We start from the raw sequence: 116,731 nt of genomic DNA on the forward strand, positions 1-116,731 counted from the left end.
GAAGCAGGCTCATAGCAGAGGAGCCTGATGTGGGGCTCGATCCCGGAACCCGGGATCACGCCCTGAGCCGAAGGCAGGCACTTAACCACTGTGCCACCCAAGCGCCCCTCAACGGGGAAACTTTTTAAATTTTTTAAATTTAGTTTGCTGTCATGGAAATATTTGTATTAATTCTCTCTAAAAACTTCATTTTGGAAAAAAAGAAAAAGCTTACACAACAGACAATCTGAATAGGCCTCTATCTATTAAAGAAGAATCGGTATTCATTACCTTCCAGAACAAGAGCACCAGCCCCAGATGGATTCATGGGTGAATTCTACCAAATATTTAAGGAAGAAATGATATCAATTTTCAACAATTCTTTCCAGAAGATAGAAGTGGAAAGAATACTCCTTAACTGATTCTGTGAGAGCAGCATTACCCTAATACCAAAACCAGACAAAAAATTGCATTGTTTTATGCAAAAGAACATTTCTGTAGAATATTATAATGTCAGTTAAGTTGTGGCATTATTTTGAGACCAATCAATTGGCGTTTAAAGTAGAAAAGAATTGAGTATTTTAAGTGTAGACATTGAGCTTTTTAAACACTGAAAATTTTTTATAGCTTTTCAAACCAGAAGTGAAAAACCCACTGAAGCATCCTACAGGTTTTAGTTTCTAATAAGGCAAATATCTATTGCTATAATCCACATAAATGAAAGCTTTTTTTTTTTTTTAATGGTAAAGTGTCCTCGAGCCAAAAAAGTTAGAAAGTCACTGTATCTCTGGCTGTGGTAGGTCCATTTCTTGCTATGACTTCATAAGGAACCATTGTTACGGAATTCCAAGCACCTACGTAAGTCCCTGGCCCAGCCTAGGTTTTTGGTCCTTCTAGCTCAGGAAGCTGAGTCTTGGTCACCTGAGGACTTTTACTGAAGTTAAGTATTTTCTTCTTTGGCTTTTTGTCTATTTTGCTTACTTAAAAAAATTTTTTTTCCTCTATTTTTTTATCTTTCTTATTTTTTCTTTATTCCTTTATTTACAATGTTCAAATTTAAATTTTTTTCTGTTGCATTTCCCCTTTTCTTTTTCCTATTTTCTTAAACTTCTACTTTTCTCATTTTTCTTTATTGTCTTTTTCTCATTTTTTCATTATTTTTTAAACTTGTTTCTTTATCCTTTTCGATTTTTTCTCATTTTTTAATTCTCTTTTCTTTTTCTAATTTTTTCTTTATTGGGGGAATGAGTAGTGAGCAGAATATGTGGTCTTCCCTTCTACATGTCCACGAGTGAGAAAACCTCAAGAAATTCTTCGTCCTCAATCTCGTCAAGGGAGGTACTTTACAGGAAATCGTGAAGGTTCTGTAGGTGAACATGAACCATGGGAAGGAACTAATGCCTTACATACAGCCACTCCCTAACCACAAGGAGCCTGGGCAGACTGAGTTGATGGTGTCCATGGGCTACACCTGGGAAAGGATCCAGGATTCACAGATGGTCCAGAAGTATGATGAAGTGACGGTAATCTACGTGCTTCTGCCCTGTAGGAGATCTGAGTTGGAGGACTGAGCCATCACCCTGAAGCCCCATCCTTTGGCTGATCCCACCAACAACTGCCCTTTATACTCATCTAGCAAGATCGTGTCTCTGCCAGCCCAAAGCAGTGGAACTTCAATGAGCCTGCCATTTCCACCTTTACTCCCTACTCTGAGAATAGTCAGAGCAGCAAGGCAGAAAAATCAGTGGCTTGAGGAGGACCAAGAGTTAGGACGGAAGGCTAGCGGCTCAGCCAAAGCATCTGCTAGTCCCCTACCTGGCCTAGAGAGGAAGACCACCCCAGGACAGCCCGCAGCCCCCACGCACCAGAACCAGTGAGGGAGTCCCAGACGGAACAAGCTTCCCCCCACTTGTATCCTGCAAAGGAAATGCCTTCCACGTTGGCTATTGAGATAGGTGCCCGACCACCAGAATTTGCCCGATGGTGTGACCCCATCCTCTCCCTCTGGCCACAGCTGGGGCCGGCAGGGGATCGCTGGGAAGGGAAAGGTCCTTCACCTTCATCTGCACCTGTGGTGGAGGTCAACCAGAAAGAACTGGCGTGGGGCTGAGCGTGGAGACCACCAAACCTCAAGTGGCCGAAGCAGAGAGAGAAACAAGAAAGGGCGTTGGGAGGGCAGGCGTGCCCCTGCTCTTTCCATGGAGCATGACGATCACGAGCTCTGTGGAGCCCATCAACATAGTGTGGGAGATGGGCCAGGGGCTGGACACAGCTGCGGCAGGAACTGAGCGGGACGTACACGATGCTGTGCGTTCACAGCCCGCCGCGAGAGGACTTCGTGCATCCCAGGAGAGACGTGCCTGACTGTCCGGCCACCCCTCACACCGATCAGACACAAGGATGTCTGGCACCTTCAAAAGCAGTCTCCAAGATAACTGTGGTGCACAAAGGATGCCATGGGGCCTCCCGGGGGTAAGAGGAGGAGCCCCTGGCCTCACTGCAGGCTGGGTCCCCTGCCCCACCTGGGGGAACTCCAGAGATGGAACTGGGGCCCTCAGGGACTTCTCTACCCTGCTCTTCTCCATCTTGTCTTCCGTGTTTGTGGGGGGAGGGGAAATGGAGCTATAGAAATAAACACAATAAAAATGCTCATGTATTGTGTTTAAATACAACAGTTTAAAAAACCACCTTGCTCTATTGCTACAGCTGCCATAAGACACTCATCTACCATTTTATAAGAGAACGGCCCTGAATGCTTCAAAATTCTCTTGTGATCCAACTGGAAAAAAAGCCTTCAAACCACTTTCCTTGAGGGGAATCGAAGCCTGGTGAGACCACTCTAAGAAGGGGACAGATGTCAACGAATTGTAAAGGGGACTACATTTGGAACTATGACATTGATTTTTCTTGCTTGAAAAACAAGGCCTGAGTGTCACTTGTGTGTGATCAATATTGCAGGGAGGCAACCTTGTCAGTATTTATAGGCCTGTAACAGTGTATTCTCTCTCATAGTCCTGTAGGTTGGCTGGGGTCGGCTAGGTGGTTTTCTCTGCTCCTTGTGGTCTTTCCTGGGCTCACTCCTGTGGGTTCATCTAGCTGGTGGCTGGGCTAGGCTGGAAGGTCCTAGAAGGTCTTTCTCACCAATGTGAGGCCTTAGTGCTGACTGTGGGCTGGGGTGCCCCTTCTTCACAACAGGAGAGCTAGAATTTCCCTCTAGCATGGCAGTTGCAGTCTAAGAGGAAACATTCCAGTGGGACAAGATCCAATGGGCAAGTGCTTATCAAATCCTTGCTTGCCTCTTGTTAATGTCCCACTGGTCATAGCAAATCACGTGGCCAAGCTCAGAGTCAACATGGAAGGGATCACACCGGGGTGAAAGTACTGGGAAACATGACTCACTGGGGACCACCAACATCACAGTCTACCACACACTGCCGTACAGCAGAACAGCAGACTCATTTAGAGAACCCAGTGAAAGTGCCCCTAATAGTGAGGTTCATGGCTGAGGGTCTGCGCACAGAGCAGAAGAGGAAATTTGAAGGCTGAAGGTATCTCCATTGCCACTGTCCATGGGTCCATCTGTGGTCATTCTGGGCCATGAAAGCCATGACTCCCAGGGAGGCAGGGTGTGATTTAGGAAGTGCAAGTATATGGCCAATGCCTTGTGTTTCATCAGTTTGGGAACACAGAAGCTGCAGTGGAGAGTGACAAATGTCCTGTTGAGGTCACGCCAGTATTCAGGACGGAATCTAGTTCAGTCATTGCACAAGTGTTGGTGTCAGCGTGGCTGTCAGTAGCCTGGCTAAACCCCTTGTTGACTGGGAAAACGGGGGCCTCTCTGCAAGGACTGAGGTTTTGGGGGTTGGGGCATCTTTCCTTATTCATCTGTCAGTTGTCATCCTTACCTCCCAAGGAAGTCCCCTACACTCAAGTTATTTTTAATTTACAGCTGTATCCTCTTCCCCTTTCCTTTATTCTAACACGCTCGGCTCTTACTGATTTAATGTCTGTGTTCCGCGGGCCTCTCAGCTCTGGGAATAGAGAAATCATGTGTTTTCCTCATCACCGTATCTCCAGAGCCATAGATGCTGGAATTGAACACTGAAAACTGCTTTCCCTTCTTCCCTTCCACCATCTCTCTCTTCCCCTGAATCACCTTTCACCTTTGAAACCACCGACTTAGAAGCAGGACAGCGACCTCCATCACTCCGTCCCTCTGACCATGGCCCCAGGTGAGATCTCTGTTGTAAGGAGCAGTGGCCACAGGCTCTGGTGCTCAGCAGGAATGATGGGCCCCTTGCCCTCTGCTAGACTCCTGTAACACAGATGGCAGCCAGGCCCTCGCTTCCTGTCCTTGGACGGTCACATGACACTGGCTCAAACTTCCATTCCCTGGGTAGTAGGACCCCAGTGTCAGTGGGGATTCATGAAAGGCAGACATGTCACCAGGTCCCTGTGACGGATTTTTGTTCCAGTGACTCCTGGATCTTTCTCTCATCTTGCATATTTCAGTTGCCCCCTTCTCGCTATCCCATATCCACCCAGAGAGGCTCGGCTCCCCTACCCGATTTCTCCTGAACAGCACTCATTCAAGGCCGTTACATTTCTTATTAGAAATTCAGTGTGTAAGTATGGGGTTACATCAGAGAAGAGCACAGCAGAGAAGAGCACAAGAGCCCATTGGATCTTGTCCCCCTGGAATGTTTCCTCTTAGACTCCAGCTGCCATGCTGTAGGGAAGTTCTGGTTCTCCTGTTGTGAGAAGGGGCACCCCAGCCCACAATCAGCAGGCCAAACAGACTGTCAGACATCATTAGTCTTAAAACCCCTCGTATGCCCTCTCCCGGGGCCTCATCCCTAACTGGGCACGTCCACTGCTCTTCTCTCTGTTCGCTCCAGGCTCAACTTCTTCCTGGGTCCCTTGCTCCCTTTCACTTCCCTCCTCACCCTGGCTCCCCTACTTCTCCTCTCAAAATAATCCTGCCTTCTTCCTTCTTCTCTTCCTTCTCTTCTTACTCCTCCTTTTTCTTCTTCCAGTTCAAAGAACATTCCTTTTTATCTTTGGAAGGGTTTTTTCAACTTCGTTGAGGCATAATTGAAGAACACTAAACTGCACGTATTTAAAGTGTGCAATTCTGTTTCGACATGCACACACTCCTGAAACCATGACCTCTCCAACAACATTTCCATCCCCCCAGGTTTCCTTGTGTCCTTTTTCATCCACTCCATCCATCACAACCCCAAGCAACTGCTGATCTGCTTTCTCTGTGTATGGATTAGCTTGTATTTTCTAGAGTTTTGTATAAATGGAATCAAACAACATGTTCTCTCATTTTTTTGCCTGGCTTCTTTTATTCAGTGTGATGATTTAGAGATTCTTCAATATCATGTGTATTAATAGTTTGTCCTTATTGCTCGGTAGTGTCCCATCATATGTGTACCACTACTTGTTTATCCATTCATCTACTGGTGGATTTGGGTTGTTTCTGGTTTTTGGCTTTAACAAAGCTCCTAGAACATTCACGTACAAGTCTTTGGGTTTCATGCTCTCATTTCTTTTTGGTAAATACCTAAGAGTAGAGTGGTTGGGTCATATGGTAGATGAGTGTTTAACTTTTTAGGAAACTGCCAGACTGATTTCCAAAGTGGTTATACCATCTCACACTCTTACCATCAACATATGAGTTTCAATTGCTCCATATCCTCACCAACGTTTGGCCAGCATTTTAAATTTAATCATGTTGTTGTTGCCTTGTGTGTTTCAATCCACAGCGATTTTGCTACCTCTTGGCTTCATTTCTACCAAGGGGGCAATATGTTTAGATTAACCAGGTTAACATATGCTTAGATTACCTGCTGTGCCGGTGAAGTTAATAGTGTCCCTATTACCCTGTAAAGTGTCCTGGTTTGTATAATAACATGTGATTTCTCTACTTCTATTCCAACTGGTCATGCCCCCAGGCTGTCTGTCCACAGCCACAAAGGCTCATCAAGGCATTCTTCTCAACAAAGACTTTGCTCCTCTACAAGGGATTTTCTTGCTTTTCCTGAACATTTTTTCCCGTATCGCAACAGGATTACAGGAGGAAAGGAGTGGCATGATGTAGTTTAGTACTGGCGTGGCAGAGTGGGGTGATAAGTGGAGGAGACAGAAGGAGGGAGTCAGACCAGGTCTTGATGACATCATTTGAGCTAGATGCAGCCATGCTTGACATAAGCCCTGTTCCTTAACTTTCGCACACAAGAGCATGGACCCTCCCTCTTTTTTTTTTTTTTTTTTGTTTAAGCTAGTGTAACTTGGATTTCTGTCACTTGCAATTAAGTCCTGACTAGTATGCACAGTAGGGGAATGTGCCTCAGAAAGGCAATAGCATTTTGCCAAGCCCTGGCTGCCTCTCATTTCACATCTGAAGTACTTTCTGCCTTCCCTGAGAGTTACTGTTTTTGCTGACCTAGCCCTGGGAATCTAACCACTGGTCACATTGGTTGGGGTATGAAACTTCAGAGGACACTAAACGCCCAGGGTCAAAGTATTCAAACCTATCACCACATGGTTTGTTTAATCGAATACTCTAGCTCCGTGTATCCGCTGTAATTCAGCAGGCTCTTTAATCTTTAACTAAATTGTCATTTAGTGGTAGGATCCAAAAATTGTTCTGAATTTTGGTAAGCAATCTCCATTTCCAACTAGCATTTTGTCTCCTTAGTGATTAGATTTAATACTTGTAGAAACATATCGATATTCACTCAGAGCGCTGTATGTTCAAACAAGCCACCTTATTAAGCCATGTCTTCAAGCACATCTCCCAATAATCGGTGGTGCGTGCCTCTCCTAGCAGCACCGTGAATTACGTTGTTTGAGGACATATCTCTGTGAGCAGTGCAAAGGTAATTTTCCAGGGGAAGAAAAGAGGAGGCTGAAAGTGGGGGCAGAGGTTAAAAAGATCCCATTCAGTCCCCTCTGAGAACGTTGTCAGCTTGACTGCAGAACTGAGCGGCCCCTGACACGCAGGGTCTCCTTCCCTACAAGGAGTGCCCAGACCCTGCCCCACGTCCCAAAGATGATGTAAACTCAGGCTGGTGGCCCGGTAGTGTTTGCGCCCTGGGCGCCCCTCTCTTCTTTGAGGCTCTTCTTGCCGTAAAGCAGCTTGGCAGATCTCATCTCAGGCAAGACTAAACACCCTCCAACCCGCACATCCAGCCCTGGGCCTCTGGTAGCAACCCCCGCTCAGGAGCTGCAGGACCTGGGACAACCTCCGTGTGACCCGCCGCTGCAGCCAAAAATCGGCCCCGCCCATTCAGTCCCTAAATCCCGCCTCCGCGCCCTTGGGGCCCAACCCCTGCCGCCACGGCCCCGCCCCTGCGCTCCCGCATTCCATCGCCACCCCCACGCGCTAGCACCGCCCCCGCGCAGCAGGGCCCCGCCTCTCACACTACCCGGCTCTGCGCTCCACCCCCTCGCGTCTTGGCCCCTCCCCCCGCGCCGTGGCTCCGCCCCCCGCACCCCAGGGCCCCGCCCCAGCGCTCTCGGGTTCCGCTCTCCCGGGCTCTGGTCTGGCGCTCGGGCCCCGCCCCCACGTTCCCTCCGGAGTCCCGGGAGGAGTTGCCGCGCGGGGGGAGGCGTGGCCGTGGTGCCGGCGGAGGCGCGGGCGGCGCGGCCAGGACTTTGGCTTTGACACGCACGGTGAGCTGGAGCTGTGGCTCTGGTGCTGGGCACCGACGCGGTCCTGGCGGATCCCGCGTCCGAGTCGGGCGCAGGACTTTTCGCTTCGATCAACGCAACTGCGGCGACGCCGCAAGTCCTGGTGCAGCCTCAAGACTTGGTGCAGCCAAGGCGGCCGGATTTCGCCGCCGCTGCCGCCTCCGCGCAGCCCTGCAGCTCTTGCCGGCTCTGGGAAAGGGACTCTGAGAGTTTCTCCCGCAGAAAGAGCCGGGACGCGCGGCCCGAGGCGGCCCAGCTACTGACCCACACACGCGCGAGCACCAGGATTGGAGGCAGGGGGCCCGCGCAGTCCTGGGTTGGGCTCAGGCTTCGGAGCCGCAGGTGGAAGGACGCCCCGGGGGAGCAGCAGAGAGGTGGGGCGCGGGGACCGGCGGCGGGTCTGGTGGGGGTCGATAAACCCCTTCTCTGTACCTGCGCTAGTAAGGACGGGATTCCCAAGTTGCAGGTGGTGCTGAGTGTCAGGAGGAGGGGTGGGCGTGGGAGATGCGCCCTCCCTTCTGCCCGGGCCCAGGTGGGGGGCAACCAAGGGGGATGGCCTCATCGCTGTGAGAGGTGAGAGAGGCAGGGACCAGAGATGTGGGCTGCTGAGGATAGGTCTCTTTCAAAGAGAAGCGGCTCGTAGCCTTTTTGGAGCCCAATGTGACAAAAATCGGACTTCTCCAGGGGAAAATCCATTTGGGCCAGCCTCGTCGTGTGTGGTTTAGGAGTTCACGGATAGCTATCAGACTGGGGACTCCTGGTTAAAACTCCTGCTCTAGATAGGGAGTGCTAATGCAAACTGATTAACTGATTCAATCGATTTGTGTGTTTATTAATTTGTTTTCCAGGTGGCCAGGTGAAAGGTACTTTTGGACACCCTGGACATGGAGATTTAGTGTTTGTCTTTGGTAACCGTTTCATTCCCTGCATCCTGAACCTTCATTCCTTCTGGGCCAAGAAGGCCTATTGGGCTTCCTCCCTAGCCAGACTTCCGCGGTGGTGAGGCCTTCCCGGGCTACTGAGCCTGGCCGGCATGGGGAGCACGCTGGGCTGCCACCGCTCCATACCGCGGGACCCCTCGGACCTGTCCCATAGCCGCAAGTTCAGCGCGGCCTGCAACTTCAGCAACATCCTGGTGAATCAGGAGCGGCTCAACATCAACACAGCCACAGAGGAGGAGCTGATGACCCTGCCTGGTGTGACCCGTGCGGTGGCACGCAGCATCGTGGAGTACCGCGAGTACATCGGGGGCTTCAAAAAGGTGGAGGACCTGGCGCTGGTCAGCGGCGTGGGTGCCACCAAACTGGAGCAGGTCAAGTTTGAGATCTGCGTGAGCAGCAAGGGCAGCTCCGCGCAGCACTCTCCCAGCTCCCTGCGGCGGGACCTGCTGGCGGAGCAGCAGCCTCACCACCTTGCCACCTCCGTGCCCCTCACCCCGCGTGTCAACATCAACACGGCCACCCCGGCTCAGCTCATGAGCATCCGAGGCCTCACGGAGAAGATGGCTGTCAGCATCGTGGACTACCGCCGCGAGCACGGGCCCTTCCGCAGCGTCGAGGACCTGGTGAGGATGGGCGGTATCAATGCCGCCTTCCTCGACAGGATCCGACACCAGGTGTTTGCAGAGAGGTCCAGGCCCCCATCTACCCACACCAACGGAGGCCTGACCTTCACCGCCAAGCCTCACCCCAGCCCTACCTCGCTGAGCCTGCAGAGTGAGGACCTGGACCTGCCGCCAGGGGGGCCCACCCAGATCATCTCCACGCGCCCCTCCGTGGAGGCCTTTGGAGGCACAAGGGATGGGCGGCCAGTGCTGAGGCTGGCCACCTGGAACCTGCAGGGCTGCTCAGTGGAGAAGGCCAACAACCCCGGGGTGCGAGAAGTGGTGTGCATGACACTCCTGGAAAACAGGTGAGGACGGGAACCACCGGGGGTGTTGGGTGTGAAGGCAGTTCTTGCATGGCCTCATCTGTGCATGCAAATGAGCGGACTTTTTTGGGGGTAGGGAGAGGGCAAGATTATTTAATCAGTGTTCTTGAGGCCCCAGCCAATATTGTCACCTGTGGCTGAGCACTCCTGCTCTAGAATTTTCTGAATACAGCCATTTGGGCTTGTGGCCCATATCTTGAACATGGTGTATCTGTGATCAGTTCATAATTTTGGGGTAAGTGGAGATTATGTTGGTGTTACTGCTTTGGATAATGTTGTTTGACTCAGAAGACTGTGGGGTTTACACCAGATCAGGCACTCAGAGGCCTCGGAACAATTGCACAGTTTTGCATACGAGAAAGAGCTAGTTGTATTTTTTTTTTTTTTTAATGAGTGGGAAAGTCACATTTGTTTCACCAAATATGCCTATTTGTGTGCACAAAATCATCTCAAAGGCCAGGTATTTGCAAACACATACACTATGTATATTCACCAAAATGCTGTGAATGAATCACTCCTCATTCTTTTTCCTTATTTAGCCTGAAGCTGGTGTTCAGGCCCACAATTGCAGCCCCAAATGTATGTAACCTCTCTTGTCCTGTAGCCAGGAAAGGTCAGGCTGACATGTGGTGAATATTGGCCAGATTTTCCCATTCAAACCACAGGGGAAGAGACTTGTAGGAAGGGCTCTTATTCCAGTGTGTTTACATCATTCACAACACTGCTCTCTGTAGGAACTTCCGTCAAACCCCCCATAAAACGAAGCAATATGATTGTAGCAGTAAGTCCTGCTGTTAGTAAAATAGTGTAATGTATCATGGAATCAGCTTTAGGAAGGCAAGAAATATTTTTAATGGCCTCCTCTCCGTCAGAAGTCCTCCGATCCTGATCTTGAGGGATTGTGCCCTGCCACCCGCCGGGGACGTGTAGTGTGTTTGTGGCCTCCAGCTGCTTTCCTTGGCCCTGGCTTCTCAGTGAGCCTGGTGGGGCAGCAGTTCAGTGACACGAAGTGAGTTCTCAGCGGGCATTCGCGGTGCATCTTGGCAGAGCATCAGGATACATGCGGGAGGAGAAAACCAGGTCACACCGTTTCCCTGGCACTGTCCCCGTGGCACACTGTCACCACAGGGCCGAGGGATCATGCAGCAGGTCAGAGAACTGGACCGGGAGCGCTCCCGAGCACTCCTCCTGCGCGGCCGCGTCCTCTGTTTTGCACTGTAACTCACTCCTTCTGCAAAATCGTCTTGTACACAGGTGAGAACTAGACTCCGCGCTGGGCGATATTTATCAGGGACGGCTTGATAATTGCTCTCTTCATCCGTAGCTACATAGGTGCGTGTATGGGAAAGGCGAGGGGAGGGAGAGGGACGCATGGCTGTTTAATTCCTATCCTGAATTTTCTTAAGGCTCCAATTGGGGGGTGAAGGGGGATGAATCAGGATCCGAAGTTGCCCGAGGGGGAATGACAGACTGGGCTGCTCTTGCCCATTTACTATGACAGTGAGTTTTCAAGTGTGGTGTCTGGACCAGCATCAGCGTCAGCTACTGACTCAGAAACCCTGGGTTTCTGTGTTTTCACACACCCGCCGGGTGGTTCCAATACACACTGAAGTTTGAGCCCCGTTGTTCTATGTGTTGGGCAATCAGCTGTCCCTGTGGTTTGCTCCATAAAGCACCTCCTACTGTTCTGGCTTCTCTGACCAGGTCCATGAATCCATGCAGACCTTTCCAGGTACTCTGTTTTCTTTGGTTGTTCTGAACATCCCTGTAGTTGTTCAACCTCACGATGCTCTTTCTGGCCAGAGTTTGAGGGACTTACTCCGCTTCTAGAACAGATGAATTCGACGGGTAGGAAATGGGAGAGAGAGCAGGGGCCAGTTGGCTTCAGCGTGGGCTCTACTCTGCAGTTCGTAGACTTGGGTCAGCCCAGGGCACTGAGGGCAGCACTAGCAACTCTTTTCCATCATGGGGTTAGGATTTGTCCTGGTATTTCTTCTTTAGATTTCCTGGAGGGATGGTGATTTGTTGAAGTCATTTAACTGCTGTCCTCAGGCAAGAGTGCTAGAAGAACTTACCCAGACCTGGTAGGATGGAGAAGGAAACACGTATAAGTAACCAGGAAGGTGACCTATGCCCCATCACGCTTCTCACACTTGGCCACCTCTGTTGTCCTGTGGCTTGGTGGTTTCTTTTGTCTGTTCACAATGTGTTTCGAGTGTTCTGGGCACTCCTAGCATCTTATTAGTGTCCAGTCAACATACAGTAATAGGCTTAGGGCTTAATCCCCTGTAGAGCTGGAGTGGATCCATTTGTCTATGTGACTGTCCTAGGACACCCAAAGGTGGCTGGCTGTTCCAGAGTGGGTCACATGTCCTCGGAGCACAGTGCACATTCCCCAAGAGCTGTGTGTTCATCCTGATTCACAAAAATCTCTCACATTCCAGTTGATCCCTTTATTAGTAAGAGGAGATACATGTAGTTTGAGCAAGAATGGATGCTGGTAATTTTCTAGGTCGTTCTTATTTTCGAACATGTGTATATATAATACAAGTCTTCTTCATATTTTCTGATACTTCTATATTCATTTGGTTTCTCCATTAACCCGGGAAGTAGGTAATGCTTGTTTTTATTAATGATTCTCCATCTCTGGGTGAGGAAACTAAAACTAAAGAAGTTAAATGACTTGCCTCCGTCCCATAGCTTATTAGTGACTCAACAGGGACTAGGACCCAGACCCTCTCACTTCAGTCCTGTGCTCTTTGCAGGCATGCTATGTTTTATACACACACTACCTTTACCCTACCTCATGTTCGGGCAGCCCACCCTCTGCCCAATCAAGGGCACTTGCCAATTCGTGTGCTAGTCACATTTAAGAAAAGAAATCCATTGTAAAGGCATTAAAAAAAAAACACAACACAACAACCTGTAGCTCCACCTTTTCTGTATAAAATTGTGAAATTCCTTAAACTTTCCAAGTCTCAGTTTTTCCATCTGTTAAATGTAACTAATCAAAGAAAAAAAAATCCTTGAAAAATGAAAGAAGGGGGGGGAAAGAAATACTTCTTTTGTAAAGGGAATAGCTGGCTCTTCATTTTCCTTTCTGTGGGTTTGCTTTAGTAGGTCTGTTTTCTTTGACTAAAGGGTGTCGGGGTGGGACCCTCAGGGTTAGAGCCCTTCCTTGCCCTGAGAGGCCGCTGCTGGGTGGGCGAGCACGTGTGAGCTACAAGAAACCGCGTTTTGCACGAAGACTGAGGTAGGACAGCAGAAAACTAGCTAATCATACAATCCCCAGGAGCCTTCAGGGACATCACCCTGTGGCACAGAGCTGACGGGTTTCATCAGATTCCTTTGCCAAATCTCAGTCTTAGGCAATGTTTCTCCTCGTTCAGTGTTTATGAGGCAAAACAAAAAGAGGAATGCTTCTGCTAAACATCCTTGCAAACTTTGGTGACAGCCCACATATGGAATGAAGATTAATTTTTAATTTTTGCTTTTTGCTGAGTAGCTGTTCTATTTTGAAAAGTCCCTTTGGGAAGCATAAGCCCTGGAGGAGCTGGCTTTGACAATCTCCATAAATAAATAAATAAATAAATAAATAAATAAATAGTAAGTTAGTTTACTATCCCACTTGCACATTTCCCCGTGGCCTCCATCAGAAGCGAACCTTTCAAAGTCTTCAGCCTTATAATGATCTAAATCTGTTTTCTTGCTGCATGTCTGTCTGCAGTATCAAAGCATAAGGTGAATTAGTACCGATTGTGAGAAATGGGATTTTAGTCGATCAGACTTGATTAGTCCTATCAATGTAGACACAAGCCACTTTGTCGTTTGATTCATTCATTGAAAACTATGTACGGAGTAGCTGCTGTGTACATGAAATGCTAAATGCAGGAGTTAGCTTAGCCTGTTATTTAGCTTGAGTTAAGTAAATGTGAATCAGCTTGGGTGGCTCAGCCTCAGAATAGTCTGAGAAACCCAGATTTTTGGGGGGGAAGTCACTGAGTGTGATTGATTTCTGGTTGTATTTTTCCCATCCGAATAATGAGCTTATCCTGGGAGATTGAACGGTGGGTAGACACAGCCAGACATAACATCTAAGGCAAAATGCCCAGCAATCCTCTTAAAGCAGAAATTATGAAAACTGTTTTGACTGTGGAAACTGAGGCTCAGGCGATGTAATAGCATCTGTGTGGCCTTCAGAAGTGTAGATTGGGTCAGGATTTGAAGCCAGGCTTTGTCTGATTTTAGGGCGGGGAGTGGAAGTGTCTCTTCCCAAACACCGTGTCCTTTGACTGACCCTTGGCCCACCTGCTCCTTCCTCCGTGCCTTGGGTCTTCGGCTAGCCAGGCATCAGGGCTTCACCTAGACTCCTAGGGCTCAGGCAGGCCCCGGGAGGCCTCTGCTCCCTTCCTGTTTTTGTTCCTCTGAAGGACAGGGCTTATGGCCAGAGGTAGAGCCATCCAGAGGGCGCCAGGGCCTCTCCACCCAGCCCCTCAAATGTGAGTCTGTGACCTTGGCTCACCTCCAAGGTAGAGTTCCGGTTTTGTGAGCCAAGGAGTGCTGGGTGGTTTCCAGAGGGAAAGGTGGTCGGTCGTAAGACTGCTGTGGATTAATAAGAGGAGATAGTGTGACTGAAGGGAAGTCCTGCTATGTGCACGAGGCAGGCTTTATTTCACCAAAGGGAGAGATATTAGTTTGCCTTACAAGATGGGCCCATTTGGGATCTGATTTCGGAGGTTGGATAGTATGGCTTCTCCCAGGGGATATTCATTCTTCTATTATTTATTCCTTCCACAGATATTTTTTGAGCTCTCACTAGGTACCAGGTTCCGCGTCAGACTCCTAATAACAAGACACAGTCCCTGCTCTCATGTTAGGTGGGGAGATGGAAAAGTCAATACATAATAGATAATTATAGATAGCGGTGAGTGCTGAAGAGGATGGAGGCTAGTTGAAGAGAAGCCCGCTGAGGTGGGTGGGGGTCAAGGAAGGCCTCAGCTAAAGCTGATGGATGAGAAGGGCCCACGCATGGAAAGCTGGGGGAAAGAGTACTCACTAGAGGAACCAGCAAGTGCAAAGGCCCTGAGAAGGCTTGTTCTAGACAGAAAGCCAGAGTTCTGGGAGTGGTGGGCGGTGGGGAGGTGAGGGGGATGGGTGAAGGGGGAGGCAGGGCCAGATGGGTGGAGCCTCTAGGCCTCTTATTTTGGCAGGAGGAGGCCACAGAGGATCAGAAGCAAAGGTTAATGACTTACCTGTTACCAGGCTGTTCTAGCTGCTGGGGTGGGGGGAGGCACGTGAAGCAGGTCCTGGAAGTTGGGTAGAGGGTACAGTTTGAGAAAGTCGAGTTGCAGAGTCAAGGCTACAGAGGATAGTGATGGGGAGAAGAGGGAGTGGGTGGTGATGAGAGCATCCTTTAGTGGCAAAGACTAGAAAGCCACGTCTGTGTTCAGGATGTTGGAGGGATTAACCATGTGGATTCCTAGAAGGCAGGCTCAGAGGTAGTTAAGGAACCCCAGACTGGCCTGCATGCCTCTGCGTTGTGTTGACATGATGCAGCTTGCCGGCCTCACCCCTCCCCTCTATTCTTGCCTCACTCTGGACAGGTCCACAGCAGCTCCTGTTGGACAGGGAGCGTCTCGGTCCACGGTGGGTGGAGGAAGAGGCCTTGGGGTCTGTCCTCCGTGCAAATCAGGTGTCTGATGGGGCCACTTTCTTTTTAGTATCAATTATATATGTAACAAGGGCATATTTGGGGGGGGGGTTAGGGTAACTATTTCTATTAAAAGACATTTAAATGAATTTAATTCAACATTGAATGAGCACTCCCTCCTTGTCCCCTCCCCCCGGTGAGGTTGGGGACACAGGGAGAGCCCACCCTATGGTCAGGGAGCTCCCAGTCTGACAAAGGGGACACATCCGCTGGTACTTACCAGCGTGCCACGGGCTGTGAGGGAGGAGGGGAAGTTTAAGCACACGGGATCTGGTACCTGTCTGCTGGGCTCTGGAGGTGTGTGAAGTCCTCATACAGGGGAAGGATGTGGGGCTAGGACCAAGTTGGGTGGATGGGAGGGAGCTAGTGTGGAGAGGAGATGGGGTCTGAGCAGAAGCATATGGTGGCCATCAGGGTGAAAGTCAGCAGCCCCCCTGCAGTTCCTGACACTTAGGGGTCCAGGCTGGCTCGCTGCCCAGGCTTAGAATCTGAGATCTTCAGGCAGGGAGCACAGCAGGGTTCCACGAACAGTGCCTCACAGTAAAGAATCATATTGAGGTAGGTGTTATTTGCAGTGTGTTATTTTTATCTCAAAATTACCCTACTTTATACAAGATTTGATCTCAGAATTCCTTCGTAACGATCTCTGCCAATAACAAAATGCTGCATTTCACTAAAATTTGATGTGCTCGTCATAGACACCCTGTTGGACATTTAATATTTCTATTAAAAGACATTTAAATGTCTTTTAATAGAAATACACTCTGAGTGTAGCAATGTGCAGTTGAGTGGAAATGCCACACCAGTGACTGCTGGCATCCAAACATCCAGCAGATGCCACAGAAACGCCCCACTCCACCTCCAGGCATGTGGTCCAGATCTTTAGACACCCTGGAAGCTTCCTGACCTGGCTGCTTGTGACTGTGCAGGCGTGGTCTAGACAGAGCAGCTCCTACTGCAGTATTTTGATCGACAGCTGCCAAACAGCTGGAGAGGAACCCTGGGGACATATGCTCAGAGTAGATGTTTCATCATAAAGAAAAGTCTTGAATTCTTCTACCGAAATGCTGGATAAAGATGCCCTGGGTTTTCTTTCCTGAGCACAGCTCCCTACCTTTGTTGCTTTGAACATTTGTTTCCAACAGTCCTGTTTCCTGTGAATTCTATTTTGGTTCAGCCATTAACCTGATTAAGCTGTTAAGCTAGGCCTTCCATTGTTTTATCTAGAGGCCGCTGCAGCCTCCTGGAACACAGTGCCGAGGCCGGGAGAGTGGTGTTCACGTTGCCACATTTAAGGCTGCGTGCATTGGGAGGGCGGTTTTATCGTGTTCCAGGGACCCGAATCCTGTTTGCTCACCCAAATGTTAGTAGGTGACATCCGTACTTTGTCTTTCTTAGCTTGTGCTAAAAGCAGTGTCTTTTAAAGCAGGAGGTCTCGGATGGATTGTTGTTTTTTAGAAGACTGATCCGATACCCCGTTAAAAACAAAAAACAAAAAAAACTTGTTCAGAATGTATTTTCGATAAGCAAATGTAGTCTGAGTTAAAATCTTTTGCAGTCTTCATTTTCTTAAATGGTGAAAAAGCAAACATTTTGGTGGCCTCGAAGTGCCAATGATCGGCATTAGGCCGTGGACTCATCTGGCCTTCCTGGCTCGGTGGGCAGCCTCTGCTGTTCAGGCTGCTATGTTGCTTTACTGGTCAGGTCTTTACAAAGTAGTTCCCACTCGTTTCTAAGTTGAGGACTCATTAAAAAAAAAAAAAACAGCAACATCCTCCCACCACCCAATGGTGGTTGTACTTTCAGTGTCCTCGTGGAGGGAGTAATTGTACTAAGAACAGGAACAATGATAATTAACACGGATCATTCCCGTGGCTGAGGTCCAGGGTCCAGTAGCTTCCCAAGTGGATATCGCCAAGTAGCCCTCTTGTACAGATACAGAGAGATGGCTCGGAGAAGCTGAGTAATTTTCCCCGAAAGTCACATAGCTTTTAAGTGGCGGAGCTTGGACTATAACCCGAGCAATTAGACCCCAAAGTTTGATGATAAAAACTACTCTGAGCTCACTAATGCTTTTGCATGTACTTGTATTTCTGCATTGCCCTAGCCTGCATACCTGCATACGAGACTCGATGTGCCCTCACCAACCTGGTTTGGGTTCCCTTGGTCATGAGCTTTCATAAGTATGTTGATCTGTGATGATATCTGCGTGTGTCGCCCGTTCTTGTTTCTTCAGAGTGGAGCAAGGATATTTGCAAAGCGATCTGAGTGCAGGATATTGTATTTTTATGACTTTTCAGTCTTTGACAATTGTCCCGCCCACAACTATTATGACAATGGTTTCTTTAAACAAGTTGCTTTTATAGAAGCTTCCCAAGCACTTGTCTTAGTTTTCTTAGAAACCACTTCTCTTTCTGCTCACTATTTCATCTGTTGATGTCACATTTTAGGAGACCACAGTCACATGTGCTGCTGACATAAACAAACCTGGGGACAGATACAGCTGAGCCCCGGGGAGCACATGACACACAGTTGATCTGGCCGGGAGTGCTGGGTGTGCCGTGGGCATCCATCCCTCAGAGTGTTTTCCGAAGGGACAGAGGATAGTCTGCTGGGTCCCCAAAGTAGAGGTCGGTTAGGAGAACATCTATGGTGTTTTGAAAAATGCTGGTACCTGGGCCCCTGGGCCTACGTGATATTATTTCTGGAGTCTGAAGACAGTATTTGCCGTATATGTATATTGCAGATCTCTGGCAGTAAGGGCAGGATGGACTGACCCACGATTATTTTCTCTAGAAGATTGACTCAAACTTTGTAACTAGTTCGGTCAGGGGCTCATTGTCCCCCCACCCCCCACCAAATCTCTTGCAACTTTTAGAAACAGAAGAGGTGAAGAAGTAATGATCTTTTTTTCCTTTCTTTTCTTTTTTTGACTTAAGACCTGGATTAGTCAGCATTTTCTTCGGTGGCATGGATGGGTTGCTTATGACATCCATGAGTAACAGTAAGCTGGGAGCGATTTAAGCGAATGGACTGGACTGGATAAAGTACCTCCCCAAATGTGTAACTCTGTACTTTCTTTGTAACTGTTCTGAACTTAATTTCAGGTTTGATTTTTGTTGATGTTAAATACATGTACATACACGTGAAACTCAAGAGACCGTTGTGTTGCTCTACACATGTGCTGAACCCGGTTAAATGCCAGGCAAGACTGTTTGGGGTTGGTCTGTGGTCTTCAATTATGTTACTGTTAATGCTTAACACATTTCTAATAAAAATGCAAGCAATTGTTAAATATTGCTAGAGTTTCAATTTAGAAATAGAAGTTGGCTTCTATCTTTTAAACTTTGGGGTAAATTTAATTGAAGAGCTTCTGAGGTTCTCAGATGGTTGTTAAAAATGTTACCATTTGCAACCATTTATCAGATCTGTGAATATCAGGCATTTCTTGTCACTGATCTACCAAAGCAAGGTATAGAAATAAACTAGATGATGGCAGCTCCCCTCTACTTACAAGATGGGAGTTGGATGGGAACCCCAGGCTGATTAATAAAACCAAAACATCTTGGGGAAAGAAAGAAATGAATGGGATGGAGAGTGAGAGATGACTGCAAGATTACCTATAACCCCTGATTTCAAATGCAGTGCTTTCATTCATCAAACAGCCGAATGAACTGCATTCAGTTAAAAAAAAAACAAACGATATTTTTATTGATGGATTGTATTGGTAAAGGTTATATTTTTAAATGTATACATTTCTTCTAAATCACAAGAGTCTCTTCCAATCCTGAGGCTTTTTCAAGAGAGGGAAAATGATCCCTATTTCTGCCCAGTATGTATTCGTTTGCTAAGGCTCTCTTAACAAAGTAGACAGGCTGGGTGGGCTAAACAACAGAAGTTTATTTTCTCACACATCCGGAGGCTGTAGGTCCAAAATCAAGGTGTTGACAGGGTTTTTGTTTGTTTGTTAGTTTTGTTTTTCTGAGAACTTCCTCCTTGACTTATAGACGATCGTATTCTTAGTGTGTCTCAAATGGTCATCCCCATACCCGTGTGTGTTCAAATTTCCTCTTTTTCTTCTTCTTCTTCTTTTTTTAAGTAGGCTCCACACCGAGGAGCCTAATGTGGGTCTCGAACTCATGACCATGAGATCAAGACCTGAGCCGAGATCCAGAGTCGGACACTTAACCGACTGAGCCAGCCAGGCGCCCCAACCAAATTTCTTCTTCCTGTAAGGACACCAGTCATATTGGATTGGGGCCACTCTAATGGGCTTGTTTTACCTTCATTACTTCTTTAGAGACCCTGTCTCCAAATACAGTCACATATTGGGGGTTAGGACTTCAGCTTTGGGGGACACAATTCAGCCCATTACCGAATGACACAAGAAAAATCGCCCAGGGATTTCTTCTTGGCTCTTTGTGAGGAGTCTGCGTCTCTGGGTTTTTCCTGGAGAGATGATAATTCAAGGTACTTGCCTGACAGTTTAAATGCTAGAGAACACTGTATGAGAGTCCTGGAGTGACAGTCTTCTGGACAAGAGGGATGGCTTTCTTGCCAGCCACAGTTGGCATGGACCAGCTCTTGGGGGCTGGGTCCTCAAACTTCTCTCTTTGCAGCTTGTCAATCCTTGGTTTTCTTCTGAAATGCAGCATTGACCTGAAACCTTTTACCCACCCTGCCAAGACAGCATCTCCACTTTGCCGAGTTCTTTGCTTGCCCTTGGCGAGAAGTGATGGTGACACTAGAGTGTGTCTGCCCTTTCAAATTTAGTGCCCTTTAGAAGTGCTGGGGAAAGGGGAGATTCAGAGGGACCGCCATGAAGTCCACTGAAGTTCAGCTGTCCTTGGTGTGTATTGTTAAGCACTGCAGCTGTGGGCTCCCCTATTGGCATGTGTTCCCCTCCAAAGGAGACAGTCCGTTGTCATGGCCTGTATGATGCCGTCTGCACCCCTAGACTGTAGTACAGCCCACTCTCAGCACTGCAACACTGGGGGATTTGTGGAAAGGAGAAACCACCACTGACATTTATTGACTATTTACTTTACCCCAAGTACTGTGGCTAAGCCTTTTATCTTCACACCATCCCAGTGAGGTAGGTAAAGTATCCCACCTTGTACATAAGGAAACTTATCTTAAAGAATTTGAGTAAACTTGTTCAAGGTCACATGGTTGGTGCATGTGGAACAAAACTTCAAAGCCAGGAAGAATTACTCGGAGCCCAAAGCCTTTTATACTCAAAGGCAGAGAATCCATAAACTTGGAGATTTCCTAGACTTTTTATATCTGGAAAGCTTAATTGCGAGGTACTCATGGAGTGGGTCCCAGCTAATACTGGAGAAATCATCCTATTCTGTCATCTGGTGAAGATAGGAACGTGGGGCTTTTGGGGTGTTGGATTTTTTAAAAATTTGTGATATAATTTACATACCATACAATTCACCCTTCTAAAGTGCACAATTCAGTGGGTTTTGGTACATTCACAAAGTTGGGCAACCCTCACCACTATGCTAGAACATTTTCATCTCCCCAAAACGAAACTCTATACACATTGGCAATCACCCCCCCCCCCCCACCAGCGCCTGGCAACCACCAAGCTACTTTCTGTCTCTATGGATTTGTGTATTCTGGACACTTCATATAAATGGGATAATATAATATGTGGCCTTTTATGTCTGGCTTCTTTTACTCAGCGTGTTTCGAGGTTCATCCATGCTGTGGTATGTATATTTCTTTTTTTTTCATGGCTGAATACTATTCCATGATACGGGTATGCCACATTTTCTTTATTCGGTTGTCAGCTGATGGACAGTTGGGTGGTGTCGCCTTTGTGGCCATTAGGAATAATGCTGCTCTGAACGTTCATGTGCACGTTTTTGTGTGGATGTATGTTTTATCAACCTTGGGTATATCCGTCTGAGTGGAGTTGCTGAGTCACATGGTGATTCTATGTTTAACATTTTGAGGAACTGCTACACTGTTTTCCAAAATGGCCACACCATTTTATATTCCCCTGAGCAATCCATGAGGTCTCCTATTTCTCCACGTCCTCCCTAACACTTGTCATTCCCTTTTTTTCCTCTCTCTTTTTTTTTCTTGTTTCGATTATAGCCATACTGGTGGACGTGAAGTGGTATCTCATTAAGGATTTGAGCTGCGTTTCCCTAATGACTAATGAGGATGTCAGGCGTCTTCTCATGTGTTTACTGCCTTTTGCAGATCTTCTTTGGAGAAAGGTCTGTGCAGATCTGGGTGGGCTGTTTTCACACCTGTTTCCAAGCTGATGAAATACAGGATATTTTTATGCTGACACCTTTTTTACTCCGTATTCCCCCTCTTCTTTGCCCCTTAATCCTGGGGTCATAAACTGGAGCATAAACTAGAATAATGCCTTTGTAATAGGAAGAAGGACCCACCATCCTATGGGAACCCCCCGCCCCCCGCCCCATCTGGGGAGGAACTTTGAGAATTCCATTTTGCACTTCATTATTCTGGCTGGAGCGGTCTGTCAACACGGCACTTTCAATGCTGTCCTTGAGAAGTACTTGGTGTCCTCTGATTTTTATATTTAAAGTAAGTGTTTTGGATGGAACTTTAGCACTTTTTATCTAAAGCCAAATGTAACCTACGCTATGCCAGGATTTGCTATGAGAGGTGAGCTTTGGGTAGTTCATGACTATATCTGCAAATCGCAGGACCCCGGGCCAGGAAAGAACCTTGAAGGAGCACTTTCCGTAAGTCTCCGCCTAAGTCATCACAGACAAATGAAATTTTATATATATTTGTTCGAGCCCAGCTGTGCAGATTTGAGTCCTTCCTTATACTCCTCAGCATATGGCGCCCTGTGTCACCCATCAATGCCAGGCCCCACTTCTGTTCAGTTTTATTAGTAAAATGTCTTGTCTTCTTCATCGCCCTCCGCCTTCATCCCCTTCTGTAGATCCCCAGTGCAAAGTGTTAAATCAATGTCCTTAGACATATCTTTGAAAAATGGAGCGCCTTTAATCTGCACACACCTCGTGTTTCTATGATTGCCAGCTAGCTCTTTGCTCCTGATGGCTGCTTCGTCCTGGGCCGTGTGCAAGGACAGGTACCACATACATTTACCCACCCCTTGGTGGGGACACACCAGGCTGCCTTGGGCTCCCTGCTACGAGTAAGGCCAGCGTGTCCTTCACGTCCTTTTCAGCCATTTGGATTTCCTCTTTGGGGAGCAACTTTTTGCAACTTTGCTCATTTTGTAAACTTTAAAATCGCCTTTAAACATTTTTTTATTATTATTTTTACTTGTTTGGAAGTGTTTGTGCACATTCTAGATGCCAATCCCCAGAGATTGCAAAAAGCTCTTCTCCCAGCCCATCGCCCTCTGTTCACTTTGTCTTTGGTGCCCTTCATGCAACAGAAATTCTTCATCTTGATGTGGTCGAGTCTGCCAGTTGCCCTTCCCGATGCTTCTTCACAAATCCCTCTTACCCCGAGTTCACACCTGCATTTTCCTCTTCGCGTCTACATTTTATAGTTTTCTTTGGCATCTAAGTTTTTGATCTATCCGGAGAATACCTTTGTGTAGGGATGAGGTGGGGACCCACTTTGGTTCTTTCCAATTTTCCTAATACCACCTACACACACGTTATCCTTTCCCCCCTGATTTGGGACGTCACCCTTATCATACGTGTCCATGTGTCTCATGGTCCATTTGTGTGCGCCTGTGTCGTTCCCACACTGTTAATACCGTGGCGTCTGGTCGGAGGAGTGTCCTTTGTTCTTCTACTTCAAGATTTCCCTAACCGTGTAAATTTTAGAGTCGCTGTGAGTCTCAAACATCCTGTTGGAATTTTGATTGGAATTGCGTTAACTTGAGAGATGAAGTTAGAAAGTTTGACATCATTGTGACGTTAACTCACCCTTTCTTTGAACAATTGTGTTTTTTCCTTGATTGAAGTCTTTTGGAACATTTAATAATCTTCACATATTTCTCCATGGAGGTCCTATGCATTCTCTGTTAGTTCCAATATTAGATATTCTGATTCCTTATTTTTAAAATCCCCGGAGAATGAAGTTCCACAGTTCTGTTCTGTTACGCATTCTAGTGTTTAACCATCCTTATTAGCACAAGGTTCTTCCTCCACTTCCTGAACACCCTTCATTTATCGTTTCGGCCCATTCTGCTGAATCTTTCCTGGTAGAAGTGAAAACCAGCCAGCCGGAACCTCTGTGAGGCTCTCTCTGGGCATTTGAAGGTCTCCATTCAGTTTTCTGCCACCTTATAGTCTCGCTCTGAATAATGTACCTTCATTTTGCCTTTCTCCGTGATTCGTATTTTTTAAGGATAAATCAATTCTCTGATAAATGAATATGCTAGATCTCAGGTTGTCTTTTTTTTTTAAGTTTCTTTATTTCTTTTACTAACCTCTGCACCCAGCGTGGGGCTTGAACCCACAACCCCGAGATCCGGAGTCACACGCTCTTCTGACCGAGCCAGCCCCGTGCCCCAGATTGTCCTTCTTGTATGAATATATATACAAATATGAGTGGACTCGGTGCCACTGGCTTAAACCAACCCCCACCCCTCAAAATAGTAGTGACCCTAAATTATACGTCTTTAAATTTAAAATTAATTTTATTTGTGCAGAACACCTCTAGCAGCGAGTTGAATTTTATTGCAGGTCAAATTTGAGATCAGAGACCTTGGAATTATCTTTAATAGGTCAAACATCATTTATAGAGTCTCATTTTTATAAGTTCTTATTTGCTTCTCACGTGTCCGTGGATTCCTGTGAGTCTGACCACAGACATATGTCTGTACATGCCTGCACCCACAGAGTGTCTGGGTATGTGTGAGTTATAAATATACCCATCATTTTAAATAGATCTGTATCTTTAGTGTTAATTGCTTCTTTCTTCTTCCACTTTCTCAGTGAGTAAGTCGAGTTGGGAGGACCTGTACGCAGTTGGCTGTAAATTTTCCTGTGTAGTTCATTTCAGCCCAGCCCAGTGGTACCTGGCATGTGATTTCACCTAAAAGCAACCCAGGTGAAAATGAGTAATTTCTTTTTCTATAGTCAGGTTTTCAAATGGCCTGGGGGCTACCAAAGTCAATGTCAGGTGCCGCGACCTAGGTCTTTGTGTAGTTCAAAGCCAAACTGTGTCGTTTGTTTTTGGTGTCAAATCAAGGCCTTTAGTTTTGATGTGAAACATTTAAAATATACAGAAAAATGTAAAAAATGCTTGGCCCTTTTCCCCTTCTTGTCAATGCATTTTACTTTCTTGAGGACTCAGAGCCCCTTTTATCCCACTGTCATTCTTTTGGATCCCTCCCACCCCACCCCTTCTGTGCTTGGAATATTTCCTTCCTTACAAGACTTGGTGGACAGCAGAGCCCACCACCCACGGGGGAAGCTGGAAATGCAGAGGCTCACTTTCCCAGCATCCTTTGCAGTTAGGGCCTGGGCTCTGCAGGCCGGGAGGTCCATCCTGATCTCTGAGTGGGGAGCCAGTGGCACTGACAGCCGAGGGACATGAAGAGCTCACTCCGGCCCTGGGAATAGTTTACACAGGATCGTGTCCCTGCGACAGCAGAGAGCGTTGCTGCCGGTAGCTAGTGGGGTCCCAGGGAGGTGCTGTTTGTTGCACGGGCTGCAACATCGAGATCTTGGAATTGTGGCAGTGGGGTTCCCACACCCCAGTTCTGGGGCATGTTTGCCCCTTGTTCCTGATTGCCCAGCCCCAGCTTCTTCGTATCCTTTTAATGAAGTACTTTTCTGCTTCAGTCCGTCGGTGTTGGTTTCTGTTTCTTGCCATCAAGAATCCTGATGGATACGCCCTGATCTAAGAGGCCCTCACCATGCTTTTAAAACTCTTCGTAGCCAACAAAACCTTTTCTTAAAGAGATCTCATGGGAAAAGCACAACATGCAAAGCGAAAGAAAGGGCTTCTTCAGGTGAGGGGCGTCCCCTATGCAAAGCACAGTTGAAACGCACGGCCGTGGGCATTTTATGACCCTGGATCAGTCACTGCCTCGCTGCCCACGAGGCCTGAGCCCCTGTTTTCTCTGCCACGCAGCCACTGCGTGGGCACAGGGTGGCGTTTGCTACCGGTTCTTCATTGGTTTGTGTTTCCAGGCCCCCGAGATTCTGGCCTTCTCTTTGAGGCTTTCCCCCGGTGAACGGTTATGAACCTGGCCCACGTCCTGACTTGGCCTGAGTATGGGTACCTGGAGCAAAGGACGTTTGTTACGTGTCTTTCTTAGAGTCTTCTTCAAAACACATGTCCGTTTTTACGATAAAAAACCTCACAGTCAACTAATCAGTGGAATTCGCCCTCACCTGTGGAAAAGCATGTGCTCTGGCGCGGCGTCTCTCAACCTTGGCAATTCTGACTTAAAAAAGACCTTTCACTTTGAGGTTTTCATAGATCCGCATTCCGACATGTTCAGCCAGATGATTCTTGGTTGTGGGGGCTGGCCCGTGCTCCGTGGGGTGTCCAGTGACGTCCCTGAACTCTACCCACTAGATGCCAGGAGCACCTTCCTTCTCCAGGGGCAACAACCAAAAATGCCTGCACACATTCCTTGCCAAATGACTGTCCCCTCTAGAGCCATTTGTAAAGAAGCCACAGAGCAGTGCGACCACTGTGGGGACCAGGGCTCAGCCTGGCTGATTTTCCTTGGCTTCAGTAGAAGTGCTGGACCGTGGGGCATGGGCTGGGATAGGAAGGGGGAAGCCAGGGGGGCCTCGGTGAGGTCGAAGAAGGAGTGCGGGGGACCTCGTGCAGCTGGAGAGCTGCGGGTGGGGTAGAGGCCGGGGCATGTACGGTTTCAGCCATGGAACGGCTGCACGTAGAGCAGAAGGCAGGGTTAGGGAGGTAAGGCCCCCCAAAACCCCGCTGCACCCCTGACCCTTGCTGGGAATACTGATTGAAGAAGGTATGTGGGGGCCCCAACCTGATCTACCTCCCCGGTCATGAGGGCGAGCCTGGGATGTGGGAAGGGCAGGAACGCTAAAAGCAAAGGCCCCATGGTAGGAGGTTCCCTAAAGAGGATAAAGCAAGACCTTTCCCAGAGAGGCTGCAGATCGCTGCCGGAGCGGCCTGGAGAGATTCCCTTCCCTCACAAAGTCCCCTGCAGCACAGAACTCTGGAAGGAAAGAGGAGGTAGGCTTCGTTATCTCTGGGCCTCATTTTACAATAGAAAACTTGGGTCTCACAGGAGCCCAGTGGATTGACAAGTTCTCTTATGCAGTGGCTATTTGAATAAAATTATTTCTGTCCTCCGATGCTGGGAGGTATCGCTCTTACCGTTGTGAATGTGTAGGGAAAACCTTAACAGGGTTTGAGAGACTCAAGCACCAGTGTTCTTCTGTGGGGGAAATTATAATTCCCCCTTAGTAATGGCCCCCCCCTTAAAATAAACACAAAATCCTTGTTGAAATAAAGTATTATTTTTTGTGTGTGCAGAGAAACATCTCCAAGAGATCATTGTATTTGACTTGAGATCGTGCTAATGTGATACGGGCTTGACCGTATCATAAATGCAGTCCTAAATAAACTGCTAATGCCGAAAAGCAGGCTAAATCATTTTCAGTAAGGAGAAAGAGTGGGAGGGAACTAGCATATGGTGCAAAGTTGTACGCCCTAAAAATAAAGCTGCCTGATTCTCCTCAAGTAGCTCAGAGGCCCTCTGAGTGTCTTCAGTGGAAAGAAAAATAATGAATCAAAAAATGATAAAGTATATTTTGAACTTAAAATGTGAATGCTTAAATATTTTTAGGGACAGAAAGTGGATCGGTGGCTGGGGCCGGGTTGACTGCAGATGGGCACAAGGAAACTTTTGGGGAGGATGAAAGCGTTCTAAAACTGGGTCGTGGTGATGATTACACTACTCTAAATTTCCTAAAAATCACGGGGTTGTACGTTTGCAATGGGTGAGTTTACGGTACGTAAATGTTCCTTCGCTAACTCGATCCAAGAGTTACCGCTCTGTGCAGTAGGGAGTATCTCATTTGGCTTCTCAGCAGTTTTTCATGAGCCCTTTTCACAAGTGTCTCACATAGGGTAGGTCTCAAAGTCTCTGTGCCTCATGCTTTTCTCCTGGAAAATGGGGGTGATAGGGCACCTCCCCGGAGGTTGGTGAGGCACGTAGCTGCATTAGTAAGTATAAAGCCCTTACAGCAGCCCCTCTTCCTGATGTTCTTGTCACCACCACCACCACCAGCAGCAGCATCAGTATTCAGGGTGGTTGTTTTTCCTTCTCTGTCCTGGCCCAGGCCCGCTTCTGAGCCTTCCGCACCGTCCTTTCCACATGCTGCGTGCTATCAGGCCACAGCTTCTAAAAGGAAAACCCGATCTTTCTGAAAACAGAGCTGTAGGTGTTTCCCCAGCGCTCTTTGGGTAGAGCCCAGACTCCCTGTACTGACAGGGACCCCCATCCCCGCTGGGGCCCCTTCTTTGTCTTCAGCCTCACCTTAAGCTCTCCAGCCATCTCTCAACCCTCCGTGCTCCTGCCAGTGGAGAATTCTTCCGCTTTCCCATCTGGGCTCTTCGGGGAGGGTCTCTTTACCATTTCTCTTTCGTAGGTGCCAGCATCCCTGTGGCTCGTGGGGAAGCCAGCCCAGAGCTTGTGCCAGGCCCCTCCCAAGCCCTTCAGCACTGTTGTTCCCGTCATTCCTTACATATCTACCCAGAGCCCCACAAGGTAGGGTGTGCCCACCTCCTCTGTGCTGGGCGCAGTGTCCAGTGCAGGGCCTGGCCCTTGGTCACTAACCCTTGAAGAGCAGCTGTGTCTCTCAAGTGCTGGCCTGCCTTGCTGTTTGAGTTGCCCCAGCAAAATAACCTGCTCCAAGTGTGGGTTCTGTTCATCATAGGAAGCCCCAGGTTTGGAACCCTTTCTCTCTTTGGGTCTTTGTTCAAGAGAAAGCTCCTTTTGGTCTTCCATACGTTTGACTTAAACTAGAAAAGAGACATGACCTTGGCATTTTACAGGATGGTGCTTTTCCAAGGCAAAGATCCTGTCTCCATCTGATCTCCTTCGATCTTAAAGCCCCAAATTAGAAATGCTTTCTTTGCATGGAATAAAAGAGCTCACCCATTAACCATCTGCTCACCTGCAAACCAACTTTTTCCTGTGGAGACCCCCTTTATTTTTTCTACACATGTATTTAAAAAAAAAAATGTATATATATATATATATATATATATATATATATATATATAAAGCAACATTTCCATTTTAATCTGAGGGATTCAGTGGTTTAGCTTCCACCCTGGTAATCAGCTTTTCCCTCTCCCGCTATCGCTGGGCCAGTGGGGGCTGGCAATTCCCTGAAGTTTTATTTATGTGAATTTTATCTCCTTTGAACATTTCTATTTTAGCTGTATTTTATAACATGCACACTATTACATGAGTACTTCTATATAATTTATCAGTAAGATATATATATATATATATATATATATATATATCAAGAATACTGGTGGTGCTGTACGGATGGTTGAGGTAGTGATGCATTATTTTAAAATTAGAAACAGGATTGCGATTACATAAAAACTTTTCTAGATGCAGTGGTTTGCAGACTTCAAAAATCAGCACAAGTTTTTCCTGCAAGGAAATTGTAGGTAGAACTCCAGAGCGTATACAGTCCCCACCCACACGTAAGCACAAAGGGCTGGGGCCTGGAGTCTTGCCCGTGTAACTTCCCCGCACAGCAGTGCTCCGCCCGTTTTGTGCTTCCCAACCACCTGAGGAGCCTGAAGGGTGTTCCCACGCCTGCTTCCGCCCCAAGATGCCCCTGTGCTGGCCCGGGGTGGGGCTGGGCGTGGGAGTTTTCCTCAGGGCTCCCTCCTGGTGCTGAGAGAGCAGGTTGAGAACGGCTCCTCCCAGCACAGTGAGCAATGGCTCCAGACTCCCACCTAAGGAGCTCGAATACTGGAACTAGACAGCAATAGGAAAGGCTCTGTGAAGACTCTTTAATGCCAAGAAGAGATTCACAGATAAAGAAATTGGGTAATTGGCAGGGCCTAAGATGCTTAGAATAATTGTGCAACCATGCAGGAAGTGACATGGGGTAATGCCTCACCCGTGTAGCAGGTGCAACGGTCTCCTATCGATTTGCCATTTGTCTGGTCATTATCAGATGTCATAGTCCATCGTCGCCCTTTTCCACTTGGCCCGACCAGGGCTGGCAGGGGAGGGCAGAGGTGATGCGACCACAGCTATTTTCTTCCTTCTCTCCTTCTGGCCCTGCCCGCTCTCATTTCCCATTCTGGGGATAGTGGAGACGTGTCCAAAAAGGCTGCAGATCTCCCCCGATACCCCTTCCCAGAGACCAGGGTCATGGTGCCTCTCCCTGGCACTGCTTCTGGAATATTGGGGATTGTGTGACTGTAATCATAGCTGTAGGTTGTCCCAAATGATAGCAGGAGGCAGGAGATGACCCACTTGGGATTCAGGCAAGGTGGCTGGCATGGGAGCCCCGGGAGGCTGGGCATGTACCCACCCTAGCAGGACTTCTTCCCTGCTCTGTGCCCACTGGGACAGTGGGCATTGGTCGTAGGCCTGGTCTGCAAGCCCACACCCCCCAGCCCATCAACATGCACCTGGCCTCATCCCCCTTACTCACCTCTTGGCCTCCTGCCTCCTCGCACTTTACCAGCTCCATGGTGTCCTGGACTGCGTAGGCCTGCTTGTCCCTCTCGTCACCCCACACCCTTGCCTTCAGCAGCATTTCCTAGAGTCAGGTTGGATAATCTGCAGAATTACCCAGGGTGCTTTTTTGGTGTGGATTTCTCAACCCACCCAAGACCTGCAAGATCTGACCTCTTTGGGTGGGGCCTGGGAAATGCGCACTTGACAAGCTTCCCCGCAGTGCTGGTGCAGGCTGAAGTTTGAGGACCACTGAGCATGGTCTCCCAGGGGCTCAGCGGTAACCGGTCCACAGGCCCTCTTTATCTTGCATCCCTGCCCCTTCCCCACCCCGTTCTACTGCCATATCCCACTGCCCTCATCCCCTTGGCTGCCTTCTTTCCCTCCCACACAGTCTGTGTAGCACAAATGCAGGCCCGGGAGCCCCCTTTCGCAGCGGCCCGCTCCTCCCGTCCCATGTTCCGCTTTCTGTTTTAGCAACTGTTGAATTGAACTGCCGCCTACCATAGGAATGACTTTCCTGTAAGCTTCTCAGAGGAGCAGTCATATCTTTGCACTACTGACATCTTAGATGGTCTGACATGAGAGACAGAAAAAGAAGTTTCGAACTGAATTTGCAAATCAAGTGTAGCCTGGGTAAGAAGCCCTTTGAGTTGCCTGTATCTTGCAGATCTTTCCTGTTTTTAGCCCCCAACCACCCTCCTCATTTTAGAGGGCAATGTGGGTACATTTGGAAATACTTTGGTGTAGGGCATAAATAATTATGGCAACAGCATTAGAAAACATCCAAGTTTCTCTTGGTGTCCCTGAGACCTGAGCACCTGAGATCAGCAGGTGAATGGAACTCACGGCTTCCCTTTTCATAGACGTGTTTGGTGCATTTATTTTCACATCCCATAAGCTCTGTTGTTCTATCTCCAACTCTGTTGGTGTTAACAAGGAGGAGGAGGAGGAGAAGGGCCAGGGCATCAGGACAGCCTTGCCACAGAATGTTATCCCCTCCCTAATGTCACCATCAAAAACAAGGATTCCTAAGATGCAGTACCCCAATTCCCATCTCTTATGTTTCTCACCATTGACTAATTGACTAAAGCCATTGACAAAAATAAAGAAGATTTATGAAATAGTAGCATCAGGGAGGCGGGATTAAAATGTGATAGGCTTCTGGGAATTTACCTTGCAAACAAGCCGAAACACATGTGAGTGAAGTCTGGATAAGGTTGCACATTGTTTGCGACAACAAAGCCCACAAATAGTCTGTGTGTCTTCTGTTGACAGACTGGGCACAGCTCCACGAGAGGACTTGGTAGCCACAGAAGGAGAGAAGGTCCGTGCAGAGAGATAGCCTTTCTGCCTTGTTAAGGGAAGAAAGTAGGGTAGAGAACAACATATACTTTTGTGTAAGAGAAGGAGAGAAAAATATATTTGTGTTTGCTTGTAAGTGCATTAAGAGAGGCTGGGTAGACACCAAAGATCCCATAAAATGGTAATCTATGCTGGGGGTCGCATGGGGGACACATGGGGGACGCATGGGGGACGCATGGGGGATGGGGTGGGGGGTGGAAGCCAGAGTTCTCAGTGTGTCTCTCCACAGTATCTTGATTTTTTGACGTCTGTGAATATATTTCCTTTTAAAAAAATTATATACAAATAAAAACATCTCTAATATGGTTTTAAATGTAATGGTACATCAACAGACTATTATTTTGCAATTAAAACCAGACTGGTCTCCGCTGCCTTTGCCCTGCCTGAGTTCCCACCAGACGTTTACATGCCTTCCATTTAGTCTTTGCAAGGAGGTTCTGGACCTTCCCAGAGGCACGTGGCCGGAAGTGGGCAGGCAGGCTGGGAACGCCTGGTCCCTGACCCAGGGCTCAGTCTGCACCATCCTACAGCAGGAGCAAAGAACCTCCTTCCCTTCAGCTGATGGCCACAGGCATTAAAACGGCACCCTGGAAGCGAGAGCCCGCATGTGGGGTCTTTCTACCCTTTCAAAGTTTTGCTTCACTTCTGTAGATGCTCTTTAGGGTGTCCATGTCCAGGTATGCACTACTGTTTGTGTGACAATGACCTTTGACCTCTTGCCCTTTCCTTCCTCCAAGGACAGCGACAGCCACGGTAGCCTCAAAGTTCTGGTGTTGGTGAGTCTTCTTGGGTGGATGGGGTCCTCAGAGAGGAGGGCCCAGAGGGCTCCCAGGCCTTGTCTGTAAGCCCCGGCTTCTGAACCAGCTCACGTTCCGGTTAGAACTGTTCTCCTCAAAATTCGAGCAGCTGACTGTGGGCTGTTCCTGAGCGTCTGAGGATGTGCAGATGGCACGTACACATCATCGTGTTCTCCACAGAGACTGAAACCTGGCTTGCTTGGCACAGGATTTGTACTTGGCTAGTACTTGGCCAATCCACAGTCTAGTTGTGTTCCTAGGAGAAGATGACGAAGACCCAGCAAGGCTGAGGGCTGAGCACGGTCTCTTTTGTTTTTTTTTTTTTTTTTTTTTTTATTAATAATGATTTTTTATTATATTATGTTAGTCACCATACAGTACATCCCCGGTTTTCGATGTAAGGCTCGATGATTCATTAGTTGTGTATAACACCCAGTGCATGAGCATGGTCTCTTTTGAAAAAATCTGCTCGTATCTACCTGGTAGACCATCCTGACAAAGTGCTCCACAGAATTGTCTGCTTGGCTTCCGTCCCCGGAAGCTCTCGCTGTGGGGATGTTGTCAGGACACCGCCAGTCAGCACAGCAGCTTCACCCCTGATGGGAGGGCAGCTTTGCTCCAAGTAACTTACGTTTTTGTTCATTTTCCTCAGACTGTGTGAGTTTTCCCACAGTGCTTTGGCTGCTCAAAACATGGGTTGATATTCCAGTCTTGATAATTCTGTAGGCCTCGTAACCCGGATGGTCTGCCTCTCTGGGCCTGTCTCCCCATCCTAGCCACATGACTCCTGGCCCTTATATTTAAAATGTATATTCTAGTTGATTATATAGTCTCACAGAAGCCATCAATTCTTTATGGGATGAGCCTGAATATAAGCAAAGAAGCACATTTGTATCTTAGGTTCTTCTCTATTTGTCCTGAGTTTTCAGTTTTTGTTTTTGTTTTTTAACTTTTCTCCAGGATGAGGGTTGGCAAATTTTTTCTGTGAACGGTCAGATAGTAAATATTTTAGGCTTTTTGGGCCGTACCACTTCTGTTGCAATTACTCTGTTTGGTGTCATAGAGTGAAAGCAGCCACGACGACACATAAATGAGTGTAGTTGTGTTCCAATAAAACTTTATAGACACTCACATTTGAATTTTATGTAATTTTCTCATGTTAAAGACTATTACTCTTCTGATATTTTTCAACCATAAAAAAATGTCGAAACCATTCTTAGTTTACAAGCCTTACGGAAACAAGTGGCAGACTGGATAGGGTCCGTGGGTTTGCAGTTTGCCGACGCCTGCTCTAAACCACTGTGTTTTGAGCCCCTCAGAGCAAAAGGAGGCGTTGCATACACCCGGGAGCTCACGGTATCTAACCTGGAACCCGTCTTATCCAAGTGACAATAGCAGAGTCAAGAATCAAGTGTACCCTGGGGTATCAGACGTGGGACTACGTGAGGGCCGAAGATGCCTCTGGAAGGACAAATCTGTGTTTGTAATAGTCTGTTGATGTACCATTACATTCTTCTGAAGAATCCCAGTCCTTCTAGTCTGAAGCGAGAATGACTCTGTAGTTCTGTCTCATAACCAGAGGGCAGCTGTTGACTCCCTTTGCTTTTTATTTACTTTTCAAAAAGATTTTATGTATTTATTTGTCAGAGAGAGAGAGAGAGTGAAAGAGCGAGCAGGGGGACGGGCAGAGGGAGAGGGAGAAGCAGGCTTCCCGCTGAGCAGGGAGTCCGATGTGGGACTTGATCCCAGAACCGTGGGATCATGACCAGAGCTAAAGCCTGATGCTTAACCGACTGAGCCACCCAGGCACTCCTCCTTTTGCTTTTTAAAATAGCATTTTTATAAAACGGCAAAAACTTTCATAAAATAACTGTAAGAGGTAAAGAATTAGAGCTATGGTGAACACCTGTTTGCTACCACCAACTTAAGAGAACACCGTTCTTTTCAAGTTCCCTTTGTGCCCTCCCTGCAGAGATGACTACTTGCAGAAATTTGTGTTCATCATTTCATTGCTTTTCTGGAGAGTTTGACCGCGTGTGTTTGTGTCCCTAAACAGATACGCTGTTGAGCTTCGTAGACTGGAGTGAAGCGCCCTGTGTTTCTCTGCAGCTTGATCTTTGCTGCACTCAGCCTCGGGCTCCTGAGGTTCATCCGTGCTTGTGCGCAGAGCCGTCGTTCGTTGAGCCCCGCCGCTGTGCTGTTCCCTTGTGCGGGTGTACCACAGTTGACTTACCCATTCTACCGTCGACCGACATTTAGATTGTTTCCAGTTTTTCGTGATCACGGGCAGTACTGCTACAAACATTCTTATAGGTGTCTCTTGGTACATGTGGGGCAAGCATTTCTCTTGGGAATAGATGAGAAGTAGACTGGCCAGTTTTTGGTGTCTGATTAATAAAATTTTTATTTTATTGATCACACTAGCATCAAGCGTCCCTTTGCCAGACACGATTTAACAGTAATTGCTGAGCACATCGATGCCCAGATCCTGTGCTCTAACTCCTGTGAGCTTGGCCCATCCCATTACTTACCCTAGAAGGATGTTGCCCTTTCCAACTGATGAAGGTCTCTGGTAAGATATGAGCATCCTGAGTTGGGGATGGCTGCTGTAATGAAAGGAGAGTCACGCTCTACATCTGTTCGTGGTTCCTAAGCAGGCTTGATGTTTCGCTCGGTGTCCTTTGTGTTGGTGGTAGTGTGTTTGTTTGGCGTGTTGTTAGGCTTTGCAGGGATCATATGTTCTGTATCAGGTTTCTTTTAAGCTCCATAGAAGGCCTTGACCTTGGCATAAAAGCGTACAGCATAAATCAGAATATCCCTTTACCAACTGGCAAAAGGGACCATTTAACATGGGAGCGAGTATAACTGGCTGTGACGTTGTAAATACAGATATTTGAAGTGCATTTACTCACTTTTTCCTTTCTAGAGATTATATTTATTTTGCTTGGTGGGTTGCTTTTTTTCCCCCTGGCATTTGTAGAAAACCAGCAACATGTGATCCTATCTTTGCATTCTCCAGGGATCCAGAGGCCAGATGCCAAGACTTTGTTGGCACCCGGGCCCAGCTGCAACACCTCTCTGGGCCCTCCCCTCCCCTGGGTAGTAGCACAACGCTTTCTCCTGCCATTTTCCTTCCCTCTGTCTTTCACCCTCCTCTTCCTCAAAAATCTACCTGTCTAGTGCTTAGTTTGCTCAGGCTTCACAATGAAGGGTGACAGTGTCTAGTGGGGAAAGGGCTTTAGGGCTGGCTGGCTCTTCTGACCCTGGAAGGTTTATCCCAAGTGGGATCAGCTTGAAGTTCCGAATATGATTCCCAGAGAGAGAAGCAGGGCCCATTCCTCTGGCTTCAACTCCAGACCTTCAGTGAGAGTGTTAGAGGGCTCTGTCAGCCTCATTTAAAGACATAAAAAAACACATCACCACATCCTCCTATTGGATTGTGAAAATATAGCAACAGCCTCCTGGAAGGACCCAATCGTTGTCTATTTTTCCCTTCAGGACTTCATAAATCAGAATTTCTGCATTGATCCAAGGGAACTAGAGTGATTCAAGGCAAGCAATTAAATTAATTCAAAATAAATGTACAGTTAGGGATGCATAAATATGTACTTGTGTGGGTGGAGGTGGAGGCAGGAGCATTGCTGTGGCAGGGGTATATGCAAAATTTGGAGTGATTAAAATTTTGTAAGCTAGCCATTCTTTCAGCAGTGTTAGGAACTATTATTGGAAATGTTAGATACCAAACTCTTTTGCCATATCACGTGTTTCTATAATGTAGGTTAGCTCAGACACTATTGTGATTGTAAATATGGCAATGATGTCAGTATAATGTGGAAGTCAATTGTTCCCAGCATATAAATATTTTGCAGCAGTGCACAAATCCAGCAGAACTCTGCAAGCCAAGGAGGAACCCAGTCACCTTGCTCTTCTTGGTTCATTTTGGCTGTGCACTGTGTTCCGGAAGTGACTTTGCATGGGTCTGTCTGAGCTTTGTGCAGTTTACCCTTGTCAGTAGAACCTAACAGCTCCAATTCCCTCGTCCCTCCTCTTCAATCAAGCCAACTTTACCTTTTAGAATTTTAAGTGAAGTCTTCTTTTTTAAAAATTTTAGGGGCACCTGGGTGGCTCAGTCCATTAAGCATCTGCCTTTGGCTTGGGTCATGATCCCAGGGTCCTGGGATTGAGCCCCACATCAGGCTCTCTGCTCAGCGGGGAGTCTGCTTCTCCCTCTCCCTCTGCCTGCTGCTCTGCCTCCTTGTGCTCTCTCTCTCTCTCTGTCAAATAAATAAATAAAATCTTTAAAAATTTTTTAAAAATTGTGATAAGACAGACCATAAAATTTACAGTTTTAACCATGTTTAAGTATATAGTTCATTGGCATTAAGAACATTCATGTTTTTTATGGAAATAGCACCACCACTAGAACTTTTTTTTATCTTGCCAGACTGAAATTACGTGCCTATTAAACACTAATTCCCCATTCCCCTTTCTTCCTCTGGCCCCTGGCAACCACCATTCCAGTTTCCGTCTCTAGGCATTTGACTCTTCTTAAGTACCTTATATAATGGAATTATATAGTATTTGTCCTTTTGGACTGGCTTGTTTCACTTAGCTTAATGTCCTCGAGGTTCATCCATGTTGTAGCACGTGTCCAAATTTCTTTCCTTTTTCAAGCTTAAGAATATTCTACTGTCCGTATATAACACACTTGGTCTATCTACTCACCTGTCGGTAGACACTTGAGTTGTTTCTACCTCTTGGCTATTGCGAATAATCCTGCAAGTCCTGTTCCTCTACCTATTAGTGATATTCCTGCACTGTGCTGATAATTTTTTAAATTGTGATGACTAGTTTCTTTGGTTCTCTGGGTACAAATTTGCATCAGTTTTGAATGGTATCGCTGTCCCTTTTTCCTGTAAGCGCCGCTACTTTTACGATAGGATTTTTAGAACGTGCTTTTTTTGATAATCAGTATAACAGTAACAGTTGTATGTGATGATGAGGCCAGAAATGAGCAGGAAGAGGCACTTCCTAGTCTCCCGACATCAGTTACAGTGCTGTAACTTCATCAGTCATTCTGTGTGTCTGGCACCTGCCAGCATCGAGCTGGGGGCAGTCTAGATGGTGTGGTAATGGCCTTCGATCCCCACAACACCGTTGAGAGGTGGGATGCTGCGGCTAGCAGTGTTGTGACTGAAACTAAGGTGGGCGGGCTGGATGGCTGTCATCTGGGTCCTGCAAGAACCCAATGGCTAGGAATCAATAATCCGCTTCAGTGAAAAGTGAAATTTCCATCAGGCTTCTCCTTCCCGCATCCAGTAAATAGATGGTGAGAGTTAATTGTACATCCTTTTCCTCTTGTCCTGATCTTGGTCATCTGTTGAAATGAATGGTTCGTGTTAGAGGAAAAAGCAGGTGGGTGGTTGCCAGAGAGGTGGGGGTGAAATGGGTGAAGGAGTCAAGAAGTACAGACTTGCAGGGATATAAGAAAGAAGTCACGCCGACGTGCAGCATGGGGGATAGACTCACTCGTGTTATACTTACTTCCTATGGAGAACGTGGTAACTAGACTTACTGTGGGGACCATTTCACAGTATACACAAATGTCAAGTCACTGTGTAGTACACCTGAAGTGAATATATTGTATGTCAGTTATACGTCAATGGAAAAAAAAGAACAGCTTTTAAAAAACTGAGCTCTGAAATATGAAATTGATTGATTATAGATACTTTTAAATACGTTTGGGGAAATGAGTAGATGAATTCCTATGGAGCTCATTAGTTACTGTATAATGGAAATGTCAAATGTTATTAAGGATTTATATAATTTCATATTTGGAAATGCTTTGTAATGATTTATTAGCAAATGTCAATTTCTACATTTAAAAATATGTGCTTAAAGCATGACAGATTGAGTGCCCTTCAGTGGGTTCAATTGGACAGATACTGTGGAAATCTGAACAGTAACTGATGCCATTGAGACATTCCTAGCCTTCACCCTGGCCCCTGTGAGTAGGTGGCAAACCGTTTGCTCTGTGCCGGCCCCCACAGGACCAGAGAGGCAGTGAAGACAGACATTCCGGAAGCTCCAAGGCTCGCAGCCCAACACGTGGCACAATGTAGTCCTCAAAAATATATTTCCTGATTGGTTAACCCAATTTATAAAAATCTCAAGATAAGTGCTAATCTGAATTGCGAAGGATAGCATATTTGTCAGGTTGAAAAATAGGGATTTATTTTTTCAGTGTCAAGTCCCAGAAAAAATTAATGAATGGCTTTATTTAGTCTTGAAATATTAATACTGATGTTATTATTAAGTGTTCAATAACTGCAGTATGACATATTCAACTTTATGTTACCTGCGGACATTAATTTTCCTAAATCTCTTTGAAGATCTTTGCTTCTGTTATCTTCTTTTTTAAAATTTTATTTATTTATTAGAGAGAGAGAGAGAGAGTGCATGAGCACAAGTGGGGGCAGGGGGAGAGGGAGAAGCAGACTCGCCGCTGGGCAGGGAGCCCGATGTGGAGCTCGATCCCAGGACCCTGGGATCATGACCTGAGCCGAAGGCAGATGCTTAACCGACTGGGCCACCGAGGCGCCCCTCTTCTGTTATCTTCTTGAGGTAGATTTTTGTCGAATGTGAGAATCTGGAATTCTGGTTAGTACCTGGCATGGGTAAAGAGCTCCGGTAGGTGTAGGCGCTTTAGGGACAGAAGAAAGTGTGTACCCTGTCACTCACCAGGATAACTGAGAAGGAAGTCTTCCCAGAAATTATTTCTTCTAGCTCCCTTGCTGAGGTTATTTACTGCTGTGATTAAGAGTAGAGATCTGCAAATAGTTCAGATCCTGTGCCTGACGCTTGCGGTATCTGGCATGTTAGACAAGTTATTAACCTTCCAATGCCTCGGTTTCCCCATCTATAAGATAAAAATAAACATGGACCTCTTTGATTTTGATGACAAGTAGATGAGAAATGCACCTACGGCTCCGTTAGCCCAGGGCCACGGTCAATGCCAACCATTATTTTTAGCTTAGGTGACTCTTGATTTGGCTCATGTCAATCTCCTACTCTTAATCCTGTGCGTAATCAGACAAAAATCAATATAATCGTGACCAAGAAGTGATTCTTGTTTGATTTCTCAAAGGCTGCTTGTTCCGTCTTCAAGCACAGGCCCCTCTTGAAGGTGCAGCCGGGCACGGCAGCAGCACACAGGTTGGCCATCATGGACTCACGGAAAGAAAAACATCTGGCACCTTCCATCGGCTTCCTTTGTTCCTTTGGGTTTGTTTTCATTCTCTGAGTCTGATACCTAATGGAAGCCCGACACACAAAAATAACACTAATCCGAGTACAGATATAAAGCAGCCCGCTCTTTGAAAGTGGGGGAGTTGGGGATGAAAGCCTGTAGCTTGATTATCCCTCGGTTATTTTTAGAGAGGAGAAACCCACCGTCAAGGGATTGCGTATCCTTCCTGGCCCCTGCCTTCTGGGGTTGTGTGGGAGCTGCTGAGGCCGGCCAGGAGCGTGACTCGTACCCACCACACCCAGAATGTTCAGGCTTCCTCATTCTGGTCTCTTGCCAGCCATCTCCTCTTAAGTCATTACCGGTCATTGACCTCTTCCCCAGGAAAATGCTTAAGAGGTTTCTGAACTTGAAAAGATTTCTACATTTGCTTTGACTCAGGGAACGTTGCATTTCCCTCATTTGGGCCAGGTGGTGTAAAAGTGACCATTGTGGTATCGAGTTAGGAAGTGTCCATGGAATCTGTCAAGGGGACATTCTCCTGAGACGAGTTGGTTTGTGCCAGATCCCATGACCGTGGACACCATGGTTACTGGTCCTAAAATTAAGCCTGTGCTTGGCCTGCCCCATGCGAGTTCATAGGTCTGGGAGATGGACTCTTGAGGCCAGCAGTCTGCTATGGCTTTTGTTTAGAACCTGAAATTGGCGTTTCCGCCCTGGCCCCTGGCTGAGGGTGAAACCTCTGTGGCACAGCTGTATAGGTAGGCATGGGAGAAGGTGTGCTGCACACCCAGCAGGTGGGGAGAGGGACGCAGGAGTATCCTAGAAGCAGCTGCGTCCTCCCCGTTACCGCCAAGATCAGAGGTGGCTCCGGCCAGGGGGAACTAGCATTTGCTTTTCATGGTAAGACGTCCAACCCACACTGAATAAGAAAGAGGAACCCTTGGATCAGGAATGACTAGTGACCCATTCAGCTGTCTGGTCAAGTGTGAGCCATCTCAGGTGATACACAGGTGGGGCACTTCTGATTAAAACCGGACGCACGCTCATGTTCATCCCAGATGGCAATGCTGGGTCTCCAACCAGATGCCCTTCCTGGTGTGGCTCCAGGGTGAGTCTGAGGGAACACACCCTGGTGAGTTTGTGGCCAGAGATCACGGCCTTTTCTGGAGTGTGGGATCCTGAGGCTGGGTGTGATCCCCGCCACGTGCTTGCGAATTGAATGGGCAGGTTTGGGAGGCCCTGGTGGGGGGCACTGGGGCTCTCTCAAGTTGTTGGAACCCTGCAGGTTAAAATACCTCATCAGTATAAGCTCTGCACTGGCACATGGAGGCCTGAGTCGAATTTAAAAGAAGGCTCTGGGCACCCAAGTCTTTCACCCTTTTCTAAAAGTGGAGAGCATGAGCTTTGCATTGCAGATGCGATTTTTATTTTTAAATGCCGAGAGTGATGGTGTATGAGCAGTGACGCATCCCCAGCCAGCTAATCTGTATTGTGTAAAAACACACAAACCACAAATTATTTTTAAAAGGGAAGAAGGCAAAAGAACAGATGCAGAGAAGTCCTCGTGTCACGTGAATCAAGGGAAAAACTCCGCAAGAGGCGTTTCTGAGCAGCGGCGGAGGGAAGACCAGCTTGACAGGAACGAATGGGCAGGAAGTTGTCTGCTTGCCTTCTCGGGGGTAGCTGACACCTTTCTTTGTCTCTAATTATCAGGGCTTTGATGATGTCCATCTTTAGGTGGATGCGTTCCTTCTTTCTCTTAAAATGAATGTGAATAACTTTTGTGTATATGCTGAAAAGTGCAGACATCGGAAGTGCAGAGCGTGTGGTCTTAGCACGAAGTGAACAGACCTGGGGGCTCGAGCAGGAGAACCCCACCAGTCAAAGGCCTGCATCTCAACACTGGGTAATAGTGGACAGACCTGGTTTACTGAAGTCAGGCTATCAGATCACCCCGCTCCTCTTATATTACAAAAAAATTTGATATTAAAACCTGAGAAGAGAAATGATACTTTTTGGATCAATAACTAAATTGTGTTTCCATGAATGAAATGAGAGATCTTCTGGACTGAGTGGGAAGAATTCCTTCTTCCCTGCCCCTTGTTAAGCGGACTGGTTGCTCTGCATGTTCTCCCTAAGGAGGAGGGATATCCAGATGTCCCCGGGCTGGAGTAGAAGGCTGTGGCACAGGGTGCCTTCTGTCCCTCAGTCTCCTGTATGGGGTCAGGACATTGAAGGCCCTGGGGAGGACAGCCTGGCCCAGACCCTTCATTGCTGCTTTCCGGATAGTCCCAGCCTGACCCTGCTGGGCCCTGGCCTATGTCTATAACTGCAGCAACTCCCGGTCCAGTAGAGGAAGCAAGCAGGGCACAGAGTGGGACCTTCACAGCATGGAAACTAACCAATTCTTGGGGTGAGTGGAGTGTTGGGGAAGGCTCCAGAAGAACTGATGATGAATGCTAGGATCTGAAGTGCCAACCAGGAGAAGTTAGATGGAAAAAGAGGCGCAGAGAACAAAGTTCCAGAGTGAGAGAAAGTACAGAGGCCCAGAGCCAGGAGACAAGGGAATGCTTGGAGAGTAACGAAGACAACGGATGGTTAGTGTACAGAATGAACCGAGTGCAGAAATGAGGGAGAGATGAGGCTGGACAGGAAGGGAGGGACCCCCTCATACAGACCTTGGAAGGCCACTCTGAGGCACAGAGTTAACCCAAGGGCAGAGGGAAATCGTGGAAAGAGCAAAGGAGGGCACAGGAAGACCCGTGACGCTCTGGATTTTTCATTATCCCGTGTTGATGGAGTTGTGCCCTGAGGTGGCCAGATACCCTCTCCTAGTGGAGATGGAAGTCTAGAAAAACTCCAGGGCCCACAGCTTCCAGAAGGCCGTGTCTTGGTACACTATCGACTGTTGTTCTGTTTTCTGTGAGGGGCAATCTTGTTTAAGGTCATGTGCCTAGGACTGTGTTTTCTAAGGAATTCAGGAATCCAAGCCATTAGCTGGTGACCAGTCAGTGATGAGTTGCCCACTAGCTGTGCCCCTCCTTGCATACAGTTCTTACGGCTTTTTCCAGAATAATTACCACCTCCCTGTAAGGTGGACTTTGGGGCCATATCACCATGCTGTGGCAAAGCTGGCAGTAAACTTAGGCCTTGGACAGGATGTGAGGGGTTCAGAGAGTTTTGCCTAGAGCCTCTCACCTCGGCCTGAGTTCTCAGGACCAGGCTGCCCCCCAACAATCCTGAGATGTGCCTGTCCTGAGTTGATTTCGTGTGGCCTTTGAACTCCATGTTTGGAGTCTTGTTCATTCCAGAAGAAAGACGGCTACTTCCATTGTGAGGTGAAAATAAGATCGGAGGTTATATGTGAGGGACCTTGTGGATTTCTCTTTCCATGTGGTGAAGAGGACGCCTCTGTCAGAAGCAGTGGATTCCGTCGGCCCCGCTCACAGTGGGTGTCCTCTCATCTGGCATGTCTTCCAGGCCTCAGGGACCTCCTCTGGAACAGCTTGGACATATGTGGAGCCAAATTTAGGCTTTAGGTTCAGATCCATATCCAGGCATGTTGAGTACATGTTGGTGGAAGAAATCCTGGAACGAATGAATTCCTTCATTCATTCTAGTTCCAACCTGACAGAATTTTTGAGTTGGTGATTTTTATCCCAGTAGTTCTTTTGGCATCCTGCCCTGTCCATTCCTTTGTGCCCCCTCCATGGTGAGTATCCCTGAGAGGTTGGGGGGCACCTTACAGAACTTCCTGCATCCTGGGCCCTCCCGCCACCACCTTCTTTCTGAGGCTTGGTTCCCCCGTATTCCCCTTGCATCACCACTTAGTTGTCTGAACTGAATCCTCTGGAGCGGGTGCTGCGTCCTCATCCCAGGTCTTGGTCTCCGAGGAAGAGCCCTCACGTGGCTTTCTGGGGGTGCTACTCAAGTGTAGGGACGCCAAGTGGGATGGACTGTGAGTGATCGTTAGTTCCTATTAGAGAGTGGCCCTCAAATGTCCCCCTACTGCAAGTTCAGCCGGGCATCATTTTGGAGATGCAGATTCCCTGGCCTCAAGCCCAGTGAGTTTGGCTGGGTAAGCATGGGATGCAAGTCAGCAGTCATAGTCTCTAATAGAACCCCAGATATTTCTGAGGTAGGTAGCAGTGGGGGGTGAGCAGTGCACCCAGGGCCCTGGATGGAGGGGCCCCAGGCTAGGTGTGGGCTGGCCCAGGAAGAATGGTGGAGTTGATCAGAGGTCTGCCATGAGAGAATTAAATGGGAGAGGCAGCCTTGGGTCCTGAATCAGCCCTTATCCCAGCCTGTCAGCCTTGTTTGTCTGGAAGTGCACGTTTTTAAAATGTGGGCATTGTATCAGAAATCCACGTGTCCCTCTGTGTGCTAAGATTTGCTAGTTGGCTCCAGGGCTGATTTGGGTGTGACTTTACCTGGTCTCCAAATACGAGACAGTAAAACTCATGCCCTTGGAAACTACGAAGGTCTTTATTTTTGAAACTAATCATAATGCCCCAGGTAGAGCTCCTGATTTGCAGTCTGTCTCTCGTTTCTTCTTTTGTCCCTTTTTGTATTCCCTTGGCGATCAGGTATCCCTGAGTGCTTCCTCTCTAGGGACCTTATGGGGCCCTGGTGATACAGGGAGAAGCCAGAGGCAGGCCCCCTGCTGAGTGCAGGCAGGTATCCTATTAGCGTGGAATGTGGGGCAGAGAGGGCTGACAGGGCTAGGGGCCGGATAGACTTTGCCCTTTGCCGTAAGAGGAGGAGGAGGGGGAGGCACGTCTGATGTGCTCCAGGGAGAAATGAGGGGACTCGGAGCAGCCCGGCCCCTAGAGTCAGCTTCCCAGCTGCGATGCTGCTGACAGTGATCCCATCCGTTACCTGCTCCTCCCCAGGAAATCGAGGGTGGGTCTGAAAAATAGTTCCCTTCCTGATGATTCCTAAAAGAAACCAAGAAAGCCATCCAGAAAAGGCCCGAGGCCCTTCTGCTCTGAGATCCTAGAGACTTCTCCAGTCTTAGTTAAAGGCTCTGACAAAATGTGCGAAGGTGAGCAGAGTACTGTTTGGGTCTGCATACAGCTCGTAGAGCACTTAACTGCTGGAAAGTCGAGGACCTTCTTCCCTGCAGATAAAAGAGAAAGCTTTAAAAGATGAGACATTCTGTATTCCTTGGTGTGTGGGCACACTGAAATCAAGGCACAGTTAAATCAAGGCACAGTTTAAGACTGAAGGGTGCTTTGGTCAGGATTGTCCCATCCCCCGAGGCCCCAGCCAGCACTGTCTCCCCAAGCGTAAGTTCACGGTCACGGCGGTGGAGCCCACCTCTGCCCATCCATCCCTGTCTCCGGGGGTCTGACTTATTGCTGTCTTGTGGCCCGAGCAGTGAGGCTGGTAGAATGAGGATATTCTGCTGAATGTGCCAGGAGTTCTCTACAGTGAGGGGAGGACCACGGGGAGGCCCAGGGAATCTCCTCTGAGGTAGCCCATTGTAGGGGGTCTTGGGATTGCATACCTACCCACCAGCCCCAGCAGGACCCAAGCTTTGCATAATGCCTTCTACAGAAATCCTGGCCCAGAGATGCAGGTTTGTCCTTGGGAAACAGGAGACAGGAGCTCTTTTTCTGTCTGAGGCATCTGAAGAAAGTTCTCTGAAAGCTGCAGTCCCTGCCAACCCTTAGCACGCGCTGCCTCAGACCCATTTATTTAGGGGGCTGCCCTCACTCGCAGTCTCTCCTCTGGGTCTCAGGAGATGCCTTGCTTTTCCAGGGACTGTCTAGATGATAAGAATTTCCTAGGAAGGGGGATTTATCATTATTATCATACCGTCATTATTAGGATCATTAGTAGTAGAAGCATTGAAAGCTCTTTATCCCCTCCCTTCAGAATTTTAACTTTTCTAATTATTGGCATGGCCCTCAGAAGGGGGGAGGGCAGCGGCTTGCTAAGAGACGGCAGGATGTGGGGTTTGTGGGAAATGAGATCTTACGCCTGGGTTTAATAATAATTAATAATACTAATGTCTGGGATTAATAAGTCCATAACTTCTGGAACTTGCAGGACATCCCGGGACCAGCTTTGTAGAGCCTTAGGAGAAGTCAGTGCCATTGGCTACGCCTGGGTTCAGACCCCTATTTTCCCTCTGCTGCCTGGGTGATGGCATCCCTGCCGAGTCTCAATGGCTTCCTCCCTAAAACGGGGATCGTGCTGCCTCTCTAGATGCTGGGTGCCCCCCGCATCTGGGGTGGGAGGAACGCTTCCCCTAGGGGTGAGGAGCTGCGAGTAAATCTTGAATTCCTCCTGCTCTTTTCAAAGATTTCTGGGTATTTTCTCCCATATCACATTTCTTCAAGCATGCCCAGTTTTGCTCCAGATAAGAGCCCATCTCTAGAAGGAAAAACTTACTTCAAGGGAATCATTACCTGCACCTTCTGATTTTTTAACATGGACGCTCTGTCCTTTGGAATTTACCAAATTTCCCAGGCCAGATTCATGCCCGAGGCTCTTGTTGCGGAGCAGTTGCTGGAATCTTCTGCATGTTGTCCGTTGTGCCAACTGGCTGCTAAAAACCACGTAACCAGGTTTCCTGAGTCCTGTAGCTCCAGCCCCTGCAGCAACTGGGATGTGCGCCAGAATCAGCTGTCCGGACATTCGGGTAGCCTCCAAGTCTCCCCACATGATCCTTGCTTATTACAAAGGAAAACGTAGAAACTTCCCACCGGAGACACCTGCAGACATCACCCCACCAAGGCATAGTGTGCTCGTGCATCTGCTGCTACGAGGCCCTGACGAGAGCACAGGCTCACTTCTGTGCTACTTTTGCCCAGAGTGCATAATCTGAATTTAATCCTGAGGACACAACAAGCAAACACAAATTGAGAGATGTCTGCAGATTCCTGGCCGGTAGTCTTAAAATCCATCCGAGTCCCGAAAGACGGAGAAAGAAAGGCTATAGACCTGCTCTGTGCCAGGTTGCAGGGGACCAAGGAGATGCGGTGACCGGTGCAATGTGGGGTCCTGGATTGATGCTGGAGCAGGAAGAGAAGCCCGGTGGGCAACTGGTGAACATGCATATAGTCTGTAGAGAAGTTAATAATAGTATCACTCCACCATTACTTCCCTGATGTTGTTAACTGCACTGTTTTGAAAGATCTTAAACTTCCAAGGAAGCTGGGTGAAGGTTTTGGCCTCTTTCCCACACCAGGGTGTGGAGAAAAGTGCTCAGGTTTTGGAACCAGAAAGGCCTGGTCTGGGTTCAAGTCTTGCCTTTGATAATGATCAGCTAAGTGACCCTGGTTGGGTAGCATTACGTGCCAGAGCCTCTGTCCCCTTGTCTGCCAGTCTCCCGGGGTCACTGTGAGCATAGCGGCACCTGTGTGCACCCCACCGTGTGTAATGCTCCCTTCCCCAGTTGTAAACTGGGGAGCTGTCTTCTTCCCCACCTCCCAGCCCTTCCCTGACCCGTCCCTTATCTCTGCCAGCCTCCACCATGCACCCTCTCGTGCAGAATTTTCGAGAACCCACACGTGCATTTATGCTCAAGCTGGTTTTATGGGTCAGAAACTCTCTCTGTGGTTTTTGCCAGACGAAGCCTGAGGTAGGAGTGAGCCCCGGCCCATCCTGCCTCAGCTGCCCTTTTGCCACCTCTGGCTTCCATTAGGATCTCCTTCAAAGGCTTCACGCCCTTGAGCAGACCAGCAGCCTCGGCGTCACCCAAGAGAGTGTTAGAAATGCAGAGTCGCAGGCCCACAGGCTGCAACTCTGCATTTTACCAGGTGCTTCGTGATTCAAGCTTGAGAAGTCCTCCGCTTGAGCCACGAACGGTCTGGCTCCCTGTGCGTGTCTCTGCCGTAGAGCGGCTAGACGGGGCTTGATAGGAGAGCTGAGAAATGTGAACACAGGTTAGAAAATTCTTCAGGATGCATCATTGTAGGCCAGGCCCTTGTGTGGAATTCTCTCCTCTGGGGACTTCAGAGGCCTGAGATCCTGGCCAACAGCCCGGAATCTCAGCCAGGGCCTCTGCATGGGGGTGCCTGGCCAGGGTCTTGCTGGGGAAGGGCTGTTTATTTTCTGTGAAGACTCGGGTTTCTCACCCTGTTTATTAGCCCATGCCAAGCACGCCTGGGGCCCCACATGCAGGGCTGGCAGCTTCCAGCGGCCCCGAAGGTGTCCACGGGAAATGGATAATGGCACAGGTTGCTTTTAAAGGATAGGCTTTGTGGCAGGACTTGATACTGCGCAGCATGACAGGTACTGCATAGGTTGTCATTGAAACCAAGCTCACGTTTCCGGGATGATCCAGCGTGCCCGGGAACTGAGTCATGTGCTTTATACACCTTGTGTTGAACTGTCATCATGCCCCTATGAGGTAGGACCACCACCAACCCCATGTTACAGCCCTGGACACCAGCACTTAGAAGGGCTGATAGGGGCTCAGGGTCATGTAGCTTGTAAGTGGAACTGGGATTTGAACTCAGTGCCCACTATTCTGAGCCCAGGTTCCCTTCTGGGGTCTGAAGCAAGACAGCCACATCAGTGTCTTCCAACAGATTCCTTCCTGGGATTCTGTACTTGCCCGGAAACCACTTGCCAGGACCCAGTGGCCGGGCTCTGTAGTGAGGCAGGGTATGGTGGGTATAAGGGTTGGGTTCTGGGTTTGGGTGAGAAGGGAGAGTTGCAGGCTGGGAGACCAGGCAGAAGGTATGGGTAAGTGTTGCCTGTCCTGGGCCAGTCCTGGTGGCCAGACCTGAGCCAGCGTCCGGGCTCCTTCCCACAGTGGCTGTGATGTGTGACCATTTCGGTTGGGTCTGGAGCAGGTGCAGAGGGGGCTGTGCCCGGACAGCAAGTGGCTCAGGGAAGCTCGGCAGGTCATGCCCCACACCGCCCCGGCTCGTTCCTGCGCTGTGGGCATTTTCCTTCCCTACCCTTCCCTCTGACCGATGAGCAGAAGAAAGCGGAAAACCACCAGAGACTAAATGAATACCCAGCTAGTTCGGTTTATCCCCGGGACTCCAGTGCAGGAGACGCTGGTGTTTTTGAAACGGGTTCTCTTTTAGAATCAGCTGGAAGGCTCAGAGGTAATTAGCTGTTACAGAAAGACGGTATCGTCACTTAAAAAAGCTGCCTGTGGGAGTCATCATTATTTGTAATGGGGTGGGAACACGGCAGCAAAAATAGACCCTGGACCTCGTTTGCAGGAGCTAATAGGAAACCGGCCAATTGGCTTAATGAAAATGAGGCAGTGGGCCAGAAGTTGTCACTCTCTCACTTTCTAATGTGAAAAAAAAAATGTCATGAAAAGAAGGCATTTTACTGTGAAAATGTAGAGGAGTCAGAAAAGCACAAGTAATAAAGAAAAATCATCCTTAATACGACCATTGGAAAGAACTGCTCTTAGTTGTGCATTTCCTGTGCTCACAAATAAATGTTTCTGTGCACACAATTGGGATCACACAGATGTATAGTCTTATAAAGTACTTTCTTCACTGAGTAGTATTTCGGTTTTTCCTCACGTCATTCAGTGTTCTTTGCCGTAGTAAAATGACTGCATCAGATAGGGGCATCATAGTTTATCCAAAAACAGCCGTGACAACAGCGACGTCGAGGCGTGCGAGGCTCTGGACGGAGCGCGCTCTGTGCCGGGCCCTGTTCTGAGCTTTGTGTACGAACCCGCTTTATCGCCACACAGTCTATGAGATGAGGACTGTTGTGCTTCCCATTTAATCTTTGTTGTCTGACATTTAAACTTTTCTCTTCAAAGCAAACATGTATTTTCAACAACTTCATAATAACCACGTCTCGAAGCACACCCTTGTTTTCCCACGGGGTGCTGCTGGGTCGGGGTCTGCACGTTTTAAAGCTTTGATGGACTTCCCCTTTGTCCTAGAGAAGGGGTCTTCACTCCTGTCTCTGGTCTTCTTCCCTTTTGTTGGCTCTGGAGGTGGCCTCATGGTGGCCTGCAAGGTGAGTGAGGGCGGCCAGCTGCTCTCTGCCGATCATTGCAGCTTGTGACCAAGGGGTCCTGACAGACAGCAAGTGTTTAGTCCTGGTTCTTTAGGACCCATTGCCCTGATCGCTCGCTTGGCCCTTTCTTGCCCCATATGGTCAGTTCACTGCAGTCTCTTGATGTGGTCTCTCCCGATTAGACTGAAAATGACCTGTTTCTCATGAGTTTTCTCAAAGCACGGTGTCCCACACAGGCTCCTTGTTCTGTAAACACTTGCTCATCGAGCAGAGAGGAGGAGACTAGTGGCAGTAAATATGGGTGGATTTTACTAGTGGCTGAGATAGATTGAGGAGGGGCTGAATTCTGATCACCCCCCCCAGGCCGAATCTCCAGCGAGCAGGCCTCCTTCGGAAAGCCCATTGGGGTCCCCAGGTGCAAGTCATTTGCCCACCTGCGTAGGGCACTGACCTTGACTTGTAGACCCCCTCATGCCGTTCAGGGCTGTCTGGCCCTCTGGGGTCCACAGGTGCCCCAGAACAGACTGGGAATGAAGTCTGGGTGTCCATAGCCTGGCAAACAGATGGGGCCACCTGGGCTGCAGAGGCCGGGGCTGCCGCTCTCCTGGGTGCGTCTCCCTGCTGCCCGGGTCTGGAGAGCCTAGGTGGACTTCCTGAAGTAACTGGAAATTACGGTACAGCAGTGGTTTAGAAAGAAACGTGTGCCTTAGGACAGTATAGCAAATACCCGTTGATTACTTCCTGGGTGCCAGATTCTGTGCTGGCCCCGGGAGCTGTAGGGCTGAATAAACCGTGGCTCTTACCCTCCAGGAACTGGGGGAAGACCATCCGTAATGGTTCCAAGATGGGATAAAGCTTAGCTGTGCAAGACACTGGGAGCAGCTTCTGTTCCCATCAGTGGCCTGTTACACACAGGTCATCCCCAGCTCCCCACCACACTGGTTCTCCAAGGGGAAAGGGTCAGGGGTGCCTGGAGCCCTGGCCCTCAGGGCAGTGCAAGATGGACAGGGGGAGGGGGCCAGCCACCAAATGGGAAGCAGACATCAGGTTGCATCAGGAGCAAAAGTTGAGAACAAAGTCCGGAAGGTGGCAGTGGGGTGGGCTTTGTGTCATTCACACGCTTCTGTGTTTGGGGGATTATTTTTACCTTTTGGATGCAGCCACGTGTTATTTGTATAAATAAAATAATTTAGAAGATAAACAATGGACTCTCCGAAGACGCCTCTCTCCTTTCAAAACTGGATGGTGTCTAAGTCACTGCTGCTTGATTGTTTTGTGATGAGGAAGACAGGTTCCATATTTCACATGGGGGAGGAGGAAGCCGCCTGCAAAATATTTCTGGCCTCTGGTGAGCTTTGAAAACGGTTTCAAGTTTCAGCGCCCCAGCAGCCTGGATTCCTTCTTGGCCCCAGCACTGCACTGCGAGGGGAAGGGGAAGAGCGTTTGTCTCAAGTGTGGTTTAGGAAATGAAGATGCATGTGAAAAGCACAGAATGTGATTCTTGCCCCCCAGATGAAGTGGCATTAGATTTTGAATGATATTTTTACGTTACTGAAAACAGTAACAGACCCCAAAGGGCATGGGCCGTTTGATAAGGACGTGTTACAGTGAGAGCACGTGGAAACCAGAGCTCTGGTTCTTTTTAAAAGTTTTAGTGCCTCCACAACGTGGTATTTGCTGCAAAGAGGGGACAAGGGGAGCAAAGAGTGGCAAAGACAAGACCCCGTAGAAACTCTCCCTGCGACTCTGGGGTAATGGGGCCACTGAGCTAAACGAGGGCAGGAACCCGCTGAGCACAATGAGCTCACGCTGCCAGGATGGGCTGAACTGAGGCCGCCGCATCCTCCCTTTGCACACCAGTCCGTGTGCACGCAAGGCCCAGAGGACATGTGGGCTGCCTTCCCGGGCCAGCGTGCCCACCCCAGCACCACCCGCATGAGGTTTCCCGGCTCTAGGGGCCTGGCTAAAGGCTGGGCGATAACAGTGCAAAATCCCTGGACAGAGACACTAAGGAATATGATTTTTCTCATAAGAACCCCGAGAAACGAACAGACCTTGTTGTACCCCAGGGCTGGGTCAGAGAGAAACCGTTCTTGGTGGGCCATCTAGAATAGTGCTGTCCAGCCGAAATACAGCGTGAGCCACGTACACAGTTTTTAATTTTCTGACAGTGTAAAAAGGTAAGACAAAACAGGTGGCATTAATTTTAATATTTTTATTTAATTCAATTATTTCCAAAATATTTGCATTCTACGTTTATGCACATAATCAATATCAAAAGTACTAATGAAATGTTTTACATTCTTCTTATGTGCTCTTGGCTGCTATATCGGAGAGTGGAGGTCTAAAAACCATATCACTCAGCATCTCCTAGAACGAGGGTGGAAAGCTGCCAGGATGCCGTCGGGGCCCGTAGGATCACTGTAGCATTTGATGTATGGTTCTTATAGCTTTTTCTTACCATTAAAAACAAAACAAAACAAAACAAAACAAAAAGAACTTTAGGGGCGCCTGGGTGGCTCAGTCAGTTAAGCATCTGCTTTTGGCTCAGGTCATGATCTCAGAGTCCTGGGATTGAGTCCTGCGATGGGCTCCTTGCTCAGCAGGGAGCCTGCTTCTCCCTCTGCCTACAGCTCCCCCTGCTTGTGCCCTCTCCCCTTCTCTCTCTCTGCCAAATAAATAAATGAAATCTTTAAAAAACTTTAAACCTTAATAACTTAAATTGCAAATAATAATTCTTTACTTTTTCGTAGGGCTTTTCCATTACAGGATACTTTAGTATGTTCTCTCTTGCCCCTAACACTCTAGGAGGGAGACAGGCAGGGGCCATTCCTTTGGCAAACATTTATCAAGGGCTCACTGGGTGGTAGGCCCTGATTTCGCACACAACTCCTGCCTTCTTGGAGGTCAGATTCCAGTGGAGGAGAAAAACTAATTGTGTCAGTATGGTTGGAACCGTAGTGGGAATGTGAGCAGGGGGGATAGGAAACACAGAAGAAACACCTTCATTCTGCCCAAGACGTTGGGGAAGCTCTTCAGAGGAGGGATATTTGAGTAGAAAGAGGCAGAATGAGGAGGCCTTTGCTCGGCAGAGGTGGTGAAGGGGAGAGGCATTCTGAACATGATCCATTTGGGATAGAAGTTCCAAGCTTGGCAGGTCCATTTACAGGGTAGACAGCGTAGGCCGCCTGCTTGAAGTCCTGCTGGGTATACATAGCAGAGGATTCTGGAACCCAGGAGTTCAGGTTAGCCATGCCTAGAGCATGGTTTCTGGGCAAGTTCTTTAGGGAGTAAATGGTGGAAGGGGCCTTACCCTGATACTCTCCGTTCCGGGGCCTTTCCGGCCTGTAGCCATCATGTCTTGTTTTGAGATCTGGAATCAGAATAGCCTGCATATAATCCTATATTGTCAGGACGCTCAAGTTCAGTATGATGTGTGCTTCAAGTTCTGTTTGCTGTGGTTCTATTGGAGTTATTGGGCGTCTTGGGAGAGAAATCACTATTTCTGGATGATTCCAACCTCAGGTGACCTGACCGCCCATCTGGAATCTCAGTTCACGGATTTTAACCCAGACAGGGATCTGGGATCTTGCCTTTTGTCCACAAAAGGCCCTCGGTCACCACTAGGGCAGGACAGAGACAGTGCGCACATGCCTGCTGGAGGCCTGCTGCCCTCCAGGAATGGTGAGCCTCCGCTGTGCTCAGCGGTTTTTATTTTTATCTCATCAGCGTGTTCCTCCTTTTGAAGTGTGAATCCTAGTGACCCGAATGAGCTGTCTGCCTGGGCCTGGGCCAGCAGGGCCAGGTTACTGCAGTTCAGCGGCGGCCTTGGGCTGGGATTGCAGGGATGGGGGTTTCCTGTGTGACGGGCTGCAGTGGGGCAGGGCGGGCTCACCCTGGCCAGGAGCAGAAGTAGCCTGCCAGGCGACAAGTTCGCAAGCTGGGAAAACATGATGCTAAATGTAAACCGTGGCCTGTATTCCCCCTCCTGCATCCCCTTTCCAGCAGCCCTTTTAAAAGAACCAGGAGAGTTTGCAGAATTCAGATTAATATTTAGAAACACAGAGTCAAGTGTGTGTACCTCTCAGAGTTTGGCCGTAGATAAAATTCAGGCCCGTTGGCTTTGGTGTTCACGCATGTGAAGCTCAGCTGAGATTTTATCCGTGCTGATGCATCAGAACAACATGGTTTCATATTCAGAAGCTGGGCATCAGGGGTGTGCTCTTTCTCTGGAAATGAGTGGTCAGCGGCAGCTGCCCCAGGCTCTCAGGGGAGGATACGGGTAGAATGTTAGGAACGGGAAAGCAGATACCTGCCCTGCCCCTCCCTTGGCTGATGCCTGAAACTCACCTGAATCAGAGGGAGGCAAAATAATATTTGTGGGCCTTCTAGGGTGTACTAAGGACTTGTGTTAAGTACTATTCCTGTGTAGGCTCGTGAGTTCTACGCAACTGTTCTGTGAGCTTATCATTGTTAGAGGGAGTTTTCCTTCCGTAGGGCAGTTCTTCTCCAAGTGTGGTCGCTGGACCAGGGGCATCATCTTCACCTGGGAACTTTTTGGAAATGCAGATTCTCAGGGTGAATGATCTCCATGATCTCCAGAGATGAGGACTCTGGGGAGGGGCCCAGTTAATCTGTGTTTTAGCAAGTCCTCCAGGCAATCCTGAGGCCCTCTAAAGCTTGGGAACCTCCACCCAAAAGTTGAAGAGCACAGACCTGGGGCTTGTCTGGGCTCAGGTCTCAGACGTATGGCTTTGGGTGAGTTGGGCAACCACTCTGTGCCTCAGAGTCCTCATCTGTAGATTGGGGAGTGGGTATTAGCAGTGGATTACACTAATGTGTGGATTCCATTAAGTAATTTATATTAAAACTAGGAATGATGCTGGGCAGGACGCTCAGCACATCCTAGGTGTTTGCTCTATCGCAAATTCGGCTTTGATCCCAGGTCTCATTGACTTCAAGGCCATTTACTAGTTTATTGTATTGGCTGCTCTGTAGAAACCTAATTTGTTTAGCTGTTACATCATCTCATTCTGCAAAAATGTAGGATGCTTTGTAGGCCAGGCTAGCAAAGAGGTTCCTTTCTCATTGTCAACTCTAGTTCCTTAGAAGGAGCTGCTTGGAACACTGAGGGAAGGATTTTAAGGCCATGCCTGATCTTAGCATATGTGTGTCAGTATTGATTAGTGATGGCTGTCCCGGGTGCCCACAGCAGGGTTCTTCCTTTCTGCTGTTCAAGCAACCTAGAGTAAATTTCTTTTTCTTCTTTTTTTAAAGATTTGTTTATCTATCTGAGAGAGAGAGAGAGAGGGAGCGCCGGAGCACAAGTAGGGGGAGGGGGGAGGGGCAGAGGTAGAGCGAGAATCCAGAAGCAGACTCCCTGCTGAGCATGGAGCCTGAAGCAGGGCTTGATCCCAGGACCCAAGGGTCATGAACCGAGCTGAAATCAGGAGTCAGCGCTTAACTGACTGAGCCACCCAGGCACCAGCAAATTTCTTCTTTTTTCTTTTTTAAAGATTTTTATTTGTTTATTTGAGAGAGAGAGAGAGATAGCAAGAGAGCATGAGGGAGGGAGGCAGGGGGAGAAGGGAGCCCCTACCTGGGGCTCAGTCCCATGACTCTGGGATCATGACCTAAGCTGAAGACAGAGGCTTACCCTACTGAGCCCCCCAGGCACCCCCACCCCAGGAAATTTCTGATCCTGTTCTGTTACTGGGTTTTAATGGGAAGCTGTTAAGAGTCACCACTAAGAGCTGCAGGCCAGAGGAATTATTGTGGGATACATGTGTTCAGGGTGGGTTAGCGGGAGTCCACATGTGGTTTGTGGGTCATGCCTGGCCCAGGAATTAATGTACTCCTTGGCCTGGTGCATCCCTTTTGGGACTTGCAAGTGGCTGTGGCCCCAGGAAAGGACTAGTTGAGGTTCTGGATGTTCTGAATCCTGGCCAGATCCCTTTCTATTTTATCATGATTAACAGGAGCTTTTAGTGTCATTTTGCAGATATGGAAAGGGCTGTCACAGCAGAGCACCACAGACTGGGTGGCTTAAACAACAGAAATTTATTTTCTCGGAGTTCCAGGGGCTCAAAGTCAAGATCAAAGTGTCACCAGGGTTGGTTTCTTCTGAGGCCTCTCTCCTTGGCTTGTAGATAACTGTCATCTCCCTGTATCTCCCCATGGTCTTCCCTCTGTAGCTATCTATCTCCAAACTTCCTCTTCTTATAAGGATGCCCGCCATATTGGATTAGGGCTACCCTATGGCCTCATTTTAACGTAACCCCCTCATTAAGCGCCCTATCTCTGATTACAGTCACATTCTTTTTTTTTTTTTTTAAAGATTTTATTTATTTATTCGACAGAGATAGAGACAGCCAGCGAGAGAGGGAACACAAGCAGGGGGAGTGGGAGAGGAAGAAGCAGGCTCATAGCAGAAGAGCCTGATGTGGGGCTCGATCCCATAACGCCGGGATCACGCCCTGAGCCGAAGGCAGACGCTTAACCGCTGTGCCACCCAGGCGCCCTGATTACAGTCACATTCTGAGGTACTGGGGGTTAAGACTTCAACATATAGATTTGGGGGGCATAATTCAACCCATAACACCTGGCCTCAGATTATCCATGTGGGTCTTTCACAAAAGGGAATCTTACACAGGCAAGTTGGCCCTGAGGTGACTGAGTTCACTGAGTGCAGAGAGGAGGAAAAGCTAGCTTAGAGGGGTGGAGGAGCACTCTGCAGGAGCATGACATTTTGGACATCCTATAAACATTAGTGTCTATAAAGCAGAGAGATAGCCAGAGGTAGAAGAGTAGGCAGGGGTGCGGAAGGAAAAGAGGACCCTGGTTTTAGGAGGTGGTTAGTTGTAATTGTTAAGGCAAGTGAGAATGTTGTTGTCATGACTTGCTCAACATCCGTTCCCCCCACTAGGAAGAGAAGCAGATAGAGAAGCGCTTTGCCTGGTTCCCTGCTGTGCCCTCAACCTAGAACTGGGCAGGGCACAAAATAGGGGCTTGGGAAATATTTGTTGAGTGAATACAAGAAAGCATGATGGTAAAACAGAAATGCGCGGTAGTTAAAGTAATGTTAGTGTATGAGTGGAGACACAGATGAAAGGAACAGAATAATGTGTCAGAAGCCAACCCCAGCATTTATGAGCATTTAACATCTGATGCCAGAGCATCACAGGTCAGTGGGCAGAAGGGATCACTAATTAGTCAATGGCCAACGCAAAATATAATTATATCCTTTCCTCACAACATGTACCAAAATCAATTCCAATTAGACACGTCAAGTTAAACCATGAAAAATCTAAGTAAGTATATGGAAATGTAGTGAAGAGTTGGCTTTCTAAGGACAAAACACTGGGGAAAAAAGTCAGAATAAAGAGCCGTGGATTGGACTGCTTTTAAGAATTAAATTATGCATATGATTGAAGGCGTATATCACATACCTTAGAAACAAAATTTATTATCAGTGTAGAAAAGTTGCCACATGTGACAGAAAAACGTATTTGAAGGCTTTAATATACAAAGTATTGCTTATTTAAGTCTATGGGGAAAATTCATTAATATCTCAATAGAAAAATTAGCTAAAGGGAAGATATAGATACTGCATAGAAGAAATGTAAGCAACCAAGTAATATAGGGGAAGATGTTTAACTTAACTGCTATCAAAAAAATGCAAAGTAAAATGAGATATAATTTTTCTCCTGTCAGGTAACCCAGCAGAGGCTGGGTTGCAAAAGGCACTTTTCTAAATTACTGGCGGGAGCATAGCAGGAGAAAGCTTTTGTGGCACACAGTTTGAAGAGGCTGAACTATATACATATCTTTTGACCTAGTAAAACAAACTCTAAAATCTAACCTAAGGAAATAATCAGAAATACGTCTCGATATATGTGCAAAGATATTTATTAGAAATATATGTGGGGAAAAATCTGCCTGTCCAGCAATAGAGGAAATAGCAATTCAGTTATGGCACATTCACACAGGAAATATCACATAGCCTTTAAAAATAATTTTTTAAAAAAGATTTATTTATTTATTTTAGAGAGAGAGAGTGTGTGTACAAGCAAGTGCCGGGGGGGAAGGGCAGAGGGAGGGAATCTTCAAGCAGACTTGCCGCTGAGCATGGAGCCTGACTCGGGGCTTGATCTCATGACCCATGAAATCGTGACCTGAGCTGAAATGAAGAGTGGGGGGATTAACTGACCGAGCCACTCGGGTGCTTCCAAAATACTTTTTTAAGATTATTTCATGCAGCAGATTTTAACCAAGGGCCTTTATTTGCATCATGCTCACTAATGTCCCATTGGCCAAAGCAAGTCACATGACCAAGCCCTGACTCATAAGAGGTAAGGAGTGAGGGTCACTGACCTATCAGTTATATTCGTGTTATGATGGCAGTTTCTAAACACAAGACACACAAACACACACGCACATATGCAAATAAGACAGAATGTTATCAGTAGTTATTTTCTAATTTTTGTGTATTTTCAAAATTTTCTATGAGTATGTATTTTATCATAAGCAAAAAATATACACTGAATAAGGAAAGTATGGCTATGGCTTTGGAGCACTTAATATATGATAAAGGATGGATTCAGAAGCTGGTTGGGTAGATAGAATTACCCTGTGTTGGTGGCCTTTCAGGTGGTAGATAGGGCAGGGAGTGGGTGGATTCAAGAATAATGACCCCTGGGCCTTGGTTGGATGGTGTCTAAGATGGGGGAAGGGATGTAGAGCAGCTTTGCTGGGGGGTATCTCCTTCAATGTGTTGAGTTTGAGGTCCCTCTGAGGCATGGTAGTTAGAGTCCAGCAGATATTGGAAATGCAGAGGTGGAGTTCAGAAGAGAAGGGGGTGTTGGAGAGAGAAATATTTTTTTGGAATCACTGCTGGTCATGTGACAGAGAAAATACGACCAGGTCTTTGAAGATATGATTGGACCCAACATTTAAAACACTGGCAAGACAAGTGTTGGGCCAATTCCAATTCCAGACATTTCTTCAGTGTGGCTTCACCCAGAAGGCCTTCCCTGCCCCAGCCCCAGACTAGGTTAGCGCCCCCCCCCACACCCCCTCACATGCACTCTCAGGACTCTGTGCTTCTCTTTTGGAGCGCTTGACATGTTTGTTATGAAAGGACCACTGTGTAGTTCGTTCCTCAGCAGGAGTGGTCCCACTGGATTGTCAACTGCATGTGAGCAGGGCAAGGCCTCTCCTGTCCACTGTTGTTAATCACTGTTGTCTGGTACAGGTTTTCAGGGAGCATGAATGAGCAGAAGCATGAGGCAAGCAAGCTAGAGAATAAATGGGTAAGAAGGATTCAGAGAAGGTGTTAGGGGTCTGGGAGCATATCCAGAGAAGGGTTTCAAGGACAGAGCAGGCACCAATGCCACACAGTGGTGAGAGGTGGAAAGAGATGGGTTCTAGCAAGAGTGGGAGCAGGTCCAGGGGAGGAGAACGTGATCAGTCTTTCAGGAGCACAGGTGGGCGAAGGAGGTCTTGGACAGAGGAGTAGAAGCTCCTCTGAGTGGCTAGGATAGTAAAGGGGATGGAGCAGACACATAAGAAAGAAGAGGCCATAGAGTAACTCGGACATCACGACTCAAGATCAGCTGGGTTGAGTACTCTGTGACATCTGATTTTTCAAACCAAACGTCCACAGGAAATAGACGCCCTGTTTGAGAAACAAAAGTTGTAGTCCTGTCGTGCACCCTCACCAGGCCACCAAGAATCTCCCCAGAGAGACCTCCTCACCAAATCCGGTTAAGGAAATCTTAGATGTGTACCCTGCAAAGTTGGGTTGGAATCTTCATGAAAGTGGCATTCTTAGATACCATCTTCTTCTTTTTTTTTTTTTTTTTTAAGATTTTATTTTATTCGACAGAGATAGAGACAGCCAGCGAGACAGGGAACACAAGCAGGGGGAGTGGGAGAAGAAGAAGCAGGCTCATAGCGGAGGAGCCTGATGTGGGGCTCGATCCCATAACGCCAGGATCATGCCCTGAGCCGAAGGCAGACGCTTAACCGCTGTGCCACCCAGGCGCCCCAGATACCATCTTCTATTCAGTGATTCTTAAAGTACGGTTCCCAGTCTGGCAGCACCTGCCTCTCCGGGGAACTTGTTGGAAATGCAAATTCTCAGGCCCCATCTCAGACCTACTTAAATAGAAAACTCTAGGGTGGGGGCCAGCAGTCTGTCTTAACACTGCATCTCGAGAGCCGCTGTCTTAATTCCAAAGTACAAGCCAGTGGTTCTTGGAAACTCACTCACTCCACCGACACTTAGCATCCTCCAAGAGCAGGGATGTCTTTTTCTTCCTGCCTGCCTCCTGGAAGAGCTTTTCAAGTTGTCAACTTAAAACCCACTTTGGAATTCGAGGCCCCTGTCTTGCAGAGGCTGCTTCCGTATTATGGGGCCAGCAGTTTCTGCGGGGATCCAGGCAGCTTTCTGGGCCCGACTCTGCCCAGAAGGTTCTGAGCCAGCTGGTTGGGGATGAGGAGAGGAGACCCAGGAGGGGAGGGGGCCTCTGGGTCTCCCTGAATTCAGTACTTTAAATTAAAGACAGTGAAGACCTGGAAGGGCCTGGATTCCGGGCTGGAGGATAAGGTTTCACGCTTAGCAGCTGGAATTCATAGCGGTGGTGTCTGGGACCTATTGCTTTGAAGACGCTATGAGATGCTGTTGTTTAACAAAAACCAGTCCCAGCCCACCAGCGGCTGTCCTCACTGTGACTCGGCACCCTGCCGGGTCACCAAGCTCCTCGTGCATCTTGGGGTTCCCTGGAGATACAAGCTTGGCAGTCGTGGCTGCTGCTGTTACTTTTAAGGGACTTGACTTCTTAGCTGCAGCTCGCAGTATGGACACCCAGCAGCAAACGTTAGTTGCTAGAGAGATCGAGAGAGTTTTCTCCCCTTCGTAAATTGGAGGAACAGATACCCAGAGACCAGCCAGATCCCCACGCATCCGGAGCTGACTCTAGAAACCAGGGGTTGAAGTTTTACAGATAACCAAGGCTCTCGGCAAAGAGTAGGTGGCCATTTGCAGTGGGATGCTCACTCTCCTTTTGAAAGCTTGCAGATGTGATGTTTTGGAAGCCTTGCTGCCCGGGATTGGTGTTCCGGTCTGTTCAGCACTGTTGAGCGCAGCATTGTGGTTAGATCCCGGGGAGCTGTGGCTGGCACCATCCCCTGATGTCGGGGTTGCTCCTGGGTGGGAGGCCAGCAGGCAAGTGCCTGTGATATCACTTGGGAGCTCCATCTCCCCTTCTGGAAAACTTCTGGGTCTCCCTGTAGACTGCAGACTTGTGTCCAATCTAACTAAATTCGTTTGCATTTTGCACACTTGCATAGCTCATCTTTTGCTGCCCAAACCACAGGGAAGATGGGAGTCCTCGGTTCTGGTTCTAGTTTACCCGGATGACTTTGAGCCAACAAGGAAATCTTTCAAAATACTCTTTTTTTTTTTTACTCTCTCTAAAGTAGGCTTCGATCATACTTCTTCCAGCTGGTGGGCCCCTATACAAAACTTTTTTGGGCAAAATATTGATAGCAGTTATTTACTGAGAATTTTGGGGAATTTAAAAGCCCTGTACACACTGTTCTGGTGTCTCCAGAGAACTGTATCCAATTAAGAAAGGAGAGGGAGGAGAGAAACGGTTTGAGAACTTCCACTAAGGTACAGAGGTTCGATTGTTCATTGATTATCCTGCACAGGGCTGCTGAGCCCCTCCTCCCCACCCCACTCTAGGCCTTCCAGTGTGACTCATAGGTGCTGGAAGGTATTTCCCTGGGACTGTTCCCCTCCCTTGCCATCACTTACTGGCTCTAATGAAAGGAGAATTAAAATGTTCAGTTTCTCTAGTGGCCAAATAAATGTAAATTTAAACAGCTTAATAACACCTTCTCCACCGATTGGATTAGGGAGTTTTTACATAAATTATACAGGACAAGGAAGCGGGTCATACAGCTGCTAGCGGAAGTCTAGTCTGCAAAGCAATTTTGCAAAAGTTATTTAAAATCTTAAAAATACACATAGTCCTTGACCTCCTGGAAATTTATTGTTGGAAACAGTTAAAGTTATGCAGAAAGTAGTATTTTCAGAATCGTTCACCAAAGTGGTAGAACAGTGAAAAATTTGAAACACCTGATGGGGTGGAAAAATTTTTATTCTACCTTTCTAAGTTCTTTGGCCGATCTAATAATTAAATTGACAGAAGATAGATTAATAGGAGAAAAACAAATGTTTAATTTCATACCTCTGAGAGTCCCATAAAAATACAAGACCCAAGGGCAAGCCAGGCAGTTGAGGCTTCTATGCCATCCTGAGCTAAGGAATGGGCAGGGTCCTGGGGCTTCAAAGGGGAACAGGGTGATTCACAGAACAGTAGATGCAGGAGGAGAGCAGATGTTTGATAATTAGCTGTTTGCTCTGCCATATAGATGGGTCATTCACATAGAAAGTTATCTCTGGTAATAGCTCTGTTTCTGGGCCAGGCTCCATATCTAAATTGTTTATGGTAGTTAAGGGAGAGGTAAAAGTTTTTCTTGAATCTACTGGGTCTTGATTGCCTTTTGCTCAAAACAATCCACATGCCAAAGTGGCACATGGTGGGCGCCCCGTTCTGCTCCCTGTCACAGATTTGATGTCCAACAAAGATTATTAAATATACCATATATCTATATTTTTATCTCTTTATATATCTCCATTAAAATTACATCACATAATACTTAATGGCATGGAATCCTGCCAATTAATAGTGACAATAATTTATAACATAATGGTAATTTAAAAATAATAGAGACAGCGTATACAATATAATTTCAGTTTTACACGATGCATTTTTCATTTTTTCAAGTCTAAAAGGATATAGATGAAGATATTAATGATAATTCCTGGGTGGCAGGATTATGGCCAATGTTTCTTTTCTCTGTCTTTCTCTCTCTTTGTATTTTCTAAATTTTCTCAAATAAATATGTGCTCTGCAAATGACTTCTTTTAAAAAAATAAAAGATTCCTGTGAAATATGCTCTCATAATTGCTGCTTCAAACAATTCCCTGCCCAGAGAATCTTACTGGCTGGTTTGCATTATAAGGAGGAATGAATGTTTGCTTTTTAAGCTGATTAATGAGGCCTTTGCTTCTGACAAAACCCAGGGGTGAATTTTGTCTGGCCTAAAAGGAAGAGAAGCCTAGCTAAGAGGTGAAAGGTCAACACTGAAGCCAGATGAAAAATTTTGGCTGGAGCATTAAGTTGGAATCACAGACCCTGCGTTGTGTTAGATAACTTTCTAATTTCTAGTATGTTCTTGAGAGTGGAAATTTTTTCTCTTGCACCTTCAGTTAATCACTCTTACTCTTTCCCAGTAACTAAGTTCTTAAGAACTTTCGCCAATGCGTAGTTGAAAGCAGCAGCAACAAAGCTCCTTGGCTTTGGCGCTTTGGGGGTTACTAAGTCGTGGGCAGGAAGAGTGGGTCTCATTTGGTTTTGAAGTGCGCCAGGAGGAATCACTTATACTGAGAAATGTGTGAGAATATCACTCTTTTCCTTGGCTGAAAATATGTGATCAAATGTAAAGTTGAGCTTTAGAAATTTTCATTCTATGGTGGCTTGATGGAGACGTTAAAAGGTGGAAGAGTGGAAGCTGGAGGGGAGGAATGGCGATTTAGCCCAGGTTAAGAGGGGCTTTGGTTAATGAGGGCTTCCGGAGAACCTTGAGAAAGGCCTGGAGGACAAGGCTCCCTACTGGTGGGTATTTAGTAGAGCTCCAGGGTGGGCTCTCACACTGGAGTCTAGGAGTCTGCAGGGAGTGGTTCAGTTGAGAATGAGAGGAATTACTTTGAAGCCAGCCTTTGTGTGAAATACGAGACAAATCACTGGGCTGCAGCTTACTTTGAAATGCATTTAAAAAAAAAAAAAGAAAAAAAGAAGGGTAGGTGGGTGGTTAGGACAGATGTGTGATAAAGCAAATAACGTGAATGCTAACAATTATGGAGTGTGGGTGGTAGGTGTGTTAAGTGTTTACTGTAGAGTTCTCTGAATTTTCCTGAAGGTTTGAAAATTTTCGTAATGAACATATCAGGAGCAAGAAAGAGCAACTAGTTGACAAAACCTAACCTTGTGGACATTTACAGAAAAAACTAGGTAACAAGGAATCCCCCATGAATCCCAAAATACAAAAAGGGTAGGGACCAAAAAAAAATACCAAAACCCATAATTATTGACACGATAGCTGGCCAGCACTCATTTAAAAAACAACAGTATGCGTGCGTGCGTGTGCGTGTGCGTGTGTGTGTGTGTGGCTTACTTCCATTCTCCCAGGATTTGATGCACATAAGGAAATACATGTAATGCAAAAGATTAAAATGTTGGAAGGAAGCTTTGTGAATGGAAAGGGAAAACAGGAAAAAAAGAAAGGCTCACCTCTCGAAGCACATCCCACGTAGTCGTTCTGAAGGAACTGCTAGGGGAGGACCATAGGAAAGTGGAAGTGGAAGTGTTCGGGGGGAGCAGGGTCAAGCTATAGTCTTTACCCCTTACCAGGTGAGGTCGTGCAAGATGGAGCCACTGTCCCCAGGGTATATACAAAAACTTATTTGATCTGGTTATTTCTTTTACCTCCCCCAACAAAAGCCAACGGGCAACCCAAGAGAATTTAGGAAGAGCCAACTGGGGGGGAGTGTGGTGAAAAGTATTTCTTCCTGAAGGAAAAATTATCTTCAGATGCTATCTGCAGCATTTTCTGATTCATATCAGGCAGATAGCTCTTCTTGGATGAAAGAGCGTTGAAAAAAATTAAGGAGAAAGGGATGAGTTCCCAGAAGTCCCCAGTTCACTTAAATTAGAGAAGCAACAGTACCAGTTTGAGAGCCCCCTTGGTTTAGGGACATCTGGGCCTGCGTCTCATCGTGACCGCTCGGAGTAAGAACGACCAACAAGAACCTCACCCAAGTTCTAAGGCTCCACATTAGCCAGTTGGATGTGACACCAGGGTGGGAATTTGGAATGAAATCCAGAGGGCCAGTCAGGGCCCTGAGCCCCGGGTTTGAAGGATGGCTTTGCTCTTGCTCTGCGCCAGAGCCCCACTGCGGTCCTCTCTGCAGCAGAGCTAACGACGCCAGGTCTTGTGACGGGCAGACAAGATGGGGGCGTTTGTGGGGCATCTGGCTCTGTGCACTGCAGATGGCAGGCTGAGAAGGAAGTTTTTCCCTCCTCCTTTAATCCCCTGCCCTGATAACGGACCTCTAGCTACACCTCAATTCTTAAAGAAATAATAGAAGCAGTTGATGGTTTTTCTCCATTTGATGGAAGAGTTCCACCCTTCGTTTAAAATAACTCGATACTTAATTTCCTTTCCACATTTTATGCGGGTTTATCTTTGAAGGGCTTCTAGTCTTTACCTTTTTGTAAAGAGACTTGAATTCTGTATGAATGGCACAGCTCTGAACGAGTTTAAGAACCAGTTCTGTAGTAGATGTTTTCCTTATTCATCTGTGTATCTTTTTGTTTTCAGTTTAGAGGATGAAGGAGAACAAAGCTATGTGGTCTACTCATCCGGAAGAGTTATAGCATTCTTTGTATGTCTTTGAGGGAGAGTGGTGTGGATTGATCTGGAATTAAAGTGCTAACTATTAAAGAATGTAATCAGATTATTCAATAATGATAATAACAATAATAATAATAACAATAGGGACACTGCAAGTTCTAACGTCAGTGTTAGAAGGCCTGGCATTAAGAACTTAGCAACTCCATGTGTATGGCAACATTTCCAGGTTGTCGATCAGTCATTTAGAACTTGTTTCAGTGGCTAAAATACCAGTTTGATTTTTAGGAATGAAAGCTTTACATTCTTATCAGTTCTGAGGAAGATGAGAATTGGGTACCAGGCCAACTCCGTATCGATTCAGATAAATATTGGTAGCTATCATTTATTGAGTACCTCCAACATACCAGAAGGCAGTATTCTACAATAAGTGCCATTTCATCGAATCCTTATGATGACCCTTTTAAGTAGTTAGAATCATTATCCTGATTTTGCAGATGGGAAAATCCAGTCTCTGATCCAATGTCATCTCATGGGATAAGTGTTCCTGACTTCCTCACAGCACCCTGGCCACTTACTACTCCATTACCCTGCTTTAATTTTTACAGATTCATCACCACTGGGCACATCACATAATTGTATACTTTATTATATATTCAATTTGTAATTAATAGAAATCCTGGCTTGCTGCAGATCCCTCCTCACCAGTGGCGTGCTGGAGCTGGTGTGAAGTGGCCCGTCTCTTCCCATCTCTGTGTTTAGTCACGTCAAGTTGGTGGCTTGCAATGGGCCATAATGGGAGTATTTCCACCGTGGAAATTGGCAAATGCTAACAGCTCCCCAGTCCCCACTTCCCTAGGGCCAGTGGTTAAACAGATGCCTGCAGACCACCACTCCCGACCCCTCAGCAGAATGGAAGCTTCATGAGAGTCAAGCTTTTGTTTTGTTCATCGCTTTATCTCTGGTGCCATATGCCTGGCACGTGGTAGGTGCTCAGGGAATATTTGTTGCATGAGTAAAAAGTGACGAGCGCTTTTAAATCATACAGACCTGGTTGCAATTCCCTGCCCCTGTGTGGATTGTTCACAGGACACTTAATCTCTCTAAAGCTGAAAAGTAGGAGTTGAAATCTTTGCCTCTTCAGCAGAGAGTAAAATATCCCAAAGCCAGGCATACGTATCATCGAATCAGTCCCTGAATACTCTTTAGCTTTGGAACCTGCAGTTTGTCTACGAGGAGAAACTTCGAGGTGTAAGTAAAGTAATGTCATAAAGGCTTAGTGCAGTACCTGACATCTGGAAGACGCGCCGTTAATGGCATCTTCTTTCTCCTGTTCATTGGTTCTGTCTACATTTCAGTCCGTTCCTGTGTCCTTTCTCCCAAACTTCCCATGAATAAAATTGCCCAGTCGACTGGAGCTTTATCTCCTGCAGTTAAATCAGGCTATTAGCTTTCTAATGGGCTTTCCTGTGGGGCCCCAGACCTTCGATTAGGTTAAATGTGTCAGCCTTTTAGAAAGTGGCATGAAGTAGGCAGTTTGCGGCTGAGAAAAAAGTGCAGGTGTGGAAAAGTGGTTCCTAGTCTCCAGCTGGGAGCCAACCTCACTTCCACTGTTAGCTTGTCCAGTCTTGGGTCTGATCATCTTCAGCTGTTTTCAGTTAAAGTCAGGCTTCCTCACTTCAGGCCAGTGCCACTGGTTTGTGCTTGAAGAGATTTCCAGAAGGTCCTATCCTCCTTCTACCCTGTGGGTACCCTGCCAGGTGCTCAGCAGCCCTGAGGCCTAAAGCCCTGGGAGCCCTAAAGGAGGGAAATGGATTCTCTTTTGGATACTTTTCCCCACATGGAGGATGAAGAGCCCTGAAGTTTGAGGAAGAACCAGTCTTTCCATTTACTGAACAATCCAATGGCTGAAAACAACAGACCAGACATTATCCTGCCCTTCAGAGACCCTGTCTCTGGAAGGTTTGGCTTAGATACCCGTGATGACGCAGAAAAATAACAAAAACTCACAGGCCAGCAAAAACTGAGAAGGAATGACAAATGGCAGAACCTTGGAGGCGTTAACTGGTGACAGTAAAGAGGCAGACATCACTGAGCTGGCAGACCTTACCAGGATGTTGCTCATGATACAAAGCGCCACCAGGAGGAGACCCCACCTTACCATCACCACCCTTCAACCCTTGCCTGAAAAACAGAAAGTAATTTACACCTTTTTCATCATTAGCTCCTGACTCACACGCTTGAAACAAATTCCATCTGGTTCGTCTTTCTTTTCTATCCTTAGCTACTAGCCTCGGATGTGGGCCCTTCCTCATAGGGCCATCTCTTTGGGTTTTTTCCCCCATTGCCAAGTAGAGAAGGAAAACATCAGACTATAACCAGATGGGAAATAGGGGGAAACTGGCATGCTTTCGGTACGTTCTAGTAAATCTACTCCCCAAAAGCAAAGTGCTACAAGCAGGGCGCCCTGGCAGCTGCTCATGTTGGGAGACAGGATGCTTTCCATCTTGAATTGATTGAGAGTCTCCGAGGAGGAGGCGAACCTCACTAGAGCAAAGGTTCTGAGTTGGCCGGGCGCTGTGCCCTCAGCCAGTCCCCTCCCGGGGCAGGACTGAGAAGGAGATCCGTCCTGTATGCAGGTGAGCATAAAACAGAATCATTGTCAGTCTGCTCATAATGTCTGTTGAAAATCAACCATTGGTCAAGACAAACCTTTTCTTATTTAAGATGAATAAGACAAAAAAAAGACTTTGTGGAAAATTCCTTCAGAGCAAAGTAAAGGCAGCAGCTTCTGAAGAGCCAGAAAATCATCTGTAGCAGGTCACAAAAGAGAGTTTGGGGGAGATGTATAGCAGCCTCTGCATACTACAAAAAACATGGCCGCTCTGGAACAGGGACAGAAAAACATAAGGAAAGGATGGGTTGGTAGGAAAGGCAACAGAAATAAAATTTTAAAAAGAGATGCAGTGAATTAGGAAAGGTTTTGAGGAAGCAGAATTCCACAACAGAACTAAAATCCAAATTAGCAGGAGTATAAAGAGTATTAATGTGTGGTAGGCTGAAAAATGGCCCCGAAAAGATATCTGTAGCCTAATCCCTAGAACTTATGAATTTTATGACCTTATATGGCAAAGAACGACATCGCAGATGTGATGAAGCTAAGGATCTAGAAAGATGGGGGAGACTGTACTGAATTGTGCTAAGGGCAATTCCAGGTATCCTTATGAGAGAAGCAAAGGGGGATTTGCTAGAAGAGAAGGTGCTGTGATCACAGGGATGGAGACATGTCACGGGATGCTGGCAGCCACTGGAAGCTGGAAGAGGCAAAGAGCACATTCTCCTCTAGAGCCTCCGGAGGTGGTGGTCCCAACGTGTTGATTTCTGCTCGGTAATACTGATTTGAGATTTCTGGCCTCCAGAACAGTGAGAGAGTAAATGCGCATTGGCTTAAGTCACCAATTTTGTGATAATTTGTTACGGCAGCCCCAGCAAACTAGCGCAAGTGCTGTGGGAAATCAAATCAGTGATGCAAATGGAGGGGAAGGAGATAACCAACCTGTAGAAGTGGTTCTGGAAAATACAAGAAAGAAAGAGAAAAATAAGAGACGAGGTTACAGATGTGGAAGACAGAACTGACAGCCCCTATTGGGATTATCGGGGTTGGTGATTACTGGAATCAGTGATCCGGCATCAGCTACCTCCCTGAGCTGCAGAGAGATTGGGTCTGAGTATAAGGTACTCACTCACCACGTTCTGAACACTGTCAGGGAAAAGAGGGCCACACCTGAGCCTAGCCTGGGAAACAGAATAACAAGGACAAAAAGGGGGGGGGGAATTCATGAGACTCCAAGCAGAGAAAAGAATAACCAAAATCCGGTTGACTTTAGGCTTGTTCTCTGTAACAGGGCGTCTATGTCTATGGAAGCTGTTGGAAGATTAGAACACCTGGGAGTTTTGTGTTGTCTTGTTTTTACTCCAGATATGTTCCTAAGCCCTGTATCACTCCGCCCTCGGTGGGGTCTGGAAATCTGACACATTAAAAGTTCTTCTGATTACCAAGTAAGGTGGCAAACCAACTGTAAAGTTTTGGGGGTTATGTTGTAACCCAACAATTTCGCACTCAGCTGAGTTGTCTTTTGTGTATGAAGCCAAACAGGAAGACATTCTCGGACATGCAAGGGCTTGGGAAAACATATGAACATGCTCCTTGCTTTAAAGCTTCCTTTAAAGATATGTTGTGGAAGTTCAAGAGATAAGACACAATATTGCTCAGAAGAGGTAGCACAGGGGCTCCTGGGTGGCTCAGTCAGTTAAGTGTCGGACTCGGTTTTAGCTCAGGTCATGAGATCGAGCCCCACGTTGGGCTCCATGCTCAGCGGGGAGTCTCCTGGAGAATCTTTCTCTCCCTCTGCCCCTCCCCCACTTTCTCTCTCTAGAAGAAGAAGAAGAGGAGGAGGAGGAGGAGGAGGAGAGGGAGGAGAGGGAGGGGGAGGAGGAGGAGGAGGTGGTGGTAGCACAAGCCCTGAAATCCGTAGAACTAGAGAGCAATTTATTATGTACGTCTGGTAATCAAGCAAACAAGAGTGTCAGAATTGTTCTTAAGACCAGCTACAGAATTAAGCAGCAGCAATGGGACTGTACTCTGGAACTAAACCATAGGGTATTGTTATAGGAGATCAAAAAGGGAACAGGAGTTTATAAAGGTTTGTTGTGCTGCTTGTCTGGAAATAGGTTGGTAGCACAAAAAGTTGTTTCTTTCTTTATTCTGTTAGAGAAGTGTTAAGAGCTAAAGAAAGGCCCTGAATAATATTAGTACCAATATCCACCATTGACAGTGGTTTACTCTGAGCTAAGCAACGTGCTAAGGACTTCCCCTGTGTCATCTATGGTCCAGGTCACAGGGGTGGATGCCAGATCCCTTTCCTGCCTCCCACCTGCTGTTCTTAAAGTTCTTAAGATCCTGCAACCTATGGGTGGTACAGCTTGAACCCCAGGCTGACTGACTGCCCTTCCCTAATCCCCTACACTAATATGAAAACTTAAAGGTACACACTGGGAGATAAAAAAAAAAAGTTCTAGAACCACTCAAACCCTGGGAAATAGAAAAGCATCATAAAATAGACCAAAAAAGACTATGGATAGATTTTAAAAAGCAGGAAATGTAGAGGGTACTTCCTTTAACTTCAGAACATTAGAATTATAGAAAATACAAAATCACACAATTTAAAACCCGATTACTTAGAGATAGAAAAATACAATCCAAAAAACTGTGGACTCCAATAAGAGACCAAAACAGCAGCTTCAGACTTGGTGGGAGGTAACAGGAAGCCTACATAATGAAATTTGAAACAGGGATGAATATTTACACAGAGAATGAATTTTTATTCATGGCTTGGTATATAAGAAATCTGAATAATGAGTACCTGACTCAAGAAGGTAAATAGAGAAACTAAAGAGAACAGTGGAAACTTGGAGAAAGGAATTAATGAAGGTAAATGTTGACCTGCTTAATTAGGAAAAAAAAATGGTAGACTTGATAAATCCTGGACCTAATTTTTTCAGAGGACCAACAAAGTAGACTGATTTCTCACAAATCTAATTTTTTAAATGAGAAAAAATATCTACACACGTTAAAGAATGAGGAAGAGAACATAACCACAGAAACAGAAGTGGTTTTTAAGTTAAAAGTGATCACTAGGACCATTCTGTGCTCAAAATTTGAAAATCTGAATGGATTGAACAATTTTCTAAGAAAATTTCTAAGAAATGGAAATCACCGTAATTGACTCAAGCAGTTGAAAACCTGCATAGAATAAAAACCATGGGATTGTCATCGGAGAAGCTTCCCGCCCACTGTTCGGCACACTAGTTTTCTCTGACTTGCCAGGAACAGCCACCCAGGCTGAACCCTGTGTAGATGGTTCTGGAGCTGATGTTGCGGTTCAGCACTTGGCTTTGGGAGGGAAGGCCGAGAGGGTGAGCGTGTGTTTGGCAGCAGTGGGAGGAGATGCTGACGAGGACGTGTCTGAGAAAAGCGGTGCCCTCCCTGGGAGCCCACCGTCTCTCTGCGGCCTGTGTGCGCACCGCCAACCCCAGGCTGATGACCGCTGTGTGTTCCCAGCCCGGAGCCCATGGCGGAAGGAAACATGGCCGAGGGAAAACAAGTCTGTCTTTAAGATCCATGGCATCATCTAAAATTTGATCATCAAGGGAGAACCCTTCCTTCCTTTGTTCAGGGGAAGTTAATGTGGAACCTTCCTTCAAAGAGAAAGGAGAAGCATTTGGATAACTGGGTTGACCTAGTTTCTGAATTTGACTTTCGTGAAATGTCCTGAGCGGCCCCATGGCCTGCGAGGGGACATAGGGATAGAGAGTGGTTGTCGTCTGGGGCTGCTGACTGTAAGTCCGTCTTCTTTCCGAAGTATGCTCTTGGGTCCCCTGTCCCTTGCTTGAAGGCTGCCTGGAGTGTCCCCTCTGCCAGGTTTCTGCTGTCGTTGCTGAGATTCGGATCTTGTCTGCTGGGGATGTAGGTGGAAACCCCTCCCTCACTTGCCTGGTTCCCAGTCCTGGAGACGGTTTGGACTGGTCTGCTGGCTGCAGGGCTCGGGTCTCGCTGACTCCACTCTTGCCCCCCACTCCTACCCCACCCCAAGCCATTCACACCAGACCTGTTTTACACCTTTATTGGGCATCTTCTGTATCTTGGGCTCTCACCGACGCCACTGCCCTAACTCATCACCAGCTACTCCTTACCCTCAGGATATAGTTCAAACTCCTTAATGTGGCTTAACAAACCTTCTGAGTGGCCCGGCCCCACTTGTTGCTGCAGAATAATCCTTCAGCACCTACCCCACCCTCCAGACACGCCAGTGTTCCCTGGTCTGCGTTCAGTCTCTGGGCGGGGCCGGGGGGCATGTTCCCTCTACCACCTGGTTCCGTTGCTCATGCTTGTCCTCCCACTCTATCTCTCTGTCTTGCAAGCCCGTAGGCATCAGCCCAGAAGTCACTTCCCGGGGAGCCTGCCAGCTTTGGGTAATGCCCTCCCAAAGAGCCTCCCGGCACCCCATGTCTGCCTCCTGAGAGTGCATCCCACGGCTGACACATGTACCTGGTTCCTCCATCAGGCTTGGGAGTTTGAAGGCTGAGGCTGTGTTTGCTCATCCCGTATCCCCAGGGCCCATAGTGCCTGGTGCGTAGTACTTAACCCTGAAATATTTCATCGGCGCGGTGAGTGGTTGGCTCCGCCGTATTATAGATGCCTCCTTCCTGCGTGTAGCAATGCTGCTATGTCTCATGCACTATAATGTGTCACTTTGTAAATGAAGGGGAACCTCAGTGCCAGAATCCTCAGAGAAAGGGAGCTGGAGAGAATTCTTGACTCTGGTGCCCCTTTAGGCTGTCATCTGTGTGGGCGAGTTTCAGCATAACTGAGTTTGGCCTGTAAGTGTTTTTGCAGCACCCATAGAGCTATCTGCCTCTTATCTGCCTCTTTTCTGTGTTTTCAGGGGCCATTAAGATTCAGTCTGTAGCTCTAAGCCACCCCAGACTGCCGGGGGGGGGGGGGGCGCGGGGGACGGGGAGGGGGGTGGGCTCCAGCTCTGTCTCTTCCACTTTGCTGCTTTTCTTCCCTGCTTTCGGTGTCTGCCTGGCCCTTTCCCCATCGCCATCTCTACATCCTACGTCGCTGTACCAGGCTCTACCCGGTGGAATAAGACCTCTGCCCTCACTAGCTCACCTCCTTGTAGCTTAGTTATGCAAACATTGCGCGCATCCTAGGTCTACCCAGGCGTCCACTTCGACTTCAGAACTTGTCCTTAAAGTTGTCATATTTCTAAGCAAATCACCGCTATCGGCTGCTTTTGTGTTATTATTTGCCTCCGTTCTCAGTTGAGTGCTGAAAAAGAAATTGCTTGTCGTTGAGACTTCCGTGGGATGGGACCTCTGCTGTTTTCAGAGGACGGTGACCAAGCCCCAGACCACTGTAAACATATGCCCTCTTTAGTCCAGCTCTGCCCGACCACAGAACCCAGGAGGGCCTCAGGGACACACGTCCCCAGGCACGTGCCCAAGCAGAATGCTAGCCTCTGGAGGGCAGGGACAGTATGTGTTCATCTCGGTCACCCTGATGCCTGGCAGTTTCTGAAATATGGGAATTCAATATACATTCGTGGAATTAGCAAGAGGACAGAAGGAGGAAGGGAAGGAGGGAGAGGAGGAGGAAGGAAGTGAGGGAAGGAGGAGCAAAGGTGTCTCAGAGATGAGGGGGAGAAATGAGAGGGGTCAATTGGAGGATTTGGTAAAGGGGTTTGTTGCTGCTTCATAGGAGTGACATTTTGTCCCAGGGACTATCGATATCTGATTAGAAGACTCCGATAGCAGAAATCCTGAAATAAATACTCCCAACTTGGAGTGTTTCCCATTAGGAAGAAATAACATTAGGGTAGTTATGTAGCAGGAAACATCTCATACACTCTTAAAGACTACAGCTCTAAAGGGGAAAAAACCCACAGCTCCCTGAAGAAACCCAACGTTATAAGCTGCCGGGGCAGCAACTTCTTATTGCCATGTGTTGTTTCTAGTTTGAGACTCCAGCCATACAGATCTGAGTGTCTTTTCATCTTCTTCCTGTCTTTTCTTCCCCTGCCCCTAAAGCAATCTCATCTCGCATTGCTGTGTTTGAGTAGTGTGGGAATGCCCCTCTTTTTTTTCTGCCCCCTCCCTATGTTAATACTCTTTGGCATTGGTTTCAGAGCAGATGTTAAATCAGTTTGATGTCACGTGCCCACTTAAGGAGATTGGTTGGGTCTCACTGGAGTGTTGAGAAGGATTCTGAAGCTGAATCTACGTTGCATGGGGGCAGAGTTCACGGAAAGAGGTGGACAGGGTTGGAGAGTGGCACTAGGCATGCCGCGTGTTTACCACATCCCCATTCAGGAGGAAGGTCAGAGCAGGGAGCAGCGTCCTTCAGGCTTTGACTTAAAAGAGAATCAACCGATGTTGCCTTCATTTCATTTTCCCTTCGAGCCTGAAACTGTCGGTTTTCAGCTCATGTTCTATAATGGCTTGCGTGTAGTATCTTTGCAAGCAGGGAGAAAAAGAGAGCTGACTATCTCAACAGTGTTTAAACCTTTCCTCTAATCAGTTGATGTCTGATATCCGATCCTGGATTGGACTTCAAGGCCATGGACAGGGGCAAGAATGAGAGACTGCTGAAAAATTTCCCCTAGTAGGACTATTCTCCAGTGGTTATTTCAGAAGCAATTTAAGCTTCTGAAACTCGAGCTCCCCCTGGAAACCCCTCACTGAGCATGTAAGTTGCCATCCAAGTCGGTGGCCTGGAACTTAGATTCATGGGGAATCAGAATGTGCTGAGGAGTAGCCAGGAGCGTGGACTGGCCACCGGGCACGTCCCGTTAATGGCAGGCATTCACATGGATGCATGCGGTGCCTGTCACTTAGGGAAAACACACGATCATCTCGTGGGAGGCATTCTTTTTCAGAGGGAGAAACTGAGGCCCGGCTGGGGAGCCAAGCTGGATTGGGTCAGCTGTAATATTGACTGGGCCCTGCTAGTGGGTCAGTCAATATTTCTTGACTACACTCCATACGCCAGTTATAGACCCTGCAAGTGGGCCGGCGAGAAGACCCTCGAGCCCCCCGCTGTGGGGAGCTTCCTTGCGGTTTGGGAAGAGACAGACAACGGCCCCCCAACACATCAGTGCTTTAAGGGACTAGCAAGTGGACTAAAGAAAGTAACACGTGATGATAAGGGTCGCTGCTTGACCTCAGTGTGCAGAGAAGGCTGCTTGGAGGACGTGGCCTTCACATTTGGCATGGAATGACACAGTATTCCAGAGTCAGTGCTGTAAAGATCTTGGGCAGGACCCAAGCCAGACCCACAACAAAACCAATGTCCGAGAGATGAAGGAGAGTCAGTATGGTTGAGCAGAGGGAAGGGCCAGGGTCCTGTCTTTTAGCTCCAATAGTCGCCAATTGTTAGTGGCGGTGGTAGTGTCTCGTAAGCTTTAAAACTATTACGTACTCCCCCGAGTTGCTCTTACGTAAGCCATTGCATTTGGTTGGACGTGCTCGCTTAGTTGTATGGAGAGATTACAAAGAATTCTGTAAGTTAAAGTGAACCTTATCATGAGCATAACCCCTTTAGAGGGAGGCTCGTGGTACAGGTGGGGCGTGGGGACATTTCTGCTCCACAGAAGCCAGGGGGGTTGGTCAGAGGTAGAGAACGCAGTGGCTGGTGACCGTAAGCAGATAGGCTTGGCGGGGAGGGAGCATTGCGCACCATCCACAGCTGCCCTGCTCCCTAAACAATCTCGGCGAGCTCTCCTGCTTCCTCCCATGTGCGGGTGGATCTAGCCTTGTGTCCACAAACACTTGAAAAGCAGCATGTCATGCGGGGGAGGACACCTTCCTTGTAAAACCTGCGTCCCCTTCTGAATGCTCATCTCAGTTGCTGGCTGTAGTCCGGGCTCTGGCCCCTAAACTGGAAACTGGCGGGTTGTGTACGTTGCACACCCCTGCTCTCCCCTTGCTCTCTCCCTCTGCTGCCCCTCTGTGCGTCGCCTTCTCCCCGGTCAAGGCTAGCCCAGACCCTCCTCCAGGAAGCCTTCCTTGTTCTCAGCCAGGGCCCGTCCACGTGGCACCCTGCAGCGTGTTTGGACTGTCGTCTGACTGTGGCCTCCACGAGGCTGTGAGCTCCTGGGCAGGGCACATGTCCTAGTCCTTGTGTACCCTTGCCCACCTGCACACAGGACGGCTGGGTCACTGTGTGGTACACAGCTGAGCAGGCCGTCTGCCTAAGGAGATTTTAGCTGTTGGCTTGTTAGCATCAAAAGGACATGAAGGGAAGAATTAATCTTGAGCATGGGCAACTGTCATCTTCTTTATATTCCTCTGAATGTGTTCAGACTCCTTACATGAAGCAGGTGTCATTATTTTTAGAATTTAAAAAAAAATTTTATTGATTTATTTGAAAGAGAGAGTGCGTGCACAAGCAGGGGGAGCAGCAGAGGGAGAGGGAGAAGCAGGCTGTCCGCTGAGCAGGAAGCCTGACACGGGACCCGATCCCAGGACCCTGGGATCATGATCTGAGCCGAAGGCAGACGCTTCACCGACTGAGCCACCCAGGCGCCCTATTTTTAGAATTTTTTATGGTGAAATGTACATAACATCAAACGTGCTATTTTAACCATTTATGAGTGTACAACTCAGGGGCGTTAAGTACGTTCACCCTGACGTGCAGCCATCACCACCATCCAGCTCCCGAACTTTTTTGGTCATCCCAGACTGAAACCCTGTACCCACCAAACAACAGGTCCCCCCTCTTCCCTCCACCCGCCCCTGGCAACCGCCCTTCTCCTTCCTGTCTCTTTGACTGTAGCTGTGCTAGCTGTCTGATAGAAGTGGGATGAGACAACATTTGTCCTTTTGTGTCTGGCTTGTTTCACTTAGCATCACGTCTTCACGCTTCCTCTATGTTGTAGCACATGCCGGAATTTCCTTCTTTTTCAGGCGGGATAATAATTCCACATCTGTGTGTACGTGCCACAGCTTGTTTATCCCCTGCGCCCGTTGATGGACAATTTAGTTTCCACCTTTTGGCGACTATGCACGTGGGTGTGCAAATGTCTGTTCCAGGCCCTGTCTTCAACTCCTCTGGGCAAATGCCCAGAAGTGAAATTTCTGGATCCTATGATATAATCAGTTATACAATTTAGAGACATTTTTAATCATTCTGAAGTGGTCATTTCAATTCAAAGCCAAGGTTACTTTAGATGAGACTCAGCAGAAATGCAGGCTGACACGTCAAACTTTTGTTCTGGTGACTTGGCTGATGCTCGGTGGTGTGACATGATTTGTTCTCAAGCCTGGTTTCAATTTTTTTTTCTTACAGCATCAAGCTTCTAGCTGTGCAGGAACTGCTTGACAGAGAGGCCCTGGAAAAGGTAAATACTTTGTTCTTACTACCCCACATTCACCAACTTAGAGCAGAGTGCCACACACAGGAAAAATTCAACTCCCTGTGCCCAGAGACAGCACTTACTGCAAAGTGGGTCTGTTATTTTGTGTTCCTAACAGTCAGTGAACCATGCAAAATTTTCATCCAAACTCCCTACATTGCTTACATCCTGTTACAAACTCAGCGTTGCTCAGTTCCTTCAGGGTTGTGTTGAAGGCGGAGCCAGCCTTTCTTTTCCTTTTAACACCAGGCACCGGACTAGACTCCTTGCTGGCCCCTTCTCTCCGTTTCTGCCTGTGGGTGTTAGTTACTCTCTGGGCTTGTGGATGGTAGAATGGAGGCCCAGTGAAGTTAGGTCATGTGCCCAAGGAAAATTAGCTAAGCGGCAGAGTAAAGATTTGAACCCCACGGTTCCATTTTCCAAATCGGTGCTTTTTCTGTTTAACAGGCAAGTTCATGAGTTTGATCCCCTTTTTAGGCTATTTGTGAGGGTTAGGAAACTCCCTCCCCACCTCAAACTAGTGTTTCACTATGCCTGGGAAGAGATACCGACTGTTTCGGCTTTCTGTGATCACGTCAAGCATGCAGCTGGGGATTCTTTGCGGGTTATGAGTTCAAGTTCTGTGTGCAAGGTGGGGCAAGACCAAGAGCCACCCCATGGGCCTCCCAGCTCATACCAAGCTGCTCTCCTGGGGTGGCTCCGTCTCTTCCCGAGCACATAGCTACGGTGCTAATTAGAATCTCTAATGTTAGTGTAAAAGGAAATGGCTAGAGATATAAACGCTCAAGCAAGAGTACATTATTTATAGAATTTTAAATGTTTGGATTAGTGGTCAGTCTTCTGGTGGGCACTAAAGCAAAGTCTTTAAGCACCAAGCAGTGATGTGCGGGGAGGGGGCTGCTGAGCACTGGCTCTGAATTTAACATTCCTTCAGGCTCGTTTTCGCCCCAGGTGAAACAGGGATGATGCTGCTTGCCCGACCTCAGAGAGGCAACATGAGAACCAAATGAATTAGTGTAGCGGAAGGGCTTTCTCAATGCCAAAGCACTCGACACATATTAATTCTTAATTACTTGTATTAATTCTTAATACATATCCAGCCATTGAAATGCACAAGGTCCGGCTCTAAAAGATATCCTTGGGCCAAATGACAATGTTGGCTGTGGATAGTAGATTAGATTAGAAAGTATGTCAGTGTGAACTTTCCCCGAAGTCGGTAACTGGCATGTGTCAGAGAATGGACTTATTCTCAGGAATTATACGCTGATGTGTTTAGGAATAAAGGGGCATGCTGTTTCTAACCTCTTCTCAAATGACTCAGAAAAAACTAATGGAGATATGTGTATGTACATGTGAGCCGGGTGGGGGGGGAAAGAGCACACATAGACGGTAAAGCAAATGGGCCACATGCAGACAGTTGGCCCTTCTGCCTGGAGGAGCACACGAAGATTCTTTGTCTGCTCTTGAAACCTTTAAAAAGTTACCTCTCCATAAACAGTTTTCTTCTCAATATTCTCTACAGTTTTTTTGTTTTACTCCTTAATTTAAAAAAACCCCAGAAACCATCAGACAGAGCTCATAAACATGGGGCGTCCATGTGCTAAGCTGTATCCGTGTAATAAAAACACAGACACTGAAAGTATCGATTAGGTCTTTCAGCCGTGTTAATACTTGATTTGGAGAAGCCACACGGGCAGCCAGTTTGGGGGTACTGACTGCTAGCAGAGAAGGGGGGTCAGGGTTCGCTGTGGGGGCAGCCGAGCCGCTGCGCTGCCCTGAGGGGGAAGTGATGAGGCTGCCACAGAGTGGGGTGGAGAGTGTGGGGCTCAGGCAGCCTGGGCCAGAGCCACCTCCTCCTTCCGAACTGGGGCATCCCGGGTTACGGACCCTCTCTGTGCTTCAGTTCTCCAGTCTATAAAGTGGAAATCTTTATCATCCCCAATTCACGGAGGTTTTGAGAGGACAAAGTAGACAGTCAATGTAGAGGGCTTGGTGTGCAGTGATCCCCAGAAGTTAGTGGCTGCACCTGTTATCCCTCCTCCACCTTCCCCCTCCTCCCTCTTTCTCACCAGGTCCAATGATGGTTTTGTATTATTCCCCTGTCTCCATACATGACAAGTAGAATGATTTACGAGATGGTCTAAATATGCACAGAGGCCAGCTGGGAGCCAAGTTCACGTAGTGTCCTTCCTTCCTTCCTTCTTTTGTTCGTTCATTCATTCATTCATTCATTCATTCATTCATATCAAGGCCTCTGTTGAGCTTTCTACATGCCAGGCAAGTAGCAAACATTTTTAGGAAAGCCCAGAAGCAACCAGTTGACGCAAGCTTGGTCGTCAATGGCATTTTGAGTGACACCTGGTATATCACCTGGCATAATGCTACTTTTGCAGCGAGACTGGCCCGGTTCATATGCTAGAATAAGATGGGTTCCCAAAGAGCCTCGTGATGTATGGATTCTCATCCACCCGGACAAGTTAGAGAACCACCTAGAAAAGTTCCTAGTAAACTGCAGAGCTTTGCTACTCCAAGTGTGGTCTGTAGTTTCAGCAACATCGTAAGCTGGTCGGAAAGGCAGACTCTCGGGCTCCATCCAGACCCCCAATCAATCAGTTCTGCCCAGACCCATTGAGTTGTGTGCACTGAGGTCCAGGAAGCTGTCCTGAGGAGTATCATTTATGATCACCGTCCCTGCTGTTGACTCACCCATCTTGATAGAGAACGTCTGGGTGTCACATAGTTGCTTTGGTGGCCAGTTAAGCTCTCTCTCGCTCTCTTTTTTTTTTTTTTTCACCAAAAGAGAAGTAAACATCATCATTCGATTTGTCAGAACCCAGTTTTTATCTTTTGTTTTCCTGCTTCTTCCTTTCATTTAGAAGATAATCTTATTTAATTTAATAGGTAGAGCCAGAAGGGCCTCAGTTAGACACACATCCGGCAAACCTCAAACCTCTTTGACTGTCTTTGGAGCTGGGCTTCCAATGGCTGTCTGTTTTTGGGGTTTGCAAGACTGAACTCCCGAGATCCCACCATAGTGGAACTGGTCGCCTTCCAGATGCAGACCCAAGAGCGGGAACCTGTTGCCCGTGTGCCTTTCTCTTACGGTATGGAAGCTGTTCGGGGGTCGTCTCCCTCCCAAGTAGTGGTAGGTTAAATCCGACCAGTAAATAGTCATATTATGTAAAACATACTGGAAAAGGCTGAAGAGATGCAGTGTGTTTTGGAGTCTCCTAGATACTAAGATTTCTAGTGCTTTTTCTCCCTAATATTAGGCGTTGTTATTATGGTCTTAGTATTTCAGCTTCAGACTACCAGCCATTTGCCTGACTTCTCCTGTCCCGGGTTTTAGGCAGAGAGCCTGTCTGCTGTAACGCTGGCGAGGTTTTCCTGGTTTCCGCAGGGCCCGGGGCCAGCTCTGGGGAGGCTCTGTTGTCGGAGAGCCGAGGTCCCCTCCCAGCCTCACCCCTGTTTGGCTGCTGGACCTGTCAGGGGACCTTCCTTGGAGGCCCCAGCCCCTTTTTTCATGCATAAAACTGATCTCTCTGGTGCCCTCCCACCTAAAACACTTGGGTTTTACTTTCTCAGTAGATCCCTGATCACATTGTGAAGAGGGGAAAATTCTGCTTTTCATACTTTGTTTTCTCCTATTTTCTCTGTTTCCCTGCCCCAGTGTCCTTACTGGGCTTTGGGGCCTCTATGGCTAACATTTGCCCTACTCACCGTTAAAACGCACTTCCTGGGGAGATGTGAACCGTGAGCATGTACCCAGTGACCCTCACACACTCAGTAAGGTTCCAGTTTTTGCCTCTCCTAACACTGCTTGTCTTAAGTCAGGTACAATAGATTGGGGTGGAGGTTAAGGACCCCTGGGGGGATTAGGTCTCTGCATTTCTCTTCTCTACAAATACTACAAAAAGTCATTTCCTGGACAAGTGTCAATCATTTGTCATTTATTTAAAAAATAACCTATAAGCCATATAATTAATGAGCTAAGTTTCTCTACCAATTTCTTGTCTTAAAAAACTGCTGGAACCATGAGAAGATTACTTAATATGCACACCTGTCGGGACACGTGACATTTTGCTGACACAATGTTTTAGATCTCGCTGGGCTTTGTCGGCAAGCACCTCTCAGGTGCCGAGAGCAAGGACTGGCTCGGAGAAGGATGCACGCCGTCCTGTTCTCTCCGTTCTCTCTGCTGCAAGTGCGGGACGCTTTTGTTTTTCTGAACTTAAGGCACACAGACTTGTTTCCCAGGCTTTATAAACAGGCCTGTCTAATGCCTTTAAACGTGGCATTGCATGAAAGGAAATAGAAATATTGGTACAGCTTGATTTAGTAAGATCGTTTTTCAGTGACTCTTTCAAACAGCTTCCTGCAAAGCTGCAAACAATAGTTTGGCCGTTCACTCCAGCTGGAGGTCACCCTGTCGCTGGACGGGCCAGAGGGCAGAGCACCGAGCACCGGCTGACCCAACCCGGATCCAAGCCTGCCTGAAAAGCTGCCTGTGTGAGGTTTAGGCCACCCAACACACGGCCATCGCTGCGCTACCCCCGCCCCGGCCTCCACACGCCATGACTCAGCCATTACTCACAAGCTGGCTGAGCCCACGCTCCGTCCCCTGGAACCCTGGCTCGGAGGGTGCACAGACTGGGGTGGAATCCAGCTCTGATGTTTACTAGCTGGGGGATCTCCTGGGCAAGTGATTGATCACACGCAGTTTCTTTTTAACATGAGGGGAGCTCACAGTAATACCTGCCTCCCTGGGATTTTTTACGAGAATTAAGTCAGATACCATATGAGATAAAAGAGATTATGTATAGAGTGAGCACCAGAGTGATGGTGGCTAGTGCTGTCCCTGCTCCTGAGATTATCCCTGTTGTCACTGTCACCACCATCATCATCATCACTGATATCTCTTTTTTTCTCCTTTCTTGAGAAGCCCAACTTGAGATTGAGCTGATGCCATTAGAGGACAATGAAAAAGGAGTTACCACCCCTGCCCTCCCCTCGTTTGGCAAATTGTCCAGGACAAAAGGCCTGCCAGTCTTCCTGCCTGCTCTTGGATATTTTCCCTAGAATTGCAGCTTTGAAGCCCGGCTCTGAGTCTAGTTTTCCTACAGGTGGAGCCCATGATCCCTCGGGCCTCTTTTGGCACGTCATGTGGGAGATGAAGTGTATACATTTCACCAGCAAGCCTGACACTAGAAAAATTGAACTCGCTATTTGCACATGGCTAGTCAGGGACGTTTGCAGCTGGACCCTAGTGATTTGAAGTTAGTAGCTTCCTGGGAACTTCCAGAAGGAAATAGGGGGTAAATAGTAGTCACGTCGGTGTGTGTGGATAACCTAAGGGTGCTGGGTGCTTGTAGCTATAGCTGGTGAGCAGCTTTCCCGAGCACGTGCCCAGGTGCACACAGAAGCCTTAGCTCCAACATTACATGCTTTTGGAGGGTTTTTCACTAGGATTTGGACGTCCAGTTAATTTAGTTCGTGCAGCAATTGAGCACTTAACACTGTGCCTGAGTTGTGCTGTATACCAAGGGGGATAAAGCTCTATAAATACGTTCGAATGGCGTATATAGAATCTCAGAATGCCGGAGCTGAGGGAAACTGTTCAAACTGTGGAATCTAACCCTGTCGTCTTGCAGACAGGACATGGAGTCCGAAGGAGCTGAAGTGTCCCCTTGACCCAGGACCCATAGCAGTTGTTACGGAACCAGGAGTGACCCCAGTGGAGGGGCTGCATTCCAGAGCTCCCTTCAATACGGCCGCTGCCTGTCTCCCATGATCCCATTTAATCCGGACATTAGCTTTTGCAGACTTTGTGGAAGCTTCTATCTTCCAGGAGTGGGAGCTGACCCAGAGGGTCAGTTCCCGGCCAGGTGATGGAGAGCTGAGACTCAGGTCTTTTCACAGTATGACTCGTCTTGAAACAGACACAGGCACATAGTGTTTGTCTCCCTGCGCCCCCTTTGGTCCATCAGGGGAGCAGAGAATGTGGGCTGGGGGTTGGAGGACGAGGCGGTTGGAGGTTCAGGGCTCCGGCTGTGGACAGGACCAGGAGAGCATCTGGGAGTGGTGTGAGGGCTGCGGGGGCCCAAGGGCCTGCAAGGGGGGGCACTAGAGAACATGCAGCAGACACACCCTCCACGCAGGCTCAGTGTCAACATGAATAGCTTCAGGAATCTTCACATAAAGTCTACTTAAAAATACCTTTTAAAAAATAGCACTCTGTCTTCATTTAAAAATATCAGAATGAGATTCTCCAGCTCCCTTGGTTTATTTTTTCTCCCATGCCTGGTCCTTCGTGTACTCTGAGCCTAATTCAAATGCCATCTTGAATGGTCAGTATTCATGTGTCTGTTACTTTTCTTTCCTTTTTCTTAAGTGGGTTGAGCCAGATCAGTGTCTAAGCATGATTAAACTCATTGTAATCATGTTTCCGGCCACATCCCTTCCAGCAGGCAGCTGGTTACCTACCAGGAAGGAGAAACGGAGACCCCTGTGAAGGTCAGGCTCCCCCTGTTGGCTCTGTGGAGTCTGGCTCAGGCCCACCGCCGGGCGGCCACAGCCACCCCCTCACCAGCTCTGCTTTGCCAACTGCACACTTGGACCCCACCTCCGTTCTGGAAAGGGCTTTTGGCTGGGGTCCCCCCAGCACCTCAGCTGCCAGAAAATGGAACATCTTAGTGAATTATGGGCCAGGCTTCACAGTTCATTAAAAAAAATGTGTTTTCTCTTTATTCTTTTAGAATCACCAAGATATCGTGTATTTTTAGGAGCTCCCACTACCTTTCTTTCTTTATGAAAGCTTTTATTTGAAGTGAGCAAAAAGTAGAGTTCCAAATATGGCTCTTAAATCCCCTTTAGCTTCCTTAACTATCAAAGAGACCCGAATTAAGCAAGAGATTCTTTTAAATTGATTGCATTAGCAAAGTTTTTTAAACAACAGCATAGAATGTTGACGTGACGGTGAAGCCGGGGTCCCCATTCATTGCCGGCGGGGCTGGTGATGAGGCGCTCTTCTTCCTTAAGCTCCTGGCAGCGTGTTTTATCAGCTTTGAGATGCCCCTACCCTTTGGCCAGCAATCCCATTCCTGGAAGTGTATCTTAAGAAAATGACCCATAGAAACAGAAAATAATAAGCGTGTCATATCATGCTTTGTAACTATGAATAACGAATGGCAGTTCAGTGCTCTGTGGGAAGGGAGGGGTTAAGCAACCTGTGGTAGCAGTCCCCAAACCTGCAGTGTCTGGCCTCTTGTCCTACTTTCCTCTTTGCTCATGTCCTATTTCTCTGCTTTCCTGTACTTGGAGTTTCTTGTACCTTACATGGTCAGCCTTCATCCTTCCTCAGTGATCCTGAACCCTTAGGATCCTGGCCCCTGGCCCAGTTCATCTACTAAATCATGGCTTACCCTAGCCAGCTTCTAACCTAAAGCATTTATTGAAACGTTTTTTGTTTTTTGGGGTTTTTTTTGCTTTTTAAAAAATTATGAACTAATTTTATATAGAACTTAAAAATCTTATAGGCAGTTATCCATTTTGGTAATTTCTGTATAACTCTTTCTGTTTTGGTAATGAATACCTAATGATTTTATGTTAACAAATATTTCATAACATTTTGAAGCCATTTAGATACAATGCTAGGAATCTGGGAATGGATAAAGGAAAGAAATCATATCTGAAGCTTGTGTTGTCTAGGTAAGTCTGAACCCGCTGCCGCCTTCCACCTGTGATGGGTTGTCCCTGGGGCCGTTCTTCTTGATGGTTCCATTACTTTGCCTTCATCCTCTAAATTCATTATTTCTTCATCTCCTAATTGATTCTGTATTTATAGAGGAAAAAAGGACAAATCTTCTCATACCCATGTGGATTGCAAGCTCAGGCAGAGGCCAACACGAGGCCTATACCAAGAGCAGAAAGATAATTTCATTCAGGCTTCAAAGTGGAGGGGGCCTTGACAAATCACCACTCTCCATGTTTTGCTACGAATTGTATTATCATCAACTAGAGAGAGTTTGCCTGGCCTCTTATCGTGGCTTATAAATGATGGGCTGGTCTAGTCCATGATTCAAACATAGTGTGTCCATGTTAATGTTTTTCCTGTGCTGACTCTTGGGTTGTGATGCCCTCTTTCCTCTTCAAGAGGGCATCTGGAAGGCTCCAGTTCTGGAAATGGCAGCATAGCTTATATCAGTAAAACCTTCGCTCCAATAACAATGATCAACTCTGGGTAAAATGCAGACAGCTATTTGAAAGCACTGAGAGCTACCAAAAGCAGGTAGACACGGGAGAGCCATCAACCCTGGGCAGAAGGAGCCAGCCCTGGGTGAGATCCACATCCGTTTGGCTTTTCCCCTGATCGCCTTGCCCGGCCTGTGCATGCAGCTAGAGTTCAGACAGGAGATTTTTGGGGGGATATCATGAGTCTTCTCTCTTTTTTTTTTTTCTTGGTCAGTCTAGCTTAAGGTTTCTCATTTTTTGTTGGGCTTTTCAAAGACCTTTTGAGTTTGTTGATTTTCTCTGTTTTTTTTTTTTCTTCTATTTCATTCATTTCTGCTCTGATCTTTCTTGTTTCTTTCATTCTCCTTAATTTGGGTTTAATTTACTCTCCCCCCCCCCCCCCAGTATCTTCAAGTGGAAGCTTAGGCTATTGATTTGAGAGCTTTCTTCTTTACTAAGATAAGCATCTACAGCTAAAAATTCTCTTCTAAGCACTGCTTAGATGACTCCCATAAGTTTTGGTATGTTGCATCTTCATTTTCATTTGTCTCAAAGTTTTTTTAGTTTCCCTTGTGATTTCTTCTTCTTTCTTCCCATTGGGAATTTACAAGTGTGTTTAATTTCCACTCTTTTGTGGATTTCCCAAAATTCTTTCTGTTACTGACTTCTAATTTTTTTCTGTTCCACAGTGGTCAAGGAACATGCTTTACTTGACTTTGGTCCTTTTAAATGCATCAAAGCTTGTTTTATGGCCTAGAATATGATCTATTCTGGAGAATGTTCCATGTATACTTGTGAAGAAAGTGTATTCTGCTGTTGTTTGGTTGAGTGTTCTATAAATGTTTATAGGTCTGTTTGGCTTATATTATTGCTGAAGTCTTTTATTTTCTGTTAATTTTCTGTTTGTTCTAACCATTATTGAAAGTGGGGTATTGAAGTCCCCAACTATTGTTCCTTCTTTCAATTCTGTCAGTTTTTGTCTCATGTATTTTGGGGGCTCTGTTATTCAGTGCATATATATTTATATAATGGTTATGTCTTTCTGATTGAATGACCCTTTTATTATTATAAAATGTCCCTCTTTATCTGTAGTAACAGCTTTAATTTTAAAGTCTACTTTTCTAATATTAGTTTAATCATTCCAGTTTCCTTATGGTTACTGTTGGCATGATGTGTTTTTTTTAATCTTTTTACTTTCAACCTACTTGTATCGTTTAATCTTAAGTCTATCTCTTGTACCCAGCATATAGTTGGATATTGTTTTTTACCCAATTTGACAGTCTCTGACTTTTGATTGGGTTATTTAATCCATTCACATTTAATGTTATTATTGATACAGTTGAGTTTACAGATCTCATTTTACTTCTCATTTTCTAAATCTTACGTCTTTTTTTGTTCCTTTTCTCCTCTTTTATTGCTTTCTTTTGCATTAAGTGAATATTTTCTAGGGTAACATTTTAATTTCCATAATGATTTTTTTCACTCTGCTTTTTGAGTTATTTTCCTTGGAGTTGCTGTTGAGTTTACCATATAAATCTTAATTTATCAGATTTATACTAACTTTTTCCAGATTTGTACTAACTTAATTCCAATGAGAGATAAACACATTACTCCTGTATAGTTGTATTCCCTCTTCCCCCTTCTGAGCTGTTGTTATACATGTTACGTCGAACTACTATACTACAGACCCAGCTATACATTATTATACTCATTACTTTATATGCTTGTATGTCTTTTGAAGAAGATGATGAGAGAAGAAAGGAGAACAATTATCTACTTATAGTATTAACTGCATTAACCTTCTTATTTACCATTTCCAGTTTACTTCCTTCATTCCCGTGGATTCAGGTTACCATTTAGCGTCATTTTCTTATTGGCATCATTATAATACACACACACACACACACACACACACACACACACAAATGGATGGATGGATGAGTGAGTGGGTGGATGGATGACTGGATAGATAGATGGATATGTGGATACATACATACTACATGCATACATACACAGTTGGCAGGCAGACAAATAGAATATACCAGATTGCCGTATAACAATTTATTTACTGCTATGAGTCATGGCCAAAATGTTTGAAAACTGCTGTCCTGCACTATTTGCTGGCTTGGAGGAGGGGAAGAGGCTTGCTCTGGGGTTTTTTTCAATACTGGAAAGGCTTGCCCTTACGTATATCCTGAGCACTTTCCCCTCTGACCTTGTTAGTCTCTTGACTCTATCTTGCTTCTCAACAGAGAGAAAACGTGCTGGACTCACTGCATTCCCTTCAAAATTGTTACATGTAGCCACCACCTTGTACAAACACGCACATTGCCATGGTGACAGGAGTTACATGCAACTTCCTGTCTTATTTAGTCCACCCTCAAATGCTTCTGTTATCAGGAAATGCTAACAATGAGTTGGTGCTGAGAGAGAACTTTCAATTCACTTTTTTAGAGAATTCTGAGACTTTCACGAATGATTCATTCATTCATTTCTTGAGAGCATGACTTTGTACTTAGCAAGCTAGTGTGGGTTTTTTTGTCATTTTAAATGAAACAGAAGGGCAGACAGGTAAAACTCTTTTGCTCAGTTGCTAAAAACATTTATGCTGGGTGTTCTCAGTGGGTAAAATTATCCTGATTGAGCTGGTCACTAGGGCTTGCTTTGTCAGAATTAATTCAGTGGAGAAATCTGTCAAATTGTTAACTACCCATTTAGAATGAGTAATTCCTACAGCTGATAAAAAATATATATATTTTTATTAACCTAGGAGGCATTGAAATGGTGAGCTTGGGCCTTAACAAGATTCCAAACTTCTGGGAAAATATCCAACCTGCTTTCAGAGATTTTGATCTATCTTGGTAGAATTTCAGAAAAGTGTACCGACATCTCTTAGGAACACAGTCCAAGACCCCTTTCTAGATCCTAGACTTGGTTTCTCCTCCACATTCTGACCGTGCTGCCTAGCACACCTTGCCTCGACCCCAGCCTGTCCCACCTAACTCTCATCCATGACATGCAGACTGATTTTCACAGGCAGAATTAATCAGGTTGGAAGAAGACAGCCAGAGAAAACAAAGCAGCTCCCCATATATGAATTATTCTAAAATTACCTGCTCCCCTAGTTATCTGTCAGTGGCTTCCTGCACCAGTAGCCAGGCAAGAGATTTATTTAAGTGGCTCTGTAGTGTCATTATTGAGACACAGAGCACCTTCCTGATGTGTCCAGCCCTGGGGATCCACAGGAATCAGAAGTGCCCAGGACTAAAGCAAGATCCCCAGCATTAAACGCCAAAGAGCTGAACTTGGAAAGGAAAGTGACAAGCTCTGGTTTTTGGCCTGAATTTCCAGCATTTGCACCAGTTCCAGACATGGGGGTAGGAGCAGTGAGGGTGGATTAAAGCCTTCCGCCCCTGATTACAAAATCATGAGACTGTAGTTTTGTATTACTGCTAATCTTCCCCATCAGGCAAGACTTGTCTTCCCTTCCTGTCTCCACCTGGCTGAAACCTCTAGTTGAAGAATAAATTGCTACATATCGATTGTTCATTTTATTTCTCATTACCCAGAATCCCTGTTATGCACTTAGTCTGTAGTGGCTATATTTGTGAATAAGAGGGGAAAAAGTAACAAGTATTTTTAGGCTCCATTTCAGGATGTGGCAGGGACATTTTTTAATATTGTTTTTGGTGTTTAATTTAGTACAGCACTTAATTTGCTTTTATTTATGAAAAAAATGCAACGTGAGTGTGTACACGCACGCACTGGCACGTCTTCTTCCTGGATAAAGTTCAAGACGGTTGATCGGTATTTTTACAATGGCTAGAAAAGTGGGATTTCTAGAAAAGTTGAAAGAAGAGAGAAAAATTGAAACATAGAAAAGGATTATTTGGTCTCCATAGTCGAATTTTGTTTTCGCCCTTCATTTATAGTATGAGATAACCCTTCTAAGGCGCAAGGTAGATCATGTGACTCCTCTCCTCGTTCTTGCTTCATCAGGAAGCTGAAGGGCATAGTGGGGTCAGATTGACAGGGACTTGGGTCCTGGCTCAGCCCCTTGCCCTCTGGGCGATCTTAACCCCTCCAGCCCCACACTCCTCATTTCTCCAGCCATGGGGTGGGTCTTATCAGGCGACGTGTGTGTAAAGACCAGCGGTAGGGTTTGGCTCGCGGGAGCTGTTTAGTACACAAGCGCTGTTTTGGTTCCAGCTCATTAACATGGACGTCTCTTGGTGTCCTGCAGGACGCTGACATGGCCCTTGCCTGGTGTGCAACTGCATTTCTGTACCACTTCTCTCTGCCCTGTTTGCTTTTTACTCCCCCCACTCCCAGTAGCTTGAAAGGAGCTGGAGAGCCTATCAAGCTAACCTCAGGCAGTTAGGCTATTTTTAAGTGCCTCTGGCCAAAAATATAATGGGAGGAGAGGTTGACTAAAAGAGTTTGGGGATTTGGCTTTCCATTTCTCCCATTAGCACAGAAAACTGAGAAGTGATGAGTCTCAGGACATTCTCCAAAATGAGAATGCTATTTCACGAACAGCCACCTAGAGTTCTTGCTGCCAGAAATTGCCTGGGGTGACAAATCGCTGTCTCTCCATCCCTTGCGGCCCACTCAGAAAAGAACAATCAAATAGATGTGGTTTGCCCTGAGATAATTTAGGAAATATGAAGGTTTGAAAGTGTAGGATTTGGCATAATGCAAATCAAAATAAAATAAGTCATGAATCAGTAATACTTTCACCCACAGCTTTGAAGTCTTTATTTTTATGATTATTGCTGCTAAGGACGGCAGGCTGCAAAAACACCATTTGGAATAGCTGAAGGCTGGCGTTTTATAAGAAAAATGGCAGCCAGAGCAATTTCCCTGAGGGTCCATAAGAACTAATTTTGTTTAATGTGACGGTTCCTAAATAACTCTGGCTTCTTCGCAGGAGCACACAGGGAAGGGCTGGGAGCCTTGCAGCCTAAACTGAGTCTAAGAGTGAACTGAGTCGTTGGTGTTTAGGGACTGAGAAAATCTATCTCTGGGGCTGAAAAAAAGATGTGGGTGTACTCGTAGGAGGGTAGAGATGGGGAGCTAATGTACACCGTGGCTTTGTTCTGCTTCTCTTTGGGTTATTTTCTTTGGATTTAAGTACCTAAATAACGGTCTCCTACGCTCTTGTCTTGGCTTTTTCTCTCCTCCCATCTTCCATTTCTGTGTCCCTACCCTTTCTGTTGCCATATTTGAAACCTCAGAAGCAAAAATACTCATATTAGTAAATTGTATGTATTTAGAGACACTCTTCCTGAGCTATACCCATCTTGCCCATTCTTTGAGCCTGTTCACCTGAAAATATCAAAAAGGGCAGATTCTGGAAAGGAAGAGCTATCATTGGCTACACCAACATGGTTTGTCTTAGGAAATGTGATTGTCATCTTACAAGCTTGGGGCCGATGCCTTTTTGCTTATAAGTAAAATGTTCTAACATATATGGATCACATTTCCTATCGAAATTTGGGTTCAGCATTTCATTGGGAAGGACCGAATGAAACTCTGTGCTGTCAACCCTAGTCGTTGGCATGTTTCTTCAGTGACGTGAAAATGGTAGCACCCATGGAATGGCATCTTGAGAGCAAACCGTGGCGTGGCCATCCCAGTGTCTCTGCTCCGACGTGGGGTGTTTCACTCGGCCTGTAAGCTTTCCTACACTCTCCCAAAATAGCCACAAAATCCTACAAAATTCATTGCTATTTTCAGACCTGCTTCCACTTAGAATAATTAGTTTCAATCATTACTCACACGTTTAATGCCTAATTTGGGACAAAGTATTTATTTGCCCTAAAACTGTCTTTTTTGAGCTCCTGAGAGCCTCTATTCCAGGAATTACTGGGTGCTGTGCTCCTCTTCCAGGTGCTCAGTAACCGTGTGGTGAGAACACGAGTCACCTCCATCCCTAGGTGGCCTCCCGGGGGCCGGCACTGACCCCCTGTTCCCTGCGGGGTGGAGGGCTCTATGACGGCCCTCGCCTGGGGTCGCGCCTGGTGTTTGTTGAATGAACAGAGTGGTTCCTCTGCGTTACCTTCAACATCCAACCCATTGTCCAAAGCACTTTCTTTATTACGGACGTAAAATTCACATACCATAAAATTAACCATTGCAGAGCTCATTTGAAAGCTCACGATGCGGTGGCATTTAGTACGTTCACAGTGTCGGGCAACCATCACCTCTGTCTAGTTCCAAGACATTTTCATCATCAAAAAGGAAACCCAGTACCCCATAAGGAGTCACTCCTCCTTCTCCCTTCCGCTGGCCCCTGGCAACCGCCAGTCCGCTTTCTGTCTCTATGGATCTGCCTATTCTGGGCATCGCATATAAATGGAATCATACAACATGGCACCTTTTGTGTCTGGCCTTTTCCCTCAGTATATTATTTTTGAGGTTCATGCATGGCAGACAGGTGTTACTATGCCATTCCTTGTTGTGGGTCCCTGCTGTTGCAGTCTATGGATGTAGCACGTTTCGTGTTTCATTCTTTGGTTGATGGGCATGTGAGTCGTTTTTATCTTTGGGCTGTTGTGAAGGGTGCTGCTGTGAACATTCACATCCGAGTATCGGTTTGAGTGCCTGTTTTCATTTCTTGGGAGCCAAGTTATGCTTGTTCCGTGATTATCTGTCAAACTTGTCCACTGCTCTCCTTTTAGTCAAACCATCTCATATCTTACTGCACTACCTAACTGATCTGGCCCTTCTCCAGCCTGCACTGTACACTGCAGCTCGAGGGCCTTTTTAAAAATGCAGATCTGTTGTTTGTGCCCTTCATTAATTTTAGGATTCTCGTAAGATAAGGAACAAACTCCTTGCAGGGCAGGCAGGGCCTCGGACGTTCCTTTAAGCTCATTTCGCCATTCTGCCGCTCACCATCTGTGCTGCAGCCACACTGATCTCTCTGTCCTACAAGTTCTCCATGTCTGTCCCACCACCGGCCCTTTGCACATGCTGTCCCACTGCCTGGGTTGCTCTCCTCTCCTCTTTGCCCAATTAACTCTGTCTCATCCTTGAGTTCTGAGCTCAAGCATCACCTCTTCAGGGAAGCCTTCCCTGACTAAGCCGAACTCCCCTCGTCACTACCCCCATTGCCACCATGGATGCCACAGGCTCCTTGAACCACTCCTTCATGGACCAAGTTTCAGCCGCAGCTTTATGTTTGGATGATTATTTGATTAATAACTGTGCCTACAGAGACAGAAGGCTATACACAGAGCATGGGTTCTGGAGTTGGACTGCCTAGGTTCAAATGCTGGCTCTGCCCCTTACTGGCTATGTGTTCTTGGGCAAGTTAATTAGCCTCTCTGTGCCTCTGTTTTCTCATCTATCAAATGAAGATCATAATAATATCTACCTTAGGAAGCTGTTGTGAGAATGAAATAAATTTATGTGTTAAATACTTGGCACTAGAGGGACCTCAGTAAAAGTATCTTTAATATAATTTTTTTTTTTTAAGTGTGCTTACATCACCACCCTCCCACCCTTCATCCACAGACTCCAAGCTCAGGGAGGGCAGGGGACCATGTGTCTGTTGCTCACCATTATAGCTCCAGAGCCTGGCCCAGGATCCCCATGTAGTTAATGCTTGTTAAGTTTGTACTGAATAATTGCATGAATTGTCTCTCCTCCTCACCAGACAAGAATATTAGCAACAGTTTCCCGTCTTTCTGTCCATGTCCGCAGTGTTGTATTTCAGGGGTTTCTAACTCCCGGTTTGCAGCGTGCTGGCTCCTGGCTGCAGCCCTGCTCACTTCCTCAGCTGCTGAGTTTGGGGCATTGTGCCATCAGGTGTGGCAAGTTGAAGGCAGGGATCCTCTTCCCGTGGCCTTGTCCTGACAGAGTGGCCCGATCTGTATAACAACCACAAGAACACGTAGGAGGCTTGCTGTATGCCAAGTCTTGTGCTACCTGCTTTAGAAATATCAAACTGGTGAGGTGGGAACAGTTTGTATCCTCTTGTTACCCATGAGGAAACTGAGGCACGGAGCAGGTGAGTAGTCATTTGCCCAAAGTAAGTGGCAGAGCCAAAGTCTGGATCTGTGCAGCCTTTCTATAGAGTCCTGTTCCTAAGCTCACCCTTAAATAATGAACATGACCCCACTTAACATCACAGCTTTAAGGCACCAGAGTGGAGTAGACATCCCACCGATTTCTGGCCCTGTGATCCCCCCACCTTTTGTGCACACCTGAGGGTCCACACAGGATAGATGGACAGCAGGACAAATTCTCTAAAGAGACATTTTGTTAAAAAGCAAAGCTAGAGGGAAAAAAAAAATAAAGGTGAAAGTGGTTTATCTGAAGGTGAAAGAAACTGAACTATTTATGAAGACTCTTATTTCTTATATCAGGGAGTTAAAAAAAGAAAGTGTCACTTCCTCTCTGATTGTACATTCCAAGGGCTTAATATCTGTGGTCATTCACACTCTAGGCCCTGGGCTGCTATCACAGGAATGTATATTTAAATAAGCAAAGACTTCCTGATTTATTTTCAGAAATGAAGACGTTTTCATTGTAAACGCTAACTTAGGATTTTTATTTAAACCTGTGAATGATAGCACTTTGAGCAGGTGAGGATAGAATTGGTCTTACAACTACTTTGTTAGGTGTTTTTAGGATGTTTATAAGTGAAACAAAATGAGCCTCAAAAAAGCAGAAATTTCTTCCAACCAAAGAAACATCCAGCACCGTGGATGGCATCCCATGTCCATATAATAGCATGTGAGAAGGCCCGGGGAGTGGATTTAGAAGGGTCTGTAATAGTGTGGCACAGTGGTAAGCAGGAAGAACAGAACACGGCCGCGTGTGTCTGTATGAATACACAGCTGTATTGATGAAATCCATAGGAAACAGCCTGCGAGGAAAACCATAAAAGGTTAGCGGTGGCTCACTGTGGCATGGTGGCATTCTGTGGTTCTCAGCTTTACAAGTTCTCCTGTAATGAGCTTGTGTTCATTTATATCCTGACATAAGCCTTGACTTAGAAGAGAAAAAAACTGCCACAAAACTATCCCAGTTTTCACTCCCATCTGAGATTAAGAGTCTTCACATCCAAAGAGCTTTGGAGAAGAAAGGAACCTTTGGCAGTGGCCCTGAAGGGCGACAGTGAGGGCTGATGAGGACAGTGGGGAGGACAGTGGCCCTGTGGCTCCCTCCCCTCCCAGCCTAGCTTTCACCTCCACGAAATCTCCCCCTCTCTCTGCTCTCCACTTTACTGTTCCCCCTGCAGAAGAATGTCAGTTACCCTTGAAAGGTTCCCCCCCCCTTCTCTTCTTTTGAACCATCTTGTTCAGGAAACACATGATAAGTAACTCTTGGGAACCGAGAGGAGAGGCTACCAGAACCAGCAGCGTGTGGGTGTCCCTTCCCTTGACTCTGTAAAAGCAGCTAATGATTAGCTGGTGGTGGAGGCTGCGGAGACGCCTCTTTGTTTGCTCCTTGTCTTCCTCAGCATGATAAGAATGTTTAAACAAGGATGACAGTCACCCAGAATCCCTTTCGGGTCCCCACGGGAAGCGGGCGTTCATGGAGCTGCTCTGGAAGTGTGCCGTCCCCCCCCCCCCCCCCCCCCCCCCCCGCAGAGCGCGATGAAGGGGCTGGAAGCCCACTGCCTCCTCCACGGATGATGGAGGGAGGGCTCCGAGTTTAGAGCAGGGGCTGCCTTACCGAGCACTGAGCGCTTGCGGAGAAGTGACAGAACGGACTTGCGGTGCCAGGCCCTGGTCTCCACCAGGAGGGAGGCTGTGCTCTGACGCGCGGACCTCTCCGGAACTGCTGTGGCCCCAGGCCCCCTGGTGCAGTGGTGATGGAACTGCCTTTAGCACGGCGGGGGCTGCGCGGGTCTGAGGTGCGGAGAACCCGGCTTTGGGACGCCCGTGGCGCAGCGCATGCGCGCACACGCCGTCCCGTGGCTCGGTCGCTGGGTTGGTTTTCTGAGCTTTCTCTGCACTGTGCGTTTCAGCATGGGAGCTGGCCGCACCTGGGTTCTCACCCGGCCTGGCCCGCTTGCTGGCAGCCAGTGACCTTGGCCTGTTACTTCTCCGAGCGCCGGTTTGCTCACGTGTCACATGGGAGTACCATTACCTGCCTCACGGGGTTATCATTAGGATTAAATGTGATAATCTGTGAAAAGTGCCTGACACATGATTGGCACTTAAAAAATGCTGGTTCCCTGCCCTCCCCATTGCTTTCCTCTGGCTCTATATTTTATACAGCATTCAGAAGCAGACCCGCTGGTAGAGTGTTGGCCACCTGTGTTTCTTACTGTTGTTGGATGTAGCCAAACCTTACCTATTAGAATTACTGCGTATTAAAACTATGCTCTTATTCCGGGCAGTTTAGCGAGGGGACTTTGGGTGGGGCCTAGGCGACATGAAGGGAAGCTGATGCCATTTTTGGAAGAGTGGAATCCACTCTCCCTGCGTGGGGTAAAGCCTTTGGAAAGTTCGCCCAATGTCCTGTCAACACAATCAGCTTCTTCACGGAGTTCATGCAGCAATTATCCCAGAGAAAGAGGGAGAAAAGAGTTTTAGTGTTTGTGAGAATCTTGTATTCCCTCTCTCGTCTTTACACTTCCCTCACCCGTCCCTTCTCTGCCTTTCCCTCTTCTCTCACCCTCTCCTCCCGGAGTTCTAGAATCATACAGTTTTGGAGCTGGAAATACCCTTGGGTGGTGGGGTCATCTCCTCTCATCCCTACACTTTATAGATGGGGAGACTGAGACCCAAGGTCCCAAAGCTCCTCCTCTTCTTCCAGCCCACCAGAGGAATGTGGCCCGCTGAGGAAACTTCCAAAACTAGGAGGAAACAAGCCCAGTTCTTTCTTTCAATAATGGAAAATGGTGGTTGCTCAGTGAGCCCTCCAGGAGCAGAGAGAATGACCTGAACTCCCTCCCTCCGCGGACTTGTGGCCCTCTAGGAAAGGGCATGATAGGCAGTGCCGTAGCTGTATTGGGAGAGGGGCTCAGTGCCCTGGAGTCCCCCCCCCATCACATCGCTGTCCCACGTTGCACCTGGATACGTGCCTGTGTTTGCACTGACCTAAGACCGGGGCTTCTCTCTTCTATGATGGTCCTGGCTCTGTGGGAACATAGGGCATAAGCTGACGAGTAAATTTTTTCTCTTTTGGACAGATTGAGGCAGAAAGAGAGTTTAAAGACTTTTCGCTTTTGCTTTATGTCCATGTTACACGCCGTGTGTGAGCCCCTGCTCTGCAGAGAGGTGCGCCAGGGCCAATAAGACCTCTGAGAACCGTGAAGGCACTTAGCTCCTAGTTCAACCAAGCAACAGAACTGAGGACACAGCTACCCTGTAGGCCTTCAAAATATCAACATTTTAAAGTCTAAATATCCCAGGAAAACTTTGTAATAGACTTGTTATACTTAGAAGGCCAAACATGGTTAATATTTAGTTGGCACTCAGATGTACTTTGCTTTTGCACTGGTGTTTTCTCTGAGTACGCGGACGTTTTTTAATGACCTTAACCAATCTTTGGTTTCACTCTAAATGTGATCCTTCACCGATGCCCATAGATGTACTGGCTTCTATTATTGTCTGTAACATTTCCGCCCTTGAAGATCCTGGCAAATGATAAGCCCTTGCTTACTATCAACATTACAAAAATGTTGTCTCTGTTATTTGCTCCGGTTTCTATAGTATTCAAATGAAGTTTCGGTCTCTTGACCTCGCATGGTCTAAAAACAAGGACATCTTTATTTGATGATGGCAATTTATCTTCTTAAAGGAGAGCTCACCTGTGCTGCTTTAGCCACCATATACTGCGTTCTCAATAGCAGCCACTGAGTGCGCAGGGGAGATGGGTGGTTCACGTGTGGAAAACTCATTGTCAAGGAGAAGTCACCGCCACACTCTGAAAAGCAAGCAAAACAAGCAACTCAAAGCAAAGCAAGTTTATCTGGAAATTTGACCCAGAGGGTTCTGAGTGAAAACACCCTTCCCCCACCATCCAGGAAGCAGGGATCAGGGTGGCCATTTGGAGTTGCCTTTGGAAATGCCAGCCAGTACCCTTGATATTCCATCTCTGGCTAACTGTACGGTCACCACTATAACACATCTTTATACCTAGCTCCCAGAGCCCTGGGTTTCATTCTAACTTAACCAGACAGGGACGATGAAGGGATCCCTGAGTTTGGTGATGGCTGGAGAGGCCACCGAGGGAAATTGGAATGCCTTTCCTATTTATGTTTCTCACTCAGGACCAGATGAGTAAGGAATATGCATTTCAGGAATGGGGAGGAATAGAAAGAAGAAAGAAGTCCAAAGGTCCACAAACAAAACACGGTTGGTCTCCAGGCTTGGAACCTTCTGTCACTGCAGAGATAAGCAGAGTGAGCTGATCCAGGGCAGACCCAAGGTGCGGCACATCAAAAACAGAGCCCAAGGACTCTTTTCCTTTAGGACTTGACGTGCCTAAATGCCAGCGCCTCAGGCATCTTGTAGATTGGAGTTAAAATGTCTGACTTTGAGGCCCCCTCTTGCCCAGCCAAAGGGTAGGATGGATAGGGAGTTGATCCAGTGTTCTGCCATCTTGACCAGCTGGTTGTGGGGCTGGTGCTGAAGAATGAGGATATCACCCCTATTTGGTCTGAGGCTAGAGAAACAAGTCCTGCCCATGGTCGTTCTCGTGACTTACCCCGGGAGAGAGAAGCCGTGCTCGGGATCCTCGGGAGACATCCCTTTGACTCATTGGCTCGGCCAGGATCTGCGCCGTGCCTCCCGTGTACCATGCTGCGGGTGGGCTCCCTTCGTGGTCTCTCCCAGGACCCGCTGAGAAGAGCCAGTCAGATGCTTTCACGGTGTGGGGCGATAGCCGAAATGGTATGTTTGTTTCGAATAGTCAAAACTGTCTTTTTAGACCACAGGTATGAAAACTAGGAAGTCTGAGTTCAAAATCAGCAATTGTCGAGCCTCGTCTGAGCTGTTCAAATTTTAAAGTTGCTTGGGGGCTCTTGTGAGAAGAGCCCAGATTGGCCCTAACCTCCGAGATTCCGAGTCGGCAAAGGATGACGTTCACAAGTCTATGGTCTTAAGAACCAGCGCGATTTTGATGGAGGCAGGGGCTGAGCTGCCCACCGGTCTTTTAGAAACACGTTGGCGAGGGGTAGTCTGTGCAGGTCAGTTACCTGGGAGACGGACTTCTTCCCCGTCATGCACATCTCCCCGTTTCCACCCTTTCTGGCCTGGTGAGCCTCTCTTACCTAGGAGAGTATTATTTCTGCCTTCTCCTTGGGTGAAGCAGAAAATGTGAGAACCAACTGTTCTACGTAGAACAGTTTTAGGCAGAGTTCAGCTTGAGGGCTCTCAGAGGATGCTTTTGTTCTCCTGGGACATTCTTAGGAGAAAGGATGTAAGGCTTCAGTAAGGCGGCTGGCCTCCGCCGGGGCCCCCCCTGCTCCCGCTATTTCACCGGTCCTGCAGGGAGGTAGGGCCGCCGGAGGTAGACCTCAGTTCGGACCGTCCCCTCAGACGTAGCCACTGTGTAATCTTGAACGTAAACTCACATTTTGGTTTAGCGTTCTGTGCTGCCTTTCACTCAGGAGTAACCGGCAGGCTGTCTGCGTCATGGGGGTGGTTGGGGGTGCTGATAGGAATGAGGTATACAAGACAGGAAAGCTCTGAGCAGGCTTCTCACACTTGCCCAACTTGTAAATCACTGCGGGATCCTGTGAAAATGCCTGTTTCGGTGCAGGAGGCCTGAGGTGAGCCTGTGACTTTGCATTTCTAACAGACTCCCAGCTGAGGTCGATGCTGCCAATTGTGTCCAAAAACAGAGGAACTACTGAAGAAGGTGGTATAGACGGGGCTCACCTAACTCTGTGGGCTGAGCGAGGTTATCAAGGGCAAGGCTTCAGATGTCCAAAGTGTAGATGGCCCTTAAGGTTCAGGAATTATGGTTCCTTAAATCTCTTAAGAGTTTACCTGTGAAAGAAAGGCTTTTAGATAGAAAATGAAAGGAGAATGTCTTTCCTTCATCCGAAAACACCAACTTCACCCTGTGTCAGAGTCACCTGGAGGGGCTCTTATAATGCAGATCACCTGGCCCCAGTCCCAAGTTTCTAATTCAGCCGGTTGGGTGGGGCCCGAGAATTTGCGTGTTTAATGAGCTCCCAAATGATCCTGTGATCACACTTGGACCAGCAGACTTGAGGCCCCAAAGGCCGTCATCTCGGAGAGCGGTAAGCGTGGAGAGCGGCGTCGGCCCGTGCCACCTCTTCCCGTTCTAACCCTCTCGGTCAAAGCGGCATTGCCAGGAGTGCGGAGTGTTTACGCGGGGCTGGCGTGTGCAGTGTGCGTGGCAACTTCGCCCATCTTCGGGTATCTGAAGGTCCTGTGAGGGTTAGGAACGATGAGATTTGTGGCGCCCGTATGTAGCCCTTCCCAGCATAGTGGGGTCCCCCAAGCTCTGGGGCTCTCTAATCTGGCTGGTTGGCCGATCACCTGAAGGGGCTTTTGAAAAAGAGAGCCCTTCCCCCCAGGGTACTTCCTGGGAGATTTGGGGGAGCAGCCAGGTGCGGGACTCCCTGCGTGGAGAAGAGCGAAGCACCGGATAGATATTAGGAGCTGCTTTCCTTTCTAATGATTCTCGGATTCGGCTGTAATGATCACTCAGCAAGCAGATGATTCCCCCGCAGGAGATTGGGCCCTTTGTGGAGTACATTTCCTCGCTGGATCCCTAAAGTTATCGTCAGTACATTCCGGCTGCATTTTCCAAAGTGCTTCATTTCCCATCCAGGGATGGCTTCCAGCCAGGACCATCTGGCCAAGGGGACCCATCTGGGGTGAAGGCCCCATTAGCAACAGCACCGTCCACAACCACTTAGCCCCAGTAAAAGCACCGATGACCAAATCCCAAAGAGAACACTTCTCAGGCAAACTCAAAGTCAGATTCAAATTGAAGCAATTATTGAGATGAGCTGCAAGAAGTGTGTGTCATGCATGGATTTGAGGAGTGCCGGCCTCCCTGGAGCTTCCTGGTTCACCAGCAGATGCTCAGAGAGGATCCCTGGCCACCCTGCTCTGTGCCAGGTGAGCTTTATAATGGGGACTTGGGAACAGTCCCTGCTTTTGTTTGCAGTTAGGAAAAGGCAGACACTTATTTGTCTACCTGTCAAAGCAGAACCCCGAGAACAGCACATATCTAAAGTAGACCTCCTGTCATCTGCCCTCCCTTCCCCAGGGAGGGCTGCCTCCTCTCCCCTCTCACAGGCCGTGTGAGAGCACTCCCAGGAAGGGCCAGGAATGCAACAGACTGAGGGCTTCAGAGGGGAGGGGCATGGGGGACTGGGACAGGCTGGTGATGGGTATTAAGGAGGGCACATACTGCGTGGAGCACTGGGTGTTATACGCAAACAATGAATCATGGAAATCTACATCAAAAACTAAGGATGTACTGTATGATGACTAACATAATAAAAAATTATTTAAAAAATGGAATGCAGCTCTGTGCCACGGAGCTGTTCCTGTGAGGGGCTGACAGCTGAGAGCTGTTTGCACCCCCCACCCCAGCCCTGAGCTGCCTGCGTGGGGGGGCAGCTGCAGTGGCTCTCCCCTTAGCGGGCATCAGAATCACCTGGAGGGCTTTTTAAAAACAGATCGCGGGACCTCACTCGCGATTCTGATCCTGTAGGTCTAGGATGGGGCCAGAGGATTTCTAACAAGTTCCCAGGTAAGGCTGAAGTTCCCAGGCCCCGGGCCACACTTGAAGAACCCCAGGGGTAGTGTGTCAGCATGGCCATCACAACTTATCCAGGGACAGATGGAGGGGGATTGAATGACAGAGGCAGGAGAACTTCACAGCTCTGCTGGTGACCCAGGCGAGAGAAGATGGGGCTCTGAAACAGGCCGCGGCCATGGGACTAGAGAACGAAGAGAGGGAGCTCTGGACACGTGTGACAGTGGAATGGGTGGGCCAGGCCCAGTGAGCGATGGGACCCGGGAGGGAGGGGAAGAGGCCAAGCAGAGGGACGAGGCCAGGACCTGAGATGGGAATGGGGGTGGGCGAGGGCTTGTCTCTTTGTGGTCTGCTGGGTTTGTGGTTCGTGGAGACCTTCAGGTGGAAATGGGAAAAGGGTTGTCAAAATACTGTTCAAACCTCAAGAGAGAAATCGGAGCTGCAGGTACAGATTTGGGGGTCTGTGGGACAGAGGTGCAAGCTGAAGCTGAGGAGCTAAGGAAGACTACTTAAGGGTAGCTCGTTGAAGAGAGAGGGGTGAGATGCTGGAGGAAGCCAGAAAACTCACCTGTAGGGCTGGGCAGAGAAAGAGGAGAGAGATATTGCTCCCAGGTGCATGAAGCAAAGGGACAGACAGACAGTGTCCCCAGGAAGGGGCAGAACCAGATGTGGGAGCATCTCAAAAACTAAACCCAAGCGTGACACATTCTGGGGACCCCTCAAGAAAACCAACCTCCAGAGTCTGGGTTCTGTCTGAGGCGTGAGTTGGAGGAACTGAACCACATATTTTGAAGCACGTAGTTTTTTAACTCCTCATTGACTTGGCCTGGGCAGTTTTCTTCTGCCTTGGTGACCCAGTGGCTTCACGGTTTTCATGCCATTTTGGCGGAACACACAGAAGCCAACAGCAGCAGGCTCTGCAAACACACAGAGGGCGCGGTAGCCATCCGTGGCGGTAGGGCTTCCTTCTCCGGAGAGAAACAAAGCGAACACTGGCAGTTCAGGGTGAAGCTGGGGGTCTGCTTTTCCACTTCTAAGCTAAGTTCTGGGGAGAAAAGACACCATGAATCCCTCTTCCTTCCTCCCCACTTGATACCGATCTGTACCCCCTCCCTGAAGCCCCCCACCCCACCCCCGGCCAGGATCTTGAAACCACTGGTTTTACAAGGATATAACGGATTCTGATAACTCATTTTGAGCTATTTGTACTAAACTGTTACAAAAAGAATGGATTTCTATGAACCGGGAGCCCCCTTCCCCGGGTGATAATTGTGTGTTTTATAGATCGCTTTTTAATTTGTGGGGCTTTTGAGTCCTCTGGGTCTTCACAAGCCCTGCGAACACAGGGAGAAATTCCGACAAATCTCTGAATGAGACCGATGCGTCTGGGTCGGGCACTTCCTGGCCCCTCTGGCTGCTGCCAGCTGCGGGTGCTTTAGGCAGGAACACACACTGACTTGTGCTCTGTCTTTGCAGTTCTGTATGGAGCTAAACCAGCCTATCCTGCCCAACATCCGCAAGTGGAAGGGGCCCCGGGGATGCTGGAAGGCCGTTGTTGCTGACATGCCCTCCACTCAGCTCCAGAAGGTACCCGCCATCTGCAAAACCTGGATTTTTATCTGCATCTTATTGAAATCTCCTCTTTCCCTAATCACAGGCATTTACAAATTTCCTTTGCCAACATCCTTGATGCAGTTCTGTGTTTCTGCACATTTCTTAGCGCTTTGCCCTTCATTTCAAAATGCCCTGGTTCCTGTTTCATGTTTAGATCGGGAATGGACCGCTGCCCAGACGGAAATGGGAGTTTAGGGTGTTGGGAGGAGAGGAGAAATCCTGTCTGGAGCCAAGGCTGCAAATGGGGTATTTCTGTCCTTTGTCCTGTTAATCCCGTCTCCAGGGTTCCATCTTCTGCCAAGTTTGTGGAGAGCCCATTGTTCACTGACTGAAACCTTCAGATTCGCTTAATTCATACGCGAAGCATTTGCTTTCAGTGGTAGAAATTGTGTGCATGGAAATGTTCTGTGGACATTTTGAGCAGATTTTCATTTTGAATGTTCTTTCGATGGTATTTCCCCTGTGGCTGGGGTAAATTGCTGAAGAGGTACGTTTCACTCTTACAGATCTATTCATGACCAGTTTTTACTCACTTGGAATGTTTGATACTAGTGGGGTTGTAGATTTTAAAATAGACTTCCAAAAGTTCATCATGAGTCAGAAACTGTCGTTACATAGTTCTTCTATAAATACTCATGTTGCACTTTTTTCTCTAGTATACCTAACATGTTTATAAACACGTAGGGACAGCATTTATGTGAGTGATATTGAGATGTGGGGCTTTTGAATGATAAATACATACTGGATTAAAGTATCCAGTCATTTATGGACAATAAGCTTTTTTTTAAAGCTACTACTTAAAAATGTGATGTTAATCTATTTCTCTGGGTCTTATGTTTTGGAGTGTAAACGGTTACTATATAGGTGACAGCCAGTGTACATTTCTCCATAGGCTGGAAATTAAGCCAAATTGGGATGTATCTAGTCTTTACCTCTGTAGCCCATGGCTGTCCCTTCTCAGTCCATATAGAAGTAAAATACCACCTTGCCTTTAAAAAAAAAAAAAAAAAAGGCACTTTATACATTTGTAGGTTCACCAGGCTCTCATAGTCCATTGAACACTATTTATCCACTGAGAAATCATTAGAAAGGTTACTACGTGCCAGGCACTGTGCCACATGCCAGATACACGTCAGAGAGAAAAACAGACCCAGGGACCCAGTCCTGCCCGTTTTTAGTCCTTGCAAGCCCGGGGCAAGAATCCTTCCTGAGCGGGTGGAGCCCCTCCCTCGGGGGCTCCCAGCCTGTTGGAGGCACCAGGTGGGAAGCCCTACTCCAGGTTGGGGTGGCAAGGCCGTTGGAGGTTGGTGTGCAGTTGCAGGGAGACCCAAGTTCAAGACACTTCAACTTCTCGGCCTCAATTCCCCCATCTCTAAAATGCGAGCGATCTCCCTTTGCTTCAATCAATCACTGGGTGGCTGTAGGATTTAAAAGGATCATGTGCATCGAAATGCCCCGTTCACCAAACACGGGCCGGGGCCTGGCGGGGCCCGTGTGAGGCAGCAGGCTGGCCGGGCTGTGCCGACTGGAAGCCCACACGCCTGTCGCAGGCTGCGGCTGGCTCGTCATGCCCTTGTTGCCGTGGGGGTCGGTGGGCCTCGTGTGGACCAATCTCTCGGTCTCTCAAATGATGCAAGTATCTAGATTTTCATGTGGAATTTCCTGACTTTTAAATCTGGACAGATAAGCTAAAATGCTTTTAAATGCTGTTTAACAAATTGTATCTACAAGCTGCACACGTTCCATCTGCCCTAGACAACCGTGGGCAAGTGGCAGCAGCAAATGCCGTTTCCCTAACGCCTGAGATGACGTCAGGCGTCTCTGTTCAGGCCTCCAGGCCTCGCCCCACAGCCGGAGGGCCGTCGGTAGACGAGAGCACCGAGCTCTGTAAGACAAGACGATTTGCCTGAAGTGCTCTAGGGGCCGCTCGGTGCTGTCAGGCCCCCACCCAGGTGGCGCTCTGGCTCTAACCCGACCTCCCGCTGCCCCGCGTGGGGGTGGGGCAGCTCGCCCGGAGCCAGGGGCCACCTGGGTCCGGGGGGTTCTGGAGAGGCTCCCAGAAACGCCCGGTGCTGCTGGGCACACAGGTGAGCAGGTGTGAAGGGCGGACTGAACAGGCAGGTGCCTACCTGGGCTCCTCGGGCGGTGGCTGGTGCACACCGGGGAGCCAAGGAAGGTTTCTAAGCAGAGCTGGCCACCTGCACGGTACATGAGGAAGGTTACTCGGGCACCTCTGCTTGAGAAACAGTAAATGGCAAGTTGACCCTCCGAAGAGGAAAGGGCGGATCCCATTTCTGTCCCTTTATACCCAAGGAAATACGTTTAGAAAAACAGAGGGCTCCATGGTCCCACGGTGGAGGGACACAGGTGGCCCTGAGCTCTGGGTCTTCCAGTTCTTAAACTGGGGCTCTCTCCAGAGGGCGGGCAGCCCTGTGGTTGTAAATCGCAGTGCACAGCGTGCACAGTTCCCTGTTCGTTCCTTCCCTTCTCCGCAACACGAGTTGGTCTAGCTGGGGTGCTGAGCCCAGCAAGGTGTGGGGCTGGGACCTGCGCGGACATTGGGGACTCAGCAGAGGCCACTTGGGTTGCGCAGAGTCCCTTCCTCTCCTTTAGCAGTACGTGTTGCTGGCCCTTCCCGTGATGCCATGGACCCTACTGCCCATCTCCAGCAGCCGAGCCTCTGGATGCTGGGATGGAGTGCGGAGAGGAAGCTTTTTCCTCTTTCCAGAAGGGACAGCAGCGAGAATCGGGCAGATTCAGAGTGGCCCATCTGCAGCCAGAGATGGCCGCGGTTAGCACCAGGCCTCAGGACACTCCTGCCACCACCTGCTGGCCCTCACAGGCCACTGTCCCAGGGCTGCAGGCCCCTGTGTGGGCCCTGTCCACCTGCAGAGTGCCCTTGACCGGTTCTTAACTGTGGGGACTGTTAGCACTGACTTCCATCCATCCAGCAAATATTTGTGGAGGATTCCCTCGGTGCTATGGACTGGTGCTTGTAAGCTGCAACTCATCGGTGAGCAAAGCCCGCCCTTTGGAGTCTTCTCTTTGCTTCTCAGCATTGATGTTTACCAGCTGTGGGATTTTAGGGAAGTTAGCTAACCTCTCTGAGCAGCTGAGTCCCTGCCTGGTGGACAGGGGTGTGAATGTCTATCTCATGGGATGTGATGATTGAAAAGATAACTCTGTGCTTAGTCGGGGCTTCCCCTCCTTTCACTCCCCAAAAGATAAGAACCCAAGCACCCTAGCTGCACACAAAACTCTGAAATTGGCAGCGTGGGAAAGTGGGGGCAGGAGGCAAGGAGGAATGTGTTGTGGCTTTCGGGGTATTGGGGTATGCTTGTGTTTCAGAAACAGTCCCAGTGCATGTGATCTCAGGACCCAGTGCAGAGCCCCCCAGTCTCCTCCTGGCTTCTCCTGCCTCTTCCCCCAGGTTGGGGCTGAGCCCTGCCACAGAATAGACTGGTCCCCGAACTGACACCTCCTCTTCTCCTGCAGGGGGCCGGGTTCTCTGGATTCCTGTGGGATGCTGCGGCCGGGGTGGAGCTGAGAGACAGCACCTCGCAGGAAAGTTCGCCTGGTAATGGGCATGGGAAGCCGATGGGGCCCAGCCCGTACCTTGCACGGTTCAAGGTACCATTTGCGTTGCGGTGAAGGTCTACTTCTAACATGGGGGGAACACATAGTCCCTTTCTAAACTGTGACCCAGAGTGGCCGCATCTGCTCTCTCCGAGGGTCCGGTCAGCATGTACTCTTGGGGTTCCCTTGGCTGATGAACCTGTCCAGGGCAGAAACAACAGGGATTCTGGGGGACTCTAGCTCTGATAACTCTGGCATCTGGGCAGGAAGGAGAGCAGGTGGCTGGCTCCCAAGCCTCACACACGTCAGAATCACCTGGGGAAATTTTCTTGAAATCAGGGATTCCTGGACCCCACCCCAAACACACAGAATTTCTGGGATAGGGCCCAGGACTGCCCATTTTCCAAAGGCACCTTTAGGGCTTCTTCACCCCTCGGACCTTTGGAAGTCACTGGATGAGAGGGCCGCAGAACCTGTCTGGGGACCCCTTCTCCTTACTAGGGGCAAGGGGCTGACCCTGAAGGGGTCATTGGGTTCACAGGGGATTCAAGAGGAGCTTCTGGGCTGTGGGGTCGGGGCACCCTACCACTGACCTCTCCAGATGAGCCCTCCCCAATGTGAGCCTGGGGAGCAGCAGGCAGACTGATCTGAGTGGTCTCTCTGACTACCGTGGGGAGTGTTCCTGAGCAGCGAACACTCACAAGCTGGGCACAAGGAGGAAAAGAAGCCAGCAGCCAACAGGTCACCCAGTCAGCACTCGATCGACCTGGTCCCCATGGCACTTACCTGTGCAATCACGGGGCGGGGCAGGAGCGGGCCCTTGCCACCGAGCCTCGCAAGCCACCTGCTGGGTGTTTGAGGACCCCCTTCTGTGTGCTCCAGAGCAGTTCTGAACCCTGAGCGCTGCCTCAAACCACAGCACAGTCTCTGGCAGCCCTTGGCTGGGGCAGCCCATGTTTTGGGGGCTGTATTGGCTCTGGTTGGGGTCTAGCCCAAGCTCATGCCCCTGGCTGCAGAGTTGCTGGGGTTCTGTGTACACACACACCTAGGGGTGTCTGTAGATTATGCCTAGGAGACAGATGTGTAAAATCAGCCAGTTACCGTTTTTAAATGCTCCTAACACCACACTGGTGTCTTGTTTATGTAAAAGTGGTGATGCTTGCTCTGACCTGATGAGGCCACAGCCAGACCAGTGTCTCTCACAGGCTGGCTGTTTTTAGTGGCCAACGAGAAAATGCTACCGTGTCATGAATTGTTGGCCTGGATCCTTTAAAGTGCGTAGACAGGCGTTCAGCCGCCTGTCCTTCATCTCCCATTCTAGGCTGGCAGGTGGTATGGTACGGACATGGGGCTTATTTCCGGCTGGGTTTCCCTGCCTGTGGCCTCACGGTAGTTCCTCTGCGGTCAGAGCCACAGATGCAGAGAGCTCACCAGGCTGGGTGGTGGTGGGCAAACTGGGGTCATGTGTGTAAGGTGAAACTGGCAGCCTCTACTTCCTGGGGGCTCCCCCTGCACCCCCTTCCTCCCTGGCAGTGTTTAGTGTTTGTTGCCATGACAAACGGAAGGGCAGGATTGCCAAACCCCGAGCAGCTGAGCAATGCAGCTGTGCTCAGGAGACCAGCTCTGACTGCACGTTCCTGTACCTGCCCACCGCGCCCCGCACCCTGGGGGGTTGCACCTGCCCACCGCGCCCCGCACCCGGGGGGGTTGCGCCTGCCCACCGCGCCCCGCACCCCGGGGGGGGGGTGCGCCTGCCCACCGTGGCCCGCACCCCGGGGGGGTTGCACCTGCCCACGGCGCCCCGCACCCCGGGGGGTTGCACCTGCCCACCACGCCCTGCACCCTGGGGGTGCAGGACTGGGCATAGCCTGTGCTGCTGAGGTTCAGCCAGCTTCCCTGTTTGACACATTTGAAATCTGGTGAAAGTGAGCATCAGAGCAGAGCAGTTTCTGGAGGGAAAAGAAGGCAGAAGGGGTGGGTGGGGTGGGGAAGGAGGTGGGTCCCAGAAGGGGGTCTGGGCAGAGGGATCATAGGCTGGCCCTAGAGGGTAAGAACCCAGTCTTGGTTAACGACCAGCTGCTAGAGCTGCCGCCTCCTCCTCCTTTGTCCTTGTTTAGAAGGAAAAAACAAAAACCAAAACCTGACTTTTCCAGATGGGCCTGGTTTTCTAGACCCTGAGTTGGAGTAGAGGATGTGATGGGGGTGGGGCGTGGACTGATAGAACAGGGTAGGTTTCGGTCCTCCAGGTACCTCAGAAAAAAATCAAACACTGAAGCACCTTGCCTTAGCTCTGGGGGTGTGAGCCAGCCTGGTTTGAGCTGGCTGTTGTCAACATCGTGCAAGAAGCTATTTGTAAGTCGGAAGTAACGAATACAGGAAATATGACCTCTGAGCCTGTCCCTGTCACTTTGTTTCCTCTTGCCTCAGGTGGGAAGTAATGACTTGACCCTTGTGAACCTTCACCTGGCAACCTCGATCCTCCCTGGGGGCGAGAATCCGAGCAGGAACCACAGTGACAGCCACCGCTTGGCTAGCTTTGTACAGACCTTGCAGGAAACCCTGAAAGGTAGGAAATGGTCTTGCTCCGTGGCCGGGCCAACAGCTCCCACTTCTGGGGGGCAGGCAGGGGTTGCCTCTTCCAAGCATCTCTCTGATCCCTTAGGCTGACCCGGCAGTCAGCAGTGGTGCATACTGAGGGCGCAGAAGACCACCACCCCTGTGCATGGTGATATCTTTGTCTTGGCGGGCCTGCCACGCACGTCCCACGATATCGGCTTTGGGGCTCTTCAGCCTCTTTGATGGAAAGGATCAGGGGGGAAAAAGTGAGGCCACCTGCCCTCGTGACCAGTCCTCCTGCTTCAGCTGCCGCTGTGGTGGGGCCACCTGCCCTCGTGACCAGTCCCCCTGCTTCAGCTGCCGCTGCGGTGGGGCCACCTGCAGATGTGCACATGCTCGTCTCGTGAAAGCGAGACTGCGGGTGACAGGGGACGGGAAAGTCCTGAGGAGCTCAAGTAGACTTGTTCTCCCTGGTGGGGTGCAGGTCTCCCTGAAGGAGCCCCGGTGCTCTCAGCAGGTCCGGATGCTCGTCTCGGCTCCTTCAGTAGCGCCGGGACCTCAGGTGAGCCCCCGCCACTTAAGTCCGTCTGGTGGGGGAACGGCCAGTGCTCGCCTCCCATGGGCGCCCGGCGGCCTCGGTGACTGTCTGTGGACGAACCCCGCACATATGAGGGGCTCGGCAGACAGGAACTGACTCAAACGATACCAGAACGCTGAAAAGAGCAGAGCTTCGGGAGGGAGATGGCTCTCTGGGTCCAGGCTCTGCGCCAGCAATACAGAAAGTTCTCGTGTGCAGGGTTTCCCGGAAGGACAAGTTGACGCTGCTGTGAAGACTGGGCTGTCGTCAGCTTGGCTTGGTTTTTCTGAGTCCTGCTCCTCTCTAGGTGAGGGTTTCCAGCTGGAGGCCTAGAATTCTCTTCCACGATCGCCAATATTCTCTAGTTTTCTAAGCCTTTGCATATGCTAGATGGGCCCCTTGCATGGGTGATTCATGAGCATCTGGCTATAAAAATAAATTGGTCATTATAAATTTACATCTTAAAAAGGGTTTTGTTGTTGTTGCGGTAACGTAGACACGACGTGACCTTTTTACCATCTTCTCCGTTTTTAATTGTGGTTTGGTGGCGTTAAGTACGCTCACATGGTCTTACAACCTTGCCCTCCGTCCGTCCGCAGAGCGTTTTCGTGTTTCCAAACTGAAACTCTGTGCCCATTGAGCCCGAATTCCCCGCTGCCCCCTTCCCCAGCCCCCGGCGACCACCCTGCTCCTTTGTGGCTCTATGAATTCGACTTCTCCAGGTACCTGCGCTAAGTGGAGTCGTGCAGTATTCGTCCTTCCGAGGCTGGCTTACTTTGCTTATGTTGTCTTTATGGTTCGTCCATGGTGTAGCCTGTGTATGTGTTTCCTTCCTTTTTCAGGCCGAATACTATTTATTCTATTGTCTCTCTCTGCCGCATTGTTTATCCAGTCACTGGTTGATGGACACCTGGGTAGTTTCAGTCTTTTGGCTGTTGTGAGTCCTGCTGCCATGAACGTTGATAGGCACCTCGACACTTTGAACCAGGATGTGCTGTGGCCGCATTCTACTTAGGAGTTTTGGGGCTTTAAAAATAATAGAAGGTGTTTAAGCCAAGATACTCCATCCAAGAAGCATCTCTGTGGAAAATTGTTCACCCACAGCTAGTTTCTAACTTATTAAAAAGGATGACCTGATAGCCTTTAAACTGTGTGGACGTTTTCTGTTGTTCTCAACCTCAAGCCCTTCCTTGTCTGTATGCGGAAGCAGAAAGGGAAAGTGCCAGTTGATAACTTCTCCGGTAACTTCTCGCTGTTTTTTTTCTGACACCCAGAGAGTGAGCAGGGTATTGTACCAAGTTGCCAAGGGGACTGTTGACCCACAGCCTGGCTCACCTTGACTTGTCCTGGTACGGACGGTGACTCATGTTCCCTGCGTCCTTGTGCTTATAACTAATACCAGTTCACGGGTGACACCGCAGACCCAAGGATTCAGGAAGCACTCCAGGCCGCCCGAGGTGCAGGGGGCAAACCGATTATTAGCAGAGCGGGTGGAGCTAAAACAAAGACAGCTTTTTATTCCATAGTCTTCTATCAGAGCAAACAGAAGCAGTTCGATTAGCAAACTCTGGGCCTTTCTGCCTTGGTCTGCAGTGTGCATCTGGGTGACATGAGTGTGTGGGCTGGTCCTCTGATGGAGTGCTCTTCTCTGAGACCCCCCTGGGGTGCGCTCTGTGAACTCCGCTGGAGTGAAACACAGTGCATCGTAATGCCTGGCATCTGGGTCGGACCACCCCTCAGTGGGCACCAGCTTCTGCTCTTGTCCCTGGCATTCTGCGAATCTGGGGGACTATCTGAGGAAATCTGCCCCAAGCATTCTCCCCTCTCTCCTGGGAACTAAGGAGCCCGCCCCAGGGGAATGGCTTTCTAGGAGACTTGAGGCCTCTACGCACCTGTGGATTCTCAGAAGCAGGGGCTGTGTCGATGTCCTCAGCGACACCAATTTAACGGAAAGCGGATGAGTTGTAGGAGACCGGGATGTGCCCATTCAGAAAGAGAGCTGTTATTTTCATTCTCAGAGTTACACAGAGCTGGGTTTGTTGACCTTTGACACCAGCATCTCTCCTGGTTTCAGAATTGGCTCTTTGGCCCTGACTTTTTCAGGTCTGCAGCCCAATGAAAACTTCTCTCATTATATGGGAACCTTCTACCTCATTTCTCATAACCTTCCTAAACATAGCATCTTTCTCATCTTTCCTTTCAAAAAGTACATCTGAATTCTGCGGTTTTCCTCGTGCCTCATTCATCCATTTATTGCATACGTGTTTATCGGGTGTCTGCCATGCAGCAGGCCCTGGCACACGGGATTTTGTGATGAAAGCCACGCGTGTCCCCGTGGCTCTTCCGTCCTAGCTCTTTGTGAAGAGCCCTGGACTTGAGGGCTGGCCTGGTGAGTTGCGGCAAGGCATTCCGCCTCTCCGAGACTTAGCTCCTTACCTGTGGAGAAGGCCCAATACCAGGTGAGGGCTCATGGATGGGCGTTAGCACTGGTTGGGTAGGAGTTGTTCTCAAGTCTGCTTTCCTGGTGAGGTTGGCACTGATTTCTCAGAGAGCGTGTGCTTGTCCTGTGTTGGGCACCGAGGTTGTTGAGATATAGCGTAGAGGTGCCATTACATCCGTGTAGGCCACATGGTGAAGCCATGGGACTGTCTTCATCCCATCCCCTTTTGTCCCTCCCGGCCTCTAGCGGTGAGGGTGGCCTCTGCAGTGCACAAGCGCCCTCTGCTGGTGGCTTGTGTCATTTCACTTTAGGTTTCTTTACCTCTAGCCACGATTGCTGAAACCTATTCATGTCCAGGAAAGAGATTTGCTGAGTGTCTCAGATATATTTGGCTGTCATTCATGAACTGCTTTCTTCAAAGCTTCCCTTGCCAGTTAGGACAGGAACACTGCTCCCCACAATAATGTGGCTCCCCTGAGGGAACCTCAAGGCAGGAAGTGATGGTTAGGCAGAGACGATGGGAATCCCGGAGCCTAGCTGGGACCCACTGTCCTCCCAGAATGCCTGCTCCCTCTGGGAAATACTTTGTGATGACTCCACTTACTCTAGTGTCATCCAACAATGGTAGAAATGTTGAAAATACTTTCAAGAGAAAACCTTCCTACTCTGGCCCTGTATTAGTCGTTTAAGGCCACCATAACAAAATACAGCAGTCTGGGTGGCTTAGACAGTAGACATTTATTGTCTCACTGTCCCGGAGGCTGGAAGTCTGAGAACAAGGTGTGGGCAGGGGTGGCTGCTCCTGAGGCCTCTTTCCTTGACACGTAGATGGCTACCGTCTTGTATCTTTGCACGGTTTTCCCCACTGTGCCGAGTGAATGTTTGTCAAGCTCTTTTAAATATCCGGGCAAGCCCCTCAGGCTTTTTCTGCCACAAGATTTGGAACACATGAGCTGGAACAGGGGTGATCGCTGTGTCACATAGCTCCCCTTTTCCAAATGTGTTACTAACCTGCTCTTAAAGTCTCGTCGGTATGTTGGGGTTTTTTGTTTGTTTGTTGCACAAGGTATTTAGAAAAATTGGAAGGAGGAGAACCAGATGCACTCCTGACCGAGGGGAGTCCACTCAGAGAATCGAGATCCCACTTTGTGGGCTATGATCAGTATTGGGTTTACCTCCCACCGCCTCCTTAAATGCCTGATTTTTCTTTCTTCCACCTGCAGGAGAAAAAGACATGATTGTCTTAGGGGATTTTGGCCAGGGTCCTGACAGCAGTGACTATGATATCTTGAGGAAAGAAAAATTCTACCCCCTGGTCCCTGCTCACACCTTCACCAACATCAGCACCAAGAATCCCCAAGGCTCGAAGTCTCTGGACAACATCTGGATCAGTAAAAGCTTAAAGAAGGTTTTCACAGGTAAAGCAGACGTCACTCAGTCTTTCTCCTGTTGAGAAGTGCAGTAAGAGAGACTTGTCCTAATGATAGTCCGAGATCCTTTGGTTCGATAATTCTGGTCGGGAGTGATCTTACCTCCTCTGTGGGCATTTACAGGATCATATATGGTTTAGGCTCCTCCGTAACTATCATTCAAACAGAGCCCCTCTTAAGAGTAAAGGGAGGCTGTGAAAAATGATTATAAGGCATTCACTGATCCTTAGCATTGGCCAACCTGGTTCTAGGCCCGCAAGGTACCGATTCTGAGATGAGCCGATAGCTTACTCTAATTTTAAGGACACTTAGTCAGTTAGCAAGCAGTCCTCAAGCCTCGTCACATTCAGGCGCTGTGCTGTGGCCTGTGGTTTCCTGACCCGCTGTTGGTGCCCCGAGGGGCAGCCGCGGAGATGAGCGGACACGTCTCAGAGCATCGTGGTCGGATGCGAGGCAGGCTTTACCCGGACCGCACGAGGACCAGGGTGCGGTGGGTAATCCCGGCGCTACCAGGCAGCCCCCGCCACCCCCAAACCAGTAACCTGCCGGGCCGACTTTGAGTCAGGAAACAATTAGTCAGAAATAGGACAGTGACAGTAATGTCATTTGGTGAACGACAGGAACTGTGGTTCTCAGTCCTGCCTGGCTGCCTTGCTAAGTCCGACGTGTTATCCGTATTACACTTCAGTGAGACGTTTAAACTTTGTGCAAGTACCAGTTCTGGAGTCGGCCTGTGAGCGCCCCATGGGCAGCTGGAGCCGAGACGCTCAGCAGCAGAACATCCAGTCCACACGGCGTCACCAGGTTCTTGCAGCTCTCGGTGCTGCTTTGCTGTCGGACTGTGTCGGGGGACGCTCTGAAGGATGAAGGAAGTGGGTCTCAGGTCCTCCAGCTAGGAGCGACGGTCCTCCAACTAGCGAGACGCAGTGTGCTGAAAGGCACTGCTGCAGGAGGCTGGCCCCAGCCTGCCCGGGCTGCCAGGAGGGCGCCCACGGAGGGCGTGTCCCCTTGCTGTGAAGTTCCAGAAACTCAGGGGCAGGCAGGAGCAAAAGACTTGAATAGTCAATTTGTATGTCTTCTGTGGGAGAAACGTCAATGTGTACGTGGAAAGACACTCAGCATCATTCATCAGGGAAATGCAAACCAACACCGCAACGAGACACCCCATCTTTGAGAGACATTTGACCCTGCCTCGGATTTATTCTTGCTGCTCAGATTGGAAGAGGTGTATGGCGAGGAGGAGGTCAACCTTAGGCTGATGGGTATGGCGATGAGTGGGAGGCCTAGCCTTGGGGGGATTTCAGTGCCTACATGGTAAGCCCTCACTTGTCCAGAAGATTGGCCGAAACCTGTCGTTCGCCCCGGCAGGCTGGATACCTGAGGGGTATTGTCAGGGCACCCTGGCTCGCAGAGCTGCAGCAGAGACCTCCGGCTGCCAGCCTGATATCTGGGTCTCTTTTCCCTCTCCCTCCAGGTCACTGGGCCGTAGTGAGAGAAGGCCTCACGAACCCCTGGATTCCAGATAACTGGTCCTGGGGCGGAGTGGCTTCTGAGCACTGCCCCGTGCTAGCGGAGTTTTACGCTGAAAAGGATTGGAACAAGAAGGAAGGCCCTCGGAACAGCAACGGGGTCACCTTGGAGCGAAGTGAAGCCAACATTAAGCACGAGCGGTGATGGTACCCGGTCTGTCTCTCCACCTCTGAGCCTGGAGGGGCGCAGGCAGGGGAGTTCACCCTTCCAGGTGAAGACGCAGAGCCAGAACTGCATTTGGTCTTCAGCCTGACAACACTAGCCCCTGGGCCTCGACCTGCCTGCCTTCTTTGTGGATGTTCTTGGACCTCTCATGGGGGCGGGAGGTGCCGGATGGTCAAATCCGAAGCACAGTGGGGAACCAAGATGTCTTGTAATCTGGGGTTGCCGTCCACTTGTGCAGACGCGGGCCGGCCGGCCGCTGCCCCTGGGTGGCAGCATGCAGAGAACCGTAATGGGGCTGACGGGGCAAGAGAGGGCGGTCTCGGGCCGCCAGGCCCTGTCGGAGCCTTTGCCAGAAGCGCTCGATGCTGACCGCCGGTCCGTGATGCTCTGGCTGCAGGTTACATAAAGCTTTTAACTGTGATTGAGCTGAGCACTCTTCTCAGATATTTTGAGTGGTGATTTTTAGTTTTGTTTTGAAAAAATAAACAGATGAACCTGCCCGGTTGCAGTGAGCGTCCCAGGGTTGCCAGACCCCCCCCCCCCCCACCATGGGTGTTTTGTGCCCACTTCCGGTGCCTCTGTGAGGCTGTGGTCCAGGGAGCCTGTTCCTTTACACCCCCCACTTTGCAGAGATGCCTCCCACACCCCTGTCGACCCCCTGAGGTCACTATAAACTCTGTGACCTCCTCCCTCCCCGCCTGTTCATCTTCTGACCCCTTTGTGAGACTGCCTTGTACACTGAGCACCCTTTGTGCCTCTGGACATTCAGCGTAGGTTCCCTTGTGCTGGACAAGAATTCTCAGAATGAGAGTATTTCCTCCCTCCCTCCCCACCCACCCGCTTCAATTTTCAGTCCAGTTCTGAGCCCGGAGCTGCCCGCTGGTGATTCTGGGGCCCGTCTGGTGATTCTGGATCACAGGAAGCTAAGGCCAGGAGTACTGAAGGAGGATGCATTTTTGTGGGGGTTGGGGGAGTGGACAGGGGGCAAGCCCATGTTAAGGGCCACTAGGTACCCCTCCCTTAGCTGGCATGGCGCTCCCTTAGGTCTCCTGTGAGACCAGATCATAATACCCATTTTACAGCCAAAGAAACCGAGGCTTAGAGCCCTTAACCTCCTATAGGTCGCATAACCGGTAAGTAAGTAGATGGGATTCAAACCCAGCCCAAAGCCCACACCCACGTGTCCATTCTGTGCTTGCCAACACCGATGCCGTGAAAGTAGCAATGTTGATGGTGAATGTGTGAGTCATGAGACTAGATTACGAGTTATTCCAGGTCACCATGGAAGCTGAGGGTTTATTCCTCCCTCCACGCTGAGAACCTGGTATGGACCGATACCCAGAAACTGCTGTCACCGCACAGTGTGAACCCAGTGCCTTGGGGCTGGGGCCAGATGCAGGGAAAGAGGCCTCTTTTCCACCAAAGACCATCTTCTGGACCACCCAGCTCCAAGGAGCGTCGCCGATCGTGGGCCCAGGAGGGAAGTCCTCTGGGCACTCTGAGGGTGCCTGGGCACAGCCGTGCCACTCCGAGGGACCGTCTCCAGCGGGAGGGTGAGTAGGGCTCTCCCTTGGGCTCAGACTGTGCCACTGGAGGCCTGAATGAGCCTGGATCGAAAGCACTGGAGTCGGAGGGAAGAGGCATGGCAGGGGGCAAGGGTGCTTCCCAACAGAGCAGAGCTGTTGTCCGCCTCCTCTGAGGTGCGAACTTCCACTGGCATTCACCAGCCAGCTGCCCAAATCCTTTAAGCCAGACTGGCTTTTGCACCAAAACTATGGAAAGAAAAGGCTTAAGTGAGAGAAAGGGAAAAGAAATCCAATTAAATGACCTTAATGAAGGTCATTCTGTTTGAGGGGGTGCGGGAGGCCGGGGAGTGGAACGTAGCAGCCAGGTCTCAAACACAGTGGGTCCCAGCGGCTTTGGCTGCTAACATTCCAGCCTGGCTGCAGGGGGGAGCCTGTCTACAGAGGGAGCTGCTGTTCTAGCCCCAGGCACCTGGGTTTTTGCTTTTGGGGGGATGGTTTTGGCTTGGGTTTTGTTTTACTTTTTTTCTT

General features: G+C 48.2%; 1 protein-coding gene across 4 annotated transcripts; it reads left to right on the forward strand.

Moving 5' to 3' along the window:
* The first annotated feature begins 7,568 nt into the window (after positions 1–7,568).
* Positions 7,569–115,176, forward strand: EEPD1 (endonuclease/exonuclease/phosphatase family domain containing 1). 4 transcript variants are annotated; one of them, XM_048213026.2, is made up of 8 exons: positions 7,569–8,054; positions 8,529–9,591; positions 76,780–76,831; positions 102,266–102,376; positions 105,899–106,033; positions 108,407–108,545; positions 112,776–112,970; positions 114,457–115,176. In XM_048213026.2, exons 2-8 carry the CDS (start codon positions 8,714–8,716, stop codon positions 114,654–114,656), a joined length of 1,710 nt encoding a protein of 569 aa, XP_048068983.1. In that variant the 5' UTR covers positions 7,569–8,054; positions 8,529–8,713; the 3' UTR covers positions 114,657–115,176. The 4 variants fall into 4 exon arrangements, 2 of the variants coding, with proteins under 2 accessions (XP_048068983.1, XP_057160345.1); XR_008956380.1 differs by lacking the exons at positions 112,776–112,970; positions 114,457–115,176 and adding exons at positions 109,020–109,097; positions 109,332–112,769 and having other exon boundaries at positions 7,598–8,054; positions 108,407–108,801; XM_057304362.1 differs by having other exon boundaries at positions 7,612–7,662.
* The last annotated feature ends 1,555 nt before the right edge of the window (positions 115,177–116,731 follow it).

Source organism: Ursus arctos, unplaced genomic scaffold (assembly GCF_023065955.2).
Source record: "Ursus arctos isolate Adak ecotype North America unplaced genomic scaffold, UrsArc2.0 scaffold_3, whole genome shotgun sequence".
In the NCBI taxonomy this organism is placed as follows: Eukaryota; Metazoa; Chordata; class Mammalia; order Carnivora; family Ursidae; genus Ursus; species Ursus arctos.

Bases quoted from the DNA above. Each gene is read 5' to 3' on its own strand.
- EEPD1 (XM_048213026.2), top strand. From the start codon at position 8,714: ATGGGGAGCACGCTGGGCTGCCACCGCTCCATACCGCGGGACCCCTCG. The intron at 102,377-105,898 runs GTACCCGCCATC...CTTCTCCTGCAG, and splicing joins CCTCCACTCAGCTCCAGAAG to GGGGCCGGGTTCTCTGGATT. The intron at 106,034-108,406 runs GTACCATTTGCG...CTCTTGCCTCAG, and splicing joins CGTACCTTGCACGGTTCAAG to GTGGGAAGTAATGACTTGAC.